Here is a 124,884-nt window from a genome sequence, read left to right as displayed (position 1 = left end):
TTAGGGCTATGTATAACATTTTCCTTATAATTTTTTTCCATTATAAAAATCTTCTTGGGAAATTAAAAGTCGCAATAATAAATTTTTTAAAAAAACTAAGTGATTTTTTTTTTTTTTTTTTTTTTTCAAATAAACAAGGTAGTGGTAACTGGTAAGGTTTTTTTCAAAAATCTCTCCTCTTTCACCCTTAAAACTACTCCGCCGATTTATCAAGAAGCCATCGCCGACTCGCCGTCATCAATCTCCTTTCTTAGCAGTTCCGCATTCCTAAAGGTATAATCTTTGATATTTAAGTTTTCCCATTTTATTCATCATTTTACTCCCATATTTTTTTTTAGTTTGTGTTCATAATTCTTCATTTGAGTATCTGATTACATTTCAATCACAATTATGTAGTTTAAAAATAAAAATTGAACTTTTTGTGGCAAATTGTTGTGAATTTGTTGTCAGAAATTGTTGTGGTTTTTTTGTGGGAAATTGTTGTTACTTGTGAAGTTTTAGTGGGAAGTTGTGAAATTGTAGTGTGTAATTGTGTAAAATTGTTGTTCTGAAATTGTAGTGTGTAATTATGTAAAATTGTTGATCTTGACTGTTGGATTTTGTGATTTTGTTTTCAGAGGAGTGTCAAGCCTTAATCTACTATGAAACACGCCAAATATGAAAAATCCCTATTTTTGGGGTTACCAGATGATTTAATTCGTGAAATCCTGCTTCGAATGCCTGCAAAATCCTTAGGAAGGGTCAGTTGTGTGTGCAAAAAATTTAAATCCCTAATCTCAGACCCCGCATTCGCCATATCTCATATCAAATGTTGGTACTCGCCCCCTAATACACCCTTAACCATTGCTATGCTTAGAGATAATACCTTGTCTTCGCTCAAGTTTAGTAGTTATGCTGATATCACTGAGGGTGTAAAGTTAAAGCCATGGGGAAGACAATTCGACAGGGATGACACTTTCGAGGGTTGTTACTTTTTCATGATTGGATCATGTAATGGCCTTGTGTGTCTTTACATTAAGGAGATGGATAAGAAAATATATGATGGGGACTTTATGTATCTTTGGAACCCTATCACCAATAAAGCTAGAGAAATTTCATTGCCTGTTGGAGGGATTTCGACTTATGTTTATGTTGATTCTTGCTGGTTTGGCCTCGTTCACTCCTTAAATGACTACATGATCCTCTTAGTTTCTGAAAAGTATAAGCCATACCGTGAAAAGTACATGTATTTGTACTCATTGAGGAATGATAGTTGGAGAAGGATACGTATTAATGATGATGATCTGTCTTCCATTTCAGGATGTAACTCAGTATTCAAGGATGATGCATTGCATTACCTTGTTCAAGGAAAATGCATATTGAAATTTAATCTGGCTACTGAAGCCTTTGAGAGGATACCTTTCTCAATTGTGCCTAAGCTATTTCCGAGTGTCAATCAGATGCTGCTGGGTGTCAATGGAGAATCTGATCGTCTTTTTGTAGCGTTTGTACATTATTCTTATGATGAATTTCAGGAAGGCTCTGAGGAAGACTCAGAGGAATATACCGAGGGAGACTCAGACGAAGATTCCGAAGAAACCTCAGACTCAGATACCGAGGTTGAAATTGAGGAAGGGAAATGGATGTTAGAGCTGTGGATGTTGGAGGAATATAACAATTGGGGTTCTTGGAAGATAATGTATAGGATTGACTTGCAAGAGGAGATTGCTGGACGTTGCATCCGAGTATTAGGGTTCACATACAATGGCATTATCTGCATTCAAGCTGCGAATCATGGATTTGTGGTTGTTGACCCACATTGTGATCTGCCATCATATGTTGTTGTGAGGAATTCTTGTTCTAAGGTTTACAAGATCAACGATTATGTAGAGAGTAGTGTTTCCCCCTTTTCTCCTTTTCCTTTTAATGGTGAAGATGGTGATGATGATGGTGATGATGAGGAAGAGGACGAAGAAGATGGTGGTGATAATAATGGTGGAGATGTTGATGAGGAAGAGGACGAAGAAGATGGTGGTGATGGTGATGATAATGATGATGGTGTTGATGAGGAAGAGGAAGAGTATGAAGAAGATGGTGGTGATAGTGATGATGATGATAATGATGATGGTGTTGATGAGGAAGAAGACGAAGAGGATGGTGGTGATAGTGATGATGGTGTTGATGAGGAAGAAGACGAAGAGGATGGTGGTGATAGTGATGATGATGATAATGATAATGATGATGGTGTTGATGAGGACGAGGACGAAGAAGATGGTGGTGATAGTGATGATGATGATAATGATGATGGTATTGATGAGGAAGAGGATGAAGAATATGGTGGTGATAGTGATGGTAGCAGTGGACAGTGGTGATGGTGGTGAAGTTAATTTGACTTTGAGTTTCTAGGACTTTTCATTTTACATTTCGAGTCAGACTGTATTTGTGGTGAAATTAATCATCAGTTGGTGGTTATATTCATTGTGGATCAATTACTACTTTTGTGGGATCATTGATTTCTATGGGATTACAAAGAACTAAAAAAGTACACAGTGGGTCTTTTGGATGTATCCTTGAGTATGGATTGTAATTTTGCAAATGACTCCGGTTCATAAAGTGGAAAATTATGTTTTGTCTTTGTTCATGATATCCTCTCTTATGCTTGTAAGTTTAGTTTATTAGGAGTAGTTTATGTCTTTGTAGTAGTTATCCTCTCAGTTTTTGATACTACTTTTGGACAAGTTGGTGTTGAATTATTAGTGATTTCTATGCTTTTGGTCAAAAAAAAATTTAGCCGATTAATCTTACAGTAATTAAGTATCAGCACTCACCAGTCACCACACTTCTAGAGGAATTATTGATAGTTTTCACTGTATCAAACATGAATCAAACACAGTCGAATTTGAATCAGAAACTTGGATGGCAACTTATTTAGACCGGACTGTATCTAGCTGGTTGGACCAACCCGACCGGTTTTGTTCAAGCTCAAGCCGGAATTTGCAGTGGATATTAAACTAGAGTATTAAGTTATTAACCCCTTCCTTTAGATTAATTCAATAACCTATGCGGGTCGGGTCAATTCAGATTAATTCTATAACCTATGCGGTCGGGTTTGGGTTAGGTCATGCTTGATTCGGGTCACGTTGGGTCATACTTCTTATCGGGTTTAGGTCGAGTTAATAACAGGTCGGGTTACATTTGGGTCGGGTGAAAATAGGTCGGGTTTTCACGGGTTAAAACGGGTTAGGGTAATTCTCGGGTTCGAGTCGGGTTTGGTTCAAGTCAATAATTTGCGGGTTAGAATCAGGTCGGGTCATTCTCGGGTTTGAGTCGAGTTCGGTTCAAGTCAATAATTTGCGGATTATAATCAGGTTGGGTCATTTTCAAGTCGGGTCATTCTCGGGTTCAAGTCGGGTTCGGTTCAAGTCAATAATTTGCGGGTTATAATCAGGTTGGGTCATTTCCAAGTTAGGTCATTCTTGAATTCAAGTCGGGTTATGTTCAAGTCAATAATTTACAGGTTACAATCAGGTCGGGTCATTTCCAAGTCAGGTCACATTCGGGTTCAACTAACTATGAATAGATAATTATCATTTTTATCAAGCTAATTATTTCGTTTGACTATAATATATATGGAAATATACTAGAAAAATATAGTCTATAATTTAGAAAGATAATTATCTCCTTTGACCATACAACAAATATATACTATATTTCGCTCTTAAATTTGAGGATGATGCACCTTTCTTTTGGGCCTTGACCGACTTGGTCTCCCAAGACAAAATGCTTTGATCAACAATAATAAGGTGACCTAAAATTGCATTTAAAGGGATTTGAAATCGGGTCAAGAACAATTTGGGTTGAATTTAGGTTGGGTTAGTGACAGATCGAGTTGAATTTTTGGGTTGGGTAAGTAATAGGTATGGTAAAATTCGGTTCGGGTCAATAACAAGCCGGGTTGAATTTGGGTCAGGTTAATAACATGTTGGGTTGATTTTAGGTCGGTTTGTAACAAGTTTGGTTAAATTCGGGTCGAGTTGAATTCAGGTAAGGTTAGTAACAAGTCGGGTTAAATTCGGGTTTTGACGGGTTAAAACAGGTTTTGGTCACTTTCGGTTCAAGTCGGGTTCGGTGCAAGTTAATTAAATTGGTCATCGTAAACCGATAAATCAGTGCAAGTTGTTGGTCGTTTAAAGAAAATTGAATGGTTCCACACACCCAATTGGACTCCCAGAGGGTATTAGGGACCATGGTAAACATTTCGGCAATTTTTATTTCTAGGCGGAAAAAAGTCAAAAAATTCCAAAATTGAAGGCTAATATCCACACTTTTTGAAAAATTTTGGAGGTTTCGGGGCCCAGTGTAGAAAAGTGTTAATATTTTAGGGGATACATCTCGGGGTCATATAATGCCGTTTGGAACCATATATGATCATTATATGTTGTCATAAATATTCGTAGTAGGCTTGAGTTATTGAAATCCGTGCAAGTTGTAAACCGGTAATTAAATTGGCCGTTTATAGGCAAATTGGATGGTTCCACCCACCCAATTGGACTCCCGAGGGGTATTAGGGACCATGGTAAACATTTTGGCAATTTTTATTTCGGGCGAAAAGAAGTCAAAAAAATTCCAAAATTGAAGGCTAATATCCACGTTTTTTGAGAAATTTTGGAGGTTTCGGGGCCCAGTGTCGAAAAGGCTTGAGATTTTAGGGATGTATCTCGGAGTCATATAATGCCATTTGGAACCATTTATGATCATTATATGTTGTCATAAATGTTCGTGCTAGGCTTGAATTAATGAATATGGTGCAAGTTGTAAACCGGTTAATTGGTCGTTTAAAGGCAAACTGAATGTTTCCACCCAACCAATTAAACTCCCAGAGGGTATAAGGTACCATGGTAAACATTTCAGCAATTTTTATTTTCAGACAAAAAAAAGTCAAAAAATTCCAAAATTAAAGGCTAATATCCACGCTTTTTTTTGAAATTTTGGAGGTTTTGGGGCCTGATTTTGAAAAGTCTTAAAATTCTAGGGAATACATCTTGGGGTCATATAACGTCGTTTGGAACCATAAATGATCATTATATGTTGTCATAAATGTTCGTGGTAGGATTGAGTTAATGTAATCGGTGCAAGTTGTAAACAGGTAAATTGTCCGTTTAATGGCAAATTGGATCGTTCCACCCACCTAATTGGAGTCTCAGAGGGTATTAGGGACCATAGTAAGCATTTCGGCAATTTTTATTACCAGGCGAAAAAAAAGTAAAAAGATTTCGAAATTGAAGGCTAAGATATGCTTCTTGAGACATTTTGAAGGTTTCAGGGCCCGGTGTTGAAAAGACTTGAGAATTTAGGAGATACATCTCGAGTTCATATAATGCCGTTTGGAACCATTTATGATCATTATATCTTGTCATAAGTGTTCGTGGTAGGCTTCAATTAATGAAATCGGTGCAAGTTGTAAATCGGTAAATTGACTGTTTATAGGCAAACTGGATGGTTCCACCCACCCTATTAGACTCGCAGAGGTTATTAGGGACCATGATAAACATTTCGGAAAATTTTTTTTTCGGGCGAAAAGAAGTCCAAAAAATTCCAAAATTGAAGGCTAATATCCACGTTTTTTGAAAAATTTTGGAGGTTTCGGGGTCCGGTGTCGAAAAGGCTTGAGATTTTAGGGGATGCATTTCGGAGTCATATAATGTCGTTTGGAACCATATATGATCATTATATGTTGTCATAAATGTTCGTGGTAGGCTTGAATTAATGAAATTGGTGCAAGTTGTAAACCGGTACATTGGTCGTTTAAAGGCAAACTGGATGTTTCCACCCAACCAATTAGACTCCTAGAGGGTAATAGGTACCATGGTAAACATTTCAGCAATTTTTATTTTCAGGCAAAAAAAAGTCAAAAAATTCCAAAATTATAGGCTAATATCCACGTTTTTTTTAGAAATTTTGGAGATTTTGGGGCCTGAGTTCGAAAAGTCTTGAAATTCTAAGGAATTCATCTTGGGGTCATATAACGCCGTTTGGAACCATAAATGATCATTATATGTTGTCATAAATGTTCGTGGTAGGATTGAGTTAATGAAATTGGTGCAAGTTGTAAACAGGTAAATTGGCCGTTAAAGGCAAATTGGATCGTTCCACCCACCTAATTGGGGTCTCAGAGGGTATTAGGGACCATGGTAAGAATTTCGGCAATTTTTATTTCCAGGCGAAAAAATGTAAAAAAAATACCGAAATTGAAGGCTAATATCCATGCTTCTTCAGACATTTTGGAGGTTTCAGGGCCCGGTGTTGAAAAGGCTTGAGAATTTAGGAGATACATCTCGAGTTCATATAATACCGTTTGGAACCATATATGATCATTATATCTTGTCATAACTCATAAGTGTTCGTGGTAGGCTTGAATTAATGAAATCGGTGCAAGTTGTAAATCGGTTAATTGGCCGTTTATAGGCAAATTGGATGGTTCCTACCCACCCTATTGGACTCGCAAAGATTATTAGGGACCGTGGTAGGATCGAGTTAATGAAATCAGTGCAAGTTGTAAACAGGTAAATTGGTCGTTTAAAGGCAAATTGGATCGTTCCACCCACCTAATTGGAGTCTCAGAGGGTATTAGGGACCATGGTAAGCATTTCGGCAATTTTTATTTCCTAGCGAAAAAAAGTATAAAAATTCCGAAATTGAAGGCTAATATTCATGCTTCTTGAGACATTTTGGAGGTTTCAGGGCTCGGTGTTGAAAAGTCTTGAGAATTTAGGAGACACATCTTGAGTTCATATAATGCCGTTTGGAACCATATATGATCATTATATCTTGTCATAAGTGTTTGTTGTAGGCTTGAATTAATGAAATCGGTGCAAGTTGTAAATCGGTAAATTGGTCGTTTATAGGCAAATTGGATGGCTCCACCCACCCTATTGGACTCGCAGAGATTATTAGGGACCATGGTAAACATTTTGGCAATTTTTTTTTTGGGCGAAAAAAAGTCAAAAAAATTCCAAAATTGAAGGCTAATATCCACGTTTTTGAGAAATTTTGGAGGTTTCGGGGCCCGGTGTCGAAAAGGCCTGAGAATTTAGGGGATGCATCTCGGAGTCATATAATGCCGTTTGGAACCATATATGATCATTATATGTTGTCATAAATGTTCGTGGTAGGCTTGAATTAAGAAATTGGTGCAAGTTGTAAACCGGTAAATTGGTCGTTTACAGGCAAACTGGATGTTTCCACCCAACCAATTAGACTCCCAGATGGTATTAGGAACCATGGTAAAAATTTCAGCAATTTTTATTTTCAGGCAAAAAAAAATCAAAAAATTCCAAAATTGAAGGCTAATATCCACGCTTTTTTAGAAAATTTGGAGGTTTTGGGGACTGACTTCGAAAAGTCTTGAAATTCTAGGTAATATATCTTGGGGTCATATAACACCGTTTGAAACCATAAATGATCATTATATGTTGTCATAAATGTTCGTGGTAGGATTGAGTTCATGAAATCGGTGCAAGTTGTAAACAGATAAATTGGCCGTTTAAAGGCAAATTGGATCGTTCCACCCACCCAATTGGACTTCCGTAGGGTATTTGGGATCATGGTGAACATTTCGGCAATTTTAATATCCGGGCGAAAAAAATCAAAAAAATTCCAAAATTAAAGGCTAATTATCCATGCTTTTTGAGAAATTTCGTATGTTTTTGGGCCCGGTGTCGAAAAGCATTGAGGTTTTAGGGGGTCTTATAATGCCCTTTTGATCCATATATGATCATTATATGTTGTTATAAATGTTCGCGGTAAGCTTGAGTTAATGAAATCGGTGTAATTTGTAAATCGGTAAATTGGTCATTGAAAGGCAAATTGGATGGTTCCACCCAGCCAATTGGACTCCTAGAGGGTATTTGGTACCATGGTAATCATTTCGACAATTTTTATTTTTGGGTGAAAAAAAGTCAAAAAATTCCAAAATTGAAGGTTCACGCTTTTTGACAAATTTTGGAGGTTTCGGTTTAGCACACAACCTTGTGAAATTTATTCCATTTGATTTAGAGAAAATTTGGGACAAATGGATGCTTTTGCTATTAATATAAAACTTTACTCCCTGTCAAAAATAAAATAAAATAAAATAAAAAATTGTCGATTTGCTGTTGTCCTCATCTCCCAATCTCCCACCATCTCCTCTCTTAAACCCTAATTTTATTTTATTTTTTATTTTGTTTATTGTTTAAGGTTTATGAATTTATAAAATTGTAACTCCTATCATAAGCCTAGGGGTACTTAGCCAAACTTAAACGAGTCAATTACTGACCAAGCTTTGACAGAGTCAATATCAAGTAGCTTGTTAATTAATTTGGTCTTAATAGAACCCCGTAGATAATTACGTAAATGTTATATGTTTATTAATTATTATAGCAAAATAAAGTTTTTTAATAAAAATATTTTTATTTTTATCAAATATAATAATATATAACAGAATTCGAGCTTCTCACGAGTTTTCGAGTCGAGTATTAAATTACTCGACTCAACTCATTAACATTTCGAGTCAATCTCAAGCTCAAGTCGAGCTGACTCGAGTCGAGTTTTGACGGAGTCAAGCTCAAGTAGCCCACGAATTGTCTCGTCTCATAAACACCCCTATGATAAGCCAATGCAAGAGAGTAAGTTTTAACAAAGAATTCCTTGATCAGCATACATTATGTAGTTATGTGGGATTTATAATTTCTTAAGGTATATAATACTTCGTACTACAAACTGGCACAACTCGAGTCCATACTAGATTACTAGTACCCTAAACAAGAAAATAATAGTAGAGGTTATAATCAAATAAATATATCACTATTGACGGTGCTAACGAAGGAAAATATAAATAATTTTTAGGAGTATAAATGTCCATACACTATTGTAAAGGAGAAGCAATTAATATTAACAACACATAAAATAAATAAACATTTTAGAGGTTATAATAAACTTTTTTTTTTTTTTGGATAAATTTAAACACTATTTACATTAGTATCATCCCAAACTTTTCAAAATGTAGTGATATGACACAAGAAGATTTAGTCACACAGAATTCACAAAGCACTCAAAAAGGAAATGTTTTTTTTTTTTTTTTTTTTTTTCTCACAATCTTCGCAAAATTTATAGAGGGATACTGATGGTGCATCCGTGCATGAATCGCAAATGGATGAAGTGAAAAAAGCATCTGAACAAAACTATGTAAGAATTTCAAAGATGAGATTGCATGTTTTACTCCATAAAATAAAAATAGATCAATTCCAAAAATTAAACAAAAGCACAGAAATCCAAATAATCCAACAAATGGAACATAGGCAACAACATACAGTGATACAGAAAAGAAACATTTTGTCTTTTCATGTCAAAATTATGCACAAAATAGGAAGGAATGCAGAAGCAAATGCAAAACAGCTCATCAAAGACAGAAAGAAACACTTATTAGGGGCAGAAAAAAGAAACACTTATTAGGGGCAGAAAAAAGAAACACAGATGCATTTTGATTTTATTGCTTTGATAACATTTTCTCTTCATAATAGAGAGAAATATGAAAGGATGGATGAACGGAAAATTGCTGAGAATTAAACGAAAATTAAAAATATTAAAAAAAATTGTTTCAATGTGTACTTTCAGGAGCATGATGTATCCGACTCAAAATTACCGAATCCGACTCATTTGACACTGACATTAAAGTTTCACATACTTTAACAGAATCATGGGACATAACTAAAGGACCACTTACAGCAACATCCATCTGCTCATCAGAAGCGACGGACTCAGCACCACCTCTCATACCATCATTATATTCATTACCAACAATCTCTTTATCGGTGTTTGATTCAAATTCATCGGAAGTGTTCTCAACAGACAAGAGTTCCTTGTCAGGATTAATTTCTTCATCCACTTTCTCCAGCATGAAAACTGGTGTTTGTCCTTGATTGCTAAGACCAAGATCCAGCTCAGCACCCTCAAAGGATTCATCGTTCAGCACTTCATCACTGGTTATGGAAACAGGTTCTTTCCCTTCTACCACAGGTGTGGTGGAAACGACTTCTGGAACCGCCAGAATAGGCTCTTCCTTATCAGCACTACAATTAACAGGATCGTCTAATTTATCCTCTTGCGCCAAAATTGGTTCCGCCTCAAGCTCGGAATCTTTGGGACTATGCAAGATTTCCCAATTAGGTATCCCAGAAAATGATCTTTTAGTGCTCTGCGTCTTGTATAGATTCATTGCTTTCTGCAATCAAGTTGATAGCACATTAATAATTACATTTAAGCACAAAGCTAGATCAGTAAATTCCACGTATCTGGTTTATTCTGTTAGTCAGGAGGTAAAAAAGCAACAATCACAAGAAAATAATCAACAATAACTACATCCAATTGTAACAAACAAGGACTCAGGAAAGTTAAAAGTTAAACTGATGTAGTCATACAGATGTTCATCACCATTATATATATCTCGCATGAGAGCAGAACAGATATACACACATCTCACTAACTGATGACCTAAAACTAAAGTCCAATTAAATGAAATTTGCAACAAAAGAAACAAAATAGCCGTATTACTCATATATATATATATATATATATATATATATATATATATATATATATAAGCATTACCATTTATAAGAAATACATATTTAGGTGGATAAAGAACTATTAGCAAACCAAAAGACAATAAAAACTAACATAACCAGCAGCCTTGCCAGTTATTATAACTTATTTATTAAAACAGCATCAGCCAGCTTGGACAAACAAAATCATCTAAATAGACTAAATATAAATTTATTTAAATAACACTCTATAACACTAATCAACCTTTTTAGCAGCTGAACCACCTAAGTGATTCCAATACTATTTTCATTGTCATTATTCCGCAACCACACTATACCTCCCCAAACAGAAATGATTTTCATTTTAGATGTTATAAAATCAGACCCAAGAGTCATGGTATATTGCATCAGTTAAAAGACATACCTTAAAAATAGAAGCTTTGGCAGTAGGAAAAAACGTCAAACCCATGGATAGATTTGCGATCTCTGAGTCAGCAACTGTCCTCTCCTGCTAATGAGTCACAGAAGTATAAGCACTATGATAAATTCAATCTATGTTAAAGATGATTAAGGGAGGCAAGACAAAATTCGAGAAGATTCTACCTCAGTATATTCAAGTTCCACTTCTTCAATTAATTCGGACTGTCCCTTGACAGCAAGGTTAATAAATTGATTATACAATTCTGGATCAGCCATATCTATCGAAATATCAAGCTTAGCAAGGTATGCACGCACTGATTGAGCAGTTTCATCAGCACTAGATGATTCAGGAGTCTTCTCTGTAGTCACTTTAGCTGGAGTCATTGGAATTTCCTTTGTGGATGACGGACCACTTGAAGTAATCATCTTTTGACTTGGCCCCTCATCAAAGGCACTACTTTCGACATTAAGCCTTGAAGCACCCTGCACAGATGAAACTTCGTCCATAGATGCTTTAGCCATGGGACCATCTTTTTGAGACACAGATGTCACATCCATATTCGGATCGCCATTTGGTTTCCACATATCTGAATTCATGTCCCTTCTTTGAGCATTGGCAAGATGACCAGGCCCATACATGGATGACTCATCCCTAAGGACACCATTACTTACATCCCATCCATGGAAATGAACTGGGCCATCTACCATATTCTGCCATCCTAAAGGTCTAACATGACCAGAAAACCGGTCCCCTTCAGACATATGATAAGGCATCCCAGGGTGGTTCATGTCCATAGATGGTCTAACACCAAAAAGAGGAGGAAACTGAGAGAGCATGGGTGGGAACCCCCCATGATGTGGCCCAGGAGGACCTGGTGGGAAGGGCATAAAGCCATTAGGTAGTGGTGAGGGCCAGTTAGGTGCACCCTTCCAACCATTTCCAGGCCCTCTTCCCACATTGGGATCAACACTTCTCCTGAATCGGCTTCCTGAATGACCTCTAGTGTCTTCTCCTAAAGATCCCATGAAGGAAGGGCTGTCAGCTCCACTCCTGAACCCAGATGGACCAGGAGTGTGAGATGAAATATTGCCCTGACTTGATTTATGGTGAAAAGGAGATTCTACTGGAGGATACTCCTCCCCAGTAGGCTTCTTTACAGAAAAATCCCTACCCTGTCGGTCCTCAGTAACAGAAATATCTCTTACATCATTAGAGCCACTGCTCCTCCTCTCAGCCTCATCAACATCAAGGCTCCTTCTCCTGCTAGTTCTATTTTGAAATCTGCGATCAACACTAGTTGTAGGAGATCTTTCCTTCAAACCTGCAGGAGAAGCCTTGGCATTTGGAGATCTTTCAGATGATTCTCCAACATGATTGTCGTCAAACTTGGTGCGCTTCTCCCCTGATCGATACTTAGGAACTTTATCAAGTGCCTCAGACGTAAGGGCATCTCTCGAGGAATCTCCATACTTAGCCTCATCTTGGATTCCATCTCTAAAACATTAAATAACAGCAAAATATGCAGTTAGAAATATCATGAATTTGAAGCCAATCACTTGGATACAGCAAAAAGTATTTTTCAAATACAATATGTGTCCTTGGAAGCCAAAATATAAGTATCCAAGTAACAATCTGCAACTATACATCCAGTTATACAAGAAATGTATTTATTAGGTACAGACAAGAAGAGCACCTGTATTTATCTGTATTAACATAAGCCCTAGAATTGGGTGAGGACCTACGTCGACCACTGCTCACAACACTGTCAATATGTGCTTTTCGGGGTAAAGATCTTTCCTTATCAACCTCTGACTCTACCCTTCTAGATTTATCACCATGATAGTCATCATACCCCTCAACAGATCTTCTCCGCCCTCTATCGTCCTTGTACCTAGAGCTCTTATCATCAACATGAGAGCCATATTCATGATCATAATCCCGATCTCGGCCTCGATCATGGTTGTGATCACGATCACGGTTTCGGTCTCTGTCACGTTCACGGTGATAACGATCACGGCCACGTTCCCTGTCCCGGTCTAGTTCGCGATCTCGCTCATAGCTACGTTCAAGATCCCGCTCACGATCCTTCTCACGATCAAGATCATGCTCCCGGTCATCATGGTCCCTGTCACGTTCACGATCCCGATCATGACGGGTGCGATCCCGCTCTCGGTCCCGAACCCTGTCTCTATCATTATCACGGTCTCGTTCTCGCTCTGACTCTCGTTCATATTCGCTGCCTAGGGGTTTAGATTTCTTTTGGGACACATCCAAATCTTTTTTCTTTTCATTTAGATGTTTATCCTCTGACCTGACAATGCTATACTCTTTAATAGCCCGATTATCCCTCTGCTTTTCATCCTGATGCCAATTCTCCTTATCTATATCTTCTTGGTACCTATCTCTAACTCTCTCATCCTTGTGACCTTCATCTTTATACTTCCCTGATCTGACAATATCTTCCCTAGAAGACAGTCTTCTATCATCCAGTTCTCGAGTACTTTCCTGATGCTTGTCCCCATCGCCAGAACCATCTCTTTTCCTTCTAACTCGTCGATCGAGATCTCTCTCTGTATCAGGGTTACGAACTTCCTCTTGTATGATATAGTCTGATACAAAATAACAAGAACAATGTTCAATAACTCTACAAATCTTCAAAAAGAAATAAAAATATCACATATCATCCCTTATCCAATACATAACTTCAGCATAGATCCTTATTCAAATCAATACACAATATTTAGCAGAACCAGGCAATCACCAGAAACAAAAGGCAAACATGGCAAACTGATTTTTTAGTCAGAAAAAGTGTAATGTTAACAATCACAAATCAAACATTGACTCAACTTATTCAACAACACTCTCATAATCACAGAGCAAACCTTTAAAATAAAAATACAATTGCAAAGGAGACAACCACCAACCAATGCAATCCTGATGAAAGCAACAACACTTACACTAATGTATAATAAATTAATATTTGAGCAAAAACCTTCAATACAATAGAGGCAAACAAACATGCAAAGGATATGCAGTATAACCAGGAACATACATGTGCTGTCAGTATGAGTCCAATCCGATAAACACAAGGAAAAAACCAGCATGAGAGAGTTTTGTGACTTCATTGTTCTGTACTCTTAGCTTTATAATCCCTAATACTATAAATAATCTCCACTTAAAATTCTTGCTAGAGGAAAATAAGTCTCATCAACAAAATGGTGGGATATACATTATATTGAATTGCATCGCACATATCTCAAATCAATTAATTATTTCAATAAAAACTGAGATAACAAAAAAAATTGAAAAATTATAATGACAAAAAATAGCAAGTGGACTGAAAATTCTATTACTGGTAGAAATTCTTATTAAAATAAGGAAATTATGATTAGACCTTAAGAGTAATAACAAATAAGAACTGTCAACTGACAAACAAACTCTCAACTTGAAAATTGTTAAATAACAGGGCAAAGATTTGAACTAGCAATCACTAACCACAGTATGAGACATCCAGGTCTGTCTCATCCTGTCCAGCTTCCAAAGTCATGCATTTAGACAATTTGTCAAAAATATAGTTATCTACTTTAAGAAACAAGACACTCAACAACTGATTCATGCAGCGCAGTGATTCTAATAGCCTTTTTTGGCGGTACTTAATTATATTATAGTGCCAAATGCCAATGAGTCTTCTTCTACCAAAAGAAACAATGAGATTTCAAAGTACCCCACAAATAAACACCCAATAAATCAAAGAGCTTAAGCTCAGCAAAACAAAGATAACTTTTTTCACTAATCTCCAATACATTCAACAATACAGTATAGAAGTTAAAATAAACACAAATAAGCGCCATATTGCTGAATTTTTAACATCATCAACCGGTTAAATATCTCATGTGTACACCAAAACAAAAATTATTCTTTTGACAAATAATAGAGGTATAACTAATTGACATAGGTGGTGACTTAAAAAAATAAAGATAATCACAACCCCAGCAATGCAAAGTAACCAAATAAATTAAGGAACCAAAAAAGGATACACCTAAAATTTCTGCCTAGAAAACTACTGAATATGGCAACTAACAAGATATTTAAATGTAAACTTTAAAAAGTAAATAAACTTCAAAACACCAGATCATAAGTATAGTAGTGCATGATCTCTTAGATCCTCTATCATGTAAATTCCATTACTTGAACATCTTTAGAGATAGAAATAGATGGTAGTATCAAGTATGCAAACATTTAGCACAAATCTAAAAAATGTAAGATGATTGAGCACAAAAAATACCCTTCCACAACACCAACAGGGACAGTCCCATGATGAGTGAAAAAGCATACCCATGAAGTGCAAAACCCCATAAAATCACCAAAGATAATAAAATTCTATTCTATAAGGATGCTTTTTACAGATGGTAACCATGCTAAAGACCAAGACTCCAGGTGACAATTTCTAGTGCAGCCCAAAAACAATTAAAAAGCCAGAGAGAGAGAGATAGCCACGATGCAAGAGCTAACTCAAATGCATGATATAAATAAAGGTGCATTCCCAACACTATAAGTCTCCTACAAGAAAGAAGCTCTGAAGAGAAAATTCAGATTCCACTCCTCAAGGTTTTTCAAAACAATCATTAAGTGAATAATAATAAGCTGAACTATCAACCAAGCAAGCACCAAACATAGGGGAATGAATATTTTTACTTTTATAAAAATAAAAAATAAAAAATACTTGCATAAGAACAAAGAGCATAACAAGCATAATGGATAGACAGTTTTTAACCCAATCCACAATACCCATTCTGTTTTCACAAAAATAAAGCACTTCAAACCCATGTATACTATCCCATATCTAGCTACATGATTGCCTCTAGCATGAGGTGGATAGCATGACATTTCATATTGTCTTTGATCTTACTGCAACCATAAGCCTAACTTCTTGGTCCCGTAACCAAAAAAAATATTATAATTAGCCTCTTACTTCTGCATTTATAATTCAAAGCCCTCCCCCTCCCCAAAAAAAAAAAAAAAAAAAAAAAAACAAATAGACTTTTTTATATTTGAAGAATATGTCCAGAAGATAGCACAATAACATTCACATATATACAGGCACACTCAATATGTACCAGCAATGACTGAGGTCAAAACTCAGGTCATCTGCTCGGTTACCTATCAACCAGTCCAAGTGCCCCAAAAAACCAACTACCAAACAAAATAATCAGCTTACGAGTATCATCAGAAATACAAAAATATATTTCTTCCTGCTTTCCCTAAAATCATGCAGATGAAAATCCCAAAACTGGTCCTTCCCACATATACTCCACCTTTACCACTTCTCCAGTTCTCAAAATCATTATAATATTAGAAGGCTACCTTAGTACTTTAACCAAGCCCAATTAAACAAATTAATACATCCAAATTCTAGATACTCTTTCTTCCATTACATTGAACTTAAACCAACAAAAGCCTATAGAAAAACTATTCTAACTTACTGAATGCTAATTGCTAAGACAGTAATAACGAAATAAAAGGAAGGGAAGTGGGCACGAAACAGCAAATTCCTCTCACTATATTTACAACATTTAAAAGTTCAGCTATACTAAAAATGAAGGGAAAAGACTCTTTCCTTTTGGCTTTTGCCCTTCCAATATCCAAGCAAAGAAAATGAATCCCTCACATAATTTCCACTATCATTCCTTCAAATACTCAACCCAAACACATTATTAACATAATCCTTGTGCGTCGTAAATCAGTTTTAGAGCTAGACATGACATTGCCCATACAAGGACAGCCAATTGAAGCAACTAGTAAACATCCACCTCCTTTGATGGATGAAGGGGTGCCAATGAAAATAAAAACAAAGAAACCCTACACTACAATACCAACCACACGACGAAGAAACACCGGGACAGTATCAATCCTACTATACCATGTAAGCAACTGTTCCCTACAAATCAAACAATCATTCAACAATAAACAATAGTAAGAAGCACATAAATAGGTTACCTTACCAGTATTACCAACACCATGCTTTCCAGCACGCTCCTCTCCACTGCCCTGCTTCCGATTCCCTTCATTGCCAACATTCTCATTTCCAGTTACACCAACCACCAATCTCTCACTTTTACTGCCCTTCCTATCCCGTTCCGAACCCCCTTCTTTCTCATTCCTCTCTTTCCTATCAGACCTATGGTGCTTCGACTCCGCCTTACTCCCACTTCTCTTCCCTTCTTCCCCATCCACCACCAAACTCCCTTCTCTCCTACTCGACCTTTTCGAATCACTTTTAGACAGATCGTGCTCGATATCACCTCCCGTCCACCGGTCATCATCCTCCTTCTCTTTCCGCTTCTTCGACGTCGAAGGCGCAACATACTCCTCAACGATATCAACATTCACAGCAACACTACTCAAATCCTTCGTCACATCCACCGATTTCGAATCAATTTTCCGTTTCTCAGCAGAAGTAGACTCCTTCAAATGCCTACTACTACTATTACTCCCACCATCCTCCCTCCCTTTCTTCTCCTTCAATCCAGAGTCTTTCTCCGAATCAGAGTAATCCCTCACTTCCCTCGAACTATGCTTGCTAGATTTATGTCGCGAACTTCTCGGCATTTTTCCTATTTCCTCAATTCAAACCCTTAATCAACTCAACCAAAACCCTAATTTCCTCCCTTTCTCAAACCCTAATTTTTATTTTAATTTTTTCAAATCGAAAAACAACTCCTACCAAACAAAAAACATACGTACATTACAAAACCTTCAAATCTTGCTTCCAAAACCAATCCGCAAATCTTCTCAAATCTCAAATTCAATCCGCAATAAAACCGAACCCTAATTTCAAAAATCCAGCACCAATCCACAAAAAACGAACCGCTACAATAACCAAACAACCACGAAAATCACAACGAACAGAATCTCCGGCGACCGGTAGAATGCAAAACCGCCGGAGAAAGATACCGGCGACGGAAGATCTCGATCGAGAGGAGAGAGAAAAATGTGGAGGAGAGAGAAAATAAGAAGAGAGAGGGTTTGTTGTTTTATCGGAAAGGAGGCGAGCGTAGGATAATACAGGCTTAAAAAATATGACGAAAATACCCTTGGGATTAGAATTGTAAGGGCGTGTTTGGGTTAGAGGATTTGGTTATGGGTGGGAAGTTTTAGGGTTACGTGGGTGATGCCAATTGGAACTTGACACTTCATCGATTGGGTTACCTTTATTAAGGATGAAACGATGCGTTTTATGGAAATGCATGTTTGGGAAATTGGAAATTTTGGTGAAGTTGTGTTAATCAATTAGTTGTTTGATAAATATAGATTATTAGTTGGTTTCCTTTACTTGTTTGATTACATGAAGATATAATTGTTTGATTAATATATGAGTAGTAGTCAACTAATCATTGCACTTGAATTTAACTTATGCTTTGTATAAAATTCTAATCAACTTTGTATTATCTAATAGTATTGACAAGGAATAATTAATAAGATCTTGCTAACGAACGCCTCCTCGGGCGTTGGATAAGCATTTAAAATCTTACCTAAAGTAATATTAATTTGGGAAAACATAACAAAATCACGCGTCGATCGGTGTAGTTAATGTTAGTTTTAATTTAATCTTTCGACTTTTAACTAGCTTATCCAACGTCCTAGGGGCATTCGTTAGCATTTTCCTAATTAATAAACCATTTACATTCATTTTTTTAAAAAAAATTATCTTTATCATAGTAATCCTTATTCTATCCTATCTAAAATTTTTAATTATTATTTATTTTTTCTGAACTTAATAGACTTAAGATAATTGAAATTAAGGTAAAATAAACATGACTTTTATTATTATTCTGAATCACGATTATTACGAGCGGTAATTAATCGGGCAAGTTAATACAAACACGACCAAAATAGGTGAAACAAAATTTACTTTCTCTTACTTATAATTAATTTTCTTTTTTCTTTTCGAGAAAATGACATTTGTTAACACTAGTTTTGCTTATTTGAGAACAAGAAAAAATAAGAAAGAAAGAGAAAGAAAAAAGATTGAACATAATTTGTGCGTCTTGTTATATAAGTCCTTGCAAGTCATGCAATGTGAAAGATGACACTTATAAAAACTTATTGTAATGAGGTTTGTTTATCAATTTATTTTATCTTATTTTTTTATATTATAATAATAAATGACAATTGATTACATGTGTTCAAATCAAATTGCAATCAAGTTTCAAAGATTTTGAGGGAAAGATGATAAATTTTATCTTAGATTTTTTTGTTCTTTTCCAAGCAAATCTACATACATCAATTTGTAATACACTTAATGTGTTTGGCTCTTGTTTGAAATTATCTCCTTAGTATTAAAGGTGGATGTTATAAATGAATTTATATATTACTAAATCAATAATGACCAAGTCTTATTGTAGGCCCTTGTACCTTGCAAAAAGTTAAGTTCAATCGTTACACATCAAATAAAAGTTACCCCCTTGCAAAATTGAAATCTATGTGATGGATGCTCTTTCCTAGCTAGTTTAAAAGAATAATATGTATAATGGTCACATTTGAAATGGTCGGGGGGGGGGGGGGGGTGTTGTGACATTCATATGTAGTATGTGGGCAAGAAAAATTATGTTAATAAGAGATACTGCATGGTAGCTTGACATGATACTCCCTTCTCCCACATACATGAGGACATGAGGCGGTGTTTTAAAGTAACAATGTTGTCCCACTAGTTTATATAGCTAGCAAGCAAATATGGTGGCCTTTACTCATGGATTCATTGCTTTATATTATTGGTGTATCATCTCCGGTCAAGAGCAATACAAAAACCACATTTAAAATTATACGGGGAGTGGATCATAGAATGTATAAAGAAGATTAGGCAAAAGGAAAAAAAAGTGCTAGGTGTACCTAATGTTAGAAATGAAATTTAATTTCAATCGGCCCAATTTCATCTCTTTTATAAAGGTGTTTTGTTATTGCATGCATACAACTACAAATTAAATAATTGAATGAGTTCAAGGTAAACACACCACAACTATGTTTCTCCCTTTTTTTTTTCACATACAACTAGCAACTATTTCAACTCATCTCTCAAATCCATCATTTAATCTACCATTTTCAATATACACTTTCTTCAATTTGGTTGTATAATTGAAGAATTCGACAAGTAAAACTTAAATATTTTCCTAGCCTAAGTTAATCGATGACATTTAGTTAAGATAGATTCCCGCTCTTCTCTAGAATGGTATATAGATGATGATGGTGTTGTGATGATTTGTTAGATAGGTATCACTTAAATGAAATATCAATTAACCATGGTGATATTTGGTTACTTGTACCTCTTGAGGAATAATTGGTGCATGATGTTTATGATGAATATGAAGGGGTGATCAATGACATGGTGAGGATGATCATGTGATCAATGATGCTTGTATGAAAGAAGTAGATCAACTTTTCTATTTCATTCATTTCACTAATTACTTCTTCAAGGGGAGAAGATAACAAACCAAGAAAGCCAAATTCCTTTAAGGAAAGAATGAAAAAAAAAATGAACCATCTAATAAACTAAGCTAGAACAAACATATACCTTGTTTTCAGTATGTAACAAAAAAACTGAAAGTAAAAGACAATTCGCTGTTACACTCTATTACATACTCCCTCCGTAACGTTTTACTCGCAACAAACTAGTAGTTTGCGGACTCCTAGGGAGTGTGTTTAATATTAATCCAACCCAAATTTAAAAAAAAAAAAAAAAAAAAACATCAATTACAACCACCTATCACCAGCACCACCACCGCCTTGCACCAAACCACCACCACCTAGCACCATGCCACCACCACCACCTAGCACCACCCCCGATTTCGCCCACCTACAACCCCGAAACCCACGAACCCAGAACCACCATCCACAACCCCAAAACCACCACCTACAACCCCGAAAATTCGAACCACCAACCCACGAACCTAGAAAATTCAAACCACCAACCAAATCAACCCACGAACCCAGAAAATTCGAAGCACCAACCCACTAACCCAGAAAATTCGAACCACCTACCAAACAACCAAAGAACCCAGAACCACCACCCACAACCCCGAAACCCACAACCCACGAACCCAAATCCACCACCCACAAGTCCACAACCCCGAAACCCACAACCCACGAACCCCCAATCCCAAAATCCACAACCCACGAACTCGAACCCAAACCCATAACCCCAAAATCCGAAACCCACAACTCTCTATCATCAATTAAAGCTCTAATTGGTCAAATTTAACCATCAAAACTCCAAATCTAGAGTTTTCATGGTTAAATTTAACCATAAAACCTTCAAATACGTGCTTCACCGCAATGACAAAACAACAAGAAGAGGAAGAGAGAGAAAACGGAAGCGGCCGCAACAAAAGGGACATCGGTAGCAACTTCTGGCGACGGTGGTGTACTGAGGTGAATTTTTGGGTGATGAACAAAGAATGGAGATTGGTGGTGGACTAGTGGTGGTTCCCAATCAAGATGAGAAAGAACTTTTTTTTTTTACAAAAGATGAGAATGAATTTAGATGGGAGAGTAATGATTTTGGGGAAATAATTAAGTTTTGTTTGACATCAGTTTTGGTTTTCAGTTTCCTGTTTTTTTTTAAAACCAAAAACTAAAAACAGGAAACAAGAAAAAGGTATTTTCACTTTTTCTGTTGTCAGTTTTCAAAATTATCATGATTTTAATAAGTTCAAATAATTTTTGATTCATTATGGGGAATATATCATATATTTAAAAAAACAAAAAACTAAAAAAATAGAAAACCACAGTAATGCCAAACGAACCCTTAATTAATGTTAGAGTTTAAATTATTAAGTTATAATCCCTAGTTTAATTAGGGTATTTAGGAAAAAAAGTAAGGGTAATATTGTAAAATCACACAAAAAAATTTACCATAAAAGAAAAGAGATAAGTTTGTTGCAAGTAATATGTTACGGCTAAAAATAGTAATTGTTGCGAGTAAAAAGTTACGGAGGGAGTATAATACATCCGGGATACAAGACACATCCAATGACCCAATAATATAGAAGCGACTTCAAAATTCCAATCCTTGACACTATACAAACAAGTTAAAATAGAGTCTAATTGCATAATCCAAAAGCTCAAGAACTCTAACAAAGTCCACGAGCAAACCCCGTGAATAACTTCCTCAAACACATGCAAGCAGAGTATTTCCCCACGAGTCTATCCAAAATTGTGGCGCGTATAATTCAACCAGTCATCATTGATGAAGATCTCAACTACAGAACACATCAGAGAAAATGAAGAAGATAGATATTTTTCACCAGTCTTTTTTTAATTTTGTTTATTTCTGTGTGTTTGGAAGAAATCGACATGCTTTGGCGCATGCCCAACTATTCAAACCTCTACTTTGCGCACAATTACCACACGCCATCTTCTTTCTTCTATAATTGCTTCTATTTCCCTTCAATTTGATCATTCTGCAGTCAAAAATTTTCTGGGATAATCTCCAATTTTTCTGGGTATGTTTAAAATCAACAATTAATTCATCCCTTTTCTGTTTTAGCTTTGCTTAAATTTGGGGTATGTCTCTTAATTAATTGGGTATGTGCTTTAGTTATCTGGGAATTTTTCATTATCATCAATTAGTTATCTTGTAATGTAAAGTTTCAATTTTTTTTTACGTTATCTTGCTGAAAATTTGATTATATAAATGTCAGGTTCATAGATTTGGGCATTTATAGAATAACAGTTTTTAGCTTCTGAAATGTTGATTTGCTGAAATTTTCATGTCATAGGTTGAATGTTAGTAAATGGCATTTGGCAGAATTGGAGCTCATCCGAGTATGGAAGCCATTGATTTACGCTTCCCCAGTATAAATTTGTCGACTTTACTACTTAAACCTGTATTTTCAAGGCCAATTTTGAAACCCTTTGATCAATTATTGCGTAGAAGTTCTAAAAAATGTGTTAAAATAACATGCAAGGCTTCAAAAAGTATTGCCTCAGATGAAAATGATAAAATGGGTGGATTGTCTACTGTGGATGATGAATTGGGTCTGGTTAATAAGTTCGAAATGTCTGATTTCGAGGTTTCTGATCGTGTTAGCATCGGCCTTGGTGGGCGGGTATACCTTCTACTTGAACTTGTATCTTTTTGTGATCTTTTAGCTGAGAAATTATGTTGCTGATGATATTGTACCCTTTTACTTTTAAACTTATTTAGGGTGATGAGCTAGTTTTTGAAGCTCTTGTGAAGAATCCTGACAGGTTGGTCTGAAAACTCTTTTGAGTAACTTTTTTGGATTGTGTAAGTTGCATTATAGCCCCCCTCCCCTTTTTATTTTTATTATCGTTGTTAGTATGTTTACTTGGTGAATAGGCAGCCCAATGTGTATTTGTTAGTATGTTAATTTAGGGAATTGCAGCCCATTTTATTAATGTTAGTATGCTGATTTGGGGAAATTGCAGCCCTTTGTATAACACAAGAGTTGTGCTTCGGGAGCTTACCAGTGTTCAGGCTCGAAGGAGAGGCAAGAGAGCTATAGAGGTCTGTGAATATTTCATTATGTGAATGATGTTTTTGCACTTTGGAGATTTGAGTTGGTTAATTAATGTCAGCTGTTAATTTTGTTGGCATCAGGTGTTCAAGAAGTTGGTTCGTCGTAGACTTTTGTATCTTTCTTATTCCATGCAAGTTCATGGTTATGTCTCTTCATCAACAAGTGATAATGGTGCCGAGTTCACACTGGTCCATGGTGTAGGTTTCATTCTTTTTAGAATTGTATCTTTGTGCGTATTCATAGTGTACTCAGATGGTTAAGCTGATTTAATGTTGGGTAGTTTACATCTTCTGTCACAATTTGAATTTTAGGAGTCCTGGTCCTGGATAATTAGCGGTACAATGAAATTAATGCAATTGCTTCCATAAATGCAGTATCATGGGAGTTTCTCGCTAAGGCACTGGCTTCAACAATCAGACTGGTTACCAACCTTAGAAGCTACTCTTGCTCTCGATGAAGAGTCTGTTCGAAAGGTGGGGGATGACAGCATTGGAGGTCCAGCTGTGTCCAGGAAATTACGTCTGATTCGATTACTTATGAGGGATCTCTTGATAGGAGTATGATTATCGTTATTATTACGAGTATTAATCTATCCATGTCTTATGTGTGTTCTCCTCCTTGGAAGGTCCTGAAGTTCATTATGCACTTCCCAATGCTTTCAGGTAAATTATTTGCATAGTCATGGACTTGCCCACACTGAACTGAGGCTGGAAAATTTGCACGTAAGCCCTGTGGACAGGCATATTAAAGTGAGTAGCTCTTATCTATGTGCAATGGTATCATGTGAAGTATTGTTTTTTCTTTTCCTTATAACTTATAAGCATGAAGTTGATCTAGTATACTAAACAATGATGGTTTTATCAATTCGAAATCAGAGCTCATCCAAATGGTTTCGCACACAAATGTGTGTTAACAATCTTAACATTTACTGGAATGAAACAGGTTCTTGTAAGCACTGCTTAGAAATTGTTGGTTACTTTATAGTCATGACTAATATCTGTATGCATATATAATTTGTGTGATCTCATTGTATCCATGCCTCACTAGCTATGTTTGATATTTGTTGGCTGTAAGCATGCAACTTGGTAAGCCCATAAATATGCTCGAGGTTTGCTGGTTTGTAAAGAATGAAGAAAGGCTGGGTTGCTGTCCTTGCTGATGTGTGTAAGCCTCCTTAGGCTATCTGGTGGTGTGTGTGAAGAGGAAGAAACAATTAATTTTTAGAGGAAAAAGCTTCTGCGATCTTCCCTGAAGGATTTAACATTTTCTTTTGGTTCTGTTGTATAGTTAAAGTTGCAATGCAAGAGGCAATTTTTGCTTCTCTTTCCATCCCTTAAGATTTTTTACATGTGGGTTTGGTAAAAATAATAAAGATCGATTTTTTTTTTTATTTTTTTTTATGGAGAAAAATATTGATGGTAGATGTTAAATGTGATTAAAATATATACTACTGGATAAAAAGAGAAGAAGATAAAATCTGTCATGATAGAGAGAGATAAAAGGTAGGTGTGATGGAGAGAGGAGGGAATGTCTACTTGAAAGAGAAGTGCGGTTTTATTTTTTTTCAAAAAGGCTTGTCTGAAAGCTATTATGGGACAGAGGGAATATTCGTACGTGATAGCCTACCACAAGTAATAACCCCTTGGGAACTCATATTAATATAGTTCCTTGATAGCTCCCTCTGCTCCCCCCTCCCTCACAGAAAGTTTTTTCATCTATAAAAAGCTGTCATTCTCTCGTTTTATGATTTCTTTAGCAGTTTGTCTTATGGATTCATATTTTTCCAGGTAGGTTTTTTGGGAAATGCCGTTGACTTCATCGAGAATGCTTCAAATAGTAAAGTATTTAACAGTAAGAGAAGGCAAATGATGATTGCATTTGACATGAGGTAATGAAAAGGAATGTTTATGTGTAAATCAACTTGAAAGTCTTGCTGGATAATTAGTGATTAAAAAAAATAAAAAATCCACAGATACCTTATACATGCTATTTACTTGTTACTCTTAGGTGTGTTGGATTTATCATGGCAAAGATGGTTCTGCCGGAGCTCATGGATCCAATAATCTTTGCAGAGTTCAAATCATTTCTTACCAAGGTACTTATTCACGATATCCTTGTTAAGTATCCCATTTTGAATTATTAACATGTAATGTCAACTATTAAATAAAATTCCATGCTGCTGAGTTGTCACTAATGCTATGCTCCCGAGCTATTAAAATAATTCTATGTTGCTTAGTTCTCGCTACGTTATGTTCTCCTAGAGTTAATGTTCATTATTCTGTAGGGAAATGATCCATCATGCTTGCGTGAATTCATGTTGCCAATTTTGAGTAAGAACTCCCCTTCTGGAAATATTGGACTTCAGGTTGGTGAACTCTACCCAATTGAGTTGCTGCATTTTTCCATCCTGTCCTCTGTCCTCTGTCTCTCGGTTTCCTTTTCCTTTTCTCTTTTCTTGAAAGACGGTTGTTTAAAAGTCATTTAATTGCAGATGCTGGATCGAAACTGGGGCGTTGGGTGGAATCTTTTGGCGTTGCTGCTTGCACCAAAACCTTTTGATAGAATAAGGTACCTTTTCAGTTTTTCTAGAATACTGATGCTTTCCATAGCCCTTTGATCCAACGGGATATCTGCTTGTCATTGTTTCTCCTTCTATTTACAAGTACTTGAATGTGAAAATATAGCTTCATGTATTGTCAGCTGAAAACCCTAAAATGTTGCAGAAGCCAAGCACATGTAGTATTGAGAAATGAGAATAGCTTTTATTGTGGATTTTTACATAATCATTTTCATCAAAATACTCTCCTCAGAGGACTATCAGTAAAATAAGGCATTGAGTCTTCTGCGTTGAATGCAGAGATGATGAACTCTTTGCTTCATTAATTTGGCTTAAGAACTTATGCTGTTATATAGCTGTAAATTGGTGTGGTAGATGTCCATTTACCTTGATAACACAGCTAAACTGGCAATGGTTGCAAAGCTGTGATATCTTGAAGAGATACAGAGAGCTTTTGCTTTCTGTGAGCATGGCAGATGTTCATTTATCTTGGTATAGTATTTAGTCCAAAGACATATAATGATTATAATTAGTAGTAAGAATGCTTAAGAAATGTATGGCGAGGTTTGAAATGTTAAATGCATATGATGCATAATAATACTCATAGCTTCATTTCGTTATTTTATTATGTCATGTTCTTATTTTGTTGACAATCTAGTTCTGTTATTCAGCTAACCAGCTCTGTATATTAAGTTATTTCATTTGATCACGTTCTTATTTTGGAATTAAAATAAAAAAAATAAAAAATAAAAAACAAACTGAAAAACCTACTGCAGTTCTGATATGGGTTATGCTATCTATGTGTGCTGTGCAGCTGTTTAGATGCTCTGAGGCACCCATTTTTATGCGGACCAAGATGGAGAGTGCAGCCATCAATGAACATAATTAGATGGGGTCTTGGCTCTACTGCTGTTCGAATTACTGAAGAATACATCTATCGCCAGCCTCAGGTAGCTCACAGTTGCTTACCCTAGTGACTTTAATTAAGATATAAGAGGATCTTGACCAATTATGTTGTCCTCTTTTCTCATTATTCGAGAACAAAAATCAAATTTGTCCCTCTCTCTAATATAGGCTTCATAGCCATATATAATTCTTAGAACTTCACACAGTTCTTTGGCTTTGGCTTGATGGAATGCGTGGTTCTACCTACTATAGAGGAGTTAACTGTTAAATGTGATTCAGATTTAGCCATTGGATGACTGATGTTTGATGGGGAATTGGAGGGAGAGAGGGGGTCAAATAGCCATCCTCACTTCCATTTGCTTGTTATACCTGATCAACAAATGAGATAAGTTGATAAGGTGCCCTTCCAGTACCAAGACTGGTTGAATATTTGGTCTTACTTTAGCTTTTCATTTCCCTTCTCCCAGATCTAACTTGAACAGTGAGCTTGAGATGGAGGTTAGTAGCTAACAAGTAATCTAGTAGTCTTTAACCACCAATGTCCATATCAGTCGTGTGTGTTAGTGGCTAACATGAAGTCAAGTAGTCTTTAACTCACCAATGTCCGTATCAGTTGTGCGGGTCAGTGTGTGTGCTATCCCATTGCCACCGCATGGATTTGGATTGACCTTGATGCTCGTGTTTTCAGCGTAACAGGCTCTCCTACTTTGTTGAATTGATGGAGATGCTGAATCCTCATCCGAAGCCTAAGGTACTGCTCCATAGTTTTATCTTTTATCTTCCCAAATAGACATTATCTGACATAGATTTAGATTTTACTTCTGTAAGTTGAACGTCAACTAGTCCTGTTAGTTTTATTTTTTCTCTTACCACAGACATTATCTGCCCCCCTGGTGGTTTTATACTGTTAATTTGTACACTGTTGTCTTTCTGTTTATTGATTGTTTCCACGATGACATCAAGTTGAAGAGTTAATGTTGAAGATTTTCTGTGTAGCTAATTATATATGATCTCGCAGAATTGGCTGGAGCTGTTGCCTGGAAAATGGCGTCTACTTTACTGCACAGGTCGGCACATTGGATTGACTTTTCGGCAACCAGCTCACCGAGTTCTTATTGGTGATGTGCACTTAATTGTTGATAAAATATCAAGTCCAAAGACAACATTTAAGTTCACTTCAGATATTGCTTTCAATGTGATTACTGGTCAAGATTGGCCTCATGACAAAACCGGTACACCTGGAAATCTTAAAGTAATGTCTCCATCCAGATTAAGGGCTGGCAGGCGGCAATACATTAAGAAAGAGAATTCGGAAATGTCATTTTCTACATCTTCTAGCACAACCCCGGTAGTAAAGATATCATCTAACAGAAAATGGAAAAAAGCATTCCCTTACAAGGAGATTCCTTCAAGTCTTCCAGTAGCTAAATTAGCATCTAGTGAAATTGAATTGACCATGAACCTTGGTGAGCCAGTAAGTAACAATGTTGATGATGCTAAAAATGTGCTTAAAGAAGTTCGACTGCAAGTGCCACCGGAAATGTTTGATCTGTCAAAAGTTGTATGTGGTACATATGTAGATTCTAGGTTGCTTGTCCTCCGTAGTGTAAATGGTTCGGCACTTATCTTTACAAGATCATGTAGATAGGTCTATAGAATTGTATCTGTAAATCCCTTGGACAGGCCGGTAGCTTTGTACAGTTAAAATTTATGTAAAAATCAGATCCTCTGCATAGCTTAAGAGAGATTAGGCAGCACTACAATTATTTTGTGCTGTAGGTCATGGGTTTAGATTATACACCCAAGGGGCTGCAAGCAGTGTTGAACGTAGCATATGTCCATAAATTTATTTATTGTTTATTTCTTAAGTTGAAGATTAAATTCCGAAAAATATATAGCCCAAGAGAATTTACGGTATACTTGTATAAGTATATAACCATATGATCTGTAGCTCTATTTAAAAGATGGCATTAGGATAGGCTGAGGCCAGCCGATCATGAAAAAGCATGCATGTTCAAATGTATTAATCGTAGTTGATGGTTAGCTGCTTATTGTTGCTTTGCAATTAGGAGGTTATGAAACCAAGCTAAGCTTGGTCTAGTGGTTAGGATCACACTGACATCTTGTACAGGATAGAATGCTAGTCAGTTTGGTTGTTGATCTTGTCGTCACTCCTTATCTATTTTGCTTTTATCCACTCTTGGTTTTGGTTGGAAGGTTGAGGTACTGTATCTTTTGTCTAGTACCAAATTTCGTACCATTTCAAAGGGCGTTGAGACCAATAGTCCAAAACTACGGCTATGTGCTGTTAATACTCCGTATAATTCTTCTATTTCGCGTTAAAAAAAAGATGATACTTCGTTACGTTATTTGTGAATTAGACCGAAATAATTGAAGCCAACTCCAAAAAGGGGACAATTGATCCTTTACTCGGTGAAAATAATGCAAAAACAGTACAGCATTATCATGGCAAAACATAATACCGTTATATATATAAATATTATCATGAATAAGAATGCCGCTTGCAAATTTGCAATACATCCTCAAATTTTACACTAACCATGCTCCCATAATTTTTTCTTTATAAAATGCAATTGGAAACTGATACTCTTCAGAAGCAACCAGTGATAGGAAAATGGCAGGCTCCAACATGCGGTTGCAGCTAAGCAATGATCACAATAACCAATATATGGTCAGAGTTCCCTACACAAAAATACTAGAATGATCAATGAAGTTTTTGTCATCGACTTTGGTGATGACCAAGGAGCTTAATCAGCAAAGAGTTACCGCTTACCAGAATGTATTGTCAATGTCGTTTAAAGACATTTGTATAACAAATCTGCTGAGAAAAAGCTCAAATATAACTCTGTTTCAAAGAGAAAAACACAATTACACTTCTTTTCCACCTTTAAACAATTACCATGCTGCATTAACTTCTAAAGTTAAGAAACAATCAGGCAACAGGGGAAAATGAAAAATGTTCTTGGGCAAGGGCAGCAGTATATATGAGAGGACCCAAAATGACTTACACAATAGAAACTCTATATCAATCCTTGACGCTGTAGATCAGTGTATGTCTTCTTATTATAGATATTCCCCTCTTTATCTTCGTATTCCTCTTCAAGGTCCGGTCGCCACTTGTGCAATCCTTGTCTCCTTTGGATTTTTTCCCAGAGATTCTTAGCATCCTGCAAACCAGATTGAACATGCTAAATCAAGCACTTCCTAAATTTAGAAAGATAAAAAAGTTTCATGGACATCTATGGAGCCAAAGAAATAAAAAAGTAATTACAAACTATGTAGCATAGAAACGGTGGGGTTTTGGAAGCAGGAAAAACTAAGTTTCTGTGTTTCTTAGTTTATCAACAGGATGCAGATGCAGTATGCAAAAGGCACATACAAGTAACTCTCACTTAAAAGTTAAAACCTTTCAGAAAATATGAAAAATGTCTTCAGTATGCATAGGGAAACAGAAAGTGATACCTGAATAGATGTGATTTCGTTAAAGTTCTTTGTGTTGGGAATTCCAAGACAGCGCATTCCATGTTGGTGACGCCATTCTTTAAAATGTCTCTCAAAAGCTCTACGGCCCCAGTAGCTATGGTTCCCACAAATTTCACACTTAAACTCCTGAATTAAACAAGAGAGTCAATCAATCAATCACTCAAAGCCTTTATCCCATAAGTGGGGTCGGCTACATGAGCCAAATTTGATCAGGAAATTAGAGAGTAAAAAAAGTGTTAATTTCACAGAATGGTGACCTAAGATATTTAAGTCAACACATTACTAAACATAAATCAAACCAAATATATCAAGCTGTCAGGAAAAAAGAAGAGCCAGAAGAATATAAAACCAGGCGGTAATGCCCTCTTGATGACTAAAATAAATGAAGGCATACCTGTCCAAGACCGTGGAGCTTATACAGCCAATATGGTATTGGTTTTCCATCCCAACCAAGAGGCAACTTAAGAGGATTGTATATAGGTTGATCTTCTTCATCACTTTCAGATTCAGCATGTACATCTTCCTGCAAAATCATAGACACGGAACATCACTGTATGAAGCAACAAGGTACAATTAAATAGCACTAGAAAACATATGATGAATAAAAGAAAAGCGACGAATAAATTTACCTCCTCATGTTCATTTGCAAGCTCCTCATAAGTCATTCCCTGCTTCTTCTCAGAATTTTCTTTAGTTCGGACTATAATCTGAAACCAAAAGAAACCAGAACAATAGAAGCACTATCAGCCCCTTTTTTCTCACGCACTAAAAAGACCAATATACCCAAACAGAAGAAGTAATTAATAATTATTTACAGAAGATAATTTGTATTATATACAAGTAAAAGCGCTGGGCAGATTCTTTTATCAATGCTGTTAACAGCAAAACTACAAAGAGTTATGAGCTAACCTCTTCAAGCAGTTCACAAAGCTTTACCATCTTGGCCTCAACTAAGGCCAACTCCTTAATATCTTCCTGCTTCTGAACCTGCAGGTCGCCATTACCATTCTGCTTTGAACCACGTTGTGGTTTAGCAAAATGCTTTTTGTCCAACTTTTCGAGAGGAGTGTTCTGTAACAACGGAAAACAAGACTTAGTGTTGCAGGATATGTGCTAAGAGCATTTACAAACAGTAGAACTAAACAGATGTTGCTTTCACGGCACAACCTAATAGCCTCAAGTAATAAATGACGTAAATGTTTCATTGCAAGGGGGTTAGCTAATTAAATTAAGCTTGGATTCAAAAATCTGAATTTCTTCATCATAAGGATTGTTCGAAAATACCTTGGTAAGGAATAGTCTCTCCGCTCTTTGTTGAACAGTACCACCTGTTTTCAGTCCTAGAGCAGCCAACGCCTGAAGGAAAACAACAAAGCAATCTAGTTTTAACTTTTAAGTGCTCAAACAAATAATCACATACTAAGAGCAGCATACTGTAACAGACCATAAAAATAAATAAATAAATAAATCCTTCAAAGGAAAAAAAAAAAAAAAAAAAAAGAAGAAGGAATAAGAGAAAAGGCAAAAATGCATGAAAAATAATGACTAGCAAGGTAAAAATGAGGCTAAAATTTTATTAGTACCCTGTTCTCCAATACAGATACATATTTGACTCCTGAAACCAACACAAAAAATATCCGATTCATATTTCAGCTCGTATGGACACAAGAAATTATCTTGACTCAAGTTTAAAAATAGACCCGACCCAACCCGACCTCACCGAACCCGATCCGGGAAATAACGTCGCCTTAGTCCCAAAGGCGTCGGCTAACATGAATTGACATAAGAAACCGTACCATATTTTTAAAAAAAAAAAAAAGAAAAAAAAAAAGAAGAAAAGAAAAAAAGGGGACATAATCAGATAATCATTTGAAATAGTTTGAAAAAAAGGTGAGTTGAGTAAGCAAAAGAAAGAGCATCCAAGCAAAAATTAAGGGAGTTTTAAAAGAGAACCAAGGATAAAGTTCAAGAAAGTTAAAAAGAGTGGTTAAAAACTTAAAACATTGGAGCAACAAACATAAAGATTTGGGAAAACTTAGCAAAGGAAATCAATAAAATTCATAAAACATTAGTAGGATAAAATAATAAAATTAAATGCGAAAATAAATTTAGAAAGTATATATATAATCACAACGTGGCCTCTATTCCCCTAGGATTAAGCAGCCAGTGAGGGTGGCTTAAACGGACAGCGGCCACGGGAATGTTATGTGACCAAAGCATTCCTTTCCCGTTGAAGGGGAATTTCTATAGGACTGCCATAAAAACAATATTGCTTTATGGTACAAGATGTTGCGTAGAATTTAGAAGAAGCACATATAAAAGATGGAGGTTACGGAAATGCGCATGTTAAGATGGATGTGCGAGAATACTCTAAGAGATAGAATCAAAATTGAAGTTATTCGCAAGAAAGTGGGTGCCGCACGCATTGCAGACAAACAAGGGAAATCCACCAACGCTGGTTTAGGCATGTAAGACGGAGACCCAAGGGTGCAACGGTACAAAGTAGGCCTGTACAAAACTATCCGAGAATCCGAAAATCCCATAATCCGATCCGCAACCGATCCGAATTTTTGGATATCCGATCCGAGTTTTCATTTCGGATCAGATATCCGATCCGAAAAAGCGGATATCGGATGCGGATTTGGATATTAATTTTCAGAATTTCGGATATCCGATATCCGAAATATAAAGCCTAAAATAATATAATTTTTAAATTGTTCATATAAAACTAACCCTGTATTATTAACTTATTGTAATATTCTTAATATATTTGATGATAATATTAATTGCAAAAGGACTACTATTTTTGTTAAAATATTTTGTACAACTTAGCGATACAAAAACGGTAAAATTAGTGAAATTTAGAAAGTAATCATAACAATTTTACTTAATATTGGATAATGGATATCCGAAGCATCCGATCCGAAAATTTTGGATATCCGAATATCGGATACCCGAATTTTTCAAATCGGATTTGGATATCAATTTTTGATATCCGAGTCTTCGGATATCCGATCCGTGAACAGGCCTAGTACAAAGAGTGGAAGAGTGGGATTATGGAAAGGTTAAACAAGGTAAAGGGAGAGTAAAAATGACTTGGTTGAAAAAAGTTAGGAAGGATATGAAGCATATGAATTTGCATGAGATGAGGTATTTGACCGTAAGAGATGGGGGAGGAAGATTTTTGTAGATGACTATACGGAACAATGACTTTTGATTCATGTAGCCGACCCCACTTATGAGATTAAGGCTTTGATTGATTGATTGATATATAATCACGACAAGTCGTTAATGTGAGTTTTTTTCCTTCCACATCGCCCTATCCAACACTATATTTTCCTTAATCCCCAAAGCATTCATGTCACTCTCAATCACCCTCTTTCAAATTTTCTTAGGTCTTCCTCGGTAGGAACCACTTTTCTCAATGAACTACCATCCAAACAGCATGCTAATGAATATACTCAATATAGGCGTACCAACATTATGTGAAGGATTATGCCTAAAGGAAATGCTGATTTATACTTCCTTCGTTTTCTTTTAATTGTAACACTTATTATAAATGGACATTTCATATTAAATGCAACACTACACGGTAAGTTTTTTTAACCCTTAAGCAACATTACATATTTTAATTACTCACCAACAACTCTTAAACATTAAATAAACTACAAACTACTCCAGCACCCAAACCTACTAATGATGATCTCACCTCCACCTCCACCCCCCCCCCCCCCCCTTGTCTCTCTTTCTCATCTTCATCTTTTTTCCCCAAAGCCAACACCTCCCACCAAAACCACCCACAACCATTCCCACCATCAACAAAACCACTGAAACATCATCAACCTCACCAAAACCACCGCCAAATCCACCATGTGCCTCTCCAAAACCACCACCCACCTCCATGACTCTTGCCAAAACCAACACCAATGTTTATCACTATCTCTAAATCCATCAGATCAACAAACCCTAAAATGTTAGCCGCCACCACTTCAAGTCTATGAACCTTCAATTGGAACTATCCTCTTCCGAAGACCTATCAAATCAATTTCCTGCACACTATAATTGTTAAATTCGGACCATTTTCTCTTTTCCTTGAATTGCATATCTGAACCCTCAGTTTCGTATTTTTCGGTGAGCATAGTGGGGTGTTTTAGTAGTTTTCGTTGGGAGTGGTAGTGGTGGTTTAGAGTAGTTTTGGAGGGAGTGGTGGTGGTTTTGTGAAGTGTCAGAAGTAGTGAAGGTGTTTTCGATGGGAATGGCAGTGGTTCTAGGTAGTTTTGTAGGAGTACGTGTTTTTTGTGGTGATAGTGGTAGTTTTCGGTGTAAGTGGTGTTGGTGGTTTCCGTTGTGAGTGGTGGCATGGTTCTGGGTGGAGTAGGGTGGGGTGGGTTTTAAAGGTTAAATACAATTTATGGGTCTTAATATATCCTCTAATTAAAATGTTTAAGCCCATGTGGGGCAAAAATTTTACCTTATCTCTCCACTTTCTTGATTTCTGTGAAAAAGTGTATTGCATTTTTAAAATACGAAGGAAGTACTTCGTAATTATTAAAGCTTTGAGATATGTAAATTATTTGATAGAGAACAAGCATGTTAACATTCTCAAAGACCACAAGCTTTGAATATGATAACATTCACTAACAAGCACTTTTTTTCCCAAAGTAAACATGCTAGGCATATAAACGGATACAAATACATCCAACATTTGCAATTTAGCATCAATACATACACCAAATTAACAGTCGTAAAAAAACATTAGAGCATTAACACTGTCGTATTCTGCAACATGATATAGCTTAATGAGGTACCTAAGTTTAAAGACATTACGGTTTCTATAGTAAAGACAACAATGCAAGAATTAGTACAACAGATGACTAACCTCTTTCAATTTCTCAGGCCCCAATTCCAAAAGCTCCTCCACTGTGCTATAATAATCAAGATCAATCAAGGCAGTCTGAGAAATATGTCCATTCTCTTCTCCCTCATTCTCCCAACCCTTCACTTTCCCATTGGCCCATTGCTCTTCAAATTCAGAAACTACCTATTTTTACAAATGCATAATATATTAGAAAGCAAACAAATAAAAAATTGCTAACAATCATCATAATTTGTTGATTAACTAACATTAGCTAAACTTAATCAATGTTCTTCACGGGTAATTAAATGGCCACTTGTTTCAAAAAAAAAAAAAAAAATGGCCCCTACCCTAGATCACTACAGAATCCTATATGGAGTAATGTGCAGTGGCAAAAGGAACAATACAAGAATAATGAATTAAGATATGCAGCCCCTCCATCCATAAAACAAATCTTATTCATCTAAAGGTCAGTCTGCAAAAGGTATCAATCATGCTCGACAAAACATGTTCTGTAAAGAAAATAGGGAGATCAAACCTTTGAGAATATTCTATCTAGATCTTTTAATGGTTCCGTTCTCTCAAAGAAAGAGATCAGATACTCCAACAGCTCAATAATATACTCTTTGTATTGCCTGCAGAAGTACCATGCAAACAAAAAACAAGGATGTTGGTACTATTGCTCAAAGAAAAGATGGAGATAACTTATGACCACAAAAGACAAATAAATAAGAAAAGACTTTAAATATGAAGGGCTTACCTTGTCATCTTTCGTTTGCGAGGAATCATATGTGGCTGTGAGAATGTTTGTAAATAAGTAATGTAATCCATTGGTTCACCAAATTTTGAATTAATGTACCTATTGTAAAATTCGTGTAAATCCAAGTACCGGCCAGATGCTTCCTGAAATTCCATTGAGCATTTTCGTAAAAAAAAGTACAGACGTTCAGTAATAAAATTGCAACATTGTGAGGTAAAAAAATGATGCAAAATTAATACTAAAACTACACAAAGTAAACTCTTTAATGTTAAGAACTGTTGACCTGTCGTATTAACAATTGAATCAATACAGGCTGCTTGATAGCAAAGAAACATATTAGAGAAGAACCATACTGTAACTATCTCTTGAACATATTACAGACTTAGGCATTATAAAAATGATTCATCCATGTACCCTACTACCTTCTCTGCAAAGACACCCCCAAATAAAAAGAAAGAAAAAGGAGGAAAAGCAAATTGACTGCCTACACGGCTACATATTTGGCACAATCATTCCTAGATGCCTTTTTCTGTTCTTGGCAAGTCCAAATGAACAAGGACAGGAAAAAAATTAAATAAATAAATATATAATTCCTAGAATGAATAACGACTCCTCTTGTTCAAAAGCCTTAATAATGACCCCTCTTATTAGAAGTTTTTAAGAGCCTATCAGGACAGAATAGATAGTCATGCAGAAACATTACAAGTTCACATACAGTCATACAGACACGAGAAAATACAAGAGATATAACTTTCAAATATTCGGAAACATGGAAAGGGCACCCAAGCTAATTTTTTTTTTTTTAAAAAAAAAAAAGCTAGAAGAAAAAATTAATCAACTAATACTTGGACAAATACATTATTGTCACAAACAAACCCCCAAATTTTATCCATAACCAAAGGCCCAACCAAATCATAGCGCCTTTGACCAATATACAACCAATAACCTAGGTTACCTCTTCCATCTTTCCTCTTTAGCTTTAGTTTTACCATCAGCTTTACTATCATGTCTGCACTTTCTCACAACAGTCAAACCAACTATAGGAATTGACCCTTCATTTTCTTTCATTTTGATCGTTAATCAATATCCATATGTAACACCACCGGCATATATGCCTATCTCTGATTCCATCATGAGAAAAATCAAGAGACTCAGTTTCGCCTTAAATACACAAGGTAAAAGTAGTATTAATGACAAAGATTGTCAATCTTTCAAGTTGTATACACGCAGCTACCACAGGCTTCTTAGTTAAAAATGCTTCAGCCTTGGATGCACAATAGTTACTGATTTGAAATATGATAGGGTTAAATAATCAATCCGTCTATTTCCTACTCTTTTCCCATGCTTCATAGAATCATAGCTAAGGTTGGTTTCTCCAAAGATAGTATCGGTACAGCTCAACCACCTACATCTATTGCCCCCCAAAAGATGATTCATAGTATTTACTATTTGCCTCCATCCAAAATCTTATCTACTAGTCCTAATGACACGGAATTTGTGGTACAGAGTGCACCCACTTAAGGTTTACTGATCATCCAAGCAATAGTTGGCGTCATTAAGGCCAATTTTTCTTAGATGATAAAGATGGAGGAATTACATCATTAAGCCATACCCATCATCATCGAGAACAACCACACTCTTAGTAATACTCAAAGTTATCAATCTTTTAAACTATAGTTGTCTAATAACATCAATATGAATGACTCCCATTGTACCATAGACTTCCTATTGTCTTTACCTACCTCCACGGGTTTTGCAACAGGTTAAAAGCTGCCCAAAAATATGCTAAAATTAAATCTTAAGCATTCATTCACCCAATAATCTATTACCCCAATAGTACCAAAAATTCTCAATATATTGAAAATCCATCTATGATTAACCCAAAATGTAATCCTTTACAAACTCCCGCCAGAGTTTACCCTATCGATGCAATTATGAAAGCTACCATATCATCCAAGCCTTGCAAGAAAGATAAATTTTATGATGTTTGGGGCTTTCAAGAAAAGGTTTTTTTTTCCTTCCTCACCTTCAAAGTGAAATCACCTTTTCTACTCTTTCATTTAGCACCCAATTTGAAGCTTAAATGTCAACTACCATGAAAGAAACTAAGCATGATCGTTTGTCCCAATACACAAAATGACCAATACAATGACTCCTCCATCAGTAACCTTGAATCATTTGGTGGTCATTCTTTCCTAATAAAGTGTCTTGTCTTCATTGTAATGTAAGTCACAACTTACTTAAACAAACCACCAACCAAGCCCCACATTTCCAAACTCGATGTAATTAAGATAAATATCACAAGATTAACAAAATTAATCTCTTTCTCGCTCCCTAAAAACAGTGTTTTTTATCTCTCTCCTCCTGTGTTCCACTGTTTCCTATCCCCTACGGTCCTACCTATTTCTATGTTCTCCTTTAATACATGATTCTAAATTTCTAACTTCTTCCCTTCTTTTCTCATATACACTTCTATTTTTTGTTACTTCTTCTCTAAATCCTTGAGACATTAATATCAGTTGTGCCATTTTTAATCCTCAACTTATCTAATTGGCTAACACATAAAATTGAAAAAACCATACAAAATATCCTGAATTATTCAATGGTAATGCAGTTGCATGAAATATGTCACATCCAGGCAGGAATTCTCAAAACATAAAACAAAATAAATGACTAAAAAAATACCTCTCCACTAAAATCAAGCAATGGGTCCTCCTTAAACATCTGCTCATATTCCTCTTCGGCATCAATGACACGTGCAGATGGATGCCGCCTGTGATACTCACGAATCTGCACACAATTTCGGATTAAAAATTTTCACAATCCAAACATGACAACATCAATCAATACCACAATTCTTATGGAAAATCAACAAAAGTCTCAGAGACAAAGAAGCATAAAGAAAACATGACGTTTTCAAAAGTCCCACACAAACAAACAAACATGTTTTTTGCTCCAATGGAAATAACATTGGAATATACAAAACAATAAAACACACATATATGATATATCCCTAAATTCAAGTTTAATTTCACCCTAAATTTTAACACAACAAAGAAAACCAAATTTGCAATTATACTGAACCCAAAATAAAAATAAATAAATAAAAAGTTTACCTCTTTCAATCTATCATAAAAGGCACTAAACACATTGGTACCAGTAGCAGTCTGACCTCCAAGTGCCGCAATTTCATCTTTCCGAGCACCATCTTTATCTTCATAAATCTCAACCTACAAATCAAAGCCCATAACATAAAAAACCATAATCCCAGAAAAATTAATGCGCAAAATCTACTAATTGAAAAAATTAAAATCAAAACAGAAAGAGAAATTACGAGTTTGTCAGTGGTAGAGAGGATGTGCTCAATCATGAAACGAACACGATGATTCTGCAAAAGACGATCTCTGGAAGAAGCACCTTCATTCTGCAGCTCCTTAACAATGAGGCGCTCTAACCTCTCTACCTCCTCGTGAGAACCTCGAGTTAGTTCCAAAAGAGTCGACGACATATTCTTGTTTTTGCCCTAATTTCGATTTTGATTTCGATTTAGGGTTTTTGTTTGGATTGAGGAAATTGCAATTTGAGTTGCAGGGGTTATGAGTTGGGGTTTTTGGAAAAGAGGGAGTTTGTGTTGTCGGAGATTTTAGGAAGAATAGATGGTTTCGGAGTTGAGTCGGTTTAGGAGAGAGAAAGTGCGCAAAATAGCCGAGGGAGTGCCACCACTGGTTAATGTGGGTGAATGGGGATGAGTTCGTTTTGTAATGACCGGCTAATGAGAAATCGAGAAACAGATTAGATCGCTAGATATGCTCAAATTTGGCATAGCCCAACAAAAGAGTCGGTTTGGACATAACTTATAGGCCCGATATTGGATCGGTCCAATTAATTTATTTTTAGATTTTAGACAAATCAAAATTACAATCTATACTTACTAACATATTTAGATTTTAGACAAATCAAAATTACAATCTATACTTACTAACATATTAAAAGACGTTTCTAAGAACGTTGTGCCACGTGTAGTTGCTTTTGTATTGCGCCATGTAACCTTTTGAAACATGGGTAGATAATGAAAGGTCAATGAATTAAATAACATATTCAACATTCAATTCACTTGTGGCAAAATAGGGCAGTGTTTTGTATAAGTTTGCACTGTGGTGCGCAATTAATGGATTGAGCTGTACATACATACCGACGTTGATTAGGAAAATACGAAGTAGCAATGCAACTTCTTATATACATAGACTTGTTTTTAAACGAACATGTTTGTTACTATTGCTTGTGAATAGTTATTACTTCGATATACGCTTAAAATTATTTTCGGATTTCAAAAATCGCAGTATAATTTGAATTGCATATTACGGAGTATTCCGTATAAAAGAGGTTAAGACTCAACCACCATTGTCCATTGTAAATCCGCAAGGACTATTGTTTACACCATACAAGTAAAAAAAAATATGTAGTATGTAAAATATTTTGTTAATAATTCGGGACATCGTTTAGGCCATTTAGTTCAAATTTTATATGCTGGCAATTGCAAATGTTAGAGCCCAATTGGTTCAGACTACAGCAGTAGAAGAAAGTAAACCCAGAAACAAGAGAAAGAAAACAAGTAAATAATGTGGAAATCCATTTTAGGAGGAGACGATGATGAAGAAAGAAATGAACGCTTCTTCGACGATCAAACAACCGATGATGATGATCTTTGTGCTCTCTCTTACACCCAGGTTCTTCATTTCATCTTTTCTCTTTCTGTAAATTCATCAGCTTTTTTTTTCCCTAATTTAATCTCACTAAAAATTTTGATTTTTTGTCCGCAGAGAATGTACGCGTTTGCTGCTTGTCTGCTCGGCGGATTTCTCTTCATATTCTTGGTATGAAATATTGAATCCCTTTTCTTTTTAATCTTAATCTCAAGGATTTGGATCAATTTTCCTCTTTTCTGGGGAAAATTTTGGTACCTTGTGTATTATAGGGTATTAATGTGATGGAATTTTTGTTAGTGAATAATTGAATCATGTGCTTTTGTATAATGAAAGTCAATTAGCTGTTTGAATTCATGTTATGCCTAAAGTTATAATTTTTATGTGTTTACTTTATTCTATACTGCTCCCTTGGATTTGGTGATTTCAATGTGCATGATATGTGATTATTTTTTGCATTGAATGATTTCTTAGATTTCATGTAATACTGGAATTACTGATAAAGGGGCGGTCGATGAACCGGATAGCATCATGATTCATGACTTTGTAGTGGATAATTATTTCAACAAAGAAGGAAATGAAGGGTCGTTATGATTTGTTATGCAATCAGCATCTGCCTTGTAATGGGTTTATTTTTTCATGGAGCCTTTTGTGCTGACTGCCAAGTAGTTGGATGGTTGACCTTGACCTTCATTGGCTTTCTATCTATGGAATGGAATTTAGTTCAGTCTTGAACATGATAAAGATATGGAAAAAAAAACTTAAGGGCCCTACCTGAATTGAGGGAGCAACTTTTTGAATCCGAAAGGGATTGGCATTGGGGTTTGGCCGTTTGGAGCACCATCTAGTTTTCTATATTTACACTTTACAGTTTTTTTTTTTTTATCTCATAGGGAGTGTTGACACCGAAATTTTGTTAATTATTAGGTGTCATATATGTAAATAAGGAGATAATATAAAAAATTATAAGATATTTATCTTCAGAATCTCATAGATTATTATCTTTTACTCTACGACTCTCTATATAAAGAGGGTCGAATCTAGGGTTTAATTAGGCTCAGATGGAACAAGTCACAAAGACCCCATCTCCTCCCTGCTACCAAACATTGTAGGTATAAACCCATCTCCTCCCTACTACCAAACATTGTAGGTATAAAGTATGGATTAAGCTGACAAGGCCCCGTACTACAAGCAAATATCAAAACCCTAGCCCTTTGGAGAGAGGAATCAAGAGATTTGTAATCCACAAACTATCAATGAAAATCATTGTTTCCGTATATTTTCTACCTCTTTAATTATATATTGCAGGTTTGAATTTTTATGGTTTACAGGGAGTATTCAAACAATGAATAAGCAACCATGACAAGAGGTGGTGCGTATAGGTTTATTGCTTAGGAATTAGGACTTTTTTTGTTCACCTTGTCCATGTGGATTGGCTTTATTATGGTAAATTTCAGCTTAGCAGGCTAGCAGCATATGCTAACTTTATTTCTGCATGTTTCTTTCACTTGAATGTGTTGTGTATTGGATTTTTCAGGATCATTACTAGCTTAAAGCTAAAAAAATATAGTACTCTCTACAATCAGAAAGATTTATATCATTTGAATAACACAAGCTTTATCTTTATGAATTGTGACCAAAAGGATTTTATGTAATTCTTCATGTGAATCATCAAAATTTCTTCCTAACATAGTGTTATTTGAATTTTTGGCAGTCAATTATCGTGTTCGTAAAGCCCATCAAGTTTGCCCTGCTGTTTACTTTTGGGAATGTGATGGCTGTTGGAAGGTAAACATGTTCTTTCACTACTTGATTTTCACTTTTTGTGCAAGTCTAGGTCCCTAAACTGTTAATATGTACTTCTACTGTTTGGAACATGCTTTTTTTTGGGGAGATTTTTCATTTATTTTACATCTATGTTAGACACGAAACCACATTCTCTCAGTAGGTCCTCTCTGGGAGTCTGATTTTATTTATTTTACATCTACGTTAGACACGAAACCACATTCTCTCAGTAGCCCAAGACTTGCAGCCTGCTTTTCAACTTCATGTTCTGTTTTTACTTTTACCAATAAAATCAATATGTCATACAACCTGCATTTGCTCCCACAAGTACAGAAAGATCCATGGTTACAGTCTTGTGGCTCAAGATTCATGAAAAATCCAAAAGGTTTCATTTTTTACATTATATTGCTAACTTCAGACCTTTGTGCTTGTGTAACCTCTGACATTAAAACTAGGGTACACAACATGACTTTCAATTAACAAGTTAACTGTAGCTATGCCTAATTGTCTGTTATTAATCATGAATAACCTTTGGGCAAGCCACCATGTCAATGTAAATTCACTTTTTCCAAACTATTCAGCACATTGCATGATCTTATATATCATGTTTCTTTTGTGTGGCAGTACAGCCTTCCTCATTGGACCAGCTGAGCAATTAAGAAAGATGTTTGATCCTGTTCGTCTTTATGCAACTGCAGTCTACCTGGGATGTGTAATTTTGGCACTAATTTGTGCTATATTGGTAGGTCTGCTTTTTATCAATCAGCAACATTATATTACATATTTTTTGGATGTTGTTGTTGCTGTTGTTGTCTTAAGGTTAAAAAGTTAAGACTTGGGGTAAATGTATAAAAAAAAAACAACTAATCATTGATTGATTAGCAATTTCCTTTAAAAACCTATAGGCATACTTCCTTGGCTACCTTTAGTGATATATTTTATGAAACGATGACACTATCCTTGTGGATGATATTTGTCCTTGATGACCCTCTGATATCTTCATGTATTTCTATAGTTAGCTAAGGTTTTCTTTTCTTATGCACTTTGAAGAGTTTGAATTATATAGTCATTGAAGTTTGCCATGCAATAAAAAATTTCATGGCATAGAGATTGTAGTGTCTCGTTCTTCCTTATATAAAACATATTTGTGGCATTTCAACTTTGGTGTGCATACCCTTTATTGTTCTCATAAAAGAGGCCATTAAAGTGTATTTTCCCTCCTAGTTCTTTTATCTTTCTAAAGGAAGTTGAAGCCTTTGTTAAGGTCTAATATTGGCAATTTCTTTTGCTTTCTGCCTTTGCAGATCCACAGCAAGATTTTAACTATGTTTGCTATGATATGTGAGATATGTGCTCTCATTTGGTGAGTTCTCTTATCCACTGAATTTTAAGCTGCTTTTTCCTATGCGTGCATGTGTGGGTGGGGGAGGTGGGGGGGGGGGGGGGGGGGGGGTTATTCTAACCATTCCTTTATGATTGTGCATGTGGCTCTCTCTATATCTGTAAGCCTGAACGTAGAAGCTATCTATTTATTGACCAATGTTCTTCATCTGCTCATTGTTTTTTGTTGTTGTTGCTTTTTTTTTTTTTTGGGGGGGGGGGGGAGGGGGGGGGGAGGAGGGGGGATTGAGAAGGTCTATCGTAGGAGGGGGGATTTCAGTGAAACCCCTACTAGAATGAGCTTCGTGAGATTCGACCCTTGGCCTCACGTCTTGAAGTCAAAGAGCTACTGAACTGCTCTAGCCTCCTATCTCGAGAGGGGGGGGGGGTGAAATCATGCTTGCATACATGATGTGGACATCTCTGAAAACATTACATTTTGACTTAAGCATAGCCTTCTGCTGATGATTTGATGAACATTTTTAGGCTGATGAATATAAGAGCAGGTCTGGGGTGGAACTGTGGAATCACGAGGTGGCCAGGAGGAGCTATATTTCCCTTTATGAATAATTCTTTGTAGTTAGGAGACCATTAAGTACACTGTACCCCTTAAAGGACATTTGATTAAGGCTTAAAGAAGACAATAGGGGTCATACATCACAGTGTCAGAGAAAGCATATTTAGAACATACACCAACCTCTGAAGTCTTATTTGACACCCCCCCCCCCCCCCCCCCCCCCACCCACGGGTACAAATGTACAATAAGACAATCGAAGAATAAAAAAAAAATTAATCAAGTCTCCCAACTATCCATTCTCTGGTGCCAAAGCTCAAAAGGACATGTTTTGACACCTCTTCTTAAAGATAAAGAAATAGTGAATGAAAAGTCACTACATAAGCCCAACATGGTTTCTTAAACAGAAAACTATATAAGTTAGCTAAATTGTGCAATTGCATTTAGGTTTACGAATGATGGTTGTTCTTTGCGCTGGAAAATATTCTTACAAAAGGTAAGTGATGGGATAAATTGATATTACTATAGAGGAGGGTGTTGGAGGAAAGCCTAGCAGAATTCAGACAAAGACTCTTTAAGGTGTTTGCTGTGGCCTGTGGGCCATTTAAACTCGCGAAATTCTAAATGTTGACTTGTGAGATAAGGCTTTCCTGAAGGATAAATTTTCTATTTCCTGATATATTTGATCTTAAGAATTTAAGAAGCTGCTTAAACTACAAAACCAACCATTTGTATTCTTTGGCTGTTGCAGGTACAGTCTAAGCTACATCCCTTTCGCCAGAAGAGTGGTCTCTGATGTGATGATCCGCCTCTTCGACACTGAAATTGAATTTTAGAAGTGTCATTGTTTTATCACCTTTCTCCACTCAGTTCACGATTTTGCTTGGCTCTTTCAGTTTTCTGGTGTTCTATTTCAAGCAAGTTCATACAGTTCCTCTTATAGCCAATTAGCACTTGCAAGTTACTCTAATTTTTCGTGTGCAGTTTCCCAATTTTACCTGTAAATTACCCGCAAAACCTTTTTTTTCTTGTTGAACTGGGAAGGAAAAGTTCTGACTAATCAATCAAGGTAACAAATCTGCTTGTGTGCTGTATTGACACTGACCACTTACCTCTGCACCTAGAATCTTATGATGTTGATTCTCAACAACCTTAATTCAGCCTTCACCACCTACCCCAGAATGTAAACCTGTGCTACCAAAAAGCTTTACTTGTATCATTTTTGTACAAATCCTGTTTTTTATGGGCACTACTCTGATTGGCTGTGCTCGTTCCGAATTCTTTGGAAGAAAAATGTATGCGTGCGGTAATTGCTTGTCTATTAAGCAAAAGCTTTCCAGCTTTGAATTCAAGTGATGGTTGATGTTGATTTCTCTATTTCAATTTTATTCTAATCGCTCTATCTTACCTTATTATATACAAAGTACTTCTGTACATTAGCAGTTTCTGTATCTTACCTTATTATATACAAAGTATTTATGTACATTAGTAAATTTATAGTTGTATTATATTATCAGCAGCAGCATTTCAACCCGACTCTTTTGACATGTTCTACTAATCCTGTACATTACCAGTTTCTGTATCTTTGTCTCTTCACATCATCCACACATCATATGCTGTGTGCCTGTGCCTAATTATAGTTAATCATGTTAAATTCTATCTTTAGATTAAAACATCAACTTTGAAAGCAAAACCTCGATCTCCCATAGTTTTCACGCATCACGCGAATTTGACTATTGCATTTAGAACTAGATCGAATCCAGATTCATATAACTCGCCGGGCTAAATTTATTTAAAACATCACAGGAAACAGCTTTCTGTGTTCACTGTAACAGCTTCACAGTTCACACCATGCCATTGCACTATTATGGCAATCCTACTAGGAGTAGTAAAAACTAAAAACCTTTGATCAAACATCATGTCGGAATGTAAATTACTAATTAAAAAAATTAAAAAAAATAAAAGAAAAAAAAGCAACAGTAACTTCAGATTTATCATGCTCCATAGACTATATAGTATAATTTATACTTGTATTGGATTGTCATGTGACCAACGATTTTAAGATCTTGCCGTATCGCCGACTTGGACTTGGACCTAACACAATACTTCAAGTCCGCCATCTTTTACTTATTTCCACTACTTTTTATTTTGTTTATTACTAAGTAATATTTTATTTTGCCATATGTGAGCATTACTTTAATCCAAAAAAATTAGGTGACTCCTGACATTAAAAATCTGACATTAGATTATTAATGTCATATACGAAGTATTAGATTATTAATGTCATATATTAGAATATTATTGTCATATATATTAGACTTACCATGAGTCTGATCTCACGCAAAAAATTCTCTATTTTACTACTCACTCAAAACAGTTTTAAAAGGGACTGGGGTAGCAATTCGTATCTAATATCTCAATTATTGTTGCTAGAGGTGCATATACGAGTATAATTAAATGACCGATAGATTCTAATTAAATCAATCTCAATTCAAGATAGAATTTGGATCACTCTTAGTTCGATCAAGTTAAGATTAAGCCATGTATTCAGTCTTATCGGTATGCATTGAAGCTTAAAAAGAGAAATTAAACGATAACTATCTTCTTTATGTTTAATATTTTGAAGAACTTTTTATAAAAAAAAATATATATATATATAGATACAATCCCGATCTAAATAGAGAATATTACGTGACATGTATCACTTCATATAACCTCACATAAATAGTAACTTTCCCTTAATTAAAGCTAGGGTGGCCACCTTTCTAATGTAGATGAATTAAAATAAGTACATGTAATATTTTTTGATATGTTTGGAAAAATAAAATAAACACCTTTTACTATGTAGACGTCTCCTAGCTAGCTACGGAGCTACCCCATCACAATTTCTAACTTGATGTATAAACAATGATATCTCAAAACAAACAAATCTCTTTCTATAATTCTAACTTTTTATTATTTTATGAGTACTATGATTAATTTTATACAATCTTACTAAACTATACCCCTAATATAATATTAATGCACTTTAACTAAGAATCTAAGAGTAATTAGTCCCTTAAACGCCTGGAAAGAGACAAAGGGTGATGCTACTTTTCGACAATTTGACCAACTTTTCATCCCTTTTCTTCGTTATTTGCATGTTATTGAAATAATTGCGGCAACTTGTAAGGCCAATTTATTTTATATGTTGATAGTTAATTAATGTGGCGACTAGCCGACTTGTCCTGCAATTCTGGTTTTGGATCTTGTGACAAAAAAAATTAATCTAAGCTAACCTAATAGAGTTTAGTGGTATATCAATAAATGTTGAGAATTAGTAAAGATCTTTTAATGATCAATTGGCTAAATAATGATTTATATATGTCGAATTTTAGTTTTTCATGATAATTTAAATTAATGCAACTCGAAAATATCACATAATTGATAACTTTGGTAAAAGTGTATTGAGTTACCAATTAGAATAACAAAAAGACTTGCGTGGACCTGGTTTACAATAATATTATTGTGGACCCGATATTTATACATACGCAATTGATGTTATATTAAACATAGTGACCCTTATTTTTAACATAGTAACCATATTTTTAAGGTAGTAACCTTTATTAAAACTTGTATTACATTTAATATTATTGTGAACTTGAATACAACGTTATAACGTAACCCTAATTTTAACATAGTGACCTTTATTTTTCATATTGACCCGTATATAAAATATTTCATTAAAAAATTTAACCTCTTATAGCCTATATATTACCAAAATAACTTTTATTTTAATATAGTGACCTAATTTTTATTATAGTGATTTTTTTTTTTTAATTAATAAAACAATCATAGTTTCCCTAATATTAGTGGTCCACAATAAATTAGTGCGAACCAGGTTCATTTAAGAATTTGTATTAGACTAATTGGCTTCCCATATTCTATATTTTGCGATCACTAGAACTTAAGATTTCAAGTTCTATAAATGGTGCACTGCCACTACTCAAGTCAACCTTTTGGCTCACTAATCGAATGTGTATGAGTATTTTTTTTTTTTTTTTTATCACCGAAGTATATATATTGCATTGTATCTAAATATTTAATGACTTATTTCGAACAAAATTCCTTAATGCGAAGTATGACAATATAGGTGAGTTAAGATATTTTGTTTATAAAATTTTTTTATTCTAAAACACAGATGCTACAATGAAAATTGTGTAAAAGTCAACTTCTAAAGCGTTATATGACTTAAAACGACCAACTCTGATCTAATTATATATGTACTAAACATAACACTTTCGTCATTTACAAAACTTACAACTACAAAATAAATATAATACTAGCTCATTGTCGCATAATGATTATGTTAATTCTGGCCTCTTTGATAATAATTATACAATCTTGTAAACAGCAATTGTTAAATAAATTGGAGACGTGCAGTAGCAACCTCTAATTAGTCTGATAATCATATATAAAGATATGATAATAATGGTATAATTCCCAAGATCAACCGGACTGTCGGAAAGAAGCTAGGAAAAGGTCGTTGGCTGTTGCATGAGTGGAAGGGTATCATTGTTAACTCTTTCTCTTTTCAAAGGGTCAGGATTTGGCAGTTTGGAAGCCCACCACATACGGCAAAAAGCTTGGAGCGTGTGTCTTTCACTTTTTTATTTGTAATTTGCATGTGTAAATTATTTTTTGGTGGGTACGGAGTTATCTATACAGTCCTGTATAACGGGTTAGGTCATTGAAAATAAAGAGGAAAAGTACATAATTTGAAGTAGAAAACTTATCTTTAAACTGTCTTTAAGCGAGTTTGAGTTTAATTTCACTGAAATACAAACTTTACCATTAGACTAAGCACTACTCCATATATATTACTACAAAGTATATGTGTGTCATGCGAAGTATGAATTGTTGTCATATAGGAATCGATTAAAAATGTACTCTTTAGTCTTTACATTGCACCACAAATAATGCATGTGACTAGAATACACATCTCTAGAACTACATATTATACTTGTACCTATAATGGTTTGTTGTTTTGTATATGGTTTTTAGATCCTCTTTTTTTTTTGAAAAAAAAAACAAAACTAAGCTATGGAGGTAGGACTATCATTCTCTAATTTTAAGAATCGAGATCACATATTCACATGCACTTGACTCAGGTGTATTCATGATCAAGCTAGAAACCTAAGATAACTATAACAAATTCTTTGAAAAATGAATTAAACTAAAATAAAAGGCGAGAAGATATTTGAAGAACTGAAAATTGAATTGAAGTATGTTGACAATTGGAGAGGGATACAATCATTTATTTTTGCAATCATGTGCAACGATACAATGTGTTTTGTGACCAAGAATATTGGAATACTCTTTGTTTCATAGATCCTTAAATTTAATTTGCTCAATAATTATTATGGAGTTAGAATCTTTGTGCTTTATTTTGCTTTCCTAGATTATTATTGTTGAGGTTCGCACCGCCATGTACTAAAGCTCTACAAGTGACAAATGTTCGTTCATAAATGTAGGAAAATGGAAATTAAATCAGGAATTTTTAGATGTTTTAATCATCGAACATGTCCTCAAAAATAAATAAATAAATAAATAAATAAATCATCGAACATTTATAGAAAGAATTAGTAGTCATTTTAGCTTGCTTTATTTGCTTAGAAATATGCTCATAGGTTGTGGTACGAACATCACCAACGGTTTATCATTTATAATCAAACATTTTCCTATCACTAAGAAAGAATAATATTTGTACCTTATTCTTTATTTTTCTTCAATTATTGTTCTAGATACCATTGTTCAACCTACTCCACTTTGATGAGGAAATTAAAAAGTTAAAGTAGGAATATATATTGGTATTATACTCCAAATACGATAATGTTATCATAAATCTTATATCGAGCTATCAATAATAAAGAAAATATACATATAGTACAATGGTTGTTTTTACAAATAATAACGATAAGAAAAAGAGAAGTCGATTTACTATGAAACTTACTTAAGGAAAGACCAGGGTAAGATTTTTGTAAGGCAATACATGATGTCGCCATTTGTCAACAAACAATAGAAGTTGAAAGGGAAATTAAAAATTGTTTTGAAAATAAGATTTTTTTTTTTCTTTTTTCTTTTTTTAAAGGCAATACTTGATGATATTGCCAACAAACAATATTAGTTGAAACTCAAGCTTCTTGAAAGGGAAATAAAAATGCTTTCACTACCTTAATGAAAAATATTCAAGTTGAGAGTTTGACTACAACAATCCAATGTTGTTTTAGTAGGTAAAAAATAAACTTTTTTTTTTTTTTTGAAACAAAATAAACTAATTAATACAACGAATAGTTAATAACGTATGCAATAACAATACAATAACAAAATATATGGATCTTGAATCTAGTTTTAAAATTGATATTTGTTTCTCCTTCATTCATCTTCACTATATACTTTACCTACTAGCTTTTAATGACTTTCTTAGGAAAAAAACAAAAGGTTCGTCATGCTTTAAATCTTAATCGCCCAAATGATGCCCCAAAAGACCCAACTAAAGGTTTTAAAATTACTTCAGAGGAGTCCTATGGATGAAGATGGGCATATGCTATGTGTGCCCTCTATGAAAAGGGAAAAAAGACAATGTATGAGGTAAGTCATGATGATTAAGATTAAATGATTAGTTCAAAGCTAGTTACCATAAAAATATATTACGTAGATTACAGACTTATAGAGCCATTTCGACGACTATTGGTTTTCAATGGATGTAAGGAATATATACTAATCTAATAATAAGCTTTGAATTTACCAATCAAATTTGTATTACATGTACAAGCTTCGTTCGTTCTATGCCTCTTTATTATAATTAAATCTCTCAATAAAAAGGGAAAAAGACCTTAAAAAAATGTAATATCGGTTGACGTATATAAGCTCACTTTTATTAATTCTATCATTTTCTCAAATTATTTTTGTGCTACTACTTGTCCGACTTTGAATAATAAGTTAGTTTTTTTTAATATATATATATATATATAGGAGCATTATTTGCGTAAAATATAATATACGGAATAGTTCATGTTGGATGATTTTTTTTTTTTTTTTTAAAAAAAAAATCACACTTGTATTAATTAATTCCTTTAGTTATGAATATACTAGCAACAATTACTAAATATAAAACTACAAATTTGATATGAATATTCTTGGACAAGGTCAAATGTCAGAATTATAATATTTTGACAACTCATCCAATTCAAGTATGATGATGAGCACTTAACCCATGCTCCATAATTAGTTGGAAGGTTGTCTAGCTAAATGATGGATAAGTAATGTAGTAATATTATAACAATTGGTTGCAATTTGGAGGATGAATCTTTCTATATTTGGACCACCTTGAATAAGATATTTGACTCAAGAATATATATATATGTCCCATTTGTCAAAAAAAATATATGTCCCATTTGTCAAAAAAAATATATGTCCCATGACTCCCATACTCAAGACATTAACTGATGAACACACTATAACTGCTTGACTCCGACTTGTAAACAATTAGATATAGCCGAGTATTAAGAACGGAAGAGTTGCCTTGATGTCTCTACAATGAGCATTGATATATATTACGTTCATTTATTCTTAACAGTTACAACACTTAAGTACTTAACATTAATTTATAGTTTGCGTTTTATTATGGTGTGGATGATCAACTAGCTTAATTGTATGAAGTATCCAGGGGTATTATCAAATCTCATTTACAATATTTAGCGCACACTCGCACAATACAATCAATGGATTGAAAAATGAAAAATATACGTCTGTCGCGTTGGTAATTAATTAGCTACATGATAATATGATATGATCTTTGTTTGTTTATGTGTCTCCTAATGTGCATCACAAATTCACAATTGAGTAAAGTTAGATACACACTGCAGTCATAGACATCTGACATGCATAATTTCGGATAGACATGCAAAATTGTCAACACATTGACAATAACGATGATGGGTTTTTCCCATAAGTTACGTGAGTGTATGTAGGTTTGAAAATTGATTGGTTGTTTTAATTGCTTTTACATTGTAATTTATTGATAATTACAATTAAAGAGATGAGGTTGAGGTGTGGGAGACACTTGGAGTACTTAACTGGTTAGCTTTCCCAATATCTCAAGACCCACCTCCAAATAAAGTCCAAACAACTCTTAATAATTATGAGTGCTTGGAAGAAAGAATTTGATTGGCCCGGCCTGCTAGCCCAGACCAACCCGGCCTGAAAATACTGGGTTATGGGCAGATTTTATTAACCCAAAAAAAAAAGGTTTTGGGTTTCCGAAGCTTGCATTTTTAGATAAACCGATTTGATTTTGACCTAAAAAGTGTTTTTTTTTTTTTTTTCTTTGACAAAAGACCTAAAAATTTTATTTACTTTTTCCCCGTAGTGGGTTTGTTCACAACTTTTTCGACTTAAAATTCAAATCTTTGACCCGAAACGGGATGCTTTGAGACAAACCCCATATGTCCTGTGATCACCTTTACTTTGATCCACTTATAATTTCAATGGAAATATGATATCAAATCCAAGTGCTGCTAACATTAATAGCTTTTTAATTTTCTATGCTAATTTCACTCTTTCCCGTCTTCTACTATCATTTATTATTATTGTATTTATTTATATAAAATTCTTACATAAGACTGATGTAGATTACGTACAAGTGGATTTTATAAGCATTGAATTCTACATACTTTCTCGCTAAATTCTTTTATAAGCATTTTTTTAGGGTAAGAAAAAAGAAAATATTAGGAACCCTCTTCAAGAGGGAAATTCCTAATTCATCAAAAGAAATAATAGGATACAAAGATGAGAAAGTACAAAAAGTAATGTTTATGTTATCACTAACAAGAGTATAAATATTGGCATATAACGATGTTCATGTATTACTCTAATATATTTGTGGACGTGTGGTCCATTGTTTGGGAAGTGGACATAGACATGGACGTAGCTTGATTGTGTTTTGGGACCATGAAGACGACCAAGCCGACTACATCAACGATGTTCCTATGAACTATGATCCTAACTACGAAGCACTTCTCTCCGGCAACCTTTGTTGATAACAACATCTACTTGTAAAGTTGTAATATCTCTCTCTCTTTTTTTTTTTTTTAACTTCAAACAACTAAATGAACAAGCATAGCTATTAAAAAAAAAAAAAAACAGTATATCCTTTTGTATAATTTGCAACAATTAAAACTTTACACTTCACAAAAATAATTAATTGTTACACATTATGTAAAAGGAAGGTAGTAAATAAATTACAGAAACTTCTATTAACCAATAATAAAAAAAAAATGCATAAAAACATTCGTGTATGAGTACGGATTGCAAAGTACCTAGCTCACTTGATCACAAATTTAAAAACACACACGTAGGGTATTAAGGTTTAAGAGTATGTGTTATTAATCTTTGATTAATTTGCTAAACTTATTTAATTCTCGTACGTAATATATTTTTTATTACCGAAAAATACAGAGTATACGATTTTTATGTAATAGATTCAAGTTTTTAGCCTTTAAGTATAATAAAAAATTGCAAATTATTTTGTTTGTTTGAGTATTTGATGAGTTCACTAAGGTCGTTTAAGGAAAATTTTGTTGCAATTGCCTATTGTAATTAACCTAATTGTTATCCACTTATCTATGCAATTAGTCATTTAGCTTTCCTATGTACTCCCTCCGTTACATATTATTTGCAACGATTTGACATAAAGTAGAGAGGAAAAATGTCTAATCGTTGCAAATAATAGGTAACGGATGTAGTACATAACGTGGTGTAACAAACTAACAATTAGTTATTGACAAGTGTGTTGCGTTATGCGGCCAACAGTAAATGTGATAGTGTTGCCAATAGGTTTACTCAGCCAATAGAATTATGCTTCGATTCCCCCACCACCCCCCTCATTAGCTATACTACTACGACTATATTCAAAATTCAACCCTCTCCCTATCTAAATATTTTTTATAACCGATATGTACCTTTTAAAAAAAAAAAAAAAAACAAACAAACAAACAGTTATTAGTTCAAATCTCTTTTATTGTTTTATATTAGCTAAATATTTTTATTTTCATGATAAAAAATTAAAACACAAATTCTTATATGTGACTGCTTATACAATATAAACTTACTTTGTTGGGCTTTTTTTTTAGGATTACTTTGCTAGTGTTTATGTATAGACTTGGTAAAAAGTACGAGTACTAAAAATGACAACAGTAAAAAATTTCAGTAATTCAAATATATACGTCAGCCATTTCGTCATCTAAGACGGTCAACCATTCACCTAACAATGCATCTTTTACCATTTTGTCCTCTTTAATAATCACAATCTAATCTAACATTCAGCGTGATTAATTAGGTGATACTTCCCCAGTTGTAACCAGATTTGCGTCAACTAAAGTATGCTTTTGAACATGTTATTATAATATTAATATAAGATCTTACTGTTACTTATTTATACACTAATACACATGGTGTTTGAGCTCGTGTGGGCCACAAATGTCGTCAGAATTCAGGCCTAATTAAACAATTAACCAACTTCATTCATAAGTTTGTTGGTATCTAATACTTTCACTGGGATTACGGGATACTATTACTACCTCCGTTACACATTATTTGCAACGATTTAACATAAAATAGAGAGAAAAAATGTCTAATTGTTGCAAATAATGTGTAACGGAGGTAGTATAATTTAGGCCTAATTAAAATATATGTTTTTATGACTAGTTGATGCTTGATGGTGTCTAAGGCCCTGTTTGGGAGAAAGCTGAAAGCTGAAGCTGATTGAGTTAGCTGATTTTGACTAACTGATTTTATTAACTGATTTGACTAACTGATTTTATTAACTGATTTGACTAACTTATTGTATTAATTGATTATATAAAAGTGTTTGGTAAATAGCTGATAGCTTAAAGGTGATTGAGTATGTGAAATGACCAATAAGCTAATTGTGGGGTAGGTAGTTTAGATAGAATTTTAAAATGAGGTTATAAGTGTCATTTCACAATAATTAATGAATAAGCTAATTGAAAAAGCTCCTAAAATGAGTTTTTCCAAAAAGAGCTTATTTAGTGGAATAAGCTATTTCAATAAGCTTACTACCAAACACTTGTATTAGCTTGTTTGACTAGTCAATCAGCTAAAGTTAGTCAAATAAGCTAATATACCCCCAATAAGCTAGCTACCAAACAGGGCCTAAAACTATTAGTGGGATCAAAGGATTATTGAAGGATACTAATGATGGGAGGTTGTACAATAAATCATATAAGGGGTAAATGAGTAATAGTGTTTGGAATCCTTTACAATTATATTGACCTAATATAATACAAGTATATTAAAGATTATTAGATTATCCAGTATCAATTTAATGAATGTCTTGAATTTATCCTCATAGTTTCATGAAAAATGCAACAGTTCAAAAATGGTGAGACATGGACAACACAAACTTGTTACTAAATCCACATGTATCAGCTTAAATAGACTCATTGGGTATTTGTAGCATTATATAAAACACCAACAATAATTTAAAGCCCTTTTCTTTTGAGTTGTTATGCTTTGCTTTAATCTACTCTACCTAGAAGCTCAAGCGAATATGGCCTAAATATTTTATATCTTGTAGAAAATTATAAAATATAAATATACATGAAAGTGCAATGCAATAGAAATTATAAATGTGAACTAGAACAAAATATATATTACATACAATCATCTCAAGTGTCCAATATACAACACGACAAAGTAGTCATTTTATTAAACATGTAATGTTGTTAATTAAACATGTAATGTTGTTAATTAAATTACATAGTCATAGAGGTAGATAATCACTCCATTGAATAGCTTATCGTCATTATCACATATTCACATGCGCACATGTATAGCAATATGAGAAGCGAGTAGAAATCATTAAATACTTAACAATACAATTGCTGAGTCATCACAATTTATGTTGTTTGACTATAAAACATCAAATGATGTTTAGAAAACACTCTCTCCAAGCAGTATTTTGGATTGTTTTTGAAGAATTGTATTTTGTAAACTAGTAGTCTAGTATGAGAAAATCATTTGAAATTTCGATGATAAATGACATTAATTACTAAATTAAATTATTGTCAAAAGTATCTCAAAATCACCCAAGTTGAACTTGGATAATCAAAGAGAAAAAAAAAACATGTACAACATTTTGCAGCTAATAATTTTGTGAAAAATTAAAAGGAATAAACATCAAAGGAAACAAAATCAAGAAATAAAGGATAATAATCCTTATAATCCATTATCCATAATTTACAGATATAGTTAGCACATTATTCAAAATTTTTTAATAATTAAATTTGAATGGTGAATTACTTATATTTATCCAAAAAAAAAAAAAGAAGTTAATCCTAATCCCTATATCCAAGAGTAAAATCTTTCAAAAATAAAAAAATCCAAGAGTAAAAACGACGCCGAGCCGCGGCGGTTCGGACCCAAACCGAGTGGCGGCGTAATCTTAACAACCATTTTTACCTCTACCAATTTTGTAGGTTAACTCTATGAAATTACCATTTTACCCCTTTTCTCCTTAGCGTCTGTCGCGTGCCGCATAAGCTCATTCCTCCACGTGGCATCCCGACACCCTATTTCCCTCTGTCACGTCGATTGTGGTCCCCACTTTCCCCACTTTTTATTTATTTTTTTTACTTTTTCCCGATTTTCCAACCTTTTTAATTACTAATAATAATAATAAAAAAAAAAATTAAATAAAAAACCGAGCTCAACACACTCTCTTCTTGTTCTATAAAAAGACTACACAACCCATCTCTTTGAAACGCTTTCACCTCATTTACTCTCTCTCCTCTGCAATATTTTCTCTCTCTCCTCGCGGAAATCCGCCATTGCTGAGGAGACGGGAGACCTTCAACTTCTCTCTCTTCTTTCTCCCTCTACTGTGTCAATACGACGCCGTCTTCATCACCCTGTATAATCATCGGAAATCAATTTTCGTATATATTTAATCAATTATAATTATAACGACGATAATAATAACAATAATCTTAAATTAAATCAAAAATCAATCCTAAAATCAACCGGAAAAGCTCGATTAGACGACATGTCGGTTGCAGCAGGGGTAGGTTCGGTATTAAACCTCCGAACCAAAGTAGGTTCGGATGACCATGGAGGACTAGTGGTGGTGCAGCCACAGTTATGTAGGTTCGGTAAGAGAAGCTCCCGAAGCTACGCGGTTCGGAGGTCCGAAGCCAAGATCTGTGAAAGCAAAATCTTCGGAAATAGGTTAAGATCCGAGAGACTACGACCACTGCTTCGGGACCCGAATTCGAGGTTCGTTATTCAATCCGCATTATCTCTGGTTCCGGAGCAGCCTCTCGGGTTATACGACCCGAAAAATGATAAGGATTCTTGTGGAGTTGGTTTTGTCGCTGAACTTTCCGGCGAGTGCAGCCGTAAAACGGTAAATAAATTTATTTTAATTTTTTTTAGGGTTTTTGATTTTAAAGATTAATTAAATAAAATTTACTAATTTTTTTTTGGTAATTATGGTAATAATAATAAAAAAAAAAAGGTTACGGATGCAGTTGAAATGTTGGTGAGGATGTCACACAGAGGTGCGTGTGGTTGTGAGACTAACACTGGTGATGGTGCCGGTATTCTCGTCGGTCTTCCGCATGATTTCTTCACCGAGGTAATATTTTATTATTTCTCGGGTTTATCTCATTTTACTTGTCGCATTTGACTTGTTGGAATGTGTTTATTTGGATGGTAATTTTATGAGGAGGTTGTTAATTGAATTAGGTGACGAAGGATCTTGGATTTCAATTGCCACCTCTTGGAGAATATGCAGTTGGGATGTTTTTCTTGCCTACTTCTGAGAGTAGAAGGGAAGAAAGCAAAAATGTGTTTACTAAGGTAATTTTTGAATTAATTTCGTTAGATTTGACATTTATTATTCTGTTACTTTTTGGTGGAAAGGAGGTATCACGTGACTAAATGACTATCAAGTGGTATAAAATATCATGTATTTCTTGTGTTTTGTTGTTTGCGTTAACTTCCAATTTGTAGTTTGTTTACGGTTGAATGCATCAATCATTAAGATTATGGCAGTTTTCTGTTTATTTGTTACAGGGTCATTTTGCTTTGTCCTGGTGTGTGTTTAGATTTTTAGTTAAAAGAGATGCAAAAGTGTTATGGAGTATAAGATAGTCGAGTTTGACACTTGGACATGAACCCGCTCGAGTCTGAGTAACTATGGTCTTGGTCACAACTAAGTTTTTCATGAATACTTTTGTCTGGAGTTATAAGATAAGGAATTTGACTTTTTGAATTATTTGTTAGGTTGCACACTTGCACATCACTTGGTCATACAGTCCCTGGACTGGAGTTCTAGTTTATGAAATTTGACTGTTGAATTCTGTGTTGTGTTTTTAGGTTGCAGAATCACTTGGTCATACAGTCCTTGGATGGCGTCCAGTCCCAACCGATAATTCAGGACTGGGTAAGTCTGCTCTGATGACTGAACCAGTGGTTGAACAGGTGTTTCTTACACCAACCCCTCGATCAAAAGCAGACCTTGAACAGCAGGTAGCTTTCAAATTATCTAAAATTTATAAAACTATGCAATGCTGGTTATATTTGAGATGATGTGGATTTTGAAATTATGTATTACCATAAAATTTGATCTTGTTAGGCAATCAGTAAAGCAAAAATATGATATGTCTAATATATGTGTTATTATTGAGCTATTTTCTCTATAAGTTTTATGTTCTACCTTTTTCTAGCTTATTTACAAATTTTATTTATTTCTAACAGATGTACATACTGAGGAGGGTTTCAATGGTAGCTATTAGAGCCGCGTTGAACCTCCAACATGGCGGTGTAAAGGACTTCTATATATGCTCTCTGTCCTCAAGGTTGGCAATATTTTCTGGCACTCTATTTTAGTTAATTGTGGTACAGGGTACTTTATGATTCTGTTAGCAATATTTTATTTTGGCAATTTCTGTAATTTGGTGCTTGATTGTTGCAGGACTATTGTTTACAAAGGTCAGTTGAAGCCTTCTCAACTGAAGGAGTACTATTATTGGGATCTTGGCAATGAAAGGTTTACGAGCTACATGGCCCTGGTAATTATATTTTCTATTCACTTGCATCTTTGTCTGCTAACTTATATCTTAACAACCAGAAGCATGGGAACTACGGGTAACTCACGAGGTGCAAGGTTGAGGAATGACTTCTGAGGCATTGAAGTATGAATGATCTCTTAAGTTCTTCCACTCCTTGATTACTCTTATGTATTTGGATGCCCGATTGGATGCATTGGGTGCGTTGGTAAGGAACTCATTAAATCATCTTTGCAGAATTTGGTGCTGTTGCTCTCTATGATGTTCTTGAGGAGAGATGGAAAAGAAAATGTGTGTCGAGGTAGTATAGGGAGTTCGGATTTTTGCTGGAAATTACCCTTACCATAGCCCCTTCGAATGTAAAATTGTATACAAATCGGTTTTAAGAGATTTTTGGATGTGTATATGGTAGAGAATTTCTTTGACTGAAACGTATGCTCCTCATACTTTGCAGGTGCATTCTCGCTTCTCCACCAACACATTTCCAAGCTGGGATCGTGCTCAGCCTATGCGTGTATTGGGTCATAACGGGGAGATCAATACTCTTCGTGGAAATGTAAATTGGTAAGTTAACCAACTTACAAACTCTGGCTGTGCTAAATTGACCATTTTGTAGATATTGTTGCCTATAATAACTGTCCTTGCTCTTTAAAAAGATATTCCAGTGGAATTTTTACTTTGTATATGCTCGTTCACTCATCAGGTAAGTCTTCCACCTAGCAGAAATAGAGCTGAAACAGTTTATAGCCATCTTACTGTTTGTTCTAAAATAATTTATCCTAGGATGCGGGCTCGTGAAGGTCTGCTTAAGTGCAAGGAACTTGGTCTGTCAAAGAATGAAATGAAAAAGCTTTTGCCTATTGTGGATGCCAGCTCTTCTGATTCAGGTTAGAACAATACTCAGTATCAGAAATACTGTCGGCTATTCTTGGCTTGGCATGTAAATACCAGATTCTTAGGATGAGCTGGTGGATTCAGAGAATGATTTTCTACTGTTTTACCTTTTAGGAGCTTTTGATGGCGTCCTTGAACTCTTGGTTCGTGCTGGTAGAAGTATTCCTGAAGCCGTCATGATGATGATTCCTGAAGCTTGGCAGAATGACAAGAATATGGATCCTCACAGAAAGGGATTTTATGAGTACCTCTCGGCCCTAATGGAACCATGGGATGGGCCAGCTCTTATAACATGTAAACATTCATTTCTGATCTCTTTGGTACTTTAAAGTTCTATTAGTTTCCCCTGCTGAGTGCCTGACATTAGTTTCCTTGCAGTCACTGATGGCCGATATCTTGGAGCCACTCTGGATCGGAATGGATTACGTCCTGGACGTTTCTATATAACTCACAGTGGACGAGTTATAATGGCAAGTGAGGTTGGAGTTGTTGATATTTCACCAGAAGACGTATCCAAGAAAGGGCGTTTGAACCCTGGAATGATGCTTTTGGTTGATTTTGACAAGCACATTGTTGTCGATGATGATGCCTTAAAAAAGCAATATTCAATGGCTCGGCCATATGGGGAATGGCTGAAAAGGCAGAAGTTAGTATTGAAGGACATAGTTGATTCTGTGGCCGAGACAGAGAGGGTTGCTCCTGCTATTTCTGGAGCAGTTCCTGTAAGTACAGCAATCGTTTCCATTTGCCTGGAATGGATTGCGTCCCGGATGTTTTTGTATTTGTTTGATGAAGAAGCTTACATTATTGAAATAATCTAATTGGATTTTGTTTTTGCTGTTATAGGTGTCTAATCTGGATGAGGACATGGAGAACATGGGCATTCATGGTTTGTTGGCGCCATTGAAGGCATTTGGGTAGATGCCATGACTCAACACTACTGCATCATATTTATGCACCATTTTTCTTGAAGTATTAACATGAGGTGGTTTTTTTAGGTACTCTGTTGAAGCCTTGGAAATGCTATTGATTCCCATGGCAAAGGATGCCACTGAGGCTCTTGGTTCCATGGGAAATGATACTCCCTTGGCTGTGATGTCAAACAGGGAGAAACTCACTTTCCAGTACTTCAAGCAGCTGTTTGCTCAAGTCACAAACCCTCCCATTGATCCTATTAGGGAGAAGATTGTGACATCCATGGAGTGCATGATTGGTCCTGAAGGTGATCTCACAGAAATGACTGAGTTGCAGTGTCACCGTCTATCATTGAAGGGGCCTCTTTTGACCATTGAAGAAATGGAAGCTGTTAAGAAAATGGATTACAGAGGATGGCGTAGCAAGGTCATTGACATCACATATCCCAAGACCCTGGGTAGAAAAGGCTTGGAGCAGACGTTGGACAGGATCTCTGCTGAAGCAAGAGATGCAATAAAGGAGGGATACACTGTTCTGGTGCTTTCTGACCGAGGTATGATTAACAAGTCACTAATCGTTTTTCCTGGTTAATTGACAACAGAAATTAAATTCTGTTCATCAACTCTGATATGACTGATGTCTTTTGATCCTTATTTTCTTCCTCTTTTGTAGCTTTCTCGCCAAGTAGAGTTGCAGTGAGCTCTCTATTGGCAGTTGGTGCCGTTCATCAGCATTTAGTTAAGACACTTGAGCGAACTCGTGTTGGTCTGATAATTGAATCTGCTGAGCCACGTGAAGTGCATCATTTCTGTACTCTAGTTGGTTTTGGAGTGGATGCAATTTGTCCGTATTTGGCCATTGAAACTATATGGAGGCTGCAAGTAGATGGAAAGATTCCACCTAAATCAACTGGTGAATTTCGCTCAAAGGATGAGCTAATTAAGAGATACTTTAAAGCAAGCAACTATGGAATGATGAAAGTTCTTGCAAAGATGGGAATATCTACCTTGGCATCATACAAGGGTGCTCAGATATTTGAAGCTGTAGGTCTTTCTTCAGAAGTCATTGAGAGGTGTTTCACTGGAACTGCAAGCAGAGTTGAAGGTGCAACTTTTGAAATGCTGGCCTCTGATGCATTGAAACTTCATGAGATGGCATTTCCAAGACGGGCTCTTCCGTTTGGAAGTGCAGAATCAGTCGCACTACCTAATCCAGGGGATTATCACTGGAGGAAAGATGGTGAACTTCACCTCAATGATCCTCTTGCTATGGCAAAGTTGCAGGAAGCTGCTAAATCAAACAGTGTTGGAGCCTACAAAGAATATTCAAAACGTATCAATGAGTTAAATAAATCAAGCAATCTAAGAGGACTTTTGAAGTTCAAGGAAATGAAAGATCAAGTTCCCTTGGAAGAGGTAGAACCTGCAAGTGAGATTGTGAAACGATTTTGCACTGGTGCCATGAGTTATGGATCAATATCCCTGGAGGCGCACTCTGCTCTTGCTATTGCTATGAACAAGTTGGGAGGAAAATCTAATACAGGTATGTGGCTTTTGATCTTTCCCAATCTGTCCATGCTATCTAATTTTAATGGCTAAAATCTTATCACTATAAGTCAGGCTTTTCTTTTTCTTTGAATAACTGTCTTGACTAAAAAGTTGTTGTCTAGGTGAGGGAGGTGAGAATCCATCACGTCTAGAGCCACTCCCAGATGGTTCAATGAATCCTAAGCGTAGTGCTATTAAGCAGGTGGCAAGTGGAAGATTTGGTGTTTCCAGTTATTATTTGACCAATGCTGATGAGTTACAAATTAAGATGGCTCAGGTATGACATGGCTAAAGAGATTGGAGTACTTGTACCAAAAAATTTTGGTTTTCTTTGAACTACTTCTATAGCACAACCCCTGCATTCTTTAGGAATGGAGGTTTCCACTTGTTCATGAATTTATGTTTATGGACAGATGATGCTGTGTCTGCAAAGCACCCACGGGTGTCTTTGCTTCTTTAACTTGTACCTACATGTTAACTGTGGTGAGAATAACTTTTATGCCAAGTTACTTTACTCGTCATTGAATGTTTTGCTAAGTTGTGGATTTTTCTTATTTAGGGTGCTAAGCCTGGTGAAGGTGGGGAGCTCCCTGGTCATAAGGTGATTGGAGATATTGCTGTAACTAGAAACTCCACAGCTGGTGTTGGACTTATAAGCCCTCCTCCTCATCATGACATTTATTCAATTGAGGACCTTGCTCAACTTATTCATGACTTGAAGGTACATATGTGGTTTTGTAAGACCAATTTAACATGTTTACCTGTGTAAAAATTATATATAGATGTTCTGATGTATTATTTTGGAATTCAGAATGCCAATCCATCAGCCCGAGTAAGTGTTAAACTTGTTTCTGAAGCTGGTGTTGGAGTGATTGCTGCTGGGGTTGTTAAGGGGCATGCTGACCATGTTTTGATCTCTGGACATGACGGAGGTACTGGAGCATCTCGATGGACAGGCATAAAAAATGCTGGGCTTCCTTGGGAGCTTGGCCTGGCTGAGACGCATCAAACTCTGGTTGCTAATGACCTTCGAGGCCGTACAGTTCTTCAAACAGATGGTCAATTGAAAACAGGAAGAGATGTGGCAATTGCAGCTCTTCTTGGAGCTGAAGAGTTTGGTTTCAGCACTGCTCCCCTCATCACACTTGGGTGCATAATGATGAGGAAGTGCCATAAGAACACTTGTCCAGTGGGCATTGCTACACAGGATCCTGTTCTTCGTGCAAAGTTTGCTGGTGAGCCTGAGCATGTTATTAATTTCTTCTTCATGTTAGCAGAGGAGGTCAGGGAGATCATGTCTCAGCTTGGGTTCAGGAAGCTTGATGAGATGGTTGGGCGCTCAGATATGCTTGAAGTTGATGAAGAAGTGACGAAGAGCAATGAGAAGCTGAAGAACATTGATCTCTCTCTCTTGCTTAGACCAGCTGCTACCATCCGTCCAGGCGCTGCTCAGCGCTGTGTCCAAAAACAGGATCATGGCTTGGACATGGCTTTGGATCAAGAATTGATTGTGAGCTCTAAAGCTGCCCTCGAAAAGGCCCTTCCTGTATATATTGAAACCCCAATCAAGAATGTAAACCGTGCTGTGGGAACTATGCTTAGCCATGAAGTGACAAAACGTTACCACTTGGAAGGACTACCTACAGACACTATCCACATTAAATTCAATGGAAGTGCAGGCCAAAGTCTTGGAGCTTTCCTTTGCCCTGGTATAACTTTAGAGCTTGAAGGTGACAGTAATGACTATGTTGGGAAAGGATTATCAGGTGGTAAGATTGTTGTATATCCTCCAAGGAGTAGCAGCTTTGATCCCAAGGAGAACATTGTAATTGGCAATGTAGCTCTTTATGGAGCAACCTGTGGAGAAGCATACTTTAACGGCATGGCGGCAGAAAGATTTTGTGTACGTAATTCAGGGGCTAAGGCCGTTGTGGAAGGCGTTGGTGATCATGGTTGCGAGTACATGACTGGTGGAACTGTGGTGGTATTAGGAAAAACTGGCCGAAACTTTGCTGCAGGTATGAGCGGTGGTATAGCATATGTTCTTGATTTGGATGGAAAATTCCATTCCCGATGCAATTCTGAGCTAGTGGATCTTGATAAAGTTGAGGAAGAAGAGGATATAACGAGTCTAAGAATCATGATTCAGCAGCATCAACGCCATACAAATAGCAAGCTTGCTCAGGAAGTGCTAGCAAGTTTTGACACCCTCTTGCCCAAGTTTATCAAGGTCTTTCCTAGAGACTACAAGCGGGTGCTTGCAAGCATGAAAACTGACGGAGCATCCCAGGAGACTGGCGGTAAGGTGGCCGAGGAGGAAAAAGATGAAATTGAAGTGACTGAAAAAGATGCATTTGAAGAACTAAAAAAGATGGCAAGTTCTGCTTTGCAAGAGCAAGACAGTCAGGTACATTATGTTGTTTTTAATCTAACTTATATCTTGATGGATTTCCATGGATCCATGTGGGGCTTATGTTTTCATCTTCATGCAGGAAGAGGACGAAGTAGAAGAGTTCAAGCGTCCTTCTCAAGTTCCTGATGCTCAAAAACATCGTGGTTTTGTTGCGTATGAACGTGAGGGGATTCAGTATCGTGATCCAAATGAAAGGATGAAGGACTATAATGAGGTCATGGATGAAAAAAGACCTGCCCCCTTATTGAAGACACAAGCTGCTCGGTGCATGGATTGTGGTACTCCATTTTGCCATCAGGTAAGTGAAAATGTTAAATGTGCAAATATTCATATTAACACGTTCTTTCAAGTGGCTTAGTAGTCTTATTGTGAGAATTGCTCTATTTTGCTTTATTTGCAGGATAATACAGGGTGCCCACTAGGAAATAAAATCCCGGAGTTTAATGAATTAGTTTACCAGAATAGGTGGCGTGAAGCTCTGGACCGACTCTTGGAAACGAATAACTTCCCAGAGTTTACTGGTAGAGTTTGTCCAGCACCGTGTGAGGGTTCCTGTGTTCTTGGCATCATTGAAAATCCTGTGTCAATCAAAACTATTGAATGTTCAATCATAGACAAAGCCTTTGAGGAAGGATGGATGGTCCCAAGGCCTCCACAGAAAAGAACTGGGTACATACTATTTACTTGCAAAAATTGTCAATTTTTTTGGGTTAATGAAATTCCACTTCCTAGATTTGTGATCTGATGGCCTTCATATGTGTGATATCAGGAAAAAAGTTGCTGTAGTTGGAAGTGGACCTTCTGGCATGGCAGCTGCGGATCAACTGAACAAAATGGGTCATTTTGTGACTGTTTATGAACGTGCTGATAGAATTGGAGGATTGATGATGTATGGAGTGCCCAACATGAAGACTGACAAAGTGAATGTTGTTCAACGGCGTGTGAATCTCATGGCTGAGGAAGGTGTACAATTCGTAGTGAATGCAAATGTTGGCAAAGATCCACAATATTCCATTGACCGGCTTAAGGAGGAGAATGATGCCATTGTGTTGGCTGTTGGGGCTACAAAACCCAGGTAAAACTGTGGGAAAATTTGTATTGCAAATTTTTTATTCTTCCCTTCTATGGCTCATAAGACATAACTATACCTTTTTTTTGCTTTAGGGACCTTCCTATCGAAGGACGGGACTTGTCAGGAATCCATTTTGCCATGGAATTCCTACATGCAAATACTAAGAGCTTGCTTGACAGTAATCTACAAGATGGTAACTACATCTCTGCTAAAGGGAAGAAGGTTGTGGTCATTGGTGGAGGTGACACAGGCACTGATTGCATTGGTACATCTATTCGACATGGCTGTACTAATGTCGTCAACTTGGAACTTCTTCCCCAACCACCAAATTCGAGAGCTCCTGGCAACCCTTGGCCACAGGTTTAGCATTCCCTTCAATCTCTCTAAATTTCAAAAACTTTGCCGAAATTCACGTCTTCTTCCCCATCTTTCACTAATTAATCTAAGTGTTCTAATTGGAAATCTTTGTCAATTTTTTCTTGGTCTTGCAGTGGCCACGTATTTTCCGAGTTGACTATGGTCACCAGGAAGCTGCTGCCAAGTTCGGTAAAGACCCGAGGTCTTACGAGGTTCTCACAAAGCGTTTTGTTGGAGATGAGAATGGTAAGTTAAAAGGTCTTGAGTTGGTACATGTCGTGTGGGAAAAGGATGCCAGTGGGAAGTTCCAATTCAAGGAAGTTGAAGGATCGCAAGAGTTCATTGAAGCAGATTTAGTACTTCTCGCTATGGGATTCCTAGGCCCTGAAGCGGTTAGTATTCTTTATTTCTCATTTCAAAAAAAGAAAAAAAGTAAAAAGAATGATAAATACTAGTAGTAAATTTTTTGAGTATCAGTTTTGTTTAAATGGGGAGGGAGGGGCTAGAATTGATTTTTAGATAATACATCTAATGCCTCATTCTTGAAATTTAACTGCGGGGATGGTTGCTTACCATTTTGTTGCTGTGCTCCTGCAGAACGTGGCAGACAAGCTGGGCGTGGAGAAAGACAACCGCTCGAACTTCAAGGCTGACTATGGTCGGTTTTCAACCAATGTGGAGGGTGTATTTGCTGCTGGGGATTGTAGACGAGGCCAGTCCTTGGTAGTGTGGGCCATCTCAGAGGGCAGGCAAGCTGCTTCTCAGGTTGACAGGTATCTCATGGGTGAAGAGAAGGAGGTCGACGTTAGCACTCCAGTAGAAGAAGTTGCCGGTAAGAGGCAACTGGAGAGTGACAAACGAACTGTGATGACATAGGCTGCTTGTCTTGATCAATTCTTTTCTTCATGCCCGAAAGAACCATCGATTAGGAACTGCTGCTTCGTAAATGTGAGAATTTAGAGGTGTTTGATTGATGACCACCAAGCTTCTTGTGGCTAGTAATAAGTAAAAAGAAAGTGGTCGTATTTGTTTCTTTGCCACATTTTGTTTATATGGACTGCCCATTACCTGAAAGGCGTTATCGGGTAGTAGTGAAGCTAGATAGAGCAATGTACAGTTTTGTTTGAAAGCTATATATGTGAAAGTTAGAGCTGGAAACTTAAGATTGCACATGATGCCAGATTGTAATTGAATCTGAAGCACCAATGTGAGATTTTTCTTTGTGAACAAACAATATGAGAAGCCTTGTCCACTTATAATTATTAAAATTTGAGGCTATAATTTGTCAGCTTTCTATAAATGTTGCTCTTTATTTTTTCTTGTTTGAGTGTTTGTAGCCTTCATTTTTTTTTTTCCTTGCAAATTTTACTGTCTGTGACACATACTTGTGCATCATGCTCTCTACATTCCTGGGTTCCCATTGTAAATTTTAGAAATTGCAATTGCACAAGCCACATTCAAGTGTTGAGAATTGAGATGTACGATTCAATCTCGTCATATTCAGGTTGGCTCATATGACTAATTCCATTAGCCAGCGCAAAATCAAATTGGGTTAGGTCAATATTGGCTGTAGATTTGTAACAAACAATATTGATCTGACCGGAAAATATATGTGCGTTTAGAGGATGTGTTATCTGAGGCTGATATTTTGTTAGGTCTAATGTCAAATAATAAACGAGATCAAATCAGTCACCATTAATCCATTGTGTGATTAGTAGATTTTCATCGGTTCTGTTTATAGGCAGTTTTTACTGAAGGGAGACCATTCATCTCCAAAATGATTTTCACTACATTAGCCGTTATGCAAAGATCACTGTGATAACTCCATAAGATATAAGTTTATTATATAGACAGAAAACATATTTCAGTACATCTGCAGGTTATACAGACCGTTGCGAAAACAACATTCTGAATTTGCCAAGTCCAAATGTGTCTCACACCAATGAAGTTGGAAATGCAGTCTTCAGCTCATGGTCACATTTGCATTGGAAGGATAAGCAAGAAAAGGTTGAAAATGCAGCAGGTCTTTGTTTTGAGTTTTGACAACTTTCCGAAATGAAACTAAACGCAGCCACCCAACTGCAAGGACATAATAGGAGAAAGCTTAATTACTCTGTACTTGTTTTTTCTGTGTCATTTTCGGAATTAATTGAATAAAAGGATCTGAAATGGAGGAACTGTAGTGGGATGGAGTAATTCTTACCAAGATAGCTTCCATCTCCTTGTCTGAGACCGGTGTGCGCTTAGGCTGAAGTGAAGCTTTACCACCCCCTCCTGCAGAGTTAGGTGGTGCAGGAACGTCAGACTTTGATGTTGAAAGCTTGCGAGTGTTCGTGTTTCCTGAAGGTGGCTTTGGTTGGGACTCAACACCTAAAAAAAAAAAAAAAGGAATTCTGACAGCAGGAAAATATTGATACTAATTAAATGGTACATTAATACTACAACAACATGCTCTATCTGAAAACATGGAATCAAGTGGAACTCCTCATACCATGCAAATATGACATTGAAAAACGTCTATAAACATCATTCTTAACAAAATCAAAGGCTCGAAACATCCTTACTCACTTACTCAGTCACTGATTAGCATATAAATCACATCCCTACTCACTTAGTCACTGACTAGCATATAAATCTCAAAATCTGTCCCTAAAAGGTGACAATAGAGAATGCAATTGATAAGGTCAGTTGCAGTATGCAAGTGAACTCTAATGGTAAGGAATCCGAACGGCCGAAACCTTAACAAAGTCACTTACATGAATCAGGCATGAACATAACACACTACAAGTAACATGCTTACAGCTACTGAGCATAATTCTAAACCAAGCTAGAACATCTGCTTTGTTTTTTAACACCAGCATATATATGCTAATGATCACTGTTCAGATTAAAATTAAAAACTCTGTAAAATCAAAACCCTAACTAATTGTGATAATAACATAATTCTAATCCCACTTGCAGTACTGTATTAATTTTACTCCATATTTCGGAAGGTTTAGATGTACGCAACCTTATCCGTGACAAAAAACTTGATCACTTACTTTTTGGCAAGCTCAATTTTGATTTGTGACAAATGAAAAAGTGTGTTCAATAGAAGAAGGAATCTTTAACTACCCACACTAATAAAGCAATCCCAAATTGGCCAATTACGGCAATGAAGTGCACCATAGTGAAATCAAGAATTTTCAAGCCGTTATTGAAGAACAAACACACTAATGAAAAAGCAGAGAAAAAAATATAGGGGGTTTTTTCTTTTCTTTTTTTATTTTTTATTTTTTATTTTTTATTTTTAAAGCTAGATGATGACTGATGATTAAAGCTATGGAATTTCTTAGAATTATTACAAACTGTTAAGAACAACATACCCAGAAAAAAAAACCCAATAATAAAGATTAAAAACAATAAAATTTAATAAATTTAACAGTAGAAGATCAAAGATTACAACTTTAACTAAAATGAAAAGTAAAAAAAATAAAATAAAAATATTGCAAAAAACAGAGAAATTCAGAAGGAAAAACAGGGGAAAAAGGTTTATACCAGAAGTTGAAGAAGAAGGTTTAGGGTGTCTATCAGGAAATTTGATGCGAGGTATCCTCTTCATTCTTCCTGCTTTTCTTCTCACTTTCTCTCTCTCAAATGTTTGATTGTGTGAAATGGATGAAGTGGGTGATAATAATTGGGAGGCTTTGATGACAAAGAATAATCTAATATTTCCCTTTTTATTTATTTTATTTTATACTTCTATATTTTTAATACTATTATTTCATGTCTTTATATCTTTATAGATGCCACCCCCTCAAAAAAAAATCTTTATAGAGGCCATTAAATAAAAATCAACATTGTTTACTCCGTTTTAAAATATGGTTAAAAAGTTATATGTATTTTGAAAATTGAAAGTTTATCGAAATAAATTTAGCAAAATTAGATAATAATAATTAGTGTGTTACGCATAAATTACAAAAGATTGTTAAATGGAGAATTTCAATTTCAATCGTGTAGAATAAGAAATGAAATAACTATAGAATATTGGGAGAAGCCACTATAGTTTTTATAAAAATGTATCTATTTATTTACATAATTTATCTTTCTTAGCTTTACTCCTGTTTTCTTGTTTGTGAACCATTTGTGGGTGATGCTCTTTGAGTAATTTATTGTTCTTCATTTTAATCCTGTTTAGGACAAGGACGTAGCAGAGAAGGAATCTAACAAATAACAAAGCCCAATCCAATAATACAATCAATATAGAGAGCAACGGTTAGTTTGCTTGTTTTGTGCAATAGATTGGGCTGTTATGATTTAGAATTTACTTAAAAAAAAATCACTCCCTACACCCAAAAATATAAAGGGATCTCCAGTCAAGCCAAGCTTAATTGAACATCTTAAAAGACGGGTAGATTTATTAATTTTGAATTGAACTTAACGGACTTTAAATTTGTTATTTATCTAAGCTACATTTTACTAATTTTAAGATTTTCCAGCCCTAGTCTTGAAATGTTGAAACTTGAAAGTGATTAAGAATGTAAACCCTTTGTTTCATAATGTTAGTCCCATATACTATTTTGGGCATTACAAAAATATCTACCCATATTGAATATATTTCATTTATAACTTGAATATATTAGGGACCATGGTAAACATTTCGACAATTTTTATTTTCGAGCGAAAAAAATCAAAAAATTCCAAAATTGAAGGCTAATATCCACGCTTTTTAAGAAATTTTGGAGGTTTCGGAGTCTGGTGTAGAAAAGAATTAATATTTTAGGAGATACATCTCGGGGTACTATAATGTCGTTTGGAACCATATATGATCATTATATGTTGTCATAAATGTTCGTAATAGGCTTGAGTTGATGAAATCCGTGCAAGTTGTAAACCGGTAATTAAATTGGCCGTTTAAAGACAAATCGGATGGTTCCACCAACCCAATTGGACTCCCAGAGGGTATAAGCGATCATGGTAAACATTTCGGGAATTTTTATTTCCAGGCGAAAAAAAGTTAAAAAATTCCAATATTGAAGACTAATATCCACGCTTTTGAGAAATTTTGGAGGTTTTGGGGCCCAATGTCGAAAAGTCTTGAAATTTTAGGGGATACATCTCGGGGTCATATAATGCCGTTTGAAACCATATATGATCATTATTTGTTGTCATAAATGTTTGTGGTAGGCTTGAATTAATGAAATCGGTGCAAGTTATAAACCGGTAAATAGGACGTTTAAAGGCAAATTGGATGGTTCCACCAACCCAATTGGACTCCCGAAGGGTATTAGGGACCATGGTGAAAATTCCGACAATTATTATTTTCGAGCTAAAAAAAGTTAAAAAAAATCCAAAATTGAAGGCTAATATCCACGCTTTTTGAGAAATTTTGGAGGTTTCGGGACCCAGTGTCGAAAAGTCTTGAAATTTTATGGGATACATTTTGGGGTCATATAATTCCGTTTGGAACCATATATGATCGTTATTTGTTGTCATAAATTTTCGTGGTAGGCTTGAATTAATGAAATCGGTGCAAGTTGTAACCCGGTAAATTGGTTGTTTAAAGGCAAATTGGATGGTTCCACCCACCCAATTGGACTCTCGGAGGGTATTAGGGACCACGGTAAACATTTCGGCAATTTTTATTTCCGAGCGAAAAAAAATCAAAAAATTTCTAAATTGAAGGCTAATATCCACGCTTTTTGAGAAATTTTGGAGGATTCGGGCCCGGTGTCGAAAAGTCTTGAAATTCTAGGCGATACATCTCGGAGTCATTTAATGTCGTTTGGAACCATATGTGATCATTATTTGTTGCCATAAATGTTCGTGGTAGGCTTGAGTTAATGAAATCGTTGCAAGTTATAAACCGGTAAATAGGCCGTTTAAAGGCAAATTGGATGGTTCCACCCACCCAATTGGACTTCCGAAGGGTATTAGGGAACATGGTAAACATTTCAGCAATTATTATTTCCTGGAGAAAATTGTCTAAAAAAAATTGCAAAATTAAAGGCTAATATCCAATCTTTTTGAGAAATTTTGGAGGTTTCGGGGCCTGGTATCGAAAAGCCTTGAGATTCTAGGGAATATATCTCGGGGTCATATAATGTCATTTTGAACCACATAATTATGATCACTATTTGTTGTCATAAATGTCCGTGGTAGGGTTGAGTTAATGAAAATGGTGCAAGTTGTAAACCGATAAATTGGTCGTTTAAAGGCAAATTGGATGGTTCTACCCACCCAATTGGACTAACCGAGGGTATTAGGGACCATGGTAAACATTTCGGCAATTTCGATTTTCTGGCGAAAAAAAGTCAAAAATTTCCAAAATTGAAGGCTAATGTCCACGCTTTTTGAGAAATTTTGGAGGTTTCGGGGCCCAATGTCCAAAGTGTTAAGAATGTAGGGAGTACATCTGGGGGTCATATAATGCCGTTTGGAACCATTTATAATCATTATATGTTGTCACAAACGTTTGTGGTAGGCTTGATTTAATGAAATCGGTGCAAGTTGTAAACCGGTAAATTGGCCGTTTCAAGGCAAATTGGATGGATACACCCACCCAATTGGAATCCCGGAGGGTATTAGGGACCATGGTAAAAATTATTTCAGCAATTTGTATTTTCGAGCGAAATAAAGTAAAAAAATTCCAAAATTGAAAGCTTATATCCACGCATTTTGAGAAATTTTTGAAGTTGGGTACGGTGTCGAAAAACCTTGAGATTTTAGGGAATACATCTCGGGTCATATAATGCCGTTTGGAACCATATATATATGTGATCATTATATGTTGTCTTAAATTTTCGTGGTAAACTTGAGTTAATGAAATCGGTGGAAAATGTAAACCGGTAAGTTGGTCGATTAAAGGCAAATTGGATGGATCCACCCACCCAATTGGACTCTCGAAGGGTATTAGGGAGCATGGTAAACATTTCGACAATTTTTATTTATGGGCGAAAAAACTAAAAAAATTCCAAAATTAAAGGCTTATCCACGCTTTTTGAGATTTTGGAGGTTTCAGGGCCAGGTTTCGAAAAAGATTTAGATTTTAGAAGATACATCTCGGGGTCATATAATGCCGTTTGGAACTATATATGATCATTATATGTTGTCATAAATGTTCGTGCTAGGCTTGAATTAATGAAATCGGTGCAAGTAGTAAACTGGTAAATTAGCCGTATAAAGGCAAATTCGATGGATACACCCACCGAATTGGAATCCCGGTGGGTATTAGGGACCATGGTAAAAATTTCGGAAATTTTTATTTCCGGGCAAAATAAAGTAAAAATATTCCAAAATTGAAGGCTTATATTCACGTTTTTTGAGAAATTTTTGAGGTTGGGTACGGTGTCGAAAAACCTTGAGATTTTAGGGAATTCATCTCGGGGTCATATAATTCCATTTGGAACCATATATGATCATTATATGTTGTCTTAAATTTTCGTGGTAGGCTTGAGTTTATGAAATTGGTGGGTGTTGTAAACCGGTAAGTTGGTCGTTTAAAGGCAAATTGAATAGTTCCACCCACCCAACTGGATTCTCGGAGGGTATTAGGGACCATGGTAAATATTTCGGAAATTTTTATTTCCGGGCGAAAAAAATAAAAAAAATCCCAAAATTGAAGGCTAATATCAATGCTTTTAGAGAAATTTTGGTGGTTTCGGACCAGGTGTCGAAAAGGATTAAGATTTTAGGAGATACATTTTGAGGTCATATAATGCCGTTTGGAGCCATATATGATCATTATATAATGTCATAAATGTTAGTGGTAGGCTTGAATAATGAAATTGGTGCAAGTTGTAAATCGGTAAATTGGCCGTTTAAAGACAAATTGGATGGCTCCACCCACCCATTTGGGTATTAGGGACCATGGAACATTTCGATTTTTTTTTTCCGGGCGAAAAAAAGTAAAAAATTTCCAAAATTAAAGGCTAATATCCACGCTTTTTGAGATATTTTGAAGGTTCAGGGCCTGGTGTCGAAATGGCTTGAGATTTTAGGGGATACATCTCGCAGTCATATAATGCCGTTTCGAACCATATCTGATCATTATATGTTGTCACAAATGTTCGTGGTAGGCTTGAATTAAGAAATCGGTGCAAGTTGTAAACCGGTAAATTGGCCGTTTAAAGGCAAATTATTTGGTTCCACCCACCTAATTGGACTTCCGGAGAGTATTCGGGACCATGGTAAACATTTCGGAAATTTTTATTTCCGAATGGAAAAAAGCAAAAAAATTCCAAAATTGAAATCCACGCGTTTTGAGAAATTTGGGATGTTTTGAGGCTTGATGTTGAAAAGTTTTAAGGTTTAAGGGGATACATCTCGGGGTTATATAATGTCGTTTTGAACCATATTTGATCATTATATGTTGTCATAAATGTTCGTAGTAGGCTTGAGTTAATTTAATCGTTGCAAGTTGTAAACCGGTAAATTAGCCGTTTAAAGGCAAATAGGATGGTTCCACCCACCTTATTGGACTCCTGAAGAGTATTAGGGGCCATGGAAACATTTTGGAAATTTTTATTTCCGGGCAAAGAAAAGTAAAAAAAATTCCAAAATGTAAGGCTAATATCCACGTTTTTTGAGAAATTTTGGAGGTTTCGGGGCCCGATGTCGAAAAGAAATGAGATTGAAGAGGATACATCTTGGGGTCATATAATGCCGTTTGGAACCATATATGATCATTATATGTTTTCATAAATGTTTTTGGTAGCCTTGAGATAATGAAATCGGTGCAAGTTGTAAAAAAGTAAATTGGACGTTTAAAGGCAAATTGGATGGTTCCACCCATCCAATTGGACTCCTGGAGGGTATTAGGGAACATGGTAAAAATTTCGGCAATTTTTATTTCTGGACGAAAAAAGTAAAAAAATTCCAAAATTGAAATCCACGCTTTATGAGAATTTTTGGAGGTTTCAGGCAGATTTTTCAATTCGGGTAAACGAGTCGAGTTTGGGTCGGGAAGAGTGAGTCGGGTCAACTCGGATTAATTCCATAACCTATGTGGATCGGGTCATGCTTGAGTCGGGACACGTTGAGTCATACTTTTTATCGGGTTTAGGTCGGGTTAATACATGTCGGGTTACATTCGGGTCAGGTGAACAATAGGTTGGTTTTAATTCGGGTTAAAACGGGTTAGGGTAATTCTCGGGTTCGAGTCGAGTTCGGTTCAATTCAAGAATTTGCGGGTTAGAATCAGGTTGGGTCATTCTTGGGTTTGAATCGGGTTCGGTTCAAGTCAATAATTTGCGGGTCATAATCAGGTCGGGTCATTTTCAAGTCGGGTCATTCTTGGGTTCAAGTGGGGTTCGGTTCAAGTCAATAATTTGCGGGTTATAATTAGGTTGGGTCATTTTCAAGTCGGGTCATTCTTGTAGTCAAGTCGGGTTATGTTCTAGTCAATAATTTGCAGGTTACAATTAGGTCGGGTCATTTCCAAGTCAGGTCATATTTGGGTTCAACTAACTAAAAATAAATAATTATCATTTTTTGACTATAATATATATGGCAATATACTAGGAAACTATATTTTATAATTAAGGAAGATAATTATCTCCTTTAACCATACAACAAATATATATACGATATATAACTCTTAAATTTGAGGATGATGCTCCTTTCTTTTGCTGGCCTGGACTGACTTGGTCTCCCTAGCTTAGACAAAATGCTTTAATCAACAATAATAAAGTGGTCTAAATTACATTTAAGGTGATTTGAAATCGGGTCAGGAACAATTTGAGTTGAATTTAGGTCGGGTCAATAACAAGTCGTGTTGATTTCGAGTCGGGTTAGTAACAGATCGGGTTGAATTTTTGGGTTAGGTGAGTAACAGGTCTGGTAAAATTCGGGTCGGATCAATGACAAGTCGGGTTGAATTTGGGTCAAGTCAATAACAAGTCGGGTTGATTTCGGGTCGGGTTTGTAACAGGTTGGGTTAAATTTGGGTTGATATCAGGTCAGGTTAGTAACAAGTCGGGTTAAATTCGGGTTTTGACGGTTTAAAACGGGTTTGGGCCAATTTCGGTTCAAGTCGGGTTTGGTTCAGGTTAATAATTTACGGGTTACATTTGGGTCGGGTCATCTCCATTCATGTTCGGGTTCGGGTCTCACATACTTGGGTCTAGGATTAGTTTCAGGTTGGGTTTGGGTCACCATTTTTTCGGGTTTAGATGGGTCGGTTAATAATCGGGTTTGAGTCGGTACTTCGGGTCGGGTCAACTTTTGACAGCTCTATAGGTTATACCCCGTGCGATATTAAAATATTAAATAATTTTAATGACAACAAAATTATAGAAATATAATATAAATAAAAAAGGATTCAATACACCAACTAATAGAGAATATAAAATATAGTTAAAAAATATCCATATAATGAAACATATAATATTTTGGACAGTTTTTTAATTTACTAACCATATACTGTATAATTTGTTATAATGAATTGAACCATTTAATTTCTGCTGGAGACTAGATAAAAATTGAAATTAAAAAACAAAAGGGAGATTAAGTTTGGCCACGGATTAATAATGTATTAAGGGATACCTCTAAAGGGTCTAATCCAGTCCTTTCAACCTTATCCACCTAATCAAAAGCTAACACAACCAATAATCACAATAATTGCCAAATCTCTAATGCAAATTTCCATAACTAATACATACAATTATATATTAACCCAATTTGTTCTACTTGTTAGAGGATAATAGAGATCAATTGTATAGTATATTTAATTATGTATGATACTTTTATGCTAATAGGATCTCCTGAAATTAATATACATGCAATGTCATCAATGTCATGCATAATGTTTATTGGTGCATATTTATGCCAACTTGGCCGCTTGTGTATTTGTGAACACACAACTAATCTACTCATTACTCAATCCCTTTTCTCGATTAATTAAATATACCATTTGAGAGTGACTAATTAGGATTAAATAATCATTAACAAACCTATAATAACATAGTTTACTTCTTCAATCAACCCCTCATAATTTGAGCAACAAGTCTTATATGTATACAAAACAACAACTAGCTAGTTCTCTTTCTAAATTTAAATCATGGATCTAAACACACTAATAATTAGCCTTTTATTCTTTCTTCTTACCTTCATTAGCAACTTCCCTAACAAGGTGATGAGCAACAACTGTTCCATCTCCAAGTGTGGTGATTTCTCCGGTAGCCCGACAATCCGATTCCCTTTCCGGGTCAAGAGCTCCGATGAAGAAGAACCCGACTCTTGTGGGCACCCGGGTTTCGACGTGTGGTGTGATGAAGGATCCAAAAGCTCCCTTATTGAGCTTCCAAGGTCAGGAAACTTTAGTATAAAAAGTATAGATTATGTTGCACAAGAAATGTGGATAAATGATCCAAATAATTGCCTACCCAAAAAACTCCTAACTTTTAATCTTTCAAACTCTCCTTTTGTTGGAATTTATCATCAATATTTTTCCTTCTTTAATTGCTCAAAAACCCTAAATACCACCAAAAATAACACCACAAATAATTTAAAAGGTCTCATAGGTCCAATCAAATGCCTTAGTGGATCACATCATTTTATTTATGCAATCCCTTCAAATGGGACTAATAACAACAACTTTACTACCACATTTTTGTCACCTTCAAATTGTTCCCTCATTGCACCTTTGGTTAAGGTTCCGGTCCAATGGCCGCCTTCTTTACACAACAATAACACATATTCATCTTTATCATCGGAGCTCCATGACGACCTCCGGCTGTCTTGGTACATGCCGGAGTGCCGGCCATGCGAGTTACGTGGTCAAATGTGTGGATTGGAGACTAATAATAGCGGTTCACAAGTCATAATATGCTCAAATATTCCGAATCAAGGTACCCTTTTTAGCTAATATGTTTCTTTCTGATTAGTTAATCTTGCTTATTTAAGTATAATCGTCATCATCTTGGTGGGTTTGTGTTTGAGAATAGAGATTAGAATCTTTCCTTTTAATTTTAGGTATAAATTACTCAGAATTTACATAGTTATTGCAATATAATCCGTTTATTATAATACAACTTGGGTATAGAAAATACATATAAATTTTGTCTGTTTATTTATGGACCAGTAATTTGCTTGAATATTTAATCATGGATAATTAGGGTTTTCATGAAAAGCATTAATCTAAGTTGATATGAACAGCCCCTTATAATCTGGGAAAAAGAACTGTTGACTGTCCAATAACTTTAATTAATTAAGTTTAATTACCGTATATTTTGCCGGCCTTAATCTGCTGCTTGCATTAAAAAAAAGATAAATAATCCACTTTTTTCGGGTTTGATTTGTATTAACATGAAGAAGATTGAGGCAATGAGAGGATTTCACATTAAACAAGATCGGATGATTAACATTTAACAATGCACTTCGTGATAATTTTTCTGTTATTTTTTGAATGCAACATTTTAACTTTTACACTATATATTCACATTTTATTATGACTTATTTTAATGATTTATAGTTAAGGGAAAAAAAAGGTATGTGATCATGTTACTCACTTGTCAAAAAAAAAATAAAAAAAATAAAATCTTGTTACTCAAATCAATGAACATAGAATACTTTTAATTAATTTATCAAGTTTTCAAAATTTAATTTTTTGACTATCAACGATTTTAATGGTTAAATATATAGGAAAATGCTAACGAACGCCCCGAGAGCTTTTGGATCATTCATAATCTATACTTTTTATACTAAAGTTTCCTGACCTTGGAAGCTCAATATGTCACTCCAAATCTTATTATACACCTGTCTCATTCCATACACTACCATAGGACAAATTAACTTATTTTTTCAATTTTTGTAACCTTGTTCTTAATACAAGTTATTCAACTCAAAATCTACTTGATAATACGTTGAATATGTATTAGTATTAAATTTTACAATATAGTTCGAAACCCTATAGATCTTCCTTTAGCTAAAAAAGCCTGCCTTTTGACATAGCTTTTTTTTTTTTATCTAACTTAGATGTGTTTTTCAAAAGTGCCTAATAATCAAAACTATACCGCTAATGGACAACCATCCACCCAAACTCTTATTTTTCAAGAGGGGGTAATTAAGAATGCAGGGTTCGACAATGTTATGAAATAGGACCCTTTTTGGGACTTTGAATTTGATTGAGGAACAATGCAAAGCTAAATGAGAAAACAATTAAAAATGAACAAAATAAAACACACAAGATTTATAGTGGTTCACTCAAAAATGAGCTACATCCACTTTTGGGGAGATTGGAGCTTGTATTACTCTTTAATGGAGGAAGAATTACAATGGAGAAAGATGGTGTTCTTGGTGAGCTAATTTAAGGTCTAAGTCTCACTTATGTTTCTCTCTCATACCCTCTACAATGAAAAACAAGAGTATATATAGTGCAAGATGAATCGACGGTTAAGATTACATCCCGAGCAAAATAAGAAGAAATCGCAGCGCTGGAACAGGGGCTCGAAGGTTCGACCGAACCTACCCAGAGTTCGGTCGAACTTAGTGTGGTTCGGTCACACCACCATAGGTTCGACCGAACCTACTCTAGAAATGAAAAGAGCATCAGTTCTGCCAAAAGGTTCGACCGAACCTATTAAATGGTTCGGTCGAACTCCCCCTGCGCGGACAGCACTTCTTTAAACAGTCATAACTCCCTCGATTCTTAACCAAATCAAGCTTATGACCAGTCGTTGGAAAGATCTTGAGAAGAGCTATCACCTCCAACTTGAATCATCTCAATATCACTTCTAGATCTTGAGATATGCTCATTTTAAGTCAGCCCTTTCCATGCTTCTTTGCTTAAAGCCCCAAACACCATAATACTAAAGCATATATCAACATGGAGCATTCGAGGCACACATATAACAGACAAAAATATACTGTACCAGATAAATTCAATACAAAGGCCATCAAGTAAGCTTGTTGTACTCCAAATATACGAGTATAAACTTGATACAATGGATCTAGACAATGCGACTATTATTTTTAAACTATAAGTGTTATTTCCTTCGTTCTTTTTTACTTAACCTACTTTGACTTTTACATTATTCACAACCCATTCTTTGAATTTTATGAATAATATATGAGGAAAAACATATTCATGTTAGAATTTGTATATTTTTCGAATTTCAGGTATGGTTGGGAAATTGCCCATAACCACCTTCATAGCAGTGATACTAGTGATATGCTCACCAACACTAGTTTGTCTAGTGGGCTCACTAATTATTTGGGTTCGGGCTTGTCTTAGACGTAGGAGTTTAAACCGCGATTTGCAACTCGAATCAGTCGTCACTAATGGGCCTGATCGTATTGGAGAATTGGGCCTTGCAGAACTTAACATAGAGTTTGCAAGGCAAGTAGTTCGACTGGGCCTGAACGAGGAAGCCAGCCAAGAATACCGGCCCACTATTGTAATAAGTGAGATAGAAGAAGTGGGCCAAGGCCCAAATAGGGAGAATGAAAATGCATGTGCAATTTGCATGGGAGATTATAGAAGGAAGGACAGAATTGGAACTTTACCTGTTTGTGGCCATTATTTTCATGCAAATTGCGTAAATAAGTGGCTTTTATCTCGTGGTAGGTTTGGGAAAACTTGTCCAATTTGCAGGACTCCAGTTGATTCATCATGACAAAAAAAAAAAAAAAAAGAGGAATTTTTTTATGTAGAGTGATAATAATTGTTGCTTGAAATATTTGTATTCGATGTATCATAACATATAGTTAGAAATTTAGAATTATTCGATGTACGTTACAAGCTATACATAAAGATGTAAATCTCACAAATTATACATGTCTATTTAGTTGAAAATTGATCTACATCATTTTAGGAAAGGAATCATAGGATGGAGGGCACACGGCACAGTGACCTATGCTTAAAGAAGTTTTAGAGTAATTTTAGAATGATAATGTCATTATCCATCCTCGTATGTTACTAAGACTTCTCAAAATTTAGTTTAATTAACAACGGCTTACCAAACACTTTTACACAACCAGTTATTTAAACACAAGTTAGTCAAATCAGCTAATATAACATGCTGGTAACTAACTATGTGTTTAAGTACAATAATGGTATATTGGTATGAAGATATATCATGAAATTCACATTGGACAAGTGGACAACTCAACCAAAAACCAAACTTATTAATGAACACTTACTCAAACAGAAAGTTCGTATGACAAATTGACAAGTATGACGTACCATTATATAAATTATGTGGTGGAAAGACTGGAAACAACATACATATCAATATATCATAGTATATTAGTATGTACGGAGTACTTAACTCAGAGGGAATGGGGCCTTAGTGCCCCCACAAAAAACAAAAAAAATGTGGAACATAACAGTGATAACACTAGAAACAAAATAACTTGAGGCATCGGAGATTTGGGTAGTTGAACATACATTTAAATGAGGATTTCTCAGCTTATATTAACGTGTGTTTTCAATGACTATTATTGGCCTTAAGTACTATATTGTGCTTAGTACACTCATTTTAAATCTATCTTAAATTGCAAATTAATTAATGACATAAATCTGCACTACAGCAAGGTAATGGGCCCAATTGCATTTGTCACTAAAAAACAAATGTTGCTTTGTGTAATTTTAAACCCATTTATAGAATACCATATTGTAAACTTTTCAATCAAATAAAGGAGTGAAAAACTTAAAAAAGATGAAACTATCCTATTACTAGAAACTAAAGTGTTGATAAATTTATACACGCAACAAAAAATCTTCATTACAATATTAATTTATTATTATTCTTATATTAAATAATGTACTATTAATAGCAAATTTTATCTACCTGTTAATTGACATGAACTTTATCCGTCTGCCGTCTTTTGATCACCGATATAGAAATGTCCATATGGGCCTACGTTATCGGTTACAACAAGATGCTTTTCACACTATGGAAATTAAAGAGCTTACCATGCTAGCTAACATAATATGCAAGTAGGCTGATTTATATGATCTAGGCCATGCCAGCTAGCAAAATTTTGCAATAGAGAAAGATAGGGAAATAAGTAGTTATAAATCAATTACTTCATTGCAACTACTATTAAAACTCAACATGGAGCTTGAGTGCTTGACCAATGTGATGGGAGACTTACTACAACATTTTAGCAAATAATAAATGTCTTTTACATCATTAACAACGTGTCAACATGTCCAATTTCTTTGTTATTTTTTGAAAGAACGTGTCCAATATTTTGTATCTTTAATTTTCGTAATATCTCTAGTAACCATATATTATTAATTAGTTTAGTTGGCATGGTTTTTGGGTGATGTGTTGTTATTCTTTTGACTCTCTATACACAGATAGTTAACAAAAATAATTCTTATTATTAGATGAGGGATACCCAGTTAATTCCCCAGATAAACAAAGGGTGTAATTGTCTTTTCAAGTACCAGTGGAGGGGTATATGCGTTTTTTCATGTACTAGTTGAGGGTTACATGTGTAATTTCCTCACCAAATAGTAAAAGCAAAAAAACAAACAGTAATTGGACAGTTCACCAAAAATACTGAATAAATGACCCTGCTTTTTTAATATATTTACAAAAATGCCATCAGATTAACAAAAATTCGTTTATCTGGCAGATTAACTTGTATTTTCCCTTATCAGATGTCTGGATGTGAATGCTCTACCAACAATTATCTTCAAAGCAAACATCAAATGAAGTTTTCTAAGCAAAACTAGTGCTTTGAAGAAAGACCTAAATTAGTAAAGAGGGTTCTACCAACTTGGTTACCACTAACTATCAATCATGGCCACTTGCCTTTTTTTCTCATAGTTAAATACTGAGCTTTACAACAATCAATGGCATAAGCACACTATTCAAGCAACCATGACAAGGACATGATTTGATTGTCTTCAAATTGTCAAATAAAGCCACAATGTAACACAGTAATTCATCACCGTTTGAAATTAATTACACAGTTTAAAATATTTTGAAAAGTATTCACTTTAAAAATCATAATAATGATCTATCATTAGATTCATCTTCCTAAAAATTATAGGCATTATTATTCAACCCGTGGTGTCACAACTCACAATTGAATCACCAAAGTAGCACACAATAGTAACGAAGAGAGGCTTGAATATTAGGATTAGTATGAGCATAATAAATGACATATATATGCTTGTATTATTTATGCTAATCTTCTAGCACTATATAAAGCTACAACCTCCAGACCAAATATGTAACCCAAAACCCAAAATGGCTGATCAAAATTACCATAAAAACGATCAAAAATATGACCTTAAACATCCCTCAATTGCAGCAATCATAGTACCCTTTCCAATGCAAGGCCATCTCAATGAGTCTCTCCATCTTTCCATTCTCATAGCATCCTATGGCATACCGGTCCATTTTATCGGATCCATAGCACACAATCGCCAAGCCAAGCTACGTCTCCATGGTTGGGACCCGAAAAATACAAGTAAAATGCACTTTCATAACTTACAACTACCGCCTTTTACCTTAAATAATCCTCCCAAACTCAATGCCTATACTAAATTCCCTGGTCACCTCCAACCACTTTTCGATGCTGCCTTACAGCTTCGTAAACCTGTGTTTCAACTTCTACAAGAGCTCTCAGCTAAGTATCGAAGAATCATCATTGTTCATGATACTATGATGGCTTCAGTTGTTCAAGATGTAAAACTAATCCCAAATGCAGAGTCATATGCTCTCCATACTGTCTCTGCCTTCACCATCTTCTTCCACATTTGGGACTCAATAGCCAAGAAACCTTTCCAACTAGATTTCGATATCCCAAACCATAAAGTTCCCTCGAGTGAAGGGTGCTTTACACCCGAGTTTGAAGACTTTGTAGCAAAGCAATACAAAGTCTTGAACTTCGAGAGTGGAAGACTCTACAACACATGCAGACAGATTGAAGGTAGATATATGGACTTACTGGCAAAGCTACCAAAAAATGCTAACAAAAAGCATTTTGCAATTGGACCATTGCATCCGGTTGAGATAAAAGGCAGATGCAGCAATAGCAGACATAGATGCCTCGAGTGGCTGGACAAACAAGAGACTAATTCAGTAATATATGTGTCATTTGGAACGAGCATATCGATGACAGAAGAGCAGATCAGTGAGTTGGCTGTTGGATTGGAAAGAAGCAGGCAGAAGTTTTTATGGGTTGTTAGAAGTGCTGACGGAGTAGATATAGCTGCAGAAGATGATGTGAGAAGGCCTCGGCTGCCAAAAGGTTACGAAGACAGGGTAAAGGACAGGGGAATGGTGGTAAAAGACTGGGCACCGCAGCCTGAAGTTCTTGCACACCCATCAACAGGAGGATTCATGAGTCACTGTGGTTGGAACTCGTGTATAGAGAGCATCAGTATGGGAGTGCCAATAGCAGCATGGCCTATGCATTCTGATCAGCCAAAAAACAGCATTTTGATAACAGAAGTCCTAAAGATAGGTTTATTAGTCAGGGATTGGGAACAAAGAGCTAAGCGAGTCACATCAACTTCTGTAGAGAACGCAGTAACACGATTGATGACATCAAAGGAAGGAGATGAGATGAGGAAAAGGGCAACAAAACTAGGTGGTGCAGTCCGAGGATCAGTTGCAGATGGTGGAACTTCTCGCTTAGAAATGGATTCTTTCATTGCTCATATCAGTAGATAATAATCTTTCTCATCAAACTACATAATTAAGAAGGTTAAATAAAAGCCTAAAAGTGAACATATTGTTTCTCTTTGTAAACTTTACTCTGTAGATTAACACCATTACATCAATATTACTGAAATAAATTGCAATACAATCTTGCATGAAACTACATTTGTACTAAAAAGGCTCTAACAGGATAATAAGGATTAACTGATAATATTTGAGAAGCTAATGGACTTCTCACTTCCTGAAAGTAGGATTTTTAATCAAGTCTAGGACACTCTTAACATTGTCCTGGAATAATTTTTACTACCTCAATCGCATTCAGATGTTACATTGTTGGTTTTTAATTTCACCAACGAGACAACTAATTCTAGACAGAGGGAATGCTATTCATTAGTTAGAACATTTACACAAACTTTTTATGTACGTAAGCCAGATCCTCCATGTACTACAGCAAACGAACTGCCTAGTTCATGATTGCGATCATAGATTAGCTAAGCAAGCTACTAGGCACTACAGGCTTATTAGTTATTAGAGCACTAGAGGAAGTACCGTACCACAAGAATCTAGAGAAACTATGAACAAGAATTCCGTGAGACTTGAGAAAGCACAGAGCTTTGACATAGTATCTAGTGGTCCAAGTGCCAGGCTAAACCAATTAATGAAAATCATGCATCTCTAAAACGTGCAATTGTTATTCAAATGACTTATATCCAAATGTCGAGTATCCGAAACATGTATTTAATGCCAAAGAAAGGACCTGTGTAACACATAGCCGCATCTCACTATCACTTTAACCCTCTATTCTCTTCAAAAACCAAATATAGCTATTTACAGATGTTGCTTTCTATGCACCTTTTTGTTTTTTTTTAATGGTAATACGTTGATTAAGATCAAACTATACTATTAATCCAATGAGTAAATAAACAAAATATTGATCCACAATTGTCTAATTGCACCAGAACATCAAATTATGCAGATCTAGTTACTATTACATCACAATTAACAAAATTATTGCATGAAACATCTATCTATTATACTTGCTTTCTATTTATTAAATTAAAGTTTCGTAACATAAAACATTCCAAGAAATTTCATCGAGTCCAACTAGACCATATATATAAGTCAAGTAAGGTTATCCTAAAACCAGTGGATTAGCATGCTAAACTTTTATGTTAGTCCTACCCCTTTTTCAATGCGGCGCAATTAGTCCCAACTCACATGTCCAACCCCTTTTTTAATGCGGCGCAATTAGTCCCAACTCACATGTACAATTACTAGCACCCAAGATCATCCAATCAGCCTACTTTTTGCAGTTATGTAAAACAATCATATAAAATCCATAAATTATAAGATGTGACAATATAAATTTCTTAAATTTGTGAGCTTTGATACAAATACGAGAGAAATTTAGTGTAAATTCCTGTATTAAAAAATCAATTTATCAATTGAAAATTAATTACCGACAATTTTGGAGCATCCAATTTGTGAAAAATCCCCTTGATGCTGCGCCCAAGAGTTTGACAAAACGACTTCACTGGATCGTTTCAATCATATTCATTTTGGGTAGTAGTAATTCAATTGATATTCAGGTGATCAATTATTTGATTAGCTTTTTGGGGATGATTTGGGATTTAGGGTTTGGTTATATAATCGACTATATTAGGAGCAGAACAGTAAAATATTAGAAAATCAAGTATTCCGTAATTATTTCTATCTCTCGTTCTTTTTTTCTTTTTAAATTTTTTTTTTAATTATTTTTTATTTAGATAAAACAAAGTCATATGAAAAGTATAAACAACGAAAAAACGTTACCTTACTCCTAGCTCACACGAGAATATGAGAGGGTGCAAATTTAATGTGTGTACTATACACTATTCAAGTACGTGATATAATCTACAAAGTAGTTGGTAAATCATTTAAATAAATTTAATATTAGATGAGAATTATTAACGAATACGCTTAAGGATGTGCATAAAAAGAAGTGTTTGGGATGATGCTTTTGATTATTCATTAAGCGCCAATCAATATATATAATCATTATATGACCATTAGTGGATTTGCTTATTAACAAACTTATTACCATTAACTTGTTATTCGTAACAATTCATGCACAAACGTATATATCACCAAAATTAACAATAATATCATCATCAAAGCCTTAATCTCAATGACGGAGTCATCTATATGAACCAAGAATCTATCTCCTTTATATCTCTAAAATCCGACTATGAATCAATCCTTTAACCTCAATTTCTTCAATTCATACACAAACATATTACCAATTAAAATATTTACATACAACACTTTGCAAAATGTTGAAAGCAATAATAACAAGGCTATCATCAACATTTAAGGAGTGATTCTAAGAATTCCTTAGTACTTTATTCTCATTTACAATACATACAAAATCAAACAACCTGATTACCTGAAATAAAACCTCATATAGGCCTACAAAATGTATGATCAGAAGTTGAAAAATTCAGCATTGAAAGCGGCAAACAGGACAAGTTTGACTCAGGGGAAGCCATTGATCAATGCAATGAGCATGAAATAGATGGAAGCAATCCAGAAACTCTACCATTTCGCCGTCTTCATAATCATCCAAACATATCGAACATCTTTTTTCATCGTCCCCTTTAGGCATGGACTTGGAGGTGTAGGCCACTTTTGGCCTCAAGGTTATTAAAATCTCTGAATCAGCTTCGTGGCACGCGACATTAATACAGCTTAGGAGACATAATGCACCCACCACTGGCATCAAAGATATTATCTCAACAAAAAACATGATCAAATGTACAAAATTGGATTAAAAATAAAGGTTTTTTTGGATGATGAAGACGATTGAGAGGTCAGTTTTTAGGGGGGACTAATTAGTTTGCACGTTCAAGTTGAAAGTTTTCCCCCACTAATGAATAATGTTAGGCCTTCTTTTATTTGGGGTTCTAGGACATTTTCAACAATTTTAAAAATTTGCAATTACAAATTAAAAGTCTTTTTTATTTTAAATATTTTTATTTTGTTTTGTTTTTTTTCATATCTTTTGTCACCTAAGCAAGGACTAAGTTAAATTTTTGTTTTATAACTATAATATATTAGGAGCAATTAGATTTATGATGCAACTGCATTTCCAAAAAGAGGAGTTAAGCTCCAATATGAAAATTACGAAACTTGATTTATTGCATCTTTATATTCAACCTTGTTGGTTAAGCTAAAAGTAGAAAGATCAATCATTAATTAACAAAAAAAACACCAATTGATACAGTCTCTAAAATAACTAGACTAGTATGATTCGGAAATTATATTTAAAACCTTTGGTTAGCTTTTGCATACATCAAAATTGTTATATAAATTCCATATATATATAGAAAAAGAGTTTACATCAAAATAATCAAGTTTTAACACTTCAACAGTATGTATCTCAATCATACTCTATAATCATTTATCTACAAGCATACATCTTGCATTTGCGTGAATGCGTAATCAATATATAACAATACATAGTTGAATTGAAAATTAAATGAGACTTCAATTAAAGTAAGACATGTATGAATTTAGGTGTTATATTGAATTGGAATTTATTAAGGTGTCTTAAAAAAAAAAAAAAAAAAAAAAAGAATTTAAGGTGTCACTTAGGCTTTAGGATCCAAATGTCAGGGGATAATATGTATTGGTAATTAAAATCTTCATATTGAAGAAAGCTTTACCATAATATATGAACTTGCTTCACTATATTTTGTTTTGAAAAAATGATATACATTCTTAGTTGATTGACATTATATGTACGGATATTATCTAATAGTCATTATCAAGAATTAGTTGAGAAAAATGAGTTCGAATTCTTGATAATGAGTTCTAAGCATTGAACTAGTTTATGAATTTGAATTAGTACTCCTAAACTAAACTTGGACGTGCCAACCAATCAATATATTTCATACATTGTTCAAAATATAATGGCCACAAATAAGGCTTTTATTAGTTGGATCATATCAATTATCTTCTAATTCATTTCATTGCTAGAAATAATCATAAGCAAAATTATAATTAGTCATTTATTGAGAGCATGGCGTTCATAGCAGTCCTAGCTATAGTTCCTGTTATCGCGATTTCTTGTTTGGCTACGTTTATTGCATGCCAACATCCTCCTACAACCTTGACTACACCCAACTTATGGCCTTTCTTGCAATTTGCTTATCAGGAGAAGCCAAACTCGTTCCGAGGTTCCTTTATTAGTCTTCCCTTTGACAAGCCAGAGAGTTCAGCCCAAGGTGCTGCTAGGAGACCGAAGAGAGCAATCTAATAACGCGATTTATTATCAAGTGCACTAGGGATTGATGGCCAACCATTATATATACATATATGAGGAACTCGTATTTGCTCAACATATATGCTTTTGGCTGGAATGTTGAATATATATGGTTTTGGTGTTACAAGTATCTCATTTTTTTTAAGGTTCTACTTAGATTTTCATCATTTTTCCAAACATATTGTCATTAGTGGTGATTACTGGTTATTTTTTTCCCCTAATGTTGCTCACCTGATTTGTATGAAATCATATATTTAATGGTTTGTAGTTGTACGAACGTGTGTGATAATTAGCTAATGTGGTTGCGGCTAATTTTAAGAAATTGAGTTAATAAAATAACACATACAAAGTATTTAATTTTTAAATTTAAGTTTATACATCTTCACTATGTCATCATTCCACAATTTTACTTTCAAGGAAATCACTCATGATATTATAACATCATATCTATATAATATCATGAGTGATTTATGAATTTTTTTTTTAATTTTTTTTTTTTAATTTATTTTATTTTTTTGTATGTGCAAATCACTCATGATATTATAACATCATACCTATAATATCATGAGTGATTTATGATATGTTTTTTTTTTTTTTTTTTTTTTTTTTTTTTTTGGGTGAAAATCACTCATGATATTATGGATATGATGTACATGTGATAACATAAACTAAATTTAGAAAGTGGGCTATTATATTTTTTGTTACGGTCTAATTTAATAAAGAGGCCGATGGGAACCGAGATACTCCCTATGTAAGCTCAAACTTACTACTCCATCTAAAAGAACTATAATTTGTAGAGCTTTTAAGAAAAGCTTAGTTACAAGAATAAATTATACCATGATTGAATTGAAGTTGGAGCAACATGCTTATTATTCTCAGAGATTGATATTAGAGTAATACCCATTTAAGGTTAAAAAGGTCAACAATAGATAAAGTCAGACCGAATTTCATTTGTGAAAGAACTAGTTACATGATTTAAAATTTCTAGATTTTTCATCTATTGGATAAAAATATAACATATCTTTTATTTAGTTGTTCTTATCTTTCATATATGTTTTCCGATCTTTGTTAGATGAGATTTGTAATTTGGAAACTAGATAAAATTTAAGTATGCATTAATTTACGATTATTTAGCTTAGGGAAAAAGTAAAATATCCTAATTGATATGAGTTTCTTAGTAAAATATCCTAATTATTGATGTGGGTTTCTTAGTAAAATACCCTAATTGTGTTTTTGGGTTATCCTGATAGTTTATTGAGGAGAGAATCATGAAGAAGATTGATTACAATATGGAGTATTATTATTTTGTGCAAATTTAATTAACAATATTATTTGATTGAGGGAGATCTAAATTACCTCATAAACACTTGTCTCTTTTAGTATTGTATTATTGGGTAAAAAGGAGAAAATAAAGGATGAAAAATTCGAAAAAGCCAAACGTTTTACCACTCATCTTCCTCTTTTTCCTATGTACGCTAAACATTAGCAAGGGTGAAGATAATTGCAACACAATGAGCTGCAAGACTTCGAACGACATCATCGACATCTCGGTCGCCTATCCTTTCCGGTTAGCAGATCGTCAGTCCAAGTCGTGTAGTTCTGCAGGATTCGACGTGTATTGTGATGACAAATCAGGATTCCTCCTAGAGCTCCCTAATGCGGGGAACTTCACTATCGATGCCCTCGACGGCTCTTTGAGACTTATAGAGCTTTCGGATCCGAACGATTGTCTTCCAAATAAGTTATTATCTCTAGATCTTTCCGCGATAACCCCATTGCAACTAATTAACAAAAGTGAGGACTTTTGGGTGTATAACTGCTCTAATGTTGGTGACTTTTCTGATCCCTTCGGGTTGTACGATAAGATTGATTGTCTTAGCAGTTCAAATTATACCGTTCTAAGTGTATCATTAGGTCCAATTGCCGATGAATCTAATTGTGTGTTGCTTAAGACCGTGTCGGTTCCTCTAGCTTCGGCGACTTTTGGCAATTACAGTAAGCTTAGTAATTTTTCAAGTATCGAGCTTAGTTGGGATACTAGCCAGTATTATTGTGATTCATGTGGTAACTCTGGTAAGTGACTCTTTTATTTCAATTCGCTATTTTTGTTCAACAATGCTTATTATTCGCGCTTATATATAATATTCCGTATATACTTCATCGAGACATTGTTGTGTATGTATGAATGTGTGGGTTTACTTGTGGTATTGTTATTAGCTAGTGTGGTTTAGTTATAAAATAATAGGGCAATTTGATTGTGGTCAATTTTAAGAAATTGTGTTCAAATAATAATATGATTGCTTAATCTATGAATTAGGTTGTTACATACTTCAAATAAAATTATAAGACCTTTCAACTATTGGACTAAGCTTGAAATTAAAACAAAACAAATACAACTTGTAACAAAACAGATCGTATTGGACTATTGGGTAAAAACAGTAGGAAATTAAACCATGAAAAAGGAATTGATTAGTTGCTAGTCTTGCTACTAGAACGGTACAACTTGTGGAATTTTATTTGCCCTTTGTCTAGTAATTTTGACCTGAATTCTTCCTCCTACAGCTTCTAGCTCCGGCAATGGCGGCAAAACATCAGATTGGTCATTTATTGAATTCGCAGGATTAGCAGCAGTATTAGGACTCGCCTTGGTAGTATTTTTTGTTTGCTGCAGAGTCAGACCTCAGCCACCGTCAGGGAGAAATGTGGTAGCACATGTTGTTGCTATCACAAGTACAAATCAGGCAGTCTCACAAGGGCAAAGTTCAACACCATCTAATAATGTACATCGAGGAGGAGGACTCGATCAGGTTACAATTGACTCGTATCCAACCGTGTTGATTGGTAAGAGTGGCCGCCTGATCAAACCAGATGATGGCATTTGTTCAATTTGCTTGATGGATTACCTCCCTGGTGACAAACTAAAAATATTACCGGAGTGCCTTCATCGCTTCCATGTTTGTTGTATTGATTTATGGCTATCGGCTGAATCCACTTGCCCCATTTGTAGAGCTTCTCCACCTTGCAATCCTTAATTAAGCTAATTGATCACCATCATCATGTGAAATTTATTATACCAGTAAACTCATATGTTACGCGTTATAAAAAAGTCATATATTTATATATGTTTGTCATTCATCAATTGTATTAGTAATACGAAGTAGTGTATTTTATGTAAAACAATTGGATATATTCAAGGTGAAACAAATTTTTTATGATAGATTTTGGTCTGTATGTTTATTGAAATTTTCTCCTTTCTCAAAACCCTTTTGTACCCCATAGCTATTATCATCTGAAATTTTTTCTGTGGAGGCGGATGCACCATGGTGCATCCGGTTTTCTTTTAAAAAAAGGCGGAAAGAACATTTAGTTGTTCAGTAAAGAACATATAGTTGTTTTATAAAGGACATATTGCTATTTTATAAAGAACATCTAGTTTTATATTTTTTTTTTGTAAATCTAAAGAACATTTGTAATATTAGTAAAGAACATGATAATATTAAAGAACATTATTCATATAGTAAATGTACAATTGGTATAAATGACCATGTATGCATATAAAAAAGTACATTTTATTGTATTATAATGTACATTGTATTATATTCTAATGAACATATATGTTATAAATCTTATAATGTTGGTTACATGTTTAATGTACATTGTATTATTTACATCATGTAAGTATATGAAAAAAGAACATTTTACTGTATTTTAATGTACATTGCATTATTTGAATTTACAACTTTTTCTAAAATTGTCTATTTGCTTGCTTTTTTTCTTCAAAAATGGATTAATAGGAAGATCTTCTTCAAGAACTTCATTTTATTTCTCATTGCAACAACGAAATAACATCAAAATCGCAATTAATTCCCAATAAAATCAAATATTACAATTTGCAATCAAATTTATAAAAAACAAACACTCAAACTCAAAATAAAAAAAGTATGAATGTCAAATAAACAAGTATGAATGTCGAATTTGGTCTTACCTTTCGTTTTTATTTGTCATCTTGAACAATTTTGGACTCAAAATTTTGTTTGAGGTTTGAGGAAGTTAAATGGGTTTGAAGTTTTGTTTGGAGAGAGAAAGTGAACTTTTGGTAAAAAAAATATTGAAATGATTTGCAATTAATGTATGGTAAAAAAAAATAATTATAGTAATATTTATCTATTTCATTATACAAAAAAAATAATTATATTATTATACAAAAATAATATACAAAATTGTTGCACAAAAATCTGATGTACATTATAAATGAACAATATGTTCTTTTATGTATATGTCTATGTACATTATAAATGAACACTATGTTCTTTTATATGCCCATGTACATTAGTATATACATGCATGTTCATTCCGTCTTTTTGTACTTTGGAGCGGATGCACCATGCGGATCGTGCATCCACCTCCACGGACCAAGCTTTAATTATCATCCACTAACAAACATAATTTGAAGCACTACTACATCCAAGTATCTAATCGACTTTACAAAATTCAAACTAAACACTATTTGACCAATCTGAAATCACTCGAAGCTAAATAAATATTAAATAAATTGATTCAAGCCATATTCTAATACAAATTGAAATATATATTTGACTTAGGCCCTGTTTGGTTTGATGTAAAAGGTTTTCATGGAAAATGAATTTTCCATTTTTTCCCATTTTCCTTTGTTTGGTTTGTTAAGGAGTGGAAAACAATTTTTCAAGGGTGGAAAATTTCATCCTAAATGATGGAAAACATTTTCCTTCCAAAAACAAGGGAAGCCACATTTTCCTCTCTCCTCCTTACCTCTTTTTTTAGTTCCCTCTCATTCATCCTTACATTTCCACTCTTATTTTTTATTTTTCTTGGACTTTTCTTGTATGCAACCAAACAAAGGAAAACTAATTTGCAATTGTGTTTTTCCTTGAAAATATGTTTTCCATTGAAAATGTTTTACATTAAACCAAACGGGGCCTAATAATTTAATTATACTACATCAAGTTTTTAACAAAGTCAACGATACAAAAGTCAATATTTCCATCTTTGAATTAGCACTAGTTATTTTTGTAAACACAAGATCAGATGTCGATAGCAACTAGATAATGCTTGAAACAAATAATTTAATTTGCAACTACCAATTACTCATGGTATTTGGTAAATAAACACAAGGAAAATAAAGCATGAAGAATTTCAGAAGGTTCATCATTTTCCCTCACGTAATCTTCTATTTTGTATGTATATCAAAGATGAGCAGCGCTGAATATTGCGGCATAATGAGCTGCCAGAAAAAAGTATCTTCCGATTTCATCGATGATATCTCAATCATGTCTCCTTTCCGGTTAGTAAATAGCCAGCCTGAGTCCTGTGGTTTTCCCGGGTTCGATGTGTATTGTGATGACATGTTAGCCCCCCTCCTTGAGCTCCCTAATGCTGGAAACTTCACCATCCATGCCATATACTACTCTTCGAGGCTTATAAAGCTTTCGGATCCAAATCATTGTCTTCCACAAAAGTTGTTATCTCTAAATCTTACCTCGATAGCTCCTTTCCTACCACAAACCCAATATAATAGTAAGAATTTCTGGATGTATAACTGCTCTGAAGGTGGTGATTTTATTGACATCTTCCAATTGTATGAAAAAATTGATTGCCTTAGCGGTTCAAATTATACCGTTTTAAGTGTAAGCGGCCCAGGTTTTAAAGTCGATGAATATAATTGCACGTTGATTAAGATTGTTTCTGTTCCACAAAATTATACTGCTGGTTTCAGTCATTTGAGTTATTATTCAAGGATTGAGCTTACTTGGGATGAGAAGTATTGTGATTCATGTGGTGAGTGACTTCTCTTTTCGATTTGCTGTATTCTTGTTTAGCCTGCTTATTTCTTAAATTTTTTAAGTAAAATGTACTAAACATCAAAATAAGTTGCTAGCTAATTAGTCTTGCTATTAGTATGTTATAAAGTGTGTTATCTCATTTGTACTTGCATTGAACCCCTCCTTTGACAGCTTCTAGCTCCCGTAAAAACCCAAGTACAACACACTTCTATTGGATAGGAGTAGCAGCAGCAGGAGCAATAGCACTCGCCTTTATAGTATATTGTGTGTGCTGCATTTGTGGTTCTGAATCGTCAGGGAGAAGCGTTGAAGCACCTGTTGTCGATGCTATCACAAGAACAAATCAGGCAATCTCACAAAGGCAAAGTTCAATACCTTGTAATGTACATGGAGGACTTGCTCAGGTCACGATTAACTCATATCCAACGGTGTTGATAGGCCAGAGTGGCCGCCTGATCAAACCAGATGATGACAATTGTTCAATATGTTTGACTGAATACTTAGCTGGTGACACCCTTAAAATTTTACCAGAGTGCCTTCATCGCTTCCATGTCAATTGTATTGATCCATGGCTATCTATTGAATCCACTTGCCCGATTTGTAGAGCTTCCACATCGCAATTCTTAATTAATCTGCTTGTTGATCATCATCAACAAACTCATATATGCCCGTAAATTCCATATGTTTATATTTAATTTGTTATTCATCAATTGTATATAATGTTTTTCTTATGAAAAAATTGTGGTGTAATTTTTTTTTTTTTTTTTTTTTTTTTTTTTTTTTTTTTTTTTTTTTTTTAAGTATGACAATTTTTTGTAAGTATCGTAGAATTGTGTTGAGCCCATAAACAAACCTGACATGCGTGTAAATGAAAGTGTTGTCTCTTATTAAAATAATGTAAGTATTCCATCAAAAAAAAATGTAAAAAGTAAGACTAGGTATTGGAGTGTGTATCCCACGTTGAAAAAGAGACAAAGTTGTGTCTACTGTAAAAGACTAAGGGGCGATTCCCCTCATTGTCATATGGCTTTGAGATGAAACCTTCTTTGACTTGTAAAGCAAACTTGTTTAACAGATTAGAAACTGCGACCCATTTGCCCCACCCATATATATCAGCTTTGTACATTTTGTTGAAACCCTTTTATTGTCCACATATGAAGTGCCCTGCATTGGAGAAGGGGAAGAGAAAAATCCTTAAATCTAATTATTGACCACATCAAGAACTATGTTCTTAGATCTCATGAATCATCTAATTTGTAATTCATAGACTGTATGTCATTCTTGAATTAGCGCTATCATCTATGGTTGGAAGGAAAGGAAATCAATTAAAACAATGACATAATGATATTCCGTAGATACTAGTACAGCAGCACAACATACCCAAATAATTATTTATAAATCGTTTTTGGAGCTTGACTAATAACAAGCCAAAGCAACATATAGCACACCATACCCAAATAATCATTTATAAATCGTTTTTGGATCTTAGACTAATAACAAGTCAAAGCAACATATGCTAATTTAATCGTGTATGTTGCCCTTTTCCTAGTCTAAAGAGTTGGTCCATGGTTTGAGGACAGTACAATCTTACAAATCAACCCTATTTCTTGCAACAATCAAAGCAATGACGAGAGCTAGCTAGAATAATTATTCATATTTCGATTCATTCGTAGTTTTTAATGAGTTACAACACCTCATAAACTACTCCACATTGGACCAGCTAAAATCACATTAATAACCATGAGAAAATCCAACACGCTCATCTTATATTCTCTCATCTCCATCCAATTCCTATGTATGCCAAAGACAAACAATGCCGAGACATGTGACACAAGAATCTGCAAGAAAACACCGTCTTTCAACAATAATAGTACCATCGAAAAAGACTACGTCTCAATACAATTTCCATTCAACTTAATAGATGGTAAGGTCAATTGCACTTGTGGCTCTCCCGGGTTTGACACCTATTGCGACGACAAGCTAGGAGGACCGCTCCTTGAACTCCCTAAGGCCGGAAACTTCACCGTCGATTACATAATTTATCCTACAAGAGAAATAAAGCTTTCGGATCCAAATAATTGTCTTCCACAAAAACTCTTAAATTTGGATCTTACAACTTCACCATTTCGGCCAGGAAGCATAGTTAGTAAATATCAAGTGTATAACTGCTCCGGGGATGCTGATAATTACCGCTTATTCTACGGTAAATTTGGTTGTCTTGAAGGTTTGAATTATACCATTATAGGTGCCGGTCCAAACACTAGTGTTGTCAATTCCAATTGTACGTTTGTGAAGAATGTTTCTGTTCCAACTATCTTTGACTATAACCATTACAATGAGCTGAATCAACATTCTAGTATTTACCTTACTTGGGATATACAAGTACATACCTGTCTTCATCCAAGTGGTAAGTAACGCCATTTTAAAACGTTTTAAAATTTTTTAGGATTAATTACTTAAATTGTTTGTTTTAGTAAGCCATATATTTCGGTATAGTATTTCCCTTGAAAATTTTCCCTTCAATTTGTAATTATATTTTATAATTTTATAACGAAGTTTTAATTTTTGAATTATTTAAATATTGATTGATTAAATCATTTTTGAAGAGTTAATGTGAAAACTAAAATAGTAGTCATGTGAGCTCTAGGTTGATTCATTTTTATGTAAACTTTTATAATTCATGTAAAGGAGTAGTGTATAGGCAAGCCTAAAACTCATAATTTTGCAAGTTAATTGACTAACCTTATTATATTTTTAACAATAAGTAAATATTTGTAAATGTTTTGCATCAATATACATAAATTATTTCACATAGTTGGTACTTTGTCTAGAGTATAAATTTTAACATGGACTCCAATCCTCTAACAGCTGCTAGCTCGCGGGAGCGAAAACCATCGAAATATTTTTGGATAGGAGTAGCAGTATCAGCCATAGTAGCTGTCTCCTTGATTCTATTATTAGTACGCTGCTATCGCGGTTCCCTGTCCTCGTGGAGAAATGTTGAAGCATCAACCACTGCCACCACAAATACAAATCAAGTCGGACTCGATCAGATCACGATTAACTCATATCCGACGGTGTTGATAGGCAAGAGCGGGCGCATGATCAAACCCGATGATGACAATTGTCCAATATGCTTGGTGGATTACATCCCTGGTGACTTTCTTAAAGTGTTACCAGGGTGTCTTCATCGCTTCCATGTTGATTGTATTGATTTATGGCTTTCTGCTAAACCTACTTGTCCAATTTGTAGAACTTTTCCACCTCTAAATTCTTAATTATGCTACTTGCTGATCATTGACAATTTGCATTGTTATGTATAATTTATTTAAGTGGCAGTCTCACATATTGCGTGTTATTTTTTTTTTTTTTTTTTGGTGTTTAGAGAGCCACAAAGGGCGGGGGTGAGAATCGATCCCAAGATCTCTTGGAACCGGGAGGGAAGTTCTAACCACTTGAGTTATCCCTCACTCTCACATATTGCGTGTTATAAGACTAATATCAATGATGTATATATAATATGTTTTGTCATTTAATTAATGTATAGCGTTTTCTTTATGAAACAATTGTGTATGTATCCAACTATCCAAGGCATTACAAATTTTACCTTTATCTAGGGAAAGATGTAAGTTTTCTTGATGTTGAAAGTGATTTAAACAAACTGATCTCCGCTCTGAAAATAATTAAATACGTAAGCTCTTTTGAAAGGTAGTGATCCAAAAAGTTGTCAAATTTTCTCTAATCAGCGTGTTTCATAGCGCAAGAAAATGACTACTAATATCATGTGATATATTTAGACCTTTTATCATACCATATGCATGTAATAGACTCCACTTTTTTTCTTTCTTTATTTATTTATTTAAAAAATATATGTAATACAAGTATAGGTTTCACAAATTATTATATGTGGCTGACCACATCGTATAACTGGGGTTACTTATTTAGAGGTTACTAAGTCGGTCAGTGATTACTTATTCAGGTGTTACCTGGTCGGTCAGAAGGGGTTACTTGATCGGTCAAAGGTTACTCTTACACAAAAAATGGCTTAAGCGAATAAGTAACCTCATGCTAAGTGACCCTTGACTGAGTGAATAACCCCAAAATAAGTAACCCTGAGTAACCCTAAAATAAGTAACCCCAAGTAGAAAAAGCACCGTGTAAGTTTTTAAATTGAGACTACTATGTACTTAGTACGTACTACGTTCATTATTTTCATGAAATTGTTGATTTGTTGAGCTATAACTCTATAAGCCCTTTCCTATGCGGAGAGGTCCATGTTCTTTGTGTTCTATAGTTAGTTAGAGGCAAATTTTGGCACATCCTAAGGAGTTATTGACCTTAGACATCATTTGAATTCTGAACCATCCACCACTTATAATTTAATTTTCTTATCAGTTATAAAATGAATACTTTCAGATATTAAGTCAATGACATGCATATATAATTTATGCTAACTGGCTGGTACAGCATTTTCAATTTCTAATAGTTTGATTTGCTCTTGGTGATTGACTCGGAAGTATAGACACGTCGACACTATATATACTTAATTTAAGATATAAATGGAATTCTGCCCTTTCCATAACTTAAAGAGCTGCTCCATAATCCATTAAGAAAAAAAAAAAAAAAAAAAAAAAAAAAAAAAAGAAAAGAAAAGAAAAAACACATTTTTTATATTGAATCAATCCCTTTCTTTGCAACAAACAAGTCAATGAAAAATGCTAGACCAATTCATCATTGAATAAGTACATGTTTAAATGATTTTTTTCAGCAATTAGATTAAGCCTAACGTTTAATTTTATTAGGGATGAGAAAATGTGGAGTCCACTTAATACAATCTTACAATTTCTCAACAAAAATAAAACATGAAAATTTCTAGCAAATTCATCATATTTCTTCTCCTATTATCACTTCATTTGCTATGTATGCCAAAGAAGTGCAACGCCGAGCCTTGCAAGGCCACGGTATGTAATGGAAACGTTTCGCTCGTGTCAATACCGATCAAGTTTCCTTTCCGAATAGTCGGTCATCAAGCTAAGTCTTGTGGTTCTCCTGGCTTCGATTTGTATTGTGATCATAAATTAGGCAACCTTCTTCGTCTACCAAATGCCGGAAACTTCACCGTCGATGCTATATCCTATTCTTTGAGGGAAATAAAGCTTTCGGATCCAAGTAATTGTCTACCGCAAAAGTTGTTATCATTAGATCTTACCACAACCCCTTTTCGAGGGGTAAGGCTAAACGATTTTTGGGTGTATAACTGCTCTAGAGTTGGTGATCGTAGCGATTTATATGATGAAATCGACTGCCTTAGAGGTTCAAATTACACGATTGTTAGTGTACATCGAGGTGTTAATGTTACTAATACTAATTGCAAGTTATTGAAGATTGTTTCTGTTCCAACAAATTATGGTTTACACAAACTTAACATAAGTAAGCTGAGTAATTATTCAAGCATCGACCTTACTTGGGACAAGCAAAAATGTGAGTCATGTGGTAAGTTACTACATTTGTAACGTTACTTTTCATTTTGTTACATGCATTATTGATTTCTTAGCTTGTTTAGCTTTCTGATTGACTCGGAAAAACAATAATTATAACTCTTTAGATTTTTAAAGTTACCTCGATTCTCTAGTCCTAATTTAGGCCTATAAAATGGCCTGAACTTGGATTTTATGTTAGATTTATTTTTATATTTTGAAAACGAAGAATTGAATATTGGATTATAAGTAATTTTTGTGTTTCTTCTAATTGTGTAGAAAGCTTCAGTTGGACATCTCCAGCAGCTTCGGACTCCAACAAAAACTCGTTAGAGTACCGTACATTAGTAGCAATAGTAACAACATTCGTCGTATTATTTTTAATCTTCACAAGCTGCACTCTATGCATTCTGTTGTCAAGAAAAAATGTTGAACAACCAGCTATTATTACTACGACCAATACAATATATACCGACTCTGATAGACATAGTATTACGCTAGCAGATATCGCTGGACTCGACCTGACCACGATCAACTCGTACCCAATGGTGGTGATAGGCGAGAGTAGGCGCCAAATTAAACCTGATGATGACAAGAACTGCCCTATATGTTTGACGGATTACACCCGTGGTGACACCCTAAAAACGTTACCGGATTGTCTTCATCGCTTCCATGTTGGTTGTATTGATCCGTGGCTAAGAGCTAAAGCTAGTTGCCCCATTTGTAGAACTTCTCCTCGTCTAAATTCTTGAGCTAGTAAGTATTATTTGATAGCAAATTTTTGTTAAGGTAAATTTGGTTAACCATGTAACTTTTCCCTTTTTTTTTTTTGGGAGAAATTTTAAATATGTACACATATATTTAACGATAGCTTATAATCTATTGTACAATACATCATACAAAAATTGTTTTTATGATATATAGATCGATCGATGTAACTTTGTTAGGCTTATATGTGGTCACCAACCTCGGCTTTGAGCTTTCGATGTAGCAACCAAGTTTGGTAGACTAATCTAATCATTATTAGCAAATTAATTTTATGATAGACTCACAAACGTTGGAAAATGTAATGAATAGTAATTAATTAATTAATTAACTTTATATACGTAGTACTCCTAACAAGAATTACATGACAATGCATACTTGCTCTACCGTCCACCCAAATGATACAGCTTCTTGGAGCTTTAATTAATAAGTAATGACACGTCAAACCTTAATACATTTGCTTCATCATTAAATTATACGGAGTACAAAGCATATTCTATCATGCTTTCTAGCAGCTAGAACATTTTATTATGTCATTAATTAATCCCTTTTCTTGCAAATTTAATATAAGGAAGAAAGAATGATTCATCATTGAACTAGTAATGGTCTGAAACAAACAGGACTTTATGAAGACAATGGTAAGAGATTTTTTTTACCAAGATTTTATTTCAAAGTAGTAACTCAGTGTAAGCTCAGGTCTCACACTAATTAAAATTTATAACTAAATATACCTTCAGTATAAAAGGCACATTTATGAAGGCCCATTCAGATATAACAAAGCCCATCCTGACAAAGTTGGTTCAACATATAACAAGGCCCAATTTCCAAAAACCCAATCAATAGTAGTATAAAAGTTGTTATTTTTTTATTTTTTTTGGGGGGGGGGGGGGTCATTTTCCAGTTGCGCACATCATTCATATTTCAAATTACGGAGTAATGTTTTTCACAAATTTTTATATGTGAAGGGTCTCGTTGGGTGGCCAAGGTTGTTCATAGTTGTTACTTAATTATGGTCTGTTCTGATTGACTGAAATGAGCTGAATTGAATTAAACTGTATATTTTATGAGAGAAGGAAATTAAGAACTTAAATGAAATAAACTGAAATGAAAATAATCTGATGAGAACAGGCCCTTAGTAGTTACTTTTGAATAAGTAACCTCTGATCAACTGAGTAATCCATAAATAACTACGGAGTAACTTTTATTAGTAACTCCTGACCGACTGAGTAATCCTAAAATAAATAAGCCATGAATAAGTAACCCTTATATATAATCCATGATTAATTGATAATATTTCTAAGTAATCCCCGACAAACTGAATAACCCTTAAATAAATGCTTGTAGTTCTATAAATACCCTGGGAAAGGCTACACATACAATGATTGTATATGCCCCCCCCCCCCCATATACAATCATTGTTGGCTGTATTTGATTGGTTTGCATTTTGAGGTCCACTTTTTTCATTTAGTTTCTTCCTTTTTTTTTACTTTACTACCTCCGGTCCAAATTATTCGCAACTTTAGAATATTTTATATCTCACAAATAATACCTCAAACTTACGAGTAATTTGGACCAGAGGTAGTATTTTTTTCCTCCCTTTTAATGTGACAATATTGTATGTGTAGCATCACTCAATAACCCTTGTCAACTAGTAATCTCAAAATAAGGAATCTGTGTGTCAGTTGTAAATGGTCGCAACTTTCATTTCTTTGTCGTATTCCTTTGTCCTTTGACTGTCTGAGTTGTCTACTCATTTTTGAGATGGAAGTTAATTAAAGCTGGCTGGGACATGTCTCGTGACTTAGCGATTCCATTATTTTACCGTACACGCATGCATGCATCTTTTCATTACTCTCACATTTTACGTACTACTATTTCCTTTTTTTTTTTTTTTTTTTTTTAAATGTTAACCATATCTTTTACTCCATGTCCCTATTTTTTTTGTTCCATTTGACCATGCACGGACGCACGGTCTACAACACATGTATTAAAACGTCTGCTCCCTCAGTGTTTTAATAAGTGTTACAATTTTACTTTTTTTACTATGCATATAATGGTTTTGACTTGATTAATTCACTAACGTATTACTCCCTCCGTTTTTAAATACTTGCTCCATTTCTTCACGCACGGAGTTTTAGGAGAAATTGAAGAGAGTAATAAAATATGAAGGTGCTAGGGTAGGTGAAAGAATAAACAATTGTAAAAGCAAAAATAGTGGGGAGAATTAGAAGAGAGAGAATATGAAATTAATAAAATATGATTTATGTTAGGTCCATTAGGTGAGAGAAATAAATTAAATATTGTAAAAGCATTCCAAATAAGGAAATGGAACCAGTATTTTAAAATGGACAAAAAAGAAAAGTAGAGCAAGTATTTAAAAACGGAGGGAGTAAAACAAATGATATTGTATGATACAAATGATATTGTATAATAATATGAATTTTCCTAAAATTTTATTAACATATGATTAGATAAATTCATGGTCAAATTATCGACATGCGTGTTTGGTCAAACTGTAACACTAATTAAAGCACGGAGGGAGTATACATTTATTTCCATACACGTAAAAATTATAAAAACGTGATATTAATAAAATACACAATGAAACGAATTTAATAAGACCACTCATTGCTATACTATCTTTTATAGATTAATAGTTATCTATGGTCAAAGTTTTCAAAGTTTGAACCTTAAATTAGCAATGGGGCAAAAATAAAAGGACGGAGAGAGTAGTAAGGGTCTGTTCACATTTACTGAACTAAGCTGACTGAACTGAACTGATTAAAGCTGAAATGAAATAAACTGAGTTGAAATGAATATTTTATGACAGAGGAAAACTAGGAGTTGAACTGAACAGAACTAAACTGATTGGAGCTGAACTGAACTGAACTGAAATTAAGTAAATGTGAACAGGCCCTAAGTTTGAGTAAATACGTAGTACTACGTATTTCTTTTAATGGGTTTGAGTAAACTTATATGAATAGTATTTGGATGATTATATCCTTTAAAATGTTATTTACTTATTTGTCATCATTTTTTTTATTTTTTTTCGAACTCTTATTAAAAATAGTGTGATTACATGTGTGCCCTTGAAGATATTTGTTTACATAATTTCTCTTATTTATCATACCAACAGCTAAAGTAACCTAAGGCTAATTAAAATAACTTTCTAAACATGTCTAGATATTACATTTTTTTTTAATAAAAAAAATATTACACCTTTTTTTTTGGCAAAAAAATTTATGAATTCTATTATGACTCTCTCTTCTCATAACTCACCTTCAAGCCTACTACTAAACATGGGCACGGGCCCGTGCCGTGCCGGCACGCGGGCGACACGGGCCCGGCACGACTCCGGCACGGCACGGTCGCTGGCACGGCACGACACGGCGGCCCGGCTTGGCACGGCCCGTGCCAAATGACCGTTGGAAAACTAGCCGTTTTTTGCCGTTTTCCAACAGCTATAAACGGCTAGTTTTCCACCCCATTTCCCACCCAAATTCCCTATAAATACCTCATATTTTCCTCCAAAATTTTCACAATTCATCAACTCATCTCTTCTCTCTTATTCTCTAATTTTCATACTCTCAAATTCTCAATTCTCAAATTCCTACAAATCCTACAATCTTGCTCTCTTTTGTGAAAATAAAAAAAAAATTCCTACTCTCTTATAAATTTTACATTTTTACTATCATTACTTTTATTAGTCTACTACAAAAAAAAAAAAAAAAAAAATTGTTATATTTACATTCGGGAAATTATAAATTCGGAAAATTATAAGTTCGGGAAATTATAAATTTGGGAAAGCAGTGAAGCGTCATTGTAAGATCTAACTCAACTTTTTAATTTGTTATTGTTATTGTTAGTTGTTAATCTTGTTATTGTTATTGTTATTGTTATTGTTATTATTATTATTATTATTATTATTATTATTATTATTATTATTATTATTATTATTATTATTATTATTGTATTCTGGGAACTACTTAATTATATAAAAACTACTTTCTATTTTAATTGTGGGTTATTTGGATTGTTGAAATCTGTCTAAGGCGGGATCTGGGCTCTGGACAACGTCGCTCCTAACCTCTCCTACCTGGGATCTCATTGATCCAAGTAATCTACTATTATTATAATTATTTTTAAAAATTTAATTTATATAAAAACTACTTACTAATTCTTATTGTTATTGTTATTATTATTGCTGTTAATTGTTATTATTGTTGTTAATTGTTATTATTATTGTTATTGTTACTTTGTTATTGTTATTTGTATTATTATTGTTGTTATTGTTACTTTAATTTTATTGTTATTATTATTAATATTAATCATGGCATCAAACCCGAACTCTTCCTCCGCCTCTAGAAAAGCCAAGTAAAACGTAGGGAATCACCAAACCCAAACACTTCAATGCCTATGCCCCCCCCCCCCTAACATGCCCTTTCCCTCCCCTAACATGCCCTTTCCAAACACTTCCACCCCTTTCTTTCATCCCCAAATCACGGGAGGGCAAGAACAAATGGATGATATGGCTCCTTGGACCCAATTTCAACAAACCCAATTTCAACAACATCAATTTCCTTTTCCTCCTCCTTCCCAAGGTAGCCAAACACAAGCCTCCGGGTCGAGTGAACCATCCACCCAAATGCCCAACACCCAAAATCCTAACATATTAGAGTGGTGTACCGAAGAGGATTTTGCTCAAACCAAAAGAAAGAGTGAAGTTTGGTCACATTATCAATTAAGTAAAAATGGACTAAAAGCCAAGTGTCGGACTTGTGGTAAAATTTTCTCGGCCGATACCAAGGGAGGGACGGGACACTTTAGTAAACATTCAAAAAAATGTGGTGGACCATCTAGTGATCCAACCCAACCCAAAATTTCTCAATTCCATCCACAAGGCTTCATTTACAATTACGAGAGAGATAGGGATGAATTTGGGAGAATGATTGTACATGCCGAACAACCTTTTCTTTTCGCCGAAAATGATGCCTTCAACAACTATATTAACCGAGCACTACAACCAAAACACAAAAAAATCTCCCGAAAAACCGTTCGATCTGCTGCCATGAAGACTTATCTAGAGTACAAATTGAAATTAGTAAATGAATTAGCTAATCTTCCTAGTAGAGTTTCTTTAACCGCCGATGCATGGGATGGTGGATACGGACTTCACTATTTATGTGTTACTTGTCATTGGTTAGATAACGAGTGGATGTTACAAAAATGCATCATTCATTTCAAAATGCTTGAATACCCTCATACCGGTCTTAACATTTCACATCATTTAATGGAAGCCATTGATGCATATAGTCTTAGGGATAAAATCATGTCTATGACTTTCGATAATGCAACTTCTATGACATATAGTGCGAATTTGGTCAAATTCCAATTGACCGATGTTATATTAGATGGAGATGCACTTCATGTTAGATGCATTTGTCATATTCTTAACTTGTGTGTGAAGAATGGAACACAAGCAATTGGTCCATTTTATCACAAAATAAGGAATGCTATTATGTCTATTAATAGCTCTAACATGAGATATCAAGAATGGAAAGGTTTTTGCAGGCAACAACGGATAAAAAACATAAAAATAGCACCGGATTGTACAACTAGGTGGAACTCCACCTATGAAATGTTGAGTCGGGCAATGGAGTACAAGGTTCATTTAACACTTTTTTATAATATGAAATTTCCACAATGTGCTTTACTAGAAGATGATTGGGTTAATTGTGAAAAATATATGCAGTTTTTACAATTACTATATGGTATGACACATTGTTTTTCTTCTGTATATAATCCTTGTTCTCATTCTTTTCTTAGCAATGCATGTTTACTTGCACAACTTTTTGCGGAACACCGATCACAACATGTTTATCGTGGATATCTTCCATCCATGGAGGAAAAATGACGTAAATATTACACCGATATTCCTATGATTTATATTTTTGCTTCTATTTTAGATCCTAGGCAAAAATATGATGGCACCTTTTTATTAATTGATATTTATTATAGTAACATGAATTTTGAAGATGATGTTGAAACTTTTAAAAATAAGGTGACTAATGAGTTTTTTTTCTTTATATAGAGTTTATGAAAGAAAATATGGAACCGTGTCTCGATTTGCCCCTTCTGAAACATCCAAAAATGTAAGTAAACGGGCCAAAGGTTTATTTGCACAAGCTGCTAACATGATGTCCAAGTTTTCAGGTACGGAATCATCATCAAGTAAGAGAACACAAAGCGATGTTTCGGAGTTGCAAATGTACTTAAGTTACGACTTCATGAAAGGCATGGACGATGAAGAGAACGAAGTTTGGCCTCGACATCCTCGATTGGTGGAAATCACAAACCGTGAAACATCCAATTTTGTCGGCAATGGCTCGTGATATTTTTGTTATCCAAGTCTCCTCCGTTGCCTCCGAAAGAGCTTTTAGTGCGTCGGGACGAGTTTTAGACGATAGAAGAACAAGACTAAAACCCGAAACACTTGAAATGTGTGTTTGCTTCAAGGATTGGTTGGATGCCGAAACTCGTTCTCAAGATCGTACTTATGCACAAAACGACGACGACGATGAAGGAACGTCGGCTTCTTTTAGTTCTCATACTTCTCAATCAACTCAATTGGCGGATGAACTTGAACCTCTAGGAGACGAAGACGAAGACGAAGATGAAGACGAAGACGACCAATAATAATTACATGATTACATATTTACATTATACACTATTGTATACTTTTTGTATTATCGAACTTTGTATTCCGTATAATAAATGAAGTTATTCAATATTCATACACTATTGTACGATTTTTAATTATCATTACTTATTTTGTATTATTGAATTATCGTACATTCGTACCGGCTACCGCCATATAATAAAATAAGTTATTCTTCAATTTTTTGTGTTTTCGGATTATCGCACTCGTATTTTTTTTATTATTATATGCATTGTTGTTTTTTGCTAAATTAATTAAATTGTTTTTATTTGTTTATATAAACTTAAACATAATTATTAATTAGATAAATAATTTATATAACCTAAATTAAAATAAAGTTGTTCAAAAAATGAAAACAAAATATATTAACATTAACATAAACATAAATTAATCACATATATTGAGTTGTACTAAAAAAAATATATATCGTTTAATTAGTTTTTTTTTTCATTTATTAAAAAAAATAATAAAATAAAATAAAAGGCTGGCACGGTTTGGCCCGCGGCCCGGCACGGCACGGCCCGCAAGGCACGTGGTCCGTGCCGTGCCGTAGGCTGGGGTGTGCCAATTTCAGGCACGGCACGGCACGGCCCGCCGCGGAGCCGGCACGACACGGCACGGCACGACACCCACCGAGGCACGGCCAGGCACGGCCCGCGGCGGCACGGCACGGCACGATGCCCATGTTTACCTACTACTACTTTTTATACACCTCTATAAGAGTAATGTTACATTATATATATACATGGTAGTACCTGACAAACGGGTCGTTTGAATCAGGTCAAATTCGGGTCGAATTGGCTCATTTACAGGGCTAGTTGTAGGGTCAAGTTATTTCGAATCGAGTCAGTTCGAGTCGGGTCATTTATCTGTTAACAATATTACAAATGTACAACAAAATAAGTACAGTCCCCTCCCAATTGTTATTGCAGGAGATTGAACACGAGTCATTTCTACCAAGTACAGTCCTAATCACCACTGCATCAACAATTAATTGATGAAGTAATACATTTAATTTATGAATTTGTTTTTGCACCAACTAATTGAATATTTCGGATTGGGTCAAAATTTTCAGGTCTGATCAATGGTACACTCATTCAAATAACCGTATCAACATAAAATCTAACAATACCAATAAGGTTATATTGGTACTTTATGATCTTATGTTGGTTTATATTATACCAACATGGCAACATGAGATGTAGAAATACCCGTGGACAAGTGTTATTGTCATATTGTTAAACTCTCATATTGTTCACATAGACTTGCAAGTTATAACAAGTGAAATATATTAACCTAGCTAAGAGGCTAAGATTGATATGAGGAGGTTGGAGGTATGTACCATGTAGTCTATTTGACTCTATTCTATATATGATCATATGTGGTCCAACTCTCCTACTCCATTATGATTCAAACTCATTTTTATCTTCTATCCAAATATTAACATGCCACATCTTAGTGTCTATCTCTATATTAATGATTTCATATATTTAGGAAAGTTCATATATCTGTGAAATACTTGCATGTATCATGTATGGCATGTGCACTTAATTAGACTTGGTCCAAAAAATCATCCTAACTATATATGGCTCTAGCACAATAGAGTTAGGCGTGGTAACTTTTGTCGTGTTAAATATATGGAATATGTGTACAACTTGTTGTAAACACTAAACAGGGATTACTACTCCACATTTTATTAAGTTCTAAATAATTAATAGTAAACTGTCGTAATCAGTAAAGTTTAATTTGTTCACTGTATTTTAAGTGTTTTACAGATTGTTTGTTGCAATCTTGAGTACTCGTATATAGCTAGCTTGTACATTATGCATGGTACACCTTTGACTATATAGGCATGCATGTACGTCAGTACATAAGTACCTGCTACCTAGTAAGCACTTGAACATAAAAAGTTTATACAAAGTAACATTTGATATTAATGGTGTTATATTATACATTTTTTTTAAAAAAAAAAAACAATTATACGGTACGTAAATGTCATTTTAGGCTTATACGGAGTAAATTACTCCTATTGCTTTTTTAGCTTTATTTTCTTAGATGTCATAAAAATATCTTCATAGTATATACTGTATAAGTTTGAAAAAATCATATCAATTATCTTTTGTGGACAAATTGTATATACTCTCTTAAATATTCAGCGGAATAATGTATTTTCGGGCAAAATAGTTCACATCAAGAATATTAAAATTGAGTATGTAAAAACTTTTTTTTAAAAAACAAAAAACAAAAACAATTGGAAATAAAAAGGTGCCAATAACTTGCGTAGACTCTTCAAGCATATCATCATACAAAGTTAAACAGAGAGTACAATCCCTAGCTTAAAGTTCAAATTTAATTAAACACCGTAACATAGACTTCCTCTTGGCCCTTATTATTGTAGCACTTACTAGTTGCTACATAACACATACTAGGCTACGCAAAGCAACAAGAACACACTAAATACTTTAATAGTACTTGTACTTAATTAATGGTAGCTGATTAGCGAGTAATTTGACAAACTTAGAAGCCACTTTGAAAGAGTTTTTGGTTGCCAAAACACCAAGTTTGTGGTCATATGGCACTCCTGGCTTGTTTGAAGCACCGCGGAACACAATGTGTTTCACTCCATTTGCAACAGCAGTCTGCAACATCATACAACATAATTAATAGTTGGTTTAATACTTTAATCTTAAGGAGTTTTATTAAATTACCTAGCCAATTTTTTTAATTTCTTTTAAACAATGCTAAAGTCATACATAAAAATGTATGACGGGAGGGTATGGACGTATGTATGGTAGTTAATAATAATGTACAAGTTACTCTCTGATGGATGAAATAAATATACGTACAGTAGTCACGGTGATTGTGTAATTTGACCTTAGAAACAGTAATAGTGACAATCTAGTGAACTTAAACTTATAATCTAATGTATAAGAATATTTTGAGGCGGAAGTATCTTAGTTGTACATTAAGCTTAGAATACTCACCGAAACAACAGCGGCACTTTTCCTGTCAGCAGTGGAGACGTTAAGGTGTTGATAGAGGAACTTCCCGTAAGCCGCGTTCATCACATGTCCGTCGGACGATGAACCCTTAACGCCATACACAACTCTAGGTACATCCTTAGTGCACAGCCTCTCATCGGTGCATCTTTCAAGATTTATGTTCTGAAATTAAACCACACAATTAATCTTTTTATTTATATAGATAGTACGTACCGTGTATACGACTTAAGGGTTCGTGTGTGCATTTTCCAACCTGACTCCATACTAGCCCGATCCATGATCACCTCTTTATATTATATTCTTATTTGAATGATTGATGTGATAAAAAATTGGTGAAATTAAGCTGAAATTACCTTGAGTTGAGAAGCCATTTCAAGCCATTCAGGATCAATGTAATACCAAAAGGTTTCCTTGTTTGAACCTTTAGGTGTGTATTTTTTTATCTTTTGGTATTGCAAACTACCCAACTTGTTTTCTCCGGCTTTTGGAACATTGTAGTCTCCAATTTTTAGTGATGGTAGTTCATTGGAAGCTACCATTCTACCTTCATATTCCTGATCATTGTCCAAAGAAATTAATAAGTAAATTAGATCTACATAATATGGTAGATGAAAGAAGGAACAAATATACTTAAAATACTATTTCTTATACTAACTCCGTTACAGATTATGTGCAACGATTTTACATAAAACAGAGAGGAAAAATGTCTAATCGTTACACATAACCTGTAACGAAGGTAGTATATGGTTGGAATAAGTTGATGAAAAGGTAACTAGTGGAGTGTGGGACCTCATATTATTCGAATAATATGAAACATATATAGAGCCAATAGTGGGACAGATGGAGTATAATTATATAACACGGAGTATAGATGAAAATTTTATGAGATGTAATTGTTTATGAATAATGAAAAGCTTTAGTAGTATACCTTCCAAGTCCAAGTACTAGCAAAGGCAGTTTCACCTAGCACAGCAACATCAGCAACTTTCAATGAAGGGCTAACCGCGGCGCCGTTTCCTAAATCGATGACCCCTGTGATGTGGAAATGATCGACCAGTATTTGAACTGTTGCACTAACATGAGCCTACAATTACAACAACATATTATAAGGAGAGATATTCTAACAAAACATTACTAAAATATGGAGTACGTAGTAGCTTTATAATAATCAAAACAGTTAAATTAAAGGTATAGTACTAAGTATTTCTTACGAGTGGAGGTAGAGAGACAACGTAGACAATAGGAACACCGTTGAAAGTACCAATGTTGAATGTTCTTCCGGCTATTTGCATTGAAGAAGTTTCGGGCATAGGGGCGTACAAGCCTGAATCCAAAAGGAGCTTCTCGGTGAAATCATTGGACAAGACGAGCCCGATAAAGGTGGTGTCACGGTCGGGGTGGTTTAAGGGGTGTTGCGTGGTGTTGGGCACCATTGCTAGTAGGATGCCCATAACTAACGCCACCCCTAACATCTCACGAGACATTTTGGTTTTTGCACGTAAAAAAATAAATAATTGTGTTTTGCTAAGCTTACTAGACTCGACTTGCTTTGTTGTGTAACTTATGTTGGTGAAGTGCAACTCTACAAATGTGTTTATATTGACATATAGTGGGTCCTACACACTCATTAGTCATAAGACTCGTTACTTTATCCAAAATGTGCATTCATATTATTCCATCCGTTTTTTTAAGCTAAACTTTGGATTGTTTAGAGTTTTAGCCTTTAGGATGTTTAATTAAATAGTGGGTTAGATAAAATTATTATTTTATTGAAAGTAAAGTGGTATGAGAAGGATGAGAATAATTGAAGGGGGTGAGAAATGATAAAGTAGGAAAGAGTGGAGACATTATTGACGGGTACATATAATACTCCCTCCTTCCTCGTCTCATAATACTAAGTATTTTGGGATGGATACGTAGTTTAAGAAAATTATAAGTGGGTCTATTTAAAATATTCTTTTATGGTATAAAAAATTCTTTTTTGTATTTTTATATTACAAGAAACACAACAAGTGGAGTACAAGTGAGGTAAGTGAAGAGAGAGAAAATGTGAAAAAATATTTTTTTATTACTACGTAGTTATCTAATTTCATACGAAGTATTTTGTAACGTGTCAAGTATTGTGGGACGAATGAAAATAAAAACTATGTCAAATATTATAGGACAGAGAAAATATATTATTAAATTATAAGGGATTTCATTTAAAAATGGACCAAAAAAAAAAAAAAAAAAGAAAAAAAATTGGAAGGAATATTAGTATACTAGTATCCAAAGTGAGCATAATTGGTACCCTTTCAAAATTTCAAAATCGGAACCGAAACCTTTAATGCAGTACAAAATGACTCCCTAACCTGGCCTCATCTCTCACCCCTTCTTTTTTGAAATGGATTGCAGATTTGCAGTTTCAGGTACATATGTGACATATATGTCTCATGAATCGTGATACACGAGTCGTGAATAACGTGGGATTCCATTATTTAGTTGCTTTTATTTTCCGGGACTGTAGTAGCAAAATGTCATCATATTATTGTCAGAATATTTATAAAAATATCAAAAACGATTATTTGATGAAGACATTGATTATTATATTAGATCAAATGTTAAAAGTGCATGATGCTTTTGTCATTTGCTTTTATCACAGTTGATTCAAATTTACTCCCTTTGATTTTAAATAATTGCTCTATTTTTCATGTACAGATTTATAGAAGAAATTAGAATACATAATAAAATACGAAGGTATTGGAGCAAGGGAAAGAAAAAAAATTGTAAAAAGAGCAAAAGTAGTTGAGAAAATTTGGGGCGAAAGAATATGAAATTAATAAAATGTGATTTATATTGGGTTCACTAGGTTAGAGAAATGAATTAAATATTGTAAAAACTTTTTAAATAAGAAAATTGAGCAAATATTTAAAAACAACCGAAAAAAAGAAGAAGCAAGTATTAAAAAATAATCATTGGTTCCTGCAGGCGCCAATATGTTGCATCGTACAGAACAATGTATTAAAAAATAATTATTGTAAAAACTAGATGTTCTTTACAAAACATTTATATGTTCTTTACAAAACAATGTATATTCTTTACAAAACAGGTACATACATGTTCATTCCGTGTTTTTTGTCTGTACTAAGCATGGTACAGTCGCCTGTATCTTAAAACTTTCAATTAAAAAACAGATGTAGTAACATGATTCATACTCGAATAATAATAATAATCTATAGTCTTGCCTTTTGCACACGTGTTTTAGAAGGTACATACAAATACAAAGATATAATCCCTATGTTTTAAAATACTTGCTTCACCTTTTTTATTTTCGATTGTTTTTAAATATTCACCCAATTTTCTTATTTGGAAAGATTTATACAGTATTTAATTCATTTCTCTCAACCAGTGGATCCACACAACACGCTTTGACTTACTTTTGTGGTTTATGGATACCATAAAACATATTTATCTGGGATCTAATTTGAATCGTTTCAATGTATATTTTATTAATATCTACTTTTTTATTATAAATTCATAATATTGATAATCAGAGATATTAATCGTTAAAAACACGCGCTGGCAAATGAAGGTATCAACTAAAAAAAACAGAGGAACTATTTTATTACTTTGTATTTCATATTATCTCTCCTCTAATTCTCTTATCACTTTTACTTTTCATAATTTTTTATTCTTCCACCTACCCCACTACCTCCATATTTTATTAATTTCACCAATTTCTCCTAAAATTCCGCGTATGAAGAAATGGAACAAATATTTAAAAATAGAGGGAGTAAAAAGAACATAACAAGGTGTGGAATATGGATTGAAAAAAGATGGGAAAAAAATAAAATAAAATCGATTGATTAAAGGTAAATATTAAAATTAGACAAAAAGCTAAAGTTGAATGTACTATAAAAATAATTGAAAATTAAGGTAAATTCTTTATATGAGCCCCTAGCTACGTGCCTACGTGCAGTGGTCAAACATTTTTGATTGAAAGTTGAAACTTTTTTTTTTTTTTTTTTTTTTACCTTGGACTCCCTCTATCCTTATATCTTTTGCCTTATAAGCTTTTTTTTTTTTTTTTTTTTTTTTTTTTTTTTTTTTTATTTTGATAAAAAATATAGTGTAATCATGCAGAATTTTTATTAAATTTGGGTAATTGTATACTTTATTGTTATCAAGTTTTTATAATTTTTACGCTTATATAATGGAGATCAGCTCGTCTTATGTGCGGCCGGCTACACCGTATGGCCACTAAAAGTAACTCCTATAACATTGATTAAGTAACCCCTATAATATCGACCAAGTAACCCCTACAACACTGACTGAGTAACTTTATAACAATGACGAAATAACCCCTTTAACACTGACCAAATAACCCCCATTATACTAGTAAAGTAACCCTTATAGTAGCTTGCCAGCCACATATAAGACTTTGTGAATGGCGATATATACATTTTAACATATGTCTGTCTCAAACACCGTAAAAAGTCATATACTACCTGTCAATACTTTTTTTTGGTGGAATATTAGTCAATATTTGCATGTGCATTTATTTACTACTCCGTACGTATTTATATTTGGTTCATCATTTTACAACTTACTTTACGCACCTAGCTAGTAATCACAAGAGCACAAAAACTTTTAGGCCTTGTTTAGTCCAATTTATTTCAGAAAAAATAAATTTAAATTAAATCACTGTTTTATGAGCGTTTTTTTATTGCAATATATCTTAGATTTTGTAATAAAAAAATTATGAAAATTACATATTAATAAGTATTTATTATTATGAAGTTAACAAGACCACACTTAATGTATTTTTTATTTGTAGTTTATCGTACACATAAGGTTAAAGTTTGGACAATTCAGACAATTAGATTATGTCAGATCAGATCACATAAGCAAAATTAAATAAGGTGAAATGAACTAAACAATCCTTTAGTATATATAAATAATAAATCTTAATACTCCTATAGTGAATCTCCTTAAAGTGGCATGTAAATATGTAGTTATTGCTTTGTAGGTTTTATCTTCATAACATGAGCGTGAAAAGATCATAATTTTTGTTATTTTAGAGGTTCAACGTATTATATATATTATTTTTATATACATATTCAACGTAGTAATAATTTTTTTTCAAATAATTCCAATCAAGAACTCCAAACTTTTTGTTTTCGGCAGATCAAAAACTCTAATATTAGGGAAAAAAAAAGCGAAATGTGTAATAGAGGGGCCAATAACTTGCATAGTTGCATAGACTTCACTCATTATCATACAAAGCTAATTACGGAGTACAATGCTTAGGTAGGTCAAAGTTCTAAACACCATAACCTAGAATTTTCTTCCTCTTGACCCTTATTATTAAAGCACTTACTACATAGTCCATACTTGGCTAAACAGCTAGCAAGAACACTCAAAACAGTACACTTCACTAGTACTTGTACTTAATCAAAGGTAGCTGATTAGCCAGTAATTCAACAAACTTAGAAGCCACTTTGAACGAATTTTTGGTTGCCAAAGCACTAAGTTTTTTGTCATACGGCATTCCTGGCTTGTTCGAGGCACCACGAAACACGATATGTTTCACTCCATTTGCAACGGCAGTCTGTAACATCATAGAGTAATTAACAATCAGTTGAGTTACACGAGTAAATATTTAGATCGACGGAGGAAGTAACTAATAGTATATATGAAAGTAAGTACGTTAGACTTAGAAAACTCACCGAAACTACGGCGGCACTTTTTCTGTCAACGGTTGAGACGTTGAGGTGCTTGTTGAGGAATTTCCCGTAAGCATGGTTCAACACATACGCATCGGACGATGCGCCTTTAACACGATACACAACACTAGGTACATCCTTGGTGCACAACCTCTCTTCAGTGCAGCTCTCTAAATTCATATCCTAAAATTGTACCACACACTCTTTTATTATTAGACCTATTGAGTTTATTTATTTATTTATTTTGTTTTTAATAAATAAAAACGGACCGCGTTAAATTGTACAAAAAATCAAAACTTGGTTAGACCTAAAAAGATCACACAAACCTATCCCGATTTTAAGGTTGGGTTTGTGTTTATTCTGTCCATGTACTGACTCCGTCCTCTTTACGAATAAGGCCTCTCTTTTTACCAAATTAAATCCCAACTCGGTTCGGTCCATAATTAATCACCTCTATATATGATATATATTCTTATAAATGATATGATTAATGTTGTTCGTAATAAAATTAGGTGAAAATTAGGTTGAAATTACCTTGAGTTGAGAAGCCATTTCAAGCCATTCAGGATCAATGTAGTACCAAAAGGTTTCCTTGTTTGAACCTTTAGGCGTGTATTTTTTTATCTTTAGGAATTGTAAACTTCCCAACTTATTATCTCCTGCTTCTGGAACATTGTAGTCTCCAAATCTTAGTGATGGTAGCTCATTGGAAGCTTCTATTCCACCTTCATATTCCTGATCATTGTCCAAAGGAATTAATTAATTCGAGTGAAAAAGGAAGGGAAAACATAATAATTAATTGAACTAAAATTATCTCATTCTCTAAATGTATACTTTAATTACATTTTCACGTACTTTTAATTTTTGGTCCAATAAAATTGATGAAAACATATATAAAGAGACGGAGGGAGTATATATTATATGTACAGTACGAAATACAAACGTAGTATACCTTCCAGGTCCAAGCACTAATAAAGGATGTTTTATCTAGCACAGCAACATCAGCAAGTTTCACTGAAGGACTAACAACGGCCGCGTTTCCTAAATCGATGATCCCCGAGATATGGAAATGATCGACCAGGATTTGTACTGTTGCACTTACATGAGCCTACAATTACAACAATAGAAGAATAAAAACGAATTTACCATCATAGATCAGAGTAACTCGTAACACGTACAAAGTCACTAGAATTTTGTTGTCCCTAGTCCCCGACACACTAATTGGATATAAGAGGTTTAAATTTTCTTGTTATAGCCTTGAGTTAGCCTCCTTTTTGGACCGTTGTATTAAACAAAAAAAAAAAATAGTCCCCGACTCACTTATTGGATAGTTGTTCACATAGGCAAACCGATTCAATGCATATTCCAACAAAATATTAAAAAAAAAAAAAGTAACTTTTTTAAGGAAACAATTTAATTAAAGGTATTGTACTAGATAGTTCTTACTAGTGGACTAGTAGAGACAACATAGATGGTAGGAACACCGTTGAAGGTACCAATGTTGAATGTTCTTCCGGCTATTTGAATTAAAGAAGTTTCGGGTTCAGGGACGTACAAGCCTGAATCCAAAAGGAGCTTCTCATAGGAAGAGCCGGATAAGATGAGCCCGATAAACGGACCATCAATGTCGGGGCGGTGTAAGGGGAGTTGCATGGTGTTGGGCACCATTGCTAGTAGGAGCCCTATAACTATTGCCACCCCTAACATCTCACGAGCCATTATGGTGTATTGATTAATTGTGTTTTGCTAAAGTTTACTTGACTTGACTTGCTTTGTTGTGTTAGTGAAGTGCAACTCTACAAGTGTCCTTATATAGAACTTTTTTTTTTTTTTTTTTCACTATCAAAATTATTGTGTCCAACTTATATGGTACACTAATACGTAGTAAAAAACGGAGAAAGTAAATAATATACTTACAATCTTACATGAATGAATTTAACAAGATCACATTTTTTTCCTTTTTAAATAGTGTGAAAAATTAAAATGTCCAAACAAAATAAATAAGACTGAAAATTAAAACTAAGTAAATAATAAAATGTGAATGAAAATGTTCTTCCTCTATCTGCATCAACTTTTAACGCAGTAATGAAATATCTAATCAATGTATTATGCTAATAGTCTAACATTAGTTAAGGAAAATTATACAATCAATTAATCAACCATAGTTTATGTGATTTTAAAAAGAAATTAGATAAAGACTTTTTATTACTCCAGTTTTTGTTGAAACTTGAAAGTTTAAAATTGATAATACAAATGTGATAACTGATGTGCATCAGTACATGTGTTACACGAATCCTTTTTTGTCCGTCCTTTTTCATCTTTTTCTATAAAAGAAAATCTAAAAGAGATTGATCTTATAATTAAAGACGATGCTTAACATATACGGAGTAAAAAGACGAGTCTTTTACCAAAATGTTTAAATTTTGAAAACTTTTTACCACAATAGCTATATTTACGATGTTCAATAAACATCTTTGACCATGAATTATACGAAATATAAAAAGTTGATAAAATCTAATAAGATATCTCACGTTAATGTATTTCTATTGTAGAAATCATAAAATGTGATCAAAGTTATTTTATTTTGAGTTTTTTACCACGTAAATAGTAAATGAGTCGAACTATTAATATTGAAGGTATTATATATTATACCCTCTTTTTGTCGTGCGAGTTTACTGAAACACCTCTTGATAAACACTAGCGGTTTTAAATTTCCTCCTATCTTATTATATAGACGGAATAGACCTTATGTAGTAAAAAAAAAAAATAATAATAAAATAAAATAAAATTATATTGACTTTATTAGAACTTAAAACTTTTTTCTTATTTAATTGGAGGCCGGTTATTAAATTAGCTAGATTTGACCAAATCAAACCTAGCTCACCGAATAAAACCCAAGTTTGGGCATATATTATATTTAGGCCTGATTTTCCAAAAATAGAGGGTTTGGGCATCGCAAATTTAATACGGAGGAAAAAAAAAAACATTTAAGTTAAAATGACAAATTTTAATATGGACCATGGTGCATATTAAAATATGTGCACCACCATTAATAAGAGGTCACGTGTTTTACAATTTGCCAACACACAATACCAACATTATTTCCTATCCCCATCATTTTCTCTCTCCTCTCTTCTCCTTCTCTCACACTTTCCTCATTTCTGATTTCTCTCTCCTCTTTCTTATCTTTAAACTACTTTTCTCTCTCTTAAATTCATTCATAATTTTGTTTTTGATTTAATTTCTCCATCACCATTGTTGTTCACCATAGATTGAGATCCTTCATCTCTTCCTCTTACAATTCCTAATTTCTGATTTCTCTCTCCTCAATTTTTTTTTTCCTAAATTCATTCATTATTTTATTTTTGATTTAACTCCTTCATCACCATTGTTAATCACTATACATTAATTAAAAAGTTCATTTTCTTCAACCTTCAATTTGAAGCTTTATTAATGGAGTTTTTCCAATGAAGTGAAGTTAAAAATGGCGAATTTGACGAGAAAGTGGTGGTTAAGACGACGGAGATGATTATTTTCTGATAAGATTCCTTTATCTAAATCACTATGGCTAGGTTTGAATTTCGAAATTTGTAGCTTTCATATTATTTTGATTTTTTATTGATATTTGTGTATTCTATCATGAACAATTCTGTTTTTGGTTATATTTTGGTATTTTGAACATTTTTAGTTAAAAATATGAACGTAGAACACATTTCCTATGAATATATATATTTTTACAAACATATATTTTTGGATTTATGAACATCTTAATTATAATTTTGAACAAGTGATACATTATTTATGAAATTTTTATGAGATTTATGTATTTTGTAATCATTTTTTTAAAAAAAAATTGGCATTCTGTACTTTATAAGGAAAGTCCAGCAGTGTCTTTAGGTGCAGATGTTTTTTTAGGGTGTTCAGTGGTTTGTGGTTGGGGTTCAGAAGTTTTTGTAGGGGGTTCAGAGGTTTTTGTAGAGTGTTTAGTGGTTTGTGGTTGGGGTTCAGAAGTTTTTGTAGGGGGTTCAGAGGTTTTTGTAGGGTGTTCGGTGGTTTGTCATTGGGATTCAGAAGTTTTTGTAGGGGGTTTAGAGGTTTTCGTAGGGTGTTCAGTGGTTTGTGGTTGGGGTTCAGAAGTTTTTGTAGGGTGTTTAGTGGTTGGGGTTCAGAAGTTTTTGTAGGGTGTTTAGTGGTTGGGGTTCATAAGTTTTTGTAGGGAGTTTAGAGGTTTTTGTATGGTGTTCAGTGATTTGTGGTTGGGGTTCAGAAGTTTTTATAGGGGGGTCAGAGGTTTTTGTAGGGTGTTCAGTGGTTTGTGGTTGGTGTTCAGAAGTTTTTGTAGGGGGTTTAGAGGTTTTTGTAGGAAGTTCATTGATTTATGATTAGGGTTCAGAAGTTTTTGTAGGGGGTTCAGAGGTTTTTGTAGGATGTTTAGTGGTTTGTGGTTGGGATTCAAAAGTTTTTGTAGGGGGTTCAAAAGTTTTTGTAGGGGTTCAGAGATTTTGTAGGGTGTTCAGTGGTTTGTGATTAGGGTTCAGAAGTTTTTGTAAAGGGTTCAGAGGTTTTTGTAGGCTCTGAGGTTTTTGTAGGGTGTTCAGTGGTTTGTAATTGGGGTTCAAAAGTTTATATAAGGGGTTCAGAGGTTTTTAAGGTTTTTAAGTTATCAGGAGGTTTTTGGGGCTTTTTTGTTGCTTCTAGTGTCTTATAAGAAGTTTTTAGGGGCTTTTCTTTTGCTTCTTGTGTTTGATATGAAGTTTCAGCCTTTAAGGTAGCTAATTTAATTTTGATTTTGATTTTCATCCTCTTCAGTAGGAGTAGATAATTTAATTTTGATTTTCTACACAAAAAAATAAAAAAATTTAAGAAAAAAAAATCAAAAAGACAATTTTACAGTAGAATATTGTTTCAATTTTATAATTTGTTCATTTTTTGAATGATGTTTTCGTGTGTTTTTCGTCTTTCGCCATGGTGGATTGCAGTTTTAGAATGATAAAATTGGTGAGAGGAGACAGAAAATACAAAAAGAAATAATTGAAGAAGATTTTTAATTTATGAGAGGAGAGAGAAAATTGGTGAGAGGAGACAGAAAATACAAAAAGAAATAATTGAAGAAGATTTTTAATTTATGAGAGGAGAGAGAAATTTTTTAAAAAGAAATAAAGATAAATATGGCGGATAGAGAGGAGGAACAGTTGGGTTTTTTTTTACAAAAATTGAACTCCATGTGGCCTTTTTTCATTTGGGCTTTCTCTATTGGGCATAAATTGGGCCTGGTGCACCTATTTCTAGGTGCACCATGCTACACATAATACTAATTGAGTTAAAATTTTGATTCGAATTGATTTTGGCCTGAAAAGCCTACTACTTTTAGCCCGAAAAATCCGCTTTGGGCACAATTTTTGACCTAAAGTACGCCTAACCCAGCTTGAAGGCTTGGCTCGAAATAGGCCATTTTTTTACAAAGTCCGGCCCAACTTTTAATCACCTTTATAATAAACCCTTAAACATACTACGTAATAAATAATCGAATGTGCAATAAAATATTGTACATCCGATACAAAGTTACCTTAAAATAATCAAAAGTTAATCTTTAATGAATGAAAGTTACCTAGTATACATAAGTCTATAAGTTACCTGATATAAATAAAAGTTATTTATGCTTTATTGCAATGCGTAGTAAATTACCAAAAAAAGAGTAAAAGTTATCCTAAATTAAAACAAAGTTACCCCAATGTACAGTAATATTACTATACATCGGATGTATACAAAAGCTTTTGTAACTTATCATCAAAACTTTTTGTACCTTAAATTATTTATTTATAACTTCCTTGTTATTTGAGTGAAAAAAACCACCTTTATACTTCCTCCGTTTTTTTTTTCGGTTGACACCATTTGACTTTTACACTATTCATAAACTATAGTTTGACTAGGTTTTGTGATTTATAGTTTCAGTATAATATAGTCAAGTGGAATCTTATTTGAATCGTTTCAATATATATTTACTAATATCTACTTTTTATAATTTTTGAATATCGAGAATTAGAGATATTAATCGTTAAAATAGTGTATTGACAAGTGTGATAATAGAATGATATTAACTAAGTAAAAACGGAGCTAGTATAATATAGCAATTAAAAATCAACTATACTACCGACAATGTAACTAACATTATTAACAACCACAAAAACATTTGATAAAATAGGGCCAACCATAATTTAGATAGGCTCTTAATTCATTTTATTATCCTACAAATGAAAGTTGGGTAAAATGCTTAGTTCAAAGCTCATACACCATAACCTTGATTTGTCTTCGCTTAGGCCCTCTTTATTTTGGTACTTACAACGACACACCTACGTACAAGCTAGACATGGCAAAGTACGTAGCAAACATACACACAAAAACACTTCAAATGTACTTGTACTTGAGCATAGGTAGTTCATTAGCGAGTAACTCAACAAATTCCGAAACCACTTTGAACAAGTTCTTGCTTGTCAAGGCTTTAATTTCATTGTTTGATGATGTTCCTGGCTTGTTCGACGCACCACGGAACACAATGTGCTTCACTCCATTTGCAACGGCAGTCTGCAACATCAAATATGGTACAACATTTTTATGTTACATGAGTTAGTTTTACCGTAATAAGTATACTCGATTATAGTCATTACTTGAAAGAATGTATTATTGTTGAGGAAAACTTTGTAGATGGTTAAATTCAATAACATATTTTTTGTAAGTTAATTAGGATAATAATTCTAAGAAAAAAGGTTTGATTGTACACTTCTCTAGCTCACACATTATCTTATAGCCTTAGAAAACTCACCGAGACAGTGGCGGCGCTTTTCCTATCAACGGTAGAAACACCGAGTTCCTTGTTTAGGAACTTCCCGTAAGCCTCGTTTTCCACATACGAATCCGAAGATGATCCTTTTACATCAAATTTAACACTTGGTACGTCCTTTGTGCACAACTTTCCGTTAATGCAGCTTTCAAGAGTAATATCCTGAAATTATAAAATTAAAGCATACAATCAATTTAATTTCGATTAGAAACTATTACTACCTTCGTTAACTATTATGTGCAACAAAGGGGTATTATTTGTGAGACGTAAAATATTCCTTTGTTGCACATAATAATTAACGGAGGTAGTATTTTTAATGTGATTATACTATGAATCGTAATGTAAGGTACATAGATTTCGATATGTTTAAGGTATACCTTGAGTCGAGAAGCAATTTTAAGCCATTCGGGATCAATGTAATACCAAAAGGTTTTCCTGTTAGAACCTTTAGGTGTGTATTTGTTGATCTTTTGGAATTGTAAACTTGCTAGCTTGTTCTCTCCTGCTTCCGGAACGTTGTAGTCTCCGATTTTCAATGATGGAAGATCATTCAACGCTTCCATTGATCGGCCTCCATATTCCTAGAGGCAGTGATAGATCGTTTAATCAATAAACGGCCTTATTATTATTGCATCGCAAATCATGCACACATCTATACTTTCTATATTAAAAAGCATTTCTAAAAATATTAATATGTCACGTGTATCTATTCTTGCACTAGAATCACGCCACTTCCGATCATCATTCACAATCTCTATTTCACGTCATAATTGACCAAAAAGTCATGCAAAGAGGTTTGAGCACTAGACCTTTTTTTTTTTTTTTTGAAGGTGAGCACTAGAC

The 124,884-nt window shown here is 34.6% G+C and overlaps 14 protein-coding genes and 1 long non-coding RNA gene across 24 annotated transcripts in view; 9 read left to right on the top strand and 6 right to left on the bottom strand.

Moving 5' to 3' along the window:
• Positions 1-9,480: 9,480 nt before the first annotated feature.
• On the bottom strand, positions 9,481-18,028 carry LOC145631610 (uncharacterized). 2 transcript variants are annotated; one of them, XM_081683727.1, is made up of 5 exons: positions 16,980-18,028; positions 12,671-13,586; positions 11,160-12,471; positions 10,981-11,067; positions 9,481-10,237 (listed from the first exon to the last, which is right to left on the bottom strand). In XM_081683727.1, the coding sequence occupies exons 1-5, from the start codon at positions 17,584-17,586 to the stop codon at positions 9,614-9,616; spliced, it is 3,546 nt and encodes a 1,181-aa protein (XP_081539853.1). In that variant the 5' UTR covers positions 17,587-18,028; the 3' UTR covers positions 9,481-9,613. The 2 variants fall into 2 exon arrangements, with proteins under 2 accessions (XP_081539853.1, XP_081539854.1); XM_081683728.1 differs by having other exon boundaries at positions 10,981-11,064.
• A 4,055-nt stretch (positions 18,029-22,083) lies between these two features.
• Positions 22,084-28,872, top strand: LOC145631609 (putative plastid-lipid-associated protein 14, chloroplastic). Of its 3 annotated transcripts, none has more exons than XM_081683726.1 (14): positions 22,084-22,536; positions 22,752-23,081; positions 23,180-23,223; positions 23,425-23,503; positions 23,597-23,713; positions 23,891-24,073; positions 24,179-24,265; positions 25,304-25,404; positions 25,524-25,611; positions 25,801-25,881; positions 26,008-26,084; positions 26,888-27,023; positions 27,668-27,730; positions 27,998-28,872. In XM_081683726.1, the coding sequence occupies exons 2-14, from the start codon at positions 22,767-22,769 to the stop codon at positions 28,625-28,627; spliced, it is 2,001 nt and encodes a 666-aa protein (XP_081539852.1). In that variant the 5' UTR covers positions 22,084-22,536; positions 22,752-22,766; the 3' UTR covers positions 28,628-28,872. The 3 variants fall into 3 exon arrangements, with proteins under 3 accessions (XP_081539852.1, XP_081539851.1, XP_081539850.1); XM_081683725.1 differs by having other exon boundaries at positions 22,084-22,557; XM_081683724.1 differs by having other exon boundaries at positions 22,085-22,475.
• A 574-nt stretch (positions 28,873-29,446) lies between these two features.
• LOC145630147 (splicing factor SF3a60 homolog) lies at positions 29,447-39,841 on the bottom strand. 5 transcript variants are annotated; one of them, XM_081682395.1, is made up of 14 exons: positions 39,433-39,841; positions 39,215-39,328; positions 38,784-38,888; positions 36,099-36,241; positions 35,877-35,973; positions 35,363-35,524; positions 31,768-31,839; positions 31,393-31,554; positions 31,113-31,190; positions 30,878-31,006; positions 30,463-30,609; positions 30,009-30,167; positions 29,774-29,903; positions 29,447-29,682 (listed from the first exon to the last, which is right to left on the bottom strand). In XM_081682395.1, the coding sequence occupies exons 1-12, from the start codon at positions 39,604-39,606 to the stop codon at positions 30,021-30,023; spliced, it is 1,530 nt and encodes a 509-aa protein (XP_081538521.1). In that variant the 5' UTR covers positions 39,607-39,841; the 3' UTR covers positions 29,447-29,682; positions 29,774-29,903; positions 30,009-30,020. The 5 variants fall into 5 exon arrangements, with proteins under 5 accessions (XP_081538521.1, XP_081538522.1, XP_081538519.1 ...); XM_081682396.1 differs by having other exon boundaries at positions 29,774-29,885; XM_081682393.1 differs by having other exon boundaries at positions 29,447-29,695; positions 29,774-29,845.
• Positions 39,842-40,620: 779 nt separating this feature from the next.
• Positions 40,621-46,007, top strand: LOC145630146 (uncharacterized). The gene is made up of 6 exons (XM_081682390.1): positions 40,621-40,825; positions 40,919-40,972; positions 42,516-42,589; positions 43,211-43,328; positions 43,891-43,949; positions 45,232-46,007. The coding sequence occupies exons 1-6, from the start codon at positions 40,718-40,720 to the stop codon at positions 45,314-45,316; spliced, it is 498 nt and encodes a 165-aa protein (XP_081538516.1). The 5' UTR covers positions 40,621-40,717; the 3' UTR covers positions 45,317-46,007.
• An 11,289-nt stretch (positions 46,008-57,296) lies between these two features.
• On the top strand, positions 57,297-68,090 carry LOC145631608 (glutamate synthase 1 [NADH], chloroplastic-like). Of its 3 annotated transcripts, XM_081683720.1 has the most exons (22): positions 57,297-57,945; positions 58,057-58,176; positions 58,287-58,400; positions 58,920-59,072; positions 59,301-59,401; positions 59,518-59,614; positions 60,066-60,175; positions 60,395-60,498; positions 60,620-60,799; positions 60,884-61,227; positions 61,352-61,422; positions 61,504-61,973; positions 62,093-62,962; positions 63,090-63,244; positions 63,527-63,688; positions 63,779-65,374; positions 65,460-65,678; positions 65,781-66,049; positions 66,150-66,455; positions 66,545-66,812; positions 66,944-67,201; positions 67,407-68,090. In XM_081683720.1, exons 1-22 carry the CDS (start codon positions 57,586-57,588, stop codon positions 67,683-67,685), a joined length of 6,606 nt encoding a protein of 2,201 aa, XP_081539846.1. In that variant the 5' UTR covers positions 57,297-57,585; the 3' UTR covers positions 67,686-68,090. The 3 variants fall into 3 exon arrangements, with proteins under 3 accessions (XP_081539846.1, XP_081539847.1, XP_081539849.1); XM_081683721.1 differs by lacking the exons at positions 57,297-57,945; positions 58,057-58,176; positions 58,287-58,400; positions 58,920-59,072; positions 59,301-59,401 and adding an exon at positions 59,674-59,819 and having other exon boundaries at positions 59,538-59,592; XM_081683723.1 differs by lacking the exons at positions 57,297-57,945; positions 58,057-58,176; positions 58,287-58,400; ... (1 more) ...; positions 59,301-59,401; positions 59,518-59,614 and adding exons at positions 59,700-59,737; positions 59,849-59,912.
• Positions 68,091-68,623: 533 nt separating this feature from the next.
• On the bottom strand, positions 68,624-70,507 carry LOC145630145 (uncharacterized). The gene is made up of 3 exons (XR_014112015.1): positions 70,347-70,507; positions 69,013-69,179; positions 68,624-68,888 (listed from the first exon to the last, which is right to left on the bottom strand). It is a non-coding gene; the product is annotated as an uncharacterized LOC145630145 (long non-coding RNA).
• A 7,340-nt stretch (positions 70,508-77,847) lies between these two features.
• Positions 77,848-81,490, top strand: LOC145630144 (putative RING-H2 finger protein ATL21B). The gene is made up of 2 exons (XM_081682389.1): positions 77,848-78,637; positions 80,907-81,490. Exons 1-2 carry the CDS (start codon positions 77,848-77,850, stop codon positions 81,401-81,403), a joined length of 1,287 nt encoding a protein of 428 aa, XP_081538515.1. The 3' UTR covers positions 81,404-81,490.
• A 2,103-nt stretch (positions 81,491-83,593) lies between these two features.
• LOC145630142 (zeatin O-glucosyltransferase-like) lies at positions 83,594-85,426 on the top strand. The gene has a single exon (XM_081682388.1). It carries the CDS (start codon positions 83,996-83,998, stop codon positions 85,424-85,426), a length of 1,431 nt encoding a protein of 476 aa, XP_081538514.1. The 5' UTR covers positions 83,594-83,995.
• A 5,706-nt stretch (positions 85,427-91,132) lies between these two features.
• LOC145631350 (RING-H2 finger protein ATL22-like) lies at positions 91,133-92,749 on the top strand. Its single transcript, XM_081683421.1, has 2 exons — positions 91,133-91,790; positions 92,280-92,749. Exons 1-2 carry the CDS (start codon positions 91,133-91,135, stop codon positions 92,747-92,749), a joined length of 1,128 nt encoding a protein of 375 aa, XP_081539547.1.
• Positions 92,750-94,945: 2,196 nt separating this feature from the next.
• LOC145631349 (RING-H2 finger protein ATL22-like) lies at positions 94,946-96,210 on the top strand. Its single transcript, XM_081683420.1, has 2 exons — positions 94,946-95,531; positions 95,708-96,210. The coding sequence occupies exons 1-2, from the start codon at positions 94,946-94,948 to the stop codon at positions 96,208-96,210; spliced, it is 1,089 nt and encodes a 362-aa protein (XP_081539546.1).
• Positions 96,211-97,276: 1,066 nt separating this feature from the next.
• On the top strand, positions 97,277-98,814 carry LOC145631348 (putative RING-H2 finger protein ATL21B). The gene is made up of 2 exons (XM_081683419.1): positions 97,277-97,943; positions 98,405-98,814. The coding sequence occupies exons 1-2, from the start codon at positions 97,277-97,279 to the stop codon at positions 98,812-98,814; spliced, it is 1,077 nt and encodes a 358-aa protein (XP_081539545.1).
• Positions 98,815-100,329: 1,515 nt separating this feature from the next.
• On the top strand, positions 100,330-101,838 carry LOC145631347 (RING-H2 finger protein ATL22-like). Its single transcript, XM_081683418.1, has 2 exons — positions 100,330-101,029; positions 101,293-101,838. Exons 1-2 carry the CDS (start codon positions 100,399-100,401, stop codon positions 101,763-101,765), a joined length of 1,104 nt encoding a protein of 367 aa, XP_081539544.1. The 5' UTR covers positions 100,330-100,398; the 3' UTR covers positions 101,766-101,838.
• An 8,924-nt stretch (positions 101,839-110,762) lies between these two features.
• LOC145630140 (bark storage protein A-like) lies at positions 110,763-113,047 on the bottom strand. Its single transcript, XM_081682386.1, has 5 exons — positions 112,710-113,047; positions 112,427-112,582; positions 111,852-112,052; positions 111,481-111,660; positions 110,763-111,135 (listed from the first exon to the last, which is right to left on the bottom strand). The coding sequence occupies exons 1-5, from the start codon at positions 112,980-112,982 to the stop codon at positions 110,959-110,961; spliced, it is 987 nt and encodes a 328-aa protein (XP_081538512.1). The 5' UTR covers positions 112,983-113,047; the 3' UTR covers positions 110,763-110,958.
• A 3,631-nt stretch (positions 113,048-116,678) lies between these two features.
• LOC145630141 (bark storage protein A-like) lies at positions 116,679-119,017 on the bottom strand. The gene is made up of 5 exons (XM_081682387.1): positions 118,650-119,017; positions 118,156-118,311; positions 117,738-117,938; positions 117,207-117,386; positions 116,679-117,088 (listed from the first exon to the last, which is right to left on the bottom strand). The coding sequence occupies exons 1-5, from the start codon at positions 118,920-118,922 to the stop codon at positions 116,915-116,917; spliced, it is 984 nt and encodes a 327-aa protein (XP_081538513.1). The 5' UTR covers positions 118,923-119,017; the 3' UTR covers positions 116,679-116,914.
• Positions 119,018-123,318: 4,301 nt separating this feature from the next.
• LOC145630139 (bark storage protein A-like) overlaps positions 123,319-124,884 on the bottom strand; it is a 4,148-nt gene continuing 2,582 nt past the window's right edge. The window contains exons 3-5 of the mRNA XM_081682385.1: positions 124,419-124,622; positions 124,024-124,203; positions 123,319-123,785 (exon numbers count right to left, since the gene is read on the bottom strand). Coding sequence (XP_081538511.1) covers positions 123,609-123,785; positions 124,024-124,203; positions 124,419-124,622 — 561 coding nt within the window. The 3' untranslated portion in view covers positions 123,319-123,608. The remainder of the gene's footprint in view (positions 123,786-124,023; positions 124,204-124,418; positions 124,623-124,884) is intronic.

This window comes from Chenopodium album, chromosome 5 (genome assembly GCF_948465745.1).
Source record: "Chenopodium album chromosome 5, dcCheAlbu1.1, whole genome shotgun sequence".
In the NCBI taxonomy this organism is placed as follows: domain Eukaryota; kingdom Viridiplantae; phylum Streptophyta; class Magnoliopsida; order Caryophyllales; family Amaranthaceae; genus Chenopodium; species Chenopodium album.
This window is presented reverse-complemented; position numbering and strand designations above follow the sequence as displayed.

Excerpts from the sequence above, each read along its gene's own strand:
- LOC145631610 (XM_081683727.1), bottom strand. The coding sequence starts at position 17,586 with ATGCCGAGAAGTTCGCGACATAAATCTAGCAAGCATAGTTCGAGGGAA. Across the intron at positions 11,068-11,159 it reads TGGAACTTGAATATACTGAG|CAGGAGAGGACAGTTGCTGA; the intron begins GTAGAATCTTCT and ends GTGACTCATTAG. Across the intron at positions 10,238-10,980 it reads CCAAAGCTTCTATTTTTAAG|AAAGCAATGAATCTATACAA; the intron begins GTATGTCTTTTA and ends ACTTGATTGCAG.
- LOC145631609 (XM_081683726.1), top strand. The coding sequence starts at position 22,767 with ATGGCATTTGGCAGAATTGGAGCTCATCCGAGTATGGAAGCCATTGAT. Across the intron at positions 23,504-23,596 it reads GAGGCAAGAGAGCTATAGAG|GTGTTCAAGAAGTTGGTTCG; the intron begins GTCTGTGAATAT and ends TGTTGGCATCAG. Across the intron at positions 24,266-25,303 it reads CTGTGGACAGGCATATTAAA|GTAGGTTTTTTGGGAAATGC; the intron begins GTGAGTAGCTCT and ends ATATTTTTCCAG.
- LOC145630147 (XM_081682395.1), bottom strand. The coding sequence starts at position 39,606 with ATGTCGTCGACTCTTTTGGAACTAACTCGAGGTTCTCACGAGGAGGTA. Across the intron at positions 35,525-35,876 it reads TAGATAGAATATTCTCAAAG|GTAGTTTCTGAATTTGAAGA; the intron begins GTTTGATCTCCC and ends TTGTAAAAATAG. Across the intron at positions 31,007-31,112 it reads TTGCAAATGAACATGAGGAG|GAAGATGTACATGCTGAATC; the intron begins GTAAATTTATTC and ends ATGATTTTGCAG.
- LOC145630146 (XM_081682390.1), top strand. The coding sequence starts at position 40,718 with ATGTGGAAATCCATTTTAGGAGGAGACGATGATGAAGAAAGAAATGAA. Across the intron at positions 40,973-42,515 it reads GATTTCTCTTCATATTCTTG|TCAATTATCGTGTTCGTAAA; the intron begins GTATGAAATATT and ends AATTTTTGGCAG. Across the intron at positions 43,950-45,231 it reads GAGATATGTGCTCTCATTTG|GTACAGTCTAAGCTACATCC; the intron begins GTGAGTTCTCTT and ends TGGCTGTTGCAG.
- LOC145631608 (XM_081683720.1), top strand. The coding sequence starts at position 57,586 with ATGTCGGTTGCAGCAGGGGTAGGTTCGGTATTAAACCTCCGAACCAAA. Across the intron at positions 58,177-58,286 it reads CGCATGATTTCTTCACCGAG|GTGACGAAGGATCTTGGATT; the intron begins GTAATATTTTAT and ends TAATTGAATTAG. Across the intron at positions 61,974-62,092 it reads TCTGGTGCTTTCTGACCGAG|CTTTCTCGCCAAGTAGAGTT; the intron begins GTATGATTAACA and ends CCTCTTTTGTAG.
- LOC145630144 (XM_081682389.1), top strand. The coding sequence starts at position 77,848 with ATGGATCTAAACACACTAATAATTAGCCTTTTATTCTTTCTTCTTACC. Across the intron at positions 78,638-80,906 it reads CTCAAATATTCCGAATCAAG|GTATGGTTGGGAAATTGCCC; the intron begins GTACCCTTTTTA and ends TTCGAATTTCAG.
- LOC145630142 (XM_081682388.1), top strand. The coding sequence starts at position 83,996 with ATGGCTGATCAAAATTACCATAAAAACGATCAAAAATATGACCTTAAA.
- LOC145631350 (XM_081683421.1), top strand. The coding sequence starts at position 91,133 with ATGAAAAATTCGAAAAAGCCAAACGTTTTACCACTCATCTTCCTCTTT. Across the intron at positions 91,791-92,279 it reads TGATTCATGTGGTAACTCTG|CTTCTAGCTCCGGCAATGGC; the intron begins GTAAGTGACTCT and ends TTCCTCCTACAG.
- LOC145631349 (XM_081683420.1), top strand. The coding sequence starts at position 94,946 with ATGAGCAGCGCTGAATATTGCGGCATAATGAGCTGCCAGAAAAAAGTA. Across the intron at positions 95,532-95,707 it reads GAAGTATTGTGATTCATGTG|CTTCTAGCTCCCGTAAAAAC; the intron begins GTGAGTGACTTC and ends CTCCTTTGACAG.
- LOC145631348 (XM_081683419.1), top strand. The coding sequence starts at position 97,277 with ATGAGAAAATCCAACACGCTCATCTTATATTCTCTCATCTCCATCCAA. Across the intron at positions 97,944-98,404 it reads TACCTGTCTTCATCCAAGTG|CTGCTAGCTCGCGGGAGCGA; the intron begins GTAAGTAACGCC and ends ATCCTCTAACAG.
- LOC145631347 (XM_081683418.1), top strand. The coding sequence starts at position 100,399 with ATGAAAATTTCTAGCAAATTCATCATATTTCTTCTCCTATTATCACTT. Across the intron at positions 101,030-101,292 it reads GCAAAAATGTGAGTCATGTG|AAAGCTTCAGTTGGACATCT; the intron begins GTAAGTTACTAC and ends CTAATTGTGTAG.
- LOC145630140 (XM_081682386.1), bottom strand. The coding sequence starts at position 112,982 with ATGTCTCGTGAGATGTTAGGGGTGGCGTTAGTTATGGGCATCCTACTA. Across the intron at positions 112,583-112,709 it reads TTGTCTCTCTACCTCCACTC|GCTCATGTTAGTGCAACAGT; the intron begins GTAAGAAATACT and ends TTGTAATTGTAG. Across the intron at positions 112,053-112,426 it reads CTAGTACTTGGACTTGGAAG|GAATATGAAGGTAGAATGGT; the intron begins GTATACTACTAA and ends GACAATGATCAG.
- LOC145630141 (XM_081682387.1), bottom strand. The coding sequence starts at position 118,922 with ATGGCTCGTGAGATGTTAGGGGTGGCAATAGTTATAGGGCTCCTACTA. Across the intron at positions 117,387-117,737 it reads AAATGGCTTCTCAACTCAAG|GATATGAATTTAGAGAGCTG; the intron begins GTAATTTCAACC and ends GTACAATTTTAG. Across the intron at positions 117,089-117,206 it reads AAAGTGCCGCCGTAGTTTCG|ACTGCCGTTGCAAATGGAGT; the intron begins GTGAGTTTTCTA and ends ATGATGTTACAG.